A 144,179-nucleotide genomic window follows, 5' to 3' on the forward strand; every position below is an offset into this window, starting at 1 on the left:
GTACTTCAGCATACACATGTCAGCTACATGTAAAGAGAAACTTCCCCAGAGCATTAATAAAATTTGATGTTTACGTGTATAGTAAATTTGACGATTATGAAGCTGTGAATAGACTTTCAGGTCAATGGGTTACCACACAATTCACTGTTATTATACGAACGACTATTGGGTGGAATCAACAAAAGAGTGGCCGTGTGGGCTAAAAAGGAAGATGAAAGTGGTGCGTCACCTCACTCACGAAAGGGGTGGAGGGGGAGACTGGGAAGGCAATAGCACAATGCAAAACCAAGCAAAGACACTGGAGCTAGTTTTTACAGCATGCCAGGGTCCCCCCACCTTCACCGTTTGTACAGCACACTCGCTTAGATGTTTGAGTCAGAGGACACAGCCTCTGTTGAGGCCTGGTCCTTTTGGCGTAAGTACAGCCATTTTTGTTTCTGGCCCACCAGCCACATCATCTCAACTTGTTGCTGACGTAAAAGGATCTCTGTACAAGGTCAGGTTGACGAAAAACTGTATTCATGCTCAGCATACTCTGTGGCCTAGCTGTTCCTAGAAATTCCCCCGCCGTAAGCTCAGCTGGCCCTCGCTATGAACTTCAAGTTAGAGGTCAGCCAGAACTGCTTGTCTAGTTAGCAGAATTAACGTGCGTCAGAACTGACCACCCTGTACCACCCCCAGCCCCGTATGAGCTCTTTGCAGCTTTTGCTTTTATAACCTGACCCTAGATGTCACAGTCAGGCTCTCCAGTCCTAGCAAGAAGCTTGGAAAGGCGTCCAATGAACGATCAATCTCTCGCTGAGACTGGTGCTCAAGTAATTTGTGTGGCAATTCTTGTACCTTGATGCAGCTATTGCTTAAGCAAAGGACAAAGTAAAGTTGCCTTCAAGATTCAACTTATTTTTTTAATTATTTATTCACTTTACATCCCAATCATAGCCCCTCCTTCCTCTCCTCCTGGCTCTACCCTCCCTCCTTCTTCCCCTATCTCCCCTCCCCTACCCCTCAGAAAGGGGGAACCTCCATCTACTCATTACAGCACATCAAGCTGAATCAGGACTAATCGTATCCTCTTTCACAGTGGCAAGGCAGCCCCACCAGGGGGAAGTGATAGAAAAGCAAGCAACAGAGTCCTTGTCAGAGACAGCCCTGCTCCCCTTACTAGGAAACCCACACAAAATCCAGTCTATCCATCTGGTACAAATGTGTAGGGGTCTAGTCCAGTCCATGCATGGTCCTTGGCTGGTGCTTCCGTCTCCACAAGCCACTCTGGGCCCAGGTTAGTTGGCTCTGTTCGTCTTCTTGTGAAGCTCCTGTCCCCTCTTGGTCTTTCTATCCCTCCCTCCATTCTTCCACTAGACTTCTCATGCTCTGCCCAACGTTTGGCTGTGAGTCTCAGCATCTGTTTCAATCCATTGCTGGGTAGAACCCCTCAGAGGAAGCTATGTTAGGCTCCTGTCTGCAAGCATAACAGAGTGTCATTAATAGTGTCAGGAGTTGGCTCCCATGGAGTGGCCAGGCATTGGTTGGACATTCCCTCAATCTCTGCACTATCTTTATCCCTGGACATCCTGTGCAGGGTAAATTCTGAGTCAAAGTTTTTGACTCTCTCTGCTAGAAGTCTTGTCTGGTCAGAGGGTGGCTTCTTCAGTCTCCATGTCCCCCTCTACTGGGGGTCTCAGCTAGAGTCATCCCCTGTCCCTTCCCAGGAGACCGCCCTGCCATAGGTCACCACATGCTTCAACTTCTTATTGAACAAACTGAGCACATGCTCAAAGAACAAGGCTATCCGAAGGCCGGTCCATCTATCCAGCTTATTTGAATCATTTCTCAGCAGAAAACTCTTGAACCAAGGAAACAGCAAGCTGCCTGTTCCTCACTCTTTCTAAGCTGTGTGGGCTGAAGGGAATCAGGGAGAGTAATCTTTCTTCACTCTGCAGGGCATGAGGTCCTCTAGGAAAGGGGACTGAAGCTCACTAGCCTTTTCATTCTCCAAATTTACTAGGAAAGTGTTCACCCAGGAGCAAAGGGTATGAGCTTCCAGAATAAGTAAAGAACTGCTTCCAGGCATCCACACATTCAGGGTCACAAGTATGCACACATTCAGGGTCACAGCTTCGTTCTTAAAACATGAAGTGTTTTCTGAGTCACTGCGTTCAGTGGATGCCTTGTGTCATCACCGACTATCACTTTCTTTGTCTGGCAAATAAGGAGGAGGTAATTAGACAAGGCAGACAAGTGCGTGCCATGGAGCCTAACGTAAAGAGTTAACTGACAAAATTTATCACTATTAAGTAATGCTCATTTTGTCTGATGATAAAAGAACGTATAAACGATAAATGAAGTTCCTGCATTTGTAAGAACACATTTGTTAAACTGCTGTCTCACACTTGGCTAAATAACAGATTCCAGGGGGCTGGAGAGATGGCTCAGTGGTTAAGAGCACTGTCTGCTCTTTCAAAGGACCCAGGTTCAACTCCTAGCACCCACGTGGCAGCTCACAACTGTCTGTAACCCCAATTCCACAGGATCTGACACCTACTAATGCACACAAAATAAAATTCCCTTTCTTTAAAAAAAAAAAAATAACAGATTCCAGCTTAGAAAATGAGATTTTACTTTTGGATAAGATATTAACTGGATAATATTAAATACCAAGAATGAATACAGAAACACTCCCTTCAAAAACTGCTCATGAAGCACTTTAAGAAGCTAAAACTATTTATTTTCTGCATAGGACCGTGAGGAAAACTTACAAACGACCAGGGAAGACACACGTAGAAATGCTTCGTGGTGGGCTTTTGTACAAATATTAATCTTTATTTTAATTAGAAAAGCTCAAATGAAGCCCCTTAGAGATTTCTTCTCAGCTAAGAGCAGGAAATCTTGCGGAAAAGTGGGGGGAACGATAGAAGGACCTGGAGGGGGCAGGAGCTCTACAAGAAGCCCAACAGAGCCAACTAATCTGGGCCCAAAGGGGCTTGGGGAGACTGAAGCATCACACAAAGAACCATGCATGGACTGGACCCCTACACAGATGCAGCTAATGAGCAGGTCAGGCTTCATTTGGGTCCTTGTAAGAGGAGTGGGCACTGTCTCCAACGTGGACTCTGTTGCCTGCTTTTTTATCACTTCCGTCTAGTGGTGCTGCCTCACCAGGCCACAGGGGAAAAGGATGCCCTCAGTCCTGGTGTGACTTGATGTGCTGGGCTGTGTTGGAAGGTATTGGGGGGCTCCCCTTTTCTGAGGAGTAGAGGACGGGAGCTAAGGGTCAGAGGGAGGGAAGTTGGGACTAGAAGGAGAGAAGGGAGGGGGCTGTGATCAGGTTGTATAGTAAGTAAATAAGTTAATTAACTAAAAAAGAAAACAAACGATGGACTATGGAACTAAATAGAGTTCTCAAAAGAAGCACTATAAATGGCCATTAAACACTTCAGAAATGTTCGCTGTTCTTAGCCATCAAAGACATGGAGATTAAAGCTGCTTTAAGAATTAAAAGGGCGGGGATTACTAGTTTACACAAGAAATACTACACCGATGCAGTCAGAAGCCGGCAAGACACAACGAGCAACTGGGCGTGACCTCAGATCGAAGCAGGAGGAAGTTTGCTTTGAATTCACCTCCCTGAGGGACCACAAGGAAGGCTGAGTTCAAAGGAGGTGAGCTGACCTTCCAGCAGAGGTAGGAAGGAACAGCTGACTTTACAGCAGTAGATGCTACGTGAGCCTGGCAAGTCTTTGCCCTTTAGGCTGCAGGAAACACAGCCATATCTGTAACAGTAAAGACCAGTCTCAGGGCAGACTCCCTGCGCTCCTTCACTTTACGGAACCTGCCAGCAGACAGAACCAGGGCTGCAGACGAAGAGGCAAAGTACCTCCTCCAAGGGCAAAGGGGGTCTAGTGAAGACCTTCCCCAAACAGGAGTCCCAGAGGTCGGTGTCCTATTTCTGGGCCACTGAGCATTTCTTCACTGTCTTACTAGGTCCTTTTGGATGTTGGGCTGTGATGAGGGCCCAAAGATGCTCCTTATGCTCCTAGTCCATATGTTGTAGATCAAGTCAGGACCTGAAAGATAGAACCAAGTGTCTGAGAACCTAGACAGTGACATGGGCAGCGACAGTGAATTTGGGGTGCCCCCCTGGAGAGAACCTAGAGAGTGACATGGGCAGTACAGTGAATTCGGGGTGCCCACTGGAGGAGTGATGTGCTGGGAACACTGTGGTCCAGAGTTCTCCAGCAACAGCTGTCTCACACTGGCAAGGCTGAGGACCTGTAGTGTCCAGTCCATAGGCTGGATGTCTCAGAGTCCCAGGCTGGTGCTGGAGTCCTGAAGGATCCCTGATCTTCCGTCTACATTGGAATCCTGAAGAGGTTGTTTCTGACACAGGGAAGGAATGCCTCAGGATAGATGAACTTTCCAGTGAAAGCGAGGACAAGCAGGCCAAAAGCAAAAGCTTCCTTCTTCTTCGTCCTTCTCTGTGGGCTGCCACTGGAAGATGCCCAGTTTCAGGGTGGGCCTTCCTCCTTCCAGTGCTCTGATGAGCACACCTATCCATCTGCTCCTCCTCCCCATCCTCTCACTGTCGATTTTAATTTGCATGTACTAGGGAAACATAGAGTAAGGAATGGCTGATATCTCCCCAGTTCTGGCTCCTTTTGTCTGAGTGTGGGGTGCACTTTATAAAGGTGCTCTCTCCCCGCTCAGTAAATTACAAGTGCTTCTCTTTGGGGGCCTGCGACTGAGGTAGCCCTGTCCTTAGGTGCCAGCTGCTGTAGAGAGCTGCCACAGCAGCTTTGAAACACCACCCCCTAAGCATTCATTGCTAGCATGGAAAACATGTGTTCCATCAGCAACTCTGCTAAAGGTCCTAGTACTTCTCGAATATTTGCATATGCGGTGCTGTGTGGTCATTGGCAGGAACTCCTGGCTACAGCAGGCACCTTCTCTCTCTTAACGCCACAGTCAGGGTTTTAGTATTTCACGAAGTATGTATAAACTGGTTTTCTAAAAGCATTTTTAAAATTATAAATGTCATCTAACTATGTTATTTTTCTGTAACTTGATAATATTCTTTTTTAACCATATTTGGTTGAAAAATGAAGAGCGTATTTATTTACTTTAAAAAATTAGGTGTTTGTGTGTGCACATGAGAGCTGTGCCCAGAGGCCAGAGATTTTGGAGTCCTGGAGATGGAGTTACAGGCAGAAGTAAATTGCCCAACAGGCTCTGGGAACCAAACTTCGGTTTTCTGAAAGAGCTTCCACAGCCCTTAACCACAAGCCAACACTGTGTGTGTAGAAGGGTACATTTATGGTATGTTCGTGTGAATATTCGTCAGTGTACATGTGTATGAGTATGTGTATACATGTGTATGTCTATGAGTGCATACATGAGCATATTTCTGTTTGTGTACATGTGTATGCTTGTATGTATACATGTATGAATGTGTGCGTACGTGGTTATGTACGTTGTGTTCATGTGTATATTTATTTGTGTGTGTTAACATACGTGTGCATGTGTATAGTTGTGTGTGCGCTTATGTGTGTAGACGTGTATATTGTGTGTATAACTATGTCCACATGTTTACATTTATCTGTATTCGAGGGTGTATATTTATGCTCATGTGGGATTATGTGTGCACTTCTGCACACTTGTGTTTGTGCACATGCATATATTTCTGCGTGTACATTTCTAGATTTGTGTGTTTACATGTGTAGATCCATGTGTGTATATATGTATTTGTGTTAGTGTATGTGTATACTTCCATGTCTATATGTGTGTATACTTACGCGTCTGCACATGTGTATATGTATGTGTAAGTACCTGAGGGTGCATGTGCATGTTCGTGTGTGTACATGTTCAGATATCTCTTGAGACCTCTGGAATCCTATAAGGCAGTAGCTTGAATGAATCTCTTATTGTCTGTTGTGTATAACCACCCTTGCCCCTTCACAAGCTCTTTGCAGCGAGCATTATTAGTGTGCAAAGCCTCCTGTCTCAAGGACTTTCGGTAGAGAGCTGGCTGTGGTAGCCCTGCCAGCAAGCTCAGCGCGAGCGAGGCCGAAGCAAGAGGCTGAGAACTCCAGGTCCATCTGAGCCAGGTAGTGAGATGTATCTCAAACAGCAACAACAAAAAGGCCAACAATGAGTTGTTCTTTGAGTCATGAACTCACAAAGCAGGGTGACACTATTTTCTTTGATTATAAAGTAGACTTTCATACAGTTGAGGTCTCATTGAACCCCTTTGCAGTGTTTGTACTATGGAACAAATATTTTAGGTTTAAAAATGTTAAAAGATGGTCACTAAGGAAAATAATACTGGAAAATGATAATAACCATTCCAGCTTTGCAAAAGGACTGCTGCTGCATGCAGTTTTTTGCTTATTTATTTTTGCGTGCTCGAGTGGTTAGTCTGAATGTACTGATGTGTACTATATGCATGACAGCTACCCAAAGAGGTCAAAAGGGGACGTCAGATTCCCTGGAGACAGAAGCAGACAGGTTTCTGTGGATTCCAGGCCAGCTTGATCTGGCTGGTGAGTTCCAGGCCAGTCAGGGCCACGTAGAGAGACGCTGTCTTGAACAGAAAACAGAAAGTTAGCCACACAATCATGCTTCAGGTACTCAGTAGCCACATGTGGCCGCCTTGTTGGCTGGGGCAGCTGCAGAGAGGACATACCTGCTGTGGATCTCCATGGAGCCAACGGTGGCTTTCTGCCCTCTGCCTCCCAAATGCTAGGCCTACAACAGGCCTGTGTCATCATGCCTGGCCAATGAGCTCCATTCCATGTATTATAATCACTGCATTCTTAAATTTGTAAACACACTACAGGGGTGGCTTCCATTTAGGTAGCTTCAGCTTATATTCAATTAATGGAGTCTAATTTATCTCAGAGAACATATTTAATATAATTTCAGCGGTATTTATAAGAATATGCTGAGTACGCATTACTGAAATTGATCTTGGTCACATTTTTATACAATCCCGAAATGAGGCAGTAGCTTAAACATGGGTTCACTGGACCTGTGGGACATTAACGGAAGCTGGATATGCAGCACTGAAAACAACACTAGCGCTGAGAGTGAGCAGGAATCCAAAACAGCGAGAGCCCATTTGTGGAGCAACAGGTCAGCCTGTACATTCCTCACATGTTACCAGGGAATGCAGTGGATCACCGACTCATCCATCTGTCGATTTAGTCTCCACTCCCACTCACTATGAAGCAAATGCCTTACTTCTACATCAAAATCTTATCCAAATGACTAACACAGTTTAAGCCAGAAGCATTAGGAATTCACAAACCAGGACACAGCCACAGTAACTGGCACTTCTGGTTTATTTCACATAATTGTTCCTGTTTCGTTTCCTTTCTCTCCTCCCTTCATTCCCCTAGGGAGAACATCATGAGCATGGAGAGCCAGGTTCTCCCCCACATCACATCCCTCCTTGTCTCACTGCCTCTTCGGCTTTGCTTCTATTTTTAAATTTTATTTGTATGTATGCATGAGTCTCTGGGTGTGTGCCATATGTGTTCAGGTGCCTGTGGAAGGCAAAAAAGGGCATCATCTCTCCTGGAGCTATGAGCAGGCGGTATGGGAAGCAGCTCAGGTTGTTGGAAGGGCAGCGGGCTCTCTTAACCGTGACTTGCTTCTCCACCCCAGCTCTTTGCCTTAGTGTCTTCTCTGACCTACCCCTTTGCATGACATTGCTTCTTTGGGGAACCCGGACTCTCCCACAGGACAACCTTGTTCTGTTGGGCTGGGTTGGACTCGATAAAAAGCTTGGTTGGTGTGTGGCTCTCCTCCAGAGCTCCACTTTCCCAGTTGCAAAGCTTGTGTCAGGCAGTGGCTACAAACCATCCTATGCCTCTTCCCTTTGCCTGTTTTGGAGGCTGATGCAAGTGGAGTGGAGTTTTTCTTTGATTTCTGTTCAGCTCTGTTTCACTTTTGCCCTCACTTTGAAAAGTGACTTCTAATGTCTTGTCTCCTCGTGATGATACAGACACGAACTTGAGTTCACTTTTGGTGGTCCTCCACTCAGCTGAGCAGAGAGGGAGGCTTTTCAGCAGCTTTTAAAGTATTTCTTTGTTGGCGTTCCAAAAGGACAAAGGACGGTTTCATGGACAGCGCCTTCCCTTGTCTTTGTGGCACAGGGAGGCATATTGCTAAATACCTGACAGTCTTTATTCTGCATGCATTGCACTTGAGCCATTTTTTTTTTCTAGAACCCAGCTCTATTCATTCCTGACTTGGAACTCTGATGATTTAGTTGTCTGTAGTGATTGATTTTTTTTTTTAATTCCCTCCCTGTTTCATTTTAAACACCCAGGAATAAGACAAATTATGTATCTCCTTTAGGTCTGGCCAAATGTAAATGTTACACAAATTACGGTGCTTGTTTGGTTGTTGCTCATTAACTCATTTGTTTAAGAAGAATCAGCTAGCCTGGAAATCGCTGGGCAGCATGCAGTCTGGCCTCCAACTCCCTTTGCTCCTGTGGAAAGTGAGGCAGAGACAGACTCCATCTCACCAGGCTGAGACTGTCATATAGGAACAGCAAGAGCTGGCCACAGCCTTTCTGTGGAATGGACATGAATGTATAGAGAGGCTGGGGATGTGTGCATGTGTGTCTCTATGTGTGTGAGTCCGTGAGTCTGTGTGTGTGTATGTGTGTGTGTGTCTAGTGTCTGTGTATGTCAGTATGTGTCTATGTGTGTTTGTGTGTATCTGGGTGTCTCTGTGTGTGTCTATGTGTAGGTATATGTCTGCATGTATGTGTATGTATTATATGTATGTGCAGGTGTGTGTCTCTGTGTAGGTGTATTCTGTGTGTATGTATGTGTAGGTGTGTGTGTGTGTATCTACGACTGTGTGTATGTCTCCATTCATGTGTATGTGTATCTGTCTGTGAGTCTCTGTGTGTATGGATCTGTGTCTGTGTGAGCATGTGTGTTTTTGTGTTTATGTGTGTCCTGTTTCTGTGTCTCCCTGTGTTTATCTGTATATCTGTGTGTGTATTTGTGTGTCTATGTGTCTCTCTGTGTCTGTATTTGTATGTGTGTCTGTGACTATGTGTATGTCTCTGTGTGTGACTGTATGTGCGTCTGCATATGTGTGCATCTCTGTGTGTCATATGTGTGAGTATGTCTGTGTATTTGTGTGTGTGTCTGTGTATCTATGTATGTGTAAATGTGTGTTTAAGTGTGTCTATGTGTGTGTCTGTTTGTCTAAGTGTGTCTATGTGTGTGGCAAGCACAAAATCCCAGCTTGGCACCTCAAGTCACAGCAGAACTAAGTGCACCCTCTCCCACTGGGGCCTGACAGGGCAGTCCAGCTCAGGGAAAGGGATCCAGAGACAGAGACAGCCCCTGTTCCCATTGTTAGGGGACCCACATGATGACCTGGCTACACATCTGCTACATGTGTGTAGGGGGTCTGGGTCCAGTCCAAGCATGTCTTCGGTGGCTGGTTCAGTCTCTGTGAGCCCCCATGGGCCTAAGTTAGTTGACTCTGCAGGTCTTCCTGTGGTGTGCTTGACCCCCTCTGGCTCCCTTTCTTCTTCCACCCACTGTTCCACAGACTCCCTAAGCTCGGCCTATTGCTCAGCTGCGGGTCTCTGCATCTGCTTCCATCAGCTGCTGGATGAAGCCTCTCAGAAGACAGTTATGCTAGGCTCCTGTCTACAAACATTGCAGAGTGGCATTAATAGTGACGGGGTTGGCTCTCTCCCATGGGGTGGGTCTCAGGTTGGGCCCCTCACTGGTTTGCCTTTCCCTCAATCTCTTTTCCATCTTTACCCCTACGCTTCTTGTAGGCAAGACACACTTAGGGTCAAAAGTTTTATGGATGGATCGGTGGCCCCTCCCCTGCTGTGAGTCCCACCCGGCTACAGGAGGTTTCAACTTTATGCTCCCTAACACCTGCTGCTTGGGGTCTCAGCTAAGATCACTCCCGTAGATTGGCTACAATTTTTAATTGTTCAAGTGTGTGTGTGTAAGCTCACACGTGTGTGTCCCATATCTGAAGTTAACCACAATTAGGTTCACTGTAATTTCAAACTTGGTAGTATTTTAATGTTTTTATTTTTATCAACCTAATACCCTTTAACCAATGGGACTATAAAAAAAAAACAAAAACTAAATATAGCATTTGCATGGCATTTTCTTGTATGTGTCTCCCACGACCTTCCAAAGTGTCTTCACGCCACGCGTGCGTGATCCTATAAGCACCAAGATTTTCCATCTTTCACACGGAAAAATGCACAGTCCGGACAAAATAATTTATTACAGTATGTACAGTAAATCATTGGCAGTGCAGTGAGCACGGGGCATTGGTGACACTCCCATCCGCAAGCTTCCGTCCCCGCCCTTCCTCCTCTCCAGACTCACAGCCTACCACAGGGCCCACGGAGACCTGAGTAATTCCCCGCTTTCCCTCTTCTCAGCCCGGCTTATGGGGACCAGGGACCTCACACGCTCTCTCCAGGCCTTCCGTTGACACGCGGAGCTGCGTCTGCGCCCAGTGCCTCACTCAGCTCTTTTCTAAGCTAGCCTGAAATCGCTCTACAGCAACATGCTGAGTTCCTAGCTGCAATGGGGTAACATTGCAATGTAACCGAGATCTTGCAAGCATGATTTCATTAATTTTAAGGTCAACGAAAATCATTTTCCCATGGGAAACCAGCTCCACGTGAATGGTCTTCTTCCAGCTAAACGTGCCAGGCACTGCCATTCGGACCCGGGGCCGCCTGCCTTCGTCCTGCCAGTGGCTGAACGCCAATCAGGACACCTCATGGGGCAACCATGGTGGCCACGTGAACACATGGGAAAGAGGGCCCCAGGCTAATTATTTCAGTGACTCCCGGGGGAGTGTGCTGCATCAGGATGGCAGGGGTCCCCGCAGGAGCCTTTACTGTCCTGTCACGTAGTGTCGGCTTCTAAGTCCATATTGCAGGTCAACGTTGGTGAGGCAGAGGGTCACTAGAAAATGCATTCCCTAACAGACACCAAAGGTACACTTTGTGCAGTCACAGAAAGAAAAGAAAGGAAAGGCATAGCAAGGCCAGGCAGCACCTGTCAACAAAACGCCATAAAAATGTAGGGCGTCAACAAATATTCCTGAGTGGCTAAGACACTTCGGGAGCAGTGAACACCAAGACGAGTAACAAACACAGGAGACAGACCAGAGATTTCCACTTCAACACTGGGCATTTTGTTTTTTTAAAGACCGGAAACTTTTCAGTACTCAAGTCGTCTGCGCCTCCAATGACTGTGAATCCCCCTCTTCCGGTAAATGCTGTCTTCTTGAGACTGCCACTTTAAAGAATACACTTTTAGGACAAGGTCCCTATCGTCAGATTCTGGGTATTTTTCTATTTGTCAAATTGATTTTCTTTTTAGTAGAAAAAAAAAATCTAGAGGCATGTGGTGACAGGGGTTTTCTTTAAAAAAAAAAAAAAAAAGAGGAGGAAGAGGTGATGGGCCAGGTAGAAACATGACAGGAACCAGACTACAATTTCTAAAAAAAATAGTACTCAAGGATTATAAACAGTAATTACAAGCTACCCGAGACAAAGTGCTTCAGACAGCACAGGATTCTGTGTCTTAGTCTGACTCTGTATCTGAGTCCACTTCACTTCTAAAGCTCCAGTATGGATAGATAAGTACGTCACACTGGCTTCAAATGCGTGAGTTCCCAGCACAGTCATCATCTTCCTCCAGCAAGCCTATAATCACACACGTACGTCTTTTATCTCAGTGGGTAAAATTTACAACTGGCCAGGTTCCCCTCACTACCTCAGAAGGGGTCTAACGGGAACAATCCCAGACTTGCCAAGCCCATCACGGAAGGCAGGATTCAGGCAAAATAGGCATGGCAAAAGACAGCCACGGCCAGCAGGATGATACCATTGATGTTCACCACCGTCCTCCACAGAGGCTTCTCAGAGGTGTCCGTCATCTTCATCTTCATGGCTTCCTCCTCTTCCTTAGTCATCTTCGGTCCTTTCCCCTGGTCCAGCCCACAAAACAGGTCATATGCCCTCCTGAAGCATCCTTTCTTCTTTTGGGGGACTTCTGTGTCTGCAGAAAGACATAAAGGGGCTTTTGGATAAAAAGGCTAAAAATGTCCAGAAAGAGTTTCCAGGGAAGGTGGAAGGCCACAAAGCATTTGCCATCCATAGAAGCCCCCCAGTTCTCTTGCTCTCGGGACTGGGAATGGAATTCAGTGTTCAAACGAGTTTAAGCATGAGACAGTGTTGAACTGGATTCTGCATTCTCATGATTTACTAGTCTAAGTTTTATCTCTTCCAGGACTAATAAAAAAATGTGTCTTGATTTAGAACAGCCGGACAAGATAACATGATGAAAGCGGTGGGAGGGACAGCTGCCTTAGGAAGAGCACGGTAAACCCACCTCTGAAGTACAGACCCTGCGTCTGTTCACTGCACCACTGGGTGGAGACGGGGCGGGCCTGGCTCAGAGGAGAACTAGCTCTCCTTGCCTCTCCTAAGATTTCACCGCGGACTCTGAGAAGGGCCAGATGCCAAGCAATGATCACCAATCCTTGCTGGGCTTAACCCAGCATGCCCAGGCATGCTCACACTGCTAAATCGAGCCCTCTCATCGGCCCTGACACCCAAAGCAGAACCTGTCAAGGGAACAGAGGCCCTCCTGGGAGGTCCGTTGTGGTGCTGACAGACAGACACAGTTTCAAATGCCAGTTCTCCCCATTGTGAAATCCACCTCACTGTGTGTTCTAATACAACGTTCAGAGACCGCTGATCAGCACTTCCTGGTCTTTATAAGCCAGTCTGTTGTGTTCTGGCTTGGTTTGATGGGGTGAGGACCAGAGTCTGAAGCTGTAGCAGGCCTGGCCTCCTAACTGCTGTGATTGTGGGTATGTGCCACCATTCCTAGCTTACATACTTTTACAACCAGAGCTTTAGCAATCAAGTGCGTCTGTGTATCGGAACTTTAGAGTGAGGTGCTGAGGTTAAGTGTCCCCAGGCAGACAGCGAGTTTAGACACCCAGTGGGTCCACAGCTAGAAACGTGTGACATTCTGGCGCCAGATTCACAGCTTGTTCTTCTTCACGGAGTGTGATCCTGCAGGACTAACTCTAGATGGAGCACAGGGACGTGGGTGCCCACACTTCCGCACACATGCATTCGCCACGTGCACACCTCTTCCGCGCAGGGAGGAAAAGGTGCAACGCTGAAGTTGGAGAAAGACTTAATTTACAGGGTAGCTCAGGGATAGAGTGCTTGCTTTCCAGTGTGCTAAACCTACGTCACGCACAATCCCAGGAAATGAAAAAAGATATATATCATGAAGAATGTGTGTGGATGTTAAGCGTCGCCTTAAGCATCTAACGAGACTGGATTTTTCCAATTTCCAATCCAGAGAGATCTAAAGAGGAAAGGTGTAAGATCCCAAGAGCCTCTGCCCAAACTCCCAGTGTCACCAGAAACGAACGTAGCTTTGTGTACATCTCTGTCTTCGTTCACTGCATGTCAGCAAAGCCTGAGTTCTCCCACCCCAGACCACGCTCCAAATCAAGAACAAATTCTTCTTCATCCTGAGTCACCGAGGGCTGCAACACACGAGGAGCGAGGCAGCGGGAAGGCTTTTCTCTCACCTTCACCCGGGTGCTGAACTTCCTCAAACACACACAGTCTTTCACCCTGCCCCTCCCCAGCCCCTGGGAAGAGACTCGAGCGTTGATGAAGGCATTTGCCAAAGACTTCGGTAAAAGGCTTCGGGACTCACCTATTTCAATCGTGTCCTTAGGGTCCTCCTGGGTTTCATCCTCTCCTGCGTCCAGGTCGATACGCTCTTCTTTGCTGTTGCGCAGACTCCAGCACAGACGATACAGCTGTGGAGAGGACAGAGCATTGGCAGGAGGATGTAACCAGTGCCTCAGGCCAAGAATCTCGGGAAACGAAGAAGTATGCACCAAGAAGGGAAAAGAATATGGCCTCTTTGGACCCCTTCCACAGCATCCGTTCTACACATGGAAGGAACACAAACGCAAATATACCTACTAAATATATCTCAACTCATCCCTAAATGAGGCGTCTGTGCCATCACCTCCGAGGCTCGAGGAGTGTCACAGAGAGAGCATCTGGGGAGGAGTGCTGTGACTAGTGCTCATGAACTCCCTGCGGCTGTGGCCTGCACAAAATTGGCCGTGTCACCATTCCCTTGTGTATGGGGAAGGTGCTCACGAGACCCCACCCCACACTGAGGGACTCTGGACAACTCAAGAGGAGGGAGTGTCATTTTCTTCGATGGGCTAGCCAGTGATAAGTCCCCATGTTCTGGTGACTGACTCCCTGCCCGTTCTCATGAAAGCAACCGTAATCAAGCTTTGTGGGTCAAAAGATGAGATTCAGAGTAAGAGTGGGCTTGTTGGAAGGAAAAGGTCTCAGGAGGAGAGACGTGGGATGAAAGACGGTAATGGATGATGTACGTGGCCAAATTTCAGTATATTTATATATGAAAGTATCCAAAAAATTAGAAGTAAAATAATAGTAATAGTAATAAAACAAAAAATTAAAAACTTAAGAATAAAAGGAAAACGAAATAAAAAAATACAATAAAATTTAAAGTACGGGGCCAATGAGACGGTTCAGTGAATAAAGGTGCCTACAGCCAAGCGCAAAGATTCAAGTTCAATCCCCGGGACCCACCGAGCAAAAGCAGACGGCCAACTCACACAAGTTACCCCGATCTTCATCTGTGCACTGTGGCATGCCTGTGCCCACACACGAACTCTCACACATGCACAAAATACATACATAAATTAGAATTTAAAGTTCTTAAAATAAAAAAAATGTAATGAAAAGAGACTGCCTGAAATATAAGTGCTTGTCGTGAGAATGAATTCACTTTTCTCCTGATAAATTTGTTCTTTTCAGCACTGCTACCAAGAAACAAGACCAAACAGTCATTCATCCAAACCAGCACTGTCCGATGTTATTACCGAATACTGAGACATTATGGAAATCAAAACTATTAGCATGAGGCGTATCAGCCCAGGATAGAACAGGGCTAGCTGCTACTGGTATAGCTCGGAATGTGAGGGAGAAGTTTGCGAAAGCCTGAGAGATCCAATGCGGAGTGTCCATCCCGATCTCTAATTCACAAGGAAGCTCAGTGCTAAATCTGTTTGAGGCTTCAATACTTCTGAAGGAAGTACAGAAAAATGCTTGATGCAACACAAAGATTCCTACCCCAGAGCTGACGAGAGGCAAGCTGGAACCCCCAGCTACAGATGCGGATCTCTTTACAGTAAGGGTTCTCTCAGCTCCTGATAGAAATGTAACTTATTTTGGATCTGGGTTTCTAAGCTTTTATGTTGCCTGTCAAGTGACCTCACTTCACTTGTAGCTGTTGCTCAGAGAGCGGAGTCCATGGAATAGCCCACAGGCTGAAATTTGGGCTCCGTCACTTGCACCAGCTGGTACAGCCTCCCTTGCTTTCCATCCTGTTTCCTTCTCCATGGAACCAGGATAAGCTGGAGCTATTTCAGTCACGTACAGCGTGAGGCACTCAGCTGGGTGCCATGGCAAGGTGTGGGAAATGAGAGCAGGAAAGGTCTCCAGTGGATACTTACGTGCACATCTGGAATGGGCTTGGTGAGGAAGGAGATGACCAAGATGGTGATGACACAGAGGACGAAGAGGATGATGGCGAAGTACAGGTAGTGGACCCCGCAGATGATCGTGGGGCAGTTGCTGGGCTCCATGCAGCTCCCCGTTCCGTAGGCAAACTCCGTGATCATACGGGAGATTCCCACCAGAAAGCCTAGAATCAGTCCCCAGAAGGCTCCCTGGAAAAGAAAACCCGGGGTTAATTGTGCGGAAGGGAGAAAGCAACTGGCAATTTCATTTCCCTAAGTAGTAGAAGACGGAAGTAAAGAAATGGAGGAGAAGAGGCTCCTCCAGGTCATCAGAGGCCAGAGCACTGGAGTTCAGATTTGGGCCAGAACTGTTAAGTAGCACTTGGCATGAGTCTGTCTTTCTTGTTTCAGCAAAAGATATGCTGGATCACAAAACAAGAATTCAAAATAGAATGCAATCAAATACTTGCTGATTGGTATAGACTATTAAAGAGTGTGTCTTAATTCAAAAACTTCCTTCTTACCTAAACACTAGTTTAGGATGGGTGTTGTAGCTCAGTGGTGGAGTGTTTGCCTAGCAAGTGTGAGGCCACAGACAAAATCCTCAGGACCACACACACACACAAATCTGTAATTATTTGAGCCTGCATAACTTCAGTAATGTTCTCACAAGACTCCAAATTCCAGTGCATTCTGATACAAAGAACTTACTTGAAATTTATTGTCTCTGAAGACATAAAAACAACAAAAAAACCCTAAATTAAGTCTTTGAGGAATGGAGGAGAAAGGAACTTTGCCATTAAAAAAAAAAAAAAAAAAAAAAAAAAAAGACATTTCCAGCAACCCACAGGTCTTTCTGCATCACATCTAACCTAGAGCCCTCCCAGGTCACCCACGTCCTTCTCCAGGTTCTAGCTCAGTGAGTTCCTCTGACTCCTTCAAGCCTTCTCCCCAGCCCCCCTGCCTTAGCCCAGGACCACACATCCAGTGGCCCTGCCTGATCTTGACACCTCTACCTGCATCCCAATCAGCCTCTAGGCTCCCACCAGGGCACTGTCCGATGTTATTACCGAATACTGAGACGTTATGGAAATAAAAACTATTAGCATGAGGCGTATCAGCCCAGGATAGAACAGGGCTAGCTGCTACTGGTATAGCTCGGAATGTGAGGGAGAAGTTTGCGAAAGCCTGAGAGATCCAATGCGAAGTGTCCATCCCGATCTCATTTTGCACAGCAGCCGACCTCTGGACCCAGCCAGATAGCCGACATCTCCTCCAGCTCAATGAGTCTCCCTGACCTTCCCCGTTTACACACCTGCCAGATCTACTCCTGGCCCCCCAGGGCCTCAGTCTGGCCCCCTGTCTTCACTGAATACCTCGTTTGTCTTATGTCAGACAGTTAGCCTGACACGTGGTTAGCAGCTACCCTTTCCCAACCCTCCTCACGTGGGTGGATGGTTGGAAAGCTTATCCATCCATAGGCTGATTTCTGTTGTACTTTAAATTTTGCATCATACTCCTGCTGACGCAGATTCACTGACCTGGGTTTCAAAGGTGCTATTTCTAACCTGCTCTTGCCCTGTTTTGTTTTGTTTCCAGCTGTATCTTCCATTCTATTATACACATATAAACTCCTTCTTAAGACAGGGGAGACCTCTTCTAAGTCCCTGATGTTCCCCTTCCATTTCCACATTGGGCAAGGTTGATTGGGCATCCTGAATTCCCTCTTTCTTCTCTGATTTAAACCGTTCCAGCCCCACCTCCTCCAAGGAGCCCTCCCTGGCACTGGCTATGTCAACACACACACTGCCCTCTTTGAATCCCTGCCTACTTATACTCATTTGTCATCTCTCTTACACAGCCTCACAGATGAACTGCTTGAGCACCAGGACTTTGTCCTTCCCTGGGCCCCGAGGAGTTCTGACTAGAATTCCTCTGTAGGGGACTGGTATCAGGGCATCCTCTGGGGTTGCTCACCCAGAGAGACTACGAACAAAATTTCCTAGTGGGAGCTACAAAGTCAAGTCAGAGTCACAGAGATTGGATGGACAGAAACAGCGAAGCCATACTAGTGAGCAGCCAGGTGTGTGCGAAGAGTGTGGGAATGCCTGACTGCGCACCAAAGAATCCATACAGCAGAGAAAGCGAGAGGTGACAGGAGAAGCCTTCAGTCAGCTCTCCTGCCTTCCTGTCCACCACAGGCTTCAGAGTGGAGAGGTCTTACTGCATACCGACCGTGGGAAGCCTCCCCTGTGTAGCTCACACATAAGCGTTCACCAGAGAAGTCATCACGGGGGTGGGGGGGAACCTTATATGTGTAAATTATGGCAAAGCTCACTGTGCACCGGTGAACCCGTGCCGGAGAGAAGCCACATGAACGTGCAAAGTGTGGGGTGGCCCTCATTTCTAACTCACACCTCATCCAACACCATACAACTTACCTTGTCAAAGAGTGAGGAAGAGGAGGCTCTCCTCTCATAGCCCTCACTCCACCTAGGAGACTCTCTGTCCTATTTATTTCTCCTGTGTTAACAAGGCCCTTACTGTTTTAAGTTAGTTTTCAGGAAGGCAATGTAAACACAAGCATTTTGGAGACTAATTTAAAAAATAAAACAAAGTACCTAAAAAATAAAAATAAATCGGATCAAAAATGAACACTGTTGGTTGGGACCTTGTAGCAAAATCAGGGGAGTCAGAGAGACACGGATCTGACACTGACTCTTGAGGGTTCACACCGACTCTCAGGGAGACTCATGACTCCTCAAAACTCCCCTTCCAAACCCTAGCTGCACATCCATTTCTGTTTGAAATCTCTGGGATGCAGAATCCTTCTCACGGGGAATGTGCAAACCCCCATAAGCCATGCCTGCAGCACACGGCTTTTCTGAGGCCGCTGGAATGACACCTACCTGTTCATTGACTCTCTTGCAGAAAATGCCAAGCAGGAAGACAGCTGCAATGGGCGGCCCCAAGTAACTGGTGATGGACTGGATGTAATCAAAGAGCTGTCCGCTTTGAGCAGACTGCACGATGGGTACCCAGGCAATGCTGATGGCAATCAGCAAGAGGATGAACAACCTGAAACCAGAGCCCCACGATAGAATATCAGTGCTCTAAATGAATTAATATATGCATATCAACAATAATATCAATAAATACATATACACATAGCAACAATAATATCAATAACAAACATATATGCACACTCCTACATGCAAATGTTACTAGCATATATGATATACACATGTGTATTACATAACCAAACACATAGCTCATATTGCCACAGTGAGGCAAAAGATTTATTCCTGGAGCATCTTTCTTCCTTATCCTGCTTATTGGAAAGTCATCTTTCTATCAACAGTGGAAACATTTGACTGTCAGCTGTCAGCTAGGTCTAGTGACCTGACATAGAAAAATCCCACTTTGAGAAGAATCAAAGTACAGGCGAACGGTTAATAGACTCTGGAGCGAGGCAATCATGGACCCACATTTTTACTGTTTCTGCGTGTTATAGAGCAAGTTACTTAATCTTTAGGCAAGACTCAAGTTCTCCAGCTGAAAATTCAAACCGAAAGGTTGGGATGAAGATAAAGGAGAGAAAGCATCTCATAAACTTTTTTAAACACCGTCTTCTTTTCCTTCTTTCTTAGAAAGTTTTTAACAACGTTAAGAACTTTAGCCAAAAAGAGATTGGGAAGGAACAAGCTAGTTAGGACGTAAGCACGTTTTTCTGGCTCTCTTCGTCAGCTTTTTCTTTTTCTTCTTCTCCTTCAGTTTCACTTCATGTATCACTGTGGGAGATCCTCTTTCAAGCTCTTAGTACTTGCACACTTGATTTAATTATAAAAAGAACTAGAGTTTCCTTACCAGTGTGCATTTAAGGCAAATGAGCAGTGTTTCACATAGGTCTCTTTACCCAAACCCTACCTGCCATTTTGACCCTAAGACCTCCCTCCACCAAGCCTCCCCCTACGACACTGTACCATGCTCTCCTCTTCCTTATCTGAGTCTTTGATTGTTCTTACAAACTATACAGTGGTTGCATAGCACTGTGGGCTTGTTCAGTGCTGAGCAACCCCCCCAAACCAGTAGTTATGGGATGCACAAAAGAAAACACTGAGGTTCAATAAAATCATAGGGCCAAGTGAGCTGCACAAGTCGACATTCTGGTTTTCTTCTCAGTAGGAGCCTTCCAGAATGAAAAAAAAAAAAAAAAAAAAATCGAGGTCTCAGTGCTGCTCCGCTGGGTACAAAGTAGCAGATTCTGTGCTGGTCAGATAGGCTTTACAGAGGGGACCCTTATTTTCTCAGAAAATAAGGAGTAGGGATGCAGCCAAGTGGTAGAGCATTTGCCTAGCATGTGCGAAGTATCACGTTCAATCCCAGCATCATTTACTAAAATGTACGTGCACATAGCTGATGGTCTGTAATTTACAGAGTGTAATCACAAATGAAACATCTACCAACTTTCATTTCATTTTTAAACAAAAATGTTGCTTCAAAGGGTTAAGACGCCAAGAACATTTGGGCTCCAAAGAAGAGCAGTAAGAGGGACGAGTGAGGAAAAGCTTCCAGGAGCAGCGCAGAGCCCTGGGCAGATGGCAGGCCTGGCCCTGCTCAGTCCAGGCTAGTTAAGGCACAGAGAACTTCATTCCACTAATGCTCATTGGCAGCCTGAGGCAAACAAGTTGATTTCTTCCATCTCATCTAACTCCAGCGGGACATTTGTTCAGTTGCTTTCAATGTGAACTGAACTGCCAGGGCTGGGCTGTAGCTCTGGGGCACAGCACTTGCCCAGAGTGTACAAACCCCGAGTTCAACCACCCAGAACCACAGAAAACGAAAAGAAACTGCCAGGGAAGGGTACATGTAACTGACCACAGAGATAACTCCAAGTATACCAAGCGTCTGCCAATCTTGCCTAACGTGAGAGCTACCATGAGTGGAACTTTCGTGATCTTTTAGGCTTCCGTGGTACGTGTTGAGGGGTGGGGTACTGCATTTACCTTCCTGCAATCATGAGCTCCTTCTCGGATGCTTTCTTCCTGATCTTGGTGTAGATGTCCATGGTGAAGAGAGTGCTAGCACTGTTGAAGATGGAGGTCAAGGAGCTCATGAGTGAAGCCATCATCACGGACAACATAAGGCCTCGCAGCCCTGAAAGAGAACAAGGTTTTGGGTGACATATCCATCACCCTGACTCTCTGCTGCTCATGTGCCAGTACCCAAGTGTGTATGCTTTTAGAAGCCATGCCATGTCCTCAAATTAATCTCTCAGGAGAGAATAGACGTTTTAAGAAATGTTCCGTAGCTTTAAATTCTGAGACCGAAGCAGACAATGATTTGGAGACAAGATATATCTGAGAAACTTTCCAATTAAGTGGTAATAATAATGGTTTGGGGGATGAGAGTAGTGGTCCTGGCAGGTGTTTCCAACCTAAGGCACTTCCACAAGGACCCTCACCAAAGAGATCCGAGAGACCGCAGGAGGGTGTCTAAACTAGACTGAATGAGAATGAGAATGAGAAGGCATCCATGAGTGGGAGCCTAGAGAGAAGGAGCCAGTCACATCTGGTAAGGATGTACCATACCGAGGGTGATGTTGTCAGCTTGACTACATCTGGAATTAACAAAACAAAAAAATCAAGTGGCTTGGGTATACCCATGAGGGATTTTTTTTTATTAAATCATTTGAGGTGGGAAGACCCACCTTTAATCCAGATCTTTTGACTTAGCTAGGTCCACCTTTATTCTGGGCACACCTTCCGGTGGCCGCCTGTATAAAGGACATGGGGAAAGGAGTTCTTGCCCTTTGCCTGGTTGCCCTCACTCTGGCTGGCAAGCCATCCCTTCCTGGCATTGCAGCCAACTTCTTAGGGATTCCAGCGTATACTAAAGGCCAGCCGAGATGCCCAGCCTTGTGAATTGAACAACTATTGAGTCCTGGGCTTCCTGTTGGAAGACAGTGGTTGTTGGGGTGGCTGGACAAGAGCCTGTGAGCCACTGTAATAGGTCACCTGCTGAAGCAGATCTGTGACAAGGGCTGCCTGGCCTGCAGCAAGACCCATTTAAACTCTGCCGACAGCAGCTTTGTCTTTGGTGGGCTGAGCAGTGTAAGGACACACAACTTAATCTCCTCTCATTTTTCTGTTCTTACTAAACTTTCATTCACTTATCTACTCAACAATTTTTTTAAAAAATACAATTGTAAGGCAGCCTAGTCCTCCAAAAGATCAGAGCATATCTGACTAGGTAAGATAAAAAAGGTGAAAGTAGACAGGAAGATAAGTACAAGATAATTAGGAGACAAAATAGACAGAACTGATGAGGATTAGTGGGGGGGGAGCTGAATCGCTGAGAGAAAGCTGAATCTACAAGTGGGACCAAAAAGAGGCAGCCTGAGGAGATGGAAAAAGAGGGAAATAGAGTAATGTAATGGGAGTTTTGGTTTCTGTGTAAGCTCAGTTATATTATGTAAATATGTTTTTGTTTTAATCCCAAGTGTGAGATTATAGTTGGGCTATAGTTTGTCCACAGCTATTAATTGTTTTGTGTGGGGCATGGCTTTTGCCAGCTGGAAACAGTCCTTCCATGTGTGGCATGGAGAGGGCCGTGGTCTAGGGGCTCTGAGCATATGACTTTGAGAGCCGGGAAAGGGAAGGTGGGTCATGTGGCGTGTGGCATGTGTCATGTAGCCGTTTGGAGAAATCAGAGACAGGACGGTGTGGTGGTTTGGAGCAGACAGACGGAGAGAAACACTTTGGGGCACAGTGGCTTGAAAAGACCACTGGCTGCAGCTGCCGCTGACAGAGATTGGTACAGAGCCCTAAAAGAACCCTTGACCCTAGACAGCTGGGAGAAATAAAGCATCCCTCTCTCCCTGCTAATCTCTCTCCTGCGTAGGGTTGGGAGGTTGGAAGAGGGGTTGAAGCCTAAACGACCCAAATAAAGTAGAGTTATAAAAAAGAATGCTACAGGGTAATATTATGAATCCAAAGAGAAAGATTTAAGAGAGACAACCAATTAATAATATTAAATGCTAGTAGGGTAAGGGGAAGAGTGGGAAATATTTGTGTGGTCTAGCACAAGAAAGGCCCTGGGAATTCAGTATTCACAGAAGCCGAAGAGACCAGAAACAACACATGCACATCCGGTGTTGGTGGGTTGGCACGTGTCTTTTTGTTGTCCACTGTTCTGGTGTGGCACCATGCGCTGAGGTCTCACAAGAGCGGGCAGGCAGAGCGCCAAGTCAGAGAAGTAACATAATTCCTGCAAAGACCAGTGTGACTTTTGCTCATTGGGACCTCAATTAATAAGCAGCCAAGTTTAGGGAGTTAAATATTACTCCCACTCTTCTAGGATTTGAATGCAAATGGTTTGCCCAAGGTTGTGCAGAAAGTTTGTGGTGAAAAGTTAGAAAAGAAAGCTAGATGTGGCAGAGCACCCTGGCAATTCAGGCACTGGGGAAGCTAGACAAGAAGGCTGACTTCATTTCAGTTCACAGCTGGCCTGTCCTACATAACAAGACTGTGCCTCAAAAGAACAGAAAGCGTAATGAACAAACGAGGGAAGGAAGCTTGAGACAGTGGGTGAAGCATTTGCTGCATGGGCATGAGGTTGTGTGTTCAGATCCCCAGCCACTGCAGGAAGCCAGGAACGGGGGCATGGGGCGAGTGATCAAAGAGCAGTGAACCGAGTTTATGATGGAGGCAGCCCCTCGCTCAGAGAGCCACATGGAGACTGAGATGTCAATCGGCCACATCTGAGCAGGGGGTCTAGGTCCTCTCCATGCCTAGTAAAAACAGCCATTTTACCAAGAGCAATCTACAGATTCAATGCAATTCCCATCAAATTACCAACACAATTCTTTACAGACCTTGAAAGAAAAAGTCTCAACTTCATATGGAATAACAAGAAACCCAGAACAGCTAAAACAATCCTCTACATAAAAGATCTTCTAGAGGTATATACATCCCTGATCTCAAGTGGTACTATAGAGCAACAGTAATAAAATCTGCATGGTACTGGCACAGAAACAGACTGGTGGGTCAATGGAATCGAATAGAAGACCCAGAAATAAACCCACACACCTATGGACACCTAATCTTTGACAAAGATGCCAAAACCATACAATGGAGATCACATTTTTACCATCTATGTGTAAAAACTTAGCTTGGTTCCATTCCTTGGCAATTCTGCACAGGCCTACAAGGTGCGCTAGGCACACACGTCTCGTTAGCGCTGTTTTCATTCTCCCCGTGTGGAGACTGTTGAGCCCTGTGGGAGCTCTACTTTCAGTGTTTTTCAGGAGCCTCCATTGTTTTCCAAAATGGCTGTTGTAAGTTACAGCGCCTTTGTTTAGCTGCTTTAAATTATTATCTAGACAGGCATGGGAAGGGAATTTTTCTCCCCCTCAACAAATTTTCTTATTATTTCCTTTCTTAGCCCAACTGATGAAGAAGACCCAGAACTTCTAGGTCCCAGCTGAGCCATATGCCATAAAGATATAAATTAAACTAAACACACACACACACACAGATACAGAGAGAAATGGGGCTTTTACCTTTGAGCACACCCCTGGCTCAGAAATGGCTTTGCCCCAGAATGCATCCAGGTGGAACCCAAACCAAATTGGCCCCCCAAGAAAGCCTCACCATTAGGCATGAGCTCCACAACCAGGGTTGGATAGGCGATGTTGGTACAGCCCACGGGGGTGCCGCAGTATCTCTTGCATTCGGAGGGGAGGACACAGGCGATTTTTTCTAGAGAGAGATGAAGAGTCTTATCAGCAAGTGTTCACTGGGGAGACAGATGCCATGCTTACCTTCTTAAAGCAGCACCTCAAACAGGACATTTCTGCTCAACACCCGAAATGGTGCCAGGAGAAAAACGTCTCCCACCTAAGCCCTTCTGTAGCATACCCCCGCCCTGTTAGTCCTGATTCACCTTGAAGCTGTCAGAAAAGAGGGTTCTGAGGCGGAGAAGGAAAGGACACAAAGAAATGATCTGTGGGGAAGAATAGACACTGTCATCTAAAGAGCTTGATGATGATAATTGTCTTTTTTTCCCCCTCCTGAAAATCATGGTAACTTGTTCCTTGATTTGAAGTTTATTTTGATTAGCTCTTAGACATACAGTCAAACTCTAGAAAACTGGGGCGATTCCCAAGATGTGAGAAATCTGGAGCAGAGGTAAGAAAGAAATAGACTGGGAGGAGAAGAAAACAAGATCTCGAATCTGGGAGAAAATTCTAGAAACTTGTATAGAATTCAGCTGAACAAACGTGTGTTAAGCACTCATTTAGCATTGCTCCACACAGCGCCAGTTCCCTACAGCAGTGTTTTCTAAGTATATGCAGTAGCCATGGAGGTATGAGCCATTCTGTCTGTTGAACAACTGATCTTGGTGTGCATGTGTGACCAGTTTCTGGTTCTCCTTACAGTGGATTCTGAAGTGTACAGGGGATCAACCCCTCAGACAGCATCACCTCTGCTACTCCACCCACACACCTCCCCCTTAAGTGTCCAGATTACTTACAGTACGTCATAAGCTGTAAATGCTACAGAAATAGTTGTTCTACTATATTGTTTGGGGAAAATGATAAGCAAAAATTGAGATATTTTCAGTATAGACGCAAATCTTTTAATGTTTTTCAAGATGTAGCTAGTTGGATACCCACAGATGTGTGAGTTAGGAAGACAGTGGGCAATTGTATCTTTATCGTGTGGACAAGCCTGTACAGGAACGCGAGAGCCAAGGACAACACAGCAGATGCCTGCCAACACTTCTGACTTCATTTTGGAGGATGCTTGCCAAACTGTCACTCTGTGGTGCTTTATTATTTATTTATTGCTGTCATCTTTGCATTTCAGAATGGTTCTGGTTCATGACAGCTAACCAAAAACTATCTTTATTAAGAACAAGCATGTAAATAGCAACACTGAGAGGCCACAAAAAGACCAAGGATGTATCTGTCACTCAAGATGGCAAAGCTTAAGGTGTGGGACACCCGTGAGGAAACGAGCCACAAAACGGGGCTCAGAGCACAGGGCCACCAGCACAGAGCACAGGGCCACCAGCACAGAGCACAGGGCCACCAGCACAGAGCACAGGGCCACCAGCACAGAGCACAGGGCTGGCTGAGCCCTTTGGACATTAAAATTACAAAATAAATTATTAGACATCACTACAAGCCCGGGGCCAGGGTACAGAACTTCAGGAGAGCAAACACTATTTCCTGAAGAGGGAACCTGGACGAGGTCATGACTGTGGGAGATTAGGGGAATGAAAATGAGTGTTGTGAGAAATGAGGGAGTTGATTCTCTCCTGCTGCAGTGGCCTCCGGGGTTTGGGTCCACGGTATGAGGCGAACCTGCTATAAACAACTTTAAAACCGTGACACACACATAAATAATACATTTATCTAAGAAGAAATCAGGGAAGACGAGGCAAGATTTCTATGCCCCGGGGTGCGCGCACCGCCTGACACAGAAAACCCCCGATGCTTGGTAATCACGGCGTGAAGAAAGGGGAGCGAAAGAGTGCGGAGCCGGAGCGGAGGGCTTCCCAAGGGCCGTGGAGACAGCGAAGTGGGACTGGACTGAGCTCCGCTAGAGGAATTACCTGTGTACAGAATCCGGCTGATCATCCCCGGCATCACCATGAGGAACATGGGCAGCAGCTTCAGGTAGCCGCACAGGATGCAGCCGGCCTTCACGTGAGACATGTTCTTGGCCGAGAGGCAGCGCTGCACGATGACCTGCCGGGAACATCCCAGTGAGGAGGCGTGCAGCCGTGATCCCATGACCCCCTTCTCTATCCCAGCTTCCCTGTTTGGGGTCTTTAGCCTCGGTCCCCAGCAACCCACGGAGCCAACCAGCCCGACAGGTGGGAGTCTCGGTCATGGGCCCTGTCCACCCGCGCACCCAGACCGCGTACCTGATCTGTGCACCAGTACCACAGGGAGAGGATGGCCAGGCCAAAGATGAACCCGGGCCACGGCATGTCTCCCTTAATAGGATCTCGGAATATATGGAAAGAGTCGGCCCTGGGCGTGTAGCATTCTTCCTTGATGGTGATGTTTCCGTCAGAAACCAAAGTTGGAATAGCTTTCATGTACTTCTCCATGAAGGCATCATACCCTCCTACCTCGTGGAAAGCTGAAAATATTGGTACCAACAAAGACCTATGTGAACATTTTAGCTCCTTGGAGTACGAGGATACCAGCATAAGAAAATATCCTTGATGTGTGGTTTGGGGAAAGCACCTTCCTGCTAGGTCTCGGGTTTCCCGTTTATTGGAAACAGGAGCGTTAACTCGGCCCCGCCTTCCTGGGAGACGCTAGGGCCTTTCAAAGCAGCAACTCGTGGAACTGCCCTGACTGCAAACAGTGTTAAAAGGGGAGGTGTCTTATTAAAAGAAGACCTTGGCTCTGGACCATATGCCTGACTGTCAGCCATGGTCTTTAGGTCTCAGAACACAGACTAGAACACATAGTAGCCTTCCGGAGCCTGGACATGGGCCCAGACAGCTGGCCCCAGGGATGCTCCAGGAATGGGTGAGGGATCAGAACCCTGAGTCAAGTCATTCTATCCTGTGCCTTGCTGAACCCCCAGAGCCTACCAGGGGAAACCAAATGAAAATTCTTAGAAAACTACACTCTAGAGTATAGATAAGAGTCCTTGAAAGACAGCCAGAGGGTCCTAGGCACCTACAGACAAGAAGCGTCTTAAATCTTCTTGTAACAACTAGGTTTTCCAATGCCATCTTTTATAGTCAAGTAAAGCTTCAAGAGATGGCAGGAGATGCCAGCAGTGAATGAACAATTTTTAAATATTGTCAAATAAAGCATTAAACAATGCATGAACACTGGACTTTAACATCACAATATACACAAGACACAGTTTCAGACTGAACATATAACATGCAAATCTCTGTCACTTGCAGCCTTATTCATTTTTTACCCAGGTGCTCTGTGGACACAGCACCAGATCACTTCACTGGGGACCACCAGCCCAGGCTGTAGACAGCAAATGAGGGGAGATCAAGTGGACCTTGGGTGTGCTTCCACAGGTGTCCTTCAGGGACAAGGTGGTTCCCACAAGAGTGGCCAGTTAGGCCTGGGCCACTGCCCCAACCTAAGCAGAGCATGCAGGCAGGCAAGGCAGTCTTGCTCTTCTCTTCTCTTCCCAGAACCCTGCACCTCTGCCACCTCCTCCCCAGCTGGCCCCAGCAACACTTACCAAACCCAGTCAGGATTAAAGACCCAATCAGCATGATCACTGTCTGCAAGGTGTCCGTGTAAATCACAGCTGCCAGGCCCCCTAAGCAGGCAGAAAGATGATAGGTCACATGGAGTGGGTGGCTGCCCACCTGCTTCCCTTTCCTGCCAACTGCCCCCACCACCACAAGCACACCTTCCAAGAAGCACATCACCACTGCCGCCATGACCTACCTGCCTTTCCTTCCTTCCCTCTCTAATCCTGCTGCAACATTCTGCTACTGAGGATGTTTCTGACCTTCCCTTCTCATGAAAGCACCCTCAAGGCCTGGGGAAAGGACGACATTTGTCTATATCTTAGCAGAGTGTACTAGTTGTGAGCTTTTTAAACTAGGACATGGCTCAAAAGAGCGCCTGCTCTGGCCCTCCTCCTCACTCCTCAACACCTATGGCAGGCAGGAGAGCTGGCCCTGCCCCTCACCTGCTGGGCAGCACAGTAAAGCTGTGCAATGGACATGGGGGTTGCAGGTGAGCTAGCCCTGAGGGCGTGAGTGTGGGAGAGCTGGCCCTGCCCCTCATCAGCTGAGCAGTGATACAGATGAGGGAAAGATGCCCTCCTCCCCTCTTTGTCCCTCCCCATTCATGGCAGGCAGGAGAGCGGGCCCCAGGGTCACGAGAGTGTGAGAGCTGTCGCTGCCTCTCACCTGCTGCAGCACTCAGCAGAGCTCCTGATTCTGGGGGGTGCTGTTGAGCTGGCCCCAAGAGAATGAGAGTGGAGGAGCTGGAGGGCTGACCAGCTCAGATGCCTCCCAGGCCCAGATACAGGTCTTTGAATTGGCCCACCCCAACATCTGTCCCATTGATGGACTGCCGGAGTGCTTGAAGGGGCCAGATCTAAAGATCCTTTAAAGAGTTTGCTCTTTTTTTGTTTTTACTTTGTAATGCTAGAGATGGAATCCAGGATCCCCCCCCAAAAAAAAACTTCCTCTCACTCTCTCTCTCTCTCTCTCTCTCTCTCTCTTGCTGTGTGAGAGAGTGTGTGTGTGCATGAGACAGGCAATTGTGCTAACTGTAAGTTACCTTCCCAACCCCCCTAAGTAACGTCTTGTCCTTGCATTTACAGGGCTCCCACGGAGCATCCAGTTCCACCATTGATCCTCTCTCCTCCATTCCCACAAGGAGCACCAATGTCTGTGCTGTCCTCAAACCTTACTCCAAGACCTCTTTGCATATCTTTCTCCCACTTCGCTATGGCTCCCAATCTCATCACCTTAACTCTGAGGCTTCCAAGGGCCCTGTACCTGCTTACACCTCTCACCCTCATGAGTTCCCAGTAACCGCCTTCTTCAGGTAGCTGCTGGCTCATCTTGCCTCTAAGCCACGCCACGCCCATTCCTGCCACCAATTCCACCATTCCTGCCACTTCACCCATGTCTTCACCGGGCGTGCCTCTAATTGCCCCAGCTTAGCCACATTGTCCCTCAGCCTTCAGAGCCAAGCTCTTCCCGAATGCCTGTTGTCCCGACCCGTCCAGCCAGTGCGGGAGCTTTCACGAGGCTTTGTCACACGTGCCTAACCCCGAACCAAGCTTGAGCCACCAATTCGCTGGAATGGACTCACCCGTGATCGTATAAAGGGCAGTGATCGCCAGCAGAATAAAGATGGCCAAGTATATATCCAGGCCCAGGGCTAGGTTGATGAATATGGCTCCAGAGAAGATGTCTGCCTAGAAGGAGAGAGGAGAGGGGGAGGCAAAAGTGAGTCAGGCTGTCTGGTCACGGGCCGTCCCTGGGTTTCCAAGCAAGCTTTATTCATGAGAGTAGTTAGCATTTTACAGGAAAAAAAGAGAACTCTAGGGTTTAAAACAAAATCTGTGAAATGGAGATTAAGCAAACTGAAGCTGGCTTCTGCGCCACGCAGCACCCCTCCTCTTTAACACCCGTTGCCCACTGTGAATAGCCAGCTGAGGATCACGGGACAGGGTGCGTCACAGACACTGAGCCATGAAAGAGGCTCTCAGCACCCCCACCCGTCACCCGTGGCTCCTGGACAGCACCCCTGGTTTGTACGCATCAGGGTGCACAAATCAGTGAACTCACAGAAGCAGGTCTTCAGATCTGCCCGCGGGGAACCCAGCCCCGACTCACCACCCCTTCAAGATTTTAATTGTCCACCAGAGCACCAAGTGCCCCTGCCATGTTAGCAGTGCTTCTGTCTACACTGGCTGGCGTAATTTTCAGGGCACTTGTCCCCTCACACTGCTGGGTTCGTTTTTTACCCAGTTCTGCCAGGTTTCTTTACCTCTAATAACGCTACCTGGCTGGATGGTGTGCAGTTGCTAATATCAACCAGCAGAGGGCGCCAAAACACGGTGCTAACAGCAAGAGGCAGCTTCGCGTTAATCTTGGTAAATCTTTTCAGATTTGCAGGTAAAGAAATTAGAGCTCTCCTCCATGAAGTGTGTGAGGTTTTTGTTTGTGTGTGTGTGTGAAAAATCTAATACATTTTAGAAGTCTGCAAAAGGAATCCAGTCACACTCCTTGGGAGGACTTCCATTGTGAGTTATTGGCTTTATAAGAAGAAGGAAAGAGGGCCCAGAGTAAACTACCTCTCCACGCAGCGGTACAGCAAGAAAGCCCTCACCAGCTGCTGGCGCTCTGCCTTTCGGACCGACCGGTTTCCAAAATGGTAAGAAATCTCTGTTCCTTATAGACCCCAGGTGTTCTGTTACGGCAGCAGCACACACTGGACTGACAACCTCTCGATGGAGTCTCTAGTCTCCGGCCTCCGCTGTTTCACCTAGTGCTAACTGCGTGCCCACTATGTGCTATAACTTGAGCCCTCAAGAGTGAACTGACCCACTCTCCAAGATGGGCCTTCTTGGAGCCCCACATCCTGGCTCTGGCTCTAGTCCTCTCAGACCTCCTCTGCAAGATTCTGTCACCCAAAGAGACCTAGTGTCACCATCATTCCTGGTGAGGAAGGATAGATAGAATGAGAAGATAAGACGAGGGATGGTGAGGTGTGTGTGTGTGTGTGTGTAGCTTCTTAAAAGTATTGGCTAATAGAAATCTTATATTTATGATATGCTACTTGTATCTAGAAGAGGAAACTTTTGTGCTGAATTGAAAGAAAGGAAGGAAATGAAGGAAAGGAAGGAAGGAAGGAAGGAAGGAAGGAAGGAAGGAAGGAAGAAAGAAAGAAAGAAAGAAAGAAAGAAGGAAAGAAGGAAAGAAAGAACAGAATGTTTCTCTCATGAATTCTCTCCTTGGGATCCAAAGCCCTGGATCCCTGCTAAGGACACCAAAGCTAAGTGAAGAGGGCTGACCACAGCTGAGTAAACCCATTTTTATCATGAGGACTCTATTGTTTTCAGTTCTCCTTACCTGCCTCAATTTTTCCTGTTTCCCTGGGGAATTTTTTTCTACCTTTCCAGAGAGTTTTATATTTTACTAAGGTGGCCACAGGCATGTGTTATTTTGATGCTCCAAAAAAAAAAAAAATTGATGTTTGCTCATTTCTGCCTATACTTTGGGGATTGCAGTCAGACAACGAAATTCTCAAGTCAGTTGTTGAATACCTCAACGTTCTCTTAGTGGAAAGAGATTGTGAATCAATACAGAAAGCACAAGCTGCCAAGGAAGGTTCAAGACCTCATAGTATTACAAGATGCAAAGTTAAAACTTGAGCAACACGGTGAAGACTGAAAATGCAGCGAGAGAAAAAGTTGAAAATTCTGAACTGAAATGGCCAATCAGCCATTTGCAGATCCACGTGACCTTTCTGGCCAGAGAAAGACCTGCTGGATTCAAACTAAACGATGAAGGAAGTGAAGAGTAAAACAAGAAAGCCGACTCTTTAGAAGTCAAGATGAAAAAGTGCAACTGGGGGTTGAAAAGTTGAGTTTGCTCTTTCGTGACATCAGAGGAAAAAAAAAAAACAGATTCAGCGGTTGGAAGAACAGCATAAACTCCCTGAGTATATCACGGAGAGAAGAAAAGGGAAATCAAGGGAAGATAAACTACAGCGTTCCGCAACTGCTCAGAAATGAGAAATTCTCTTCCTGGAAACAAACTGAAGAGATCACAGGAGAAAATGGTAGCCTTGGAGGCAAAGAAAGTACTAGAAACAGAAAACCTGGGCTAAATAAGCAAAAACTGTTCCATTTGAAGAATATCCAAGGCTTCAAAAATGAAGGAGACACAGAGAAGACAGACTACATTTCAAAGTCTCATTTTGGTTCCTAACGTGCCTCCATCGGCACTGGGGAACCCTGCTCTCTGTTATCAGCCTCGGTTCCTGGACCGGAACTCTCCTTTCCTCAGACCCTGAGAAGCAGCGTCAAAGTAGACCCTGTCTACTTCACAAAACACCAGGAGCACTAAAAATCACACAAAGAGACCAGAGAAACTCGGATCCCCCGGGAAGTGATGTCAGAAGAAAAGGGTGAGGTCAGAGACCCAACAAAGCAGAAAGTTCAACCTGTGGCATTGACATAGTTTATTGCTGTTTGCCAGAATCCATGAGCCGGCTCAAGAAAAGGTACCAGCGACATGCAGCACCGCCTGAATCCTGGGATTTTAGGATTATACTAAAGAAAGGGATGGATACTGAGAGTTTCAGAACTAGTTAGAGCATACATTGACAATCTTCTGACAATATAAAAAAAACAATTAGTTAATTAAGGAATAGGTTTTCAAATTATTAATTTTTTACTTTGTTGAATTTTTCTGGCATTTTGCCTGAAATATATCCATCTTGAATTCCTTTTCCTCATTTTTGAGATATGTGCTTGGGAATAACAAGATCAGTAAGCATCTTGCTTACAATATGCAAAAGTTATAAACCTGAAGGTTTTTGGAAAAGATAACCACTTAAAAGTATGGAAAAAAAACACTTAAAAGTTTGTAAATATATGTTCATTATAGAAATCTTCACCTTTTCTCAATAGCTGTGAGCTTGTTTTATTAACTTTTTAAATAACTTAATAAGTACTTTTGTACTTAAGAAAGCTTGTCTGGCTATGTTTTCCAGGCTGATCACTTTGTATTGGACCACCAATTAGGCTTATTATTGTCATCATGGTCATCATCATCATCCCTGGGAATGACTTCCTCTCAGTCAGCAGGTGTCTTTAGTTCTTTGTCTAGGACCCCATGAGACTTCCCACTTCTGTGTCAGCATTCTGTGTTGATGCTGCCATTGTTTCTGTCTTGTTTATGTTTATGTATATCATATATATATATCAATAATATTTTTTAAACTATCAATACAAGAGTAGGGTGATATGGAAGGAGTTGAAGGAAGAGGACTTGGGAGGAACTGCAAGAAGAAAGAGAAGGGGAAAGTGATGTGATTATATTTCAGTTCAGAATGTAGAAAAGGTCGTCCATGACCCCTAGACTGCTTGATATAGCATGGGTCCTAAATCTGGTGCCCTGGCCCACTCTTGGCCAAACCTACCTACACCAAAACCAACCTCTAAGCTTCCACCAGTACCTGTCCTGCCTGCCACCAACCACAGGTCTCTTCTGCATCATATCCAAACAGACAGAAATTCCACTTCCTTTTCCGAGGTCTAGCCAAGTGAGTTTCCCTGACCTCCCATCACTTCTCCTGAGCCCACCAGATCTAGTCTCAGTCCAGCATCCAGTGCCCCTGCCTAGTCTAGCCTCTCTGCGTGGGCCACAACTGATCTTGAGGCGTCTGCAAGGATCCTCCGTACTTATTCTGAAAGTCACAGGCCCCCTACGTGCCAGAGCCAACCTTTCCAGCCAGATCTAAACCCCGACACCAAGCCTGGACCAGGAAACACATCCTGAACAGAACACAGTCCTCTCTGTCTACTCGATCTCATTTCACTCAAGCAGTTTTCAACCTCTAGACCCAACCCACAGGCATATCCTCTCTTCTGTCCAGCCTGTTCTGTCTATATCAGACTTATAACTAACAAAAGAAGTCCATGTACCAGATATCATCACAAAAAATGAGTATGTGAGATCAAGCCAATATCTTCTCCTCAAAACTTACCAGTCCTGTAGAAAGGTTTGCCAATAAGAATTACCTAGATGAACCTCAGGACACAGAATTTAAAAGAATAATCATAACTTCATCCAGGAATTCAAGGAGTTTAAAGAAGACACAAACAATGATATTAAAGAGAAAGAACTTAAGGAGACTAAACATCTGAATGATGCTGAAAAAATATAAACATAAGGCTGATGGAAATGACAGACACAACCCAGGATGTGAGAAAAGATTTCAGGAAGGACATAAAACACTGAAGATGACTCCAGATGTAATTTGAAGATGGAATTGAGAATTCAATAGTTCAACTAGAAAACTCAAAGGAAAGGCTTATAAGCAGACTAGGTCAGACAAAAGATAGAAAACTATCGGGACTCAAAGATAAAGTAGAGGATGTAGCAAGAAATATGACAAGGAAAAAAAACACAGGAAAGTAACACACAGAAAATGTGGGACACCATGAAAAGGATAAACCTTCAAATCATAGTCATAGATGGGGAAAAGAATCCAAGTCAATGGCACAGACCAGATAGATCTTCAATAAGGTCTTAGGAGAAAACTTCCCTAAACTAAGGAAAGACACACACATACAGATGCAAGAAGCACAGAGAACACCAAATAGACAAGACCAGAAAGGAAAATCCCCATAGCATAGCATAGCTAGAATGCTAAGTCATAGAACACAGTGTACACAAAACTGAAAGAAAAAAAGTGCAAGTCACATATAAAGGAAAACCCATCAGAATAACAGCTGAATTCCCAGGGAAATTGGAGTAATGCCCTCTATTTCCTAAAAGACTATGGTGCCAACCTAAAATAATATACCCAGCAAAACTATTCGCTATGATTGAAAAAGAAAGAAAAACTTCCCATGACATAAACAGCCCTAAAAAATTGATATCAAACAAATGAAACCTGAAAGAAGGAAAGAAAGAAAGAAAGAAAGAAAGAAAGAAAGAAAGAAAGAAAAGAAAAGAGAAGACCCACAGGGAAGAATTTGGGGGGCTGAGGAGAGGAATGAGCACTGTAATGAGACCAGGAAGAAATGAACAACATGATCATTAAAACACATAACAAAACGTTGCTGTGAAGCCAGCTTTCCTCCCTCCCCTCACCCCATTGTGTCAGCCACTGACTCCTAGGGACACTCTCTACCTAGGATATCCGTTGGCCACACCTGTCAGGGACCTAGGTAGGAGAATCACACTGTCTTTTCTGTCCTTCATGTTTCTCCATTCTCACCCTCAGCCCAGGAACAATCTTTTTACAGGTGGCTCTCCTCCCTTCTCAACTCTATTCACTGGAGACTTCAGCTTTTGGGTTAAACCCAAACCCTAACCCAAAAGGGTTAGGATCCCCCTAACCCTTTTATCCCTGTCTCTCTGAACAATTCTTTGCCCAACTGAAACCTATTTTCAGAAGCCCCTCTTCCCACCACACCTCAACTCCCTGGGGTCCTGCTTATAGTCCTGATAATAATCTGTTAGCTCTTTCCCAGGGCACCTCTCCGTCCCTTCGCCTAGTCCACCTCTATTGTCCTCTGCCACCCACCAACCTCGCAAAAAATTTCAATTACACTGAATGGAGAAAATGTTTCATGATAAACATCAAATTTAGGCAGTATCTATCTACAAACCCAGCCCTAAAGAAGGTGCTAGAATGAAAATTTCAACCTGAAGAGGCTAAACACACACACACACACACACACACACACACACACACACACACCACAAAGGATAAATAATATCAGACCAGCAAATCAAAAGAAAGGGAGAAAAAAATCCACACACTAACAAAATAAAAGGAATCAAAAAACACTGCTTACTGATAACTCTCAGCATCGGTGGTTTCAATTCCCTAATAAACAGATGCAAACTAGCAAAATGGATGTAAAAACAGGATCCATCCTTCTGCTGCATCAAAAAAGCACACCTCAACATCACAGATAGACATAACATCAAAGTAAAAGATAGAAAAAAAATGTTTCAAGCAAATGGAACTAAAGAGCAGGCTTGGTGGTGTTTAAATAGCCATTTTAATATCTAACAAACCAGACTTCAAACTAAAACCAATCAGAAGAGACATGGAAGGAGACTATATACTTATCAAAGGAAAAATCAACCAAGAGGATGTCTCAATTCTTAATATCATACACCAAACACAAGAGCACCAAAGTTCATAAAAGAAACACCACTACGTCTGAAATCACACATTGACCCTTACGTCTGAGAATGGGTGACTTTAATACACACTCTCACCAACAGACAGGCCATCGAGACAAAAACTAAACAGAGGAATGCTGGATTTAGCTGAGCTCATAAGCCAAATGGACCTAGCAGGTATTTTCACACTTTACCCCAAAACAAAAGAATGTACCTTCTTCTCAGCAACTCAAGGAAATTTCTCTAAAATTGATCATATACTCAAGCACAAAGCAGGTCTCAACAGATACAAGAAAATTGAAATAACACCCTTCATCCTATCTGATCACCATTTTGAAACTGGACCACCATTTTGAAACAGAAACAACAGAATGCTTAGAAATTCATGGGAACAAACAACTTCCCACTGGATGAAAAGTAGGTCCAGACAGGAATAAAAGACTTTCTAGGACTGAATAAAAATGAAAACACAAGACGCCCACATTTATGGGACACAATGAATGAAGGTGGTTTTAAAAGGTTCATAGCACGAAATGCCTACATCAAAACACTAGAGAGAGCTCATATTTGTAACTTAACAGCACACCTGAAGCCTCTGGAACAAAAAGAAGAAATCACACCCAAAAGGAGTAGTTGGCAAGATAAAATCAAACTCAGAGCACAAATCAGTAAAATAGAAAGAAAAAAAAAATACAATACAAAGAATCAATGACACAAGGAGTTGATTCTTTGATAAAACCAATAAGATTAACAAACCCTTATTCAAGTTTTTTAAAGGGCCAAGAGAAGATCCAATTAACAAATTAGAAATGAAAAGGGGGACATAAGAACAAACACTGAAGAAATTCAGAGAATCATGAGGACATACTTTAAAACCCTGTACTCCACCAAATTGGAAAAATCCAAAAGAAATAGATAATTTTCTTAATACAAAAGTTAAAACAAGCTGGATGTGGTGATGCATGCCTTTAATACCAGCACTCAGGGAGCAGAAGCAGGTGGATCTCTGTGAGTTCAGGTCAAACAAGCCAGTCCAGAACAGCCAGGGCTCTGTAATAAAGAGAAACCCTGACTCAACAGAGAAAGAGAGTTATAGACCAATTTTCCTTGTGAAAAAAAAATTCAGTAAGCATTTGCAAACTGAATCCAAGAACACATCAAAAAGATCATCCACCATGATCAAGTAGGCTTCCTCCCAGAGATGCAGGGGTGGTTCAATATATGATAATGATAAATGTAATCCACTAGATAAACAAATTCAAAGACAAAAACTACATGGTGACCTGATAGGCGCATGAAGGGCCTTTGACAAAATCCCAAACCTTTCATGGGTGAAAGTCCTGAAGAGAATAAGGATACAGGGACATACTTCAACATAATAGAGGCAGTTTACAGCAAACCTATAGCCAACATCAACTCAAATGGAAAGAAACTCAAAGCAAATCCACTAAATTCAGGAACGAGACATGAACGAATGTCCACTCCCTCCAAACCTGTTTATTCAATATAGTACTTTAAGTCTCAGCTAAAGCACTAAGATAACTGAAGGAGATCAAAGAGATTCAAATTGGAAAGGAGGAAGTCAAGGTAACTTTATTTGCAGATGATATGATAGTATACATAAGTGACCCTAAAAATTCCACCAGGAAACTCGTACAGCTGATAAACACTTTCAACAAAGTAACTAGATAACAAATTAACTCACAAAAATCAGTATACACAAATACGTCCATCTACACAAATTAAAAAAAAAAATGGTCTGAGAAAGAAATGGAAGTAATACCTTTCCCAATAGCCTCAAAAAATATAAAATATCTTAGTTAACTCTAACCAATCAAGTGAACAACTTGTATTACAAAACCCTTAAGACATCAAATAAAGAAACTGAAGAAGACACCAGAAGATAGAAAGATTTCCCATGCTCATGAATCAATAGGATTAATATAAGGAAAAAAAAATGGCCATCCTACCAAAAGCAATCTCCAGAGTCAACGCAATCCCCATCAGATTCTAAAACAACTCTTCCCAGAACTTGAAAGGACAATTCTCAGCTTCATATGGAAACACAAAACACCCAGGATAGTTAAAACAATCATGAATAATAAAAGAACTACTGGAGGGATCACCACCCTGACTCAAATTGTACTCCAGGGGTTACTAATAAAAACCACATGGCATTGGCACAAAAACAGACACGCAGATCAATAGAATGGAATTGAAGACCCAGACATGAATCCACCCACCTATGAACACCTGAATTTTTTTTTTTTTTTAATAAAGAAGCCAGAAATACACACTGGAAAAAAAGACATCTTCAACAAATGGAGCTGTTCAAAGCGGACAGATACATGCAAAAGAATGCAAATACACCGTACTTCTCATCTTACACAAAACAACTTCAAACTGGCCGGAACGGAGCAGTGACCGCAACCTGAAACCAGATGCACTGAATCCGATAGAACCAAGCCGGGAATAGCCTTGAACTCACTGGCACAGAAAAAAGGCTTTCTGAACAGAACACCGTTAGAAAAGGCACCAGGATCAACTATTAATCAATGAGACCTTAAGAAAATGAAAAGCTTCTATACAGCAAAGGACACCATTGTTCCGACAAAACAACAGCCTACAGAATGGGAAAAGATATTTACCAAGATACATTCTACAGAGGGCTAATATCCAAAATATATAAAGAACTCAAAATTTAAAAAAAATCAATAAAACATTGTGCCGAGGATGTGGCGCAGGAGTACATGCATCCATTCCTGGTGGCTTTGAAGCCACTGTGGAAATCAGTGTGCTGGTTCGTCACAAAGATAAGAGTCAATCTACCTCAAAATCCAGCGATACCACTCTCGGGCATGAGAACACTTCATCTTACCACACGAGACACTTGCTCAACCATGTTCAAAGCCGCTCTAGTCATAACAGCCAGAAATTATTACATCCTAGATGCCCATTAACAGAGAAATGGATTGAAAGAAAAAAAAAGTAGTACATTTTACTCAGTTGTTTGAAAAAGTGAGAGTATGAAATTTACAGACAAAAGGCTGAAACTATAAAAATATCACTCTGAGTGAGGCATCCCAGACCTCAGAAAACCAAACATGCTGTATATCCACTTACACATGAATATTAGCTGTTAAGTCAGTGATAACCAGACTCCAATCCATAGAAGCACAGAGGGTAGGTACAGAGTAAGGGACCAGAGAGAACAGATAGATACTCTTTAAAAAGAGAAATAGAAGAGATAACTATGGATGGAGGAGGACTAGAACAGGAGGGTCAAGTGGGAGAGTCAGGGGAGCAGAGGTTGAGAGAGGGAATTCAGGGAGAGACAGATAAAATTAAGGAGCATTTGCATACATAAATAAAAGCGATCTAAGGAAAACCGCCAAATAACGGGGAAGTATAGAGCCCCAACTTGACGTCACCAAATGAAGCTTCCAATACCAGGAACGGATCAGATCTAACTGAGCTGTTGGCTAAAGGGGCCATGAAAACCCCAGAACCATCCAGGCTATTCCCAAGGCTATAGGCTGTTTTCTACAAGCTGACGGCAAGGCCCTGTTGCTGAAGACAACACCTGCACAACTTGTTGAACCTGGAGAAGGCGAGGTGCTGTCCAAACAGAGCCTTCCCCGCTATGGGCGAGTGTGCTTGGTACCAGAAGGTACTCTGCGTGTACCAAAGGAGAAATGTAAACACCAATCCACCTACACTCCTCCCATCTGCAAGAATGTCCTGACCGCGAGATTTGCTATTGCAATAGTGGCACAAAGCTTGCGGGAGTTACCAACTGATACCTGATTTGACTGAAGGCCGGTTCTCCAGGAGCTGGAACCACACCCAATGTTGCTTGGGTGAGACTAGGTAACCCACAACACTAGATAGGGCAAAACCAAATAACACTGTTCAACTGAAAGAACGTAGCTAGTGAACGACTCTTAACGACCTTAGTTCTTCTGTACTCACAGATAACTGCCTTACTCAGCTGTCTCCATCTGCAGCAGAAGGGAACAAACACAGAGGCCCCCAACTGGACAAGCGCAAGGAGTGGGAGACCTTGAAACAATCATAGCTAGGAAGTTTCCATCAAATCCCTCCCCTCGGGGCTTACAGGACCTCTCAGAAGAGTAGGAAGAAAGAGGGTAGGAGCCCAAGGAGATGGAGATCACCAAGGAAACGAGGATTCCTAAAACACAGCATTACTGGGTATGAACTCACAGAGACTGAGGCCTGCACGGGTCTGCACCAAATGGAGTCCTAGGAAGGAGAAGTGGACACGTGCCCCATCCTAACCCGGAAGCTATCCGATGATGACGACTTACAAGGGAAAATTTAGTTTTGTCTCAGGGAAACAAACTCCTCTTAAGGGTAGGTCACGTGCCCAGTAGACAGCCAACAGAAAACAAACTCGGCAGAGTCTTTGAAGGTTCCCTGCCTCATAATGTTGTGTCAGGGCCTTTTCTTTTCTCTCTCTCTCTTTTTAAAATTTTATCCTTTTTATTTTTATTTGTTGTTATTATTTTTTTTACATTAAAGGTGCTTTGAATATATATCACAGCTTCCAGTTCTGTGTCTTCATAAGGCTCCTGAGTGTGTAAGCAATGGGGAGACAGAGTCCCAACTCGCCATCTCTTACTACCAAGTGAAACCTTCGGTGCCGAGAAGGGGTTACCTCTTACTGGCCAAAGGGACACCTGTGGGAAGTCCCAAACAACTCAGGTTATTGCCCAGGCTATTGGGTTTCTCTCCAAAAACCGCTGGTGAGGCCTGCTTGCTGAAGGCAACACCTGCCTATCTCTTTGAACATGGAGAAGTGGAGCTGGTGCCTGACGAGAGCTTTTACCCCTGTCGACTAGGGCTTATGGAACTTGAAGGCACTCTGCACTCTACTAGAGGAGAAAGGTGAATATCGGCCCAGGAATAAACCTTCCATCTACGATGGTGACCGCCCGCGTGATGTGCTGGTGCGCTAGCGGCACAAAAGTTGTGGCAGCAACCAAACACTCTGACTGGATTTCCGCTTCACTCCGAGAGATAGACTCTATGCCTGAAACTTCTTGAGTTGCCAAAAACCTGAGACTAGCTGGGTCATGGACCCAGGGGAAAACCAAATACTACTGTTCTGCCAAAGGAACATAGCCATAAAATGACTTATAACAACATTCTGCTAAACCCATACACAATGGTTGGTCTCCCGCAACCATTATCAGAGAAGCCTCCTTCCGCAGTAAGTAGAAGCTAATACAGAGAGCCTCGAATGGACAGTGTGCAGAGAGTAAAAGACTTTGGAATACTCAATTTTAAATGAGATGCCCTCATCACACCCCTGCCTTAAGGGTGAGAGAACTATGTAGAAGAGGAGACAGAAAGATTATGAAGTGCGGGGTGATGGATAATACCAAAGAAACAGTTTTCTCCAGACACAAGAAGATTGCTGTACATATGAACTCACAGAGGCAGCATGCAGAGGGCCATCAGAGGCACAAAACACATGGAATTCCAGCACTGAGATGTGGGAGGAGACAGGAGCTCCCACCCTCAACCACGACGCTACCTTCCATCGACAACTTCTCACAAAGGAAAACTTGGCGCACAACCATCCAGGCAGAGTGTATGTGACCCTTCCCCAAACCGGATCTGTTTGAATTAAACCTAGGAACTTTAAAGCTTTTTTTTTTTTCCCGTTTATAGCTTCTAATTAAAAAATTTTTTTAAGGTTACAAAGAAAAATGAAGAAAACATACATTTCTGCCAAACATCAACACCAAACACCCAAACTGCCCAAACTAGCCACTTTTTGTCTGCTTTCGTGATTTCTAAATGTTTGGCTGAAAGATAGGTATCAACAATAACGCCATCTGCCCCCTGACAGCGGTGACTGTGGAGAAAAACACTGAAAGAATATTTATAACTTGATGGTTAAAGAAGGGGGAAGGCAACACACTGCACGTCTATTTCTGTTACATAGGCCTGGCTGTCCTGAAACACACTATGTAGACCAGGATGACCTTGAACTCACAGAGATCTGCCTGCCTCTGCCTCTGAGTGCATACACATACACACATACACAGATATACATACATATATACACACACTTACACACATAAATAAGCACACACACATACACATATATACACATACACACACATATACATACACACAGATGCTAAAATGTGAGTGCTAAAATTAAAGGCATGCACTACCATGCTTAGCCAAATTCTGGGATTATGTTTGTGTGTGTGTGTGTGTGTGTGTGTGTGTGTGTGTGTGTGTGTGTTTTCTGGACTATTCTGACCCTAACCAAGATATATCTGAGCACCCCATAAGTCCTGCCTGGCAAGGAGATGAGGATGAGGTTTCCTATGGAAAAGCCTCATTACTCAAATTTCTCTTTCCATTTGTCAAAGTGAACAGCCCAGGTCATAAGCATCAGACATTAAGCAAAGCAAAAGCTTTTATCTTTACCCAAGGATCCAAAATGTACAGCGCAGTTGCTGTAAAAAGTTTATTGCAGTCATGATCTGTGATAAGAGCTCCGGGAAATAGAAACCAGGACGTTCAGCTGTCACGTGATTCATAAAATCTGAAGCTTTATCTCAACTGATTGTACGTATTTGAATGAAATACACCATATCAGGAAATCTCACTGAACAAAATACATCTCGCAGATTGATGCGCCAGGTGTTCAAACGCGCCAATAAAATTCATGGAGTGACAAAGAGCCATGACCACAAGATGGCAGCCACAAGTGGGGTTCTCGGCTGCCACTGCTAGCCTGCGCCCCCAACCCCCTGTGCTTTCTTCTTTCACTATCACACACCTACCAAATCCCTCCTGGCAGGGCTTTGGCGATTCCCTGCTAGATATGAGTCTCACAAGGCTTCCCGATCTGTTCTCATCTATCACAAACACAAGAGTGCACGCACACACACACACATACACATTACACACATACAACATAAACACACATGTATACACATGCACTCACACATGTACACATATCTACATACACATACACACATGTACTCACACATATATGTATACACACATACATGCATTCACACACACACACATATATATATACATACACATACATACATGCACTCACACATACTCATATATACACACACGCATACACACACACACACACACACACACACACTGGTTAATCCTTTTTTCATGTAAATCTTTACCGCTGTGCTTCGGGAACTAACTCTGTCCAGGAGTGCTGTGTTCCTGAACATCAGGCTCCCGACAGGTGCAGCTGACATCCCTGTGATTTTTCTTAAAATGCCATCAAATGACCCAAAGTGAACCCAATGCCACCAGATGTATAAGGACAAGGTCTGGCTTTTCTGCGCACACGCCCTCCCTTCCCCATCCTCGCACACCCACTCTGACACAGATGCTTGTCGCACACAGTCCTTCCACGGCCTCCATCCGCCCTCGGTGCCCTCGCCGTTCCTCCTGGGGCTGAGTTTTGACCTGTCTCTAGAGGAATGTACTATTCACAGACAGGAAGGACATCAGCGAGAAGATTTGGGAGTCAGGATCTGGGTGTCTCACTCCAGGTCTGTTCCTATGGAGCCTCACAGGCCCCGTGCCCTCTCTGCGTGGTTTGTCCACCTGTAAATTCCAACCTAGGACACGGGACGAGATGCTCTAACCCTTTCTGTCTTTCTGTGGCCTCATCTTACCTAAGCACAGGGCAGAATCGTGACATGGCAAACTTTAAACCTAGAAGGCTTTTAATCACAGTGTTTGACAGGTGTGTGTGTGTGTGTGTGTGTGTGTGTGTGTGTGTGTGCATGCATTCATGCAGGGAAGTCAGAGGAAGCTTTCCAGGTCGGTTCTCACCTTCTGGGTCGCTCACATTTCTCTCCCTGAGCAGCTGTTCCAGGCTAGGGCTCTTACACACCCAGCCAGCTCCCCAGCCCATGCTGTGCGGCTTTAGAGAAAATTACCTGACCTCTCTTGGACTCATTTTTCTCTTGCATGATTTGAAAATAAAATGCACATTCCCAGCCCTGCAGGATGACAACTTGGATGAGAACCAGAGACAGAGCAGGAAAGCCCTCAGTGGGAACTAGAGCGGCTCCAAGGCACCTTCCTGTGTTTTGCAGGACATCTTTGGAATCGTTGTCTGGTGAGTAAGTGAAACAAGTATCATGTCCAGAGCCTGCAGCAAGGAGCCTCAGAAACCACGCACAGGAGGCAGCCTGCGCCTGTGCACAACTCAACCGGGAAATATAAGACAAGGTGATTGCTGGGACCGGGCTCCTTCATTCATGCTGGGCTGCGAGGGGCTGGTCCCTGACTACCCGGGGGCTCTGCAGTCCAAGGAGGTTTAATCAGTAACTTGAAAGTAGGTGCGGTGATAAGATGAGCAGGAAAAAAAGGCCTGGCACTAGTTTATTCATATGAGCACCCCTATACCGGCCCAAGGGCAAAGAGTACCCTTTCCATGGCAACTGCAGCCGATAGACTTTCACCAGCTTGAACTGTGAACCTGAGAACGCTGACCTGACCGCCTCAAAGGAAAGCTATGCACCCTTTCCCATGCACTCACAAGCTCACAGCTAAACTAAGACACAGTTCCCTCTGGTACCCTACTCCTTCTAGGGCATCTCCCAAGCCCCCCCCTCTCTCTTTCTCCCCTCTCCCCCTCCCTCCCTCCCTCCCTCCCTCTCTTGGCTTTTCAAGACAGGGTTTCTCTGTGTAACCTTGGCTGACGGAGCTCTGCCTGCCTCTGCCTCCCTGAGCGCTGGGGTAACCACTGTTTTAATTCTGTACGTTCCCCAGGTCTCACACACATGTAACCGCGGCCTGCGGGGACTGGAGCAGAAGAATCACTAGTTTTAGGCCAGCCTGGGCTATGAACACAAGGAAACACTGCCTCAAAAGTAAAAACAAAAACATGCTAGGGGCTGGAGGGATGACTTAGAGGTTAAACGCACTGGCTGCTCTTCCAGAGGACCTAGATTAAATTCTCAGCACCCACATGGCAGCTCACAACCATCATAACTCCAGTTCCAGGGGACCAAATGCTGGGGTACACACACACACACACACACACACACACACAGAGAGAGAGAGAGAAGAGGTGAGGCAGGGAGAGTCAGAAAGCAAAACACCCATACACAGAAAATTTAAATTTAAAAAAAATTAAAAATCTATTTCTATAAGCTTAACCTTTAAAATCTCCCATGTAAGTGAGACCTTGAGCATCTGTCTTTCCATGCTTGGCTTATTTCATTTACTATAACGCCTCCATATTCCCCCATACAGTCAAGTGATGAGATTTCTTTCTAAGGCAGTGGCCTGGGGATGGATGTGGGGACTGAGGGGAGGTGTGGGGTGTGTGTGGGGAGGCATGGGGTGTGTGTGGAGTGAGGGGAGGTGTGGGGTGTGTGTGGGGAGGTGTGGGGTGTGTGTGGGGAGGTGTGGGGTGTGTGTGGGGAGGTGTGGGGTGTGTGTGGGGAGGTGTGGGGTGTGTGTGGGGAGGTGTGGGGTGTGTGTGGGGAGGTGTGGGGTGTGTGTGGGGAGGTGTGGGGTGTGTGTGGGGAGACGTGGGGTGTATGTGGAGTGAGGGGAGGTGTGGGGTGTGTGTGGGGAGGTGTGGGGTGTGGGGGAATGAATGTCACAGGCTTCCATCTATTCCCTCACTGATGGGCACTTCTGGTGACTCTGTCTTGAGTGTTGCAAACTAGGCTTCCGTAAACACGGGAGCTTGGTAATTCCTCTACATGCTGCTCCCATTCCCTTTGGATATACATCCAGAGGTGGGAATGACGGCTCAATGGCACCTCAACCCCTCTTTTGTCTTCTCTTCAGAGAAGTTCTGCCGGACTTTCAGCAGCCTGTGAATTTGCACCGCAGTGGAGGACAAGGGCTCCCACTGAGCTCCGGGGCCCCTTGCCGCATGGAACAGGACCTCCTCCGCAGGGGCAGGAAGGCTTAGTCCACAGAGACTTCCGGTGGCTTCTTGGCGGAATGCGCCAAGAAGTGAGGAGATGAGCGGGCAGCCAGCCTCTCCTCCCCAAGCCCACCCTGCCACCCGCCACCCGCCACCCGCCACCCGCCATCCGCAGTGCACTTACTGAGATCTTGGTGAAAATGTAGAGCAGCAAGGACAGGACGGAAAGGTAGATCTGGATCCGCTTGCCTCCGAACCGCTTCCGCAGGTACTCTGGCATTGTCACCACCTGCATGGGATGAAGTGGAGCCCACGTGAACAGAGAACCCGGAGCAGGCAGACCCATGGCATCTGTTCGGGTGTCAGAGCCTCGGGAGTGTGGTCAGGGAGTCACACCCTGTTAGTCCAGGAAATCTACAAAGGATGGCGATGGCCTAGTTCAGGTCCACATGCCCTGTAAGGCAGAATTAGGGGGCCCCAGCATTCGGTTCCACATATCAAGAATTCCCCTGTGTTTTCTAGTAAACACGACTGGACACAGCTAAAGAGGCAGGCGCGTGCCATGGAGGCGCGTGCAAATGTGCATTTGTGTTTGTGTGTGTCTGTCTCTGTGTGTTTGTCTATGTTTATATGTATGTTTTATGCAGTGCATGTATTGCAAATAAGACAACGGTAGCCTTTTGCCAATGCACCAAAGCAGCTGTCCAGGTTGACTATGACTCTCACCTTGCCTTACACAGACAATACCAAGGCTTGTAGCTGAAGGCCTCCTCAAATATTCCCACCAGTTACCTTCTGCAAATTCCGACCACACTTCCTGTCTTGCTCCCTATATCCTTAGCCTGTTGTCTCCTGGGACCAATGTGCCAGCAGCAATCAGTGGGCCTTCAGAAGGTGTATCCTGCAGAATTTGCCCTATGTCACCTTTAGTTTCCAACACACACACTTATATGTAGGAGGTGCTTATGTGTGTCATTGAGGAAGTGAGGTCAAAGCTATGTTTGATCAGCCACATGCTCAGAAATAGGAGGTGATGTCATTCATAAATGAAGGAGGAGCAAGAGAGGCAAAGAGCCTGCCACTGAGTCCATGCCAAAGACAGTCCCTGCTCCCCTTACTAGGGAAACCCCCTTGGATGCTAAGCTGTCATGGGCTATATCTGAGCAAAGGTTCTAGGTTATCTCCATGCCTGGTCCTTGGCTGGAGAATCAGTCTCAGAAAAGACCCCTGTGCCCAGATATATTTGGTCCTTGTGGAGCTCCTGTCCTCTCCAAGTCCTACTAACTCCCCCTTCATTCATATGATTCCCTGCACTCTGCCCAAGGTTTGGTCATGAGTCTCAGTATCTGCTTTGATACACTGATAGGTAGAGTCTTTCAGAGGCAGCCTTGCTAGGCCACAGAGGAGGACATTGCAGCCAGTCCTGATGAGACCTGATAAACTAGGGTCAGATGGAAGGGGAGGAGAAGCTCCCCTGTCAGTGGACTTAGAGAGGGGCAGGGAGGAGATGTGGGAGGGAGGGTGGGATTGAGAGGGATTGAGGGAGGGGCTACAGCTGGGATACAAAGTAAATAATATAAAAAATAAAAATGAAGGAGGACATGGCTCTTTTTCTCAACTGTTTCCTTTCTAGGGGAGGAAGTGAACAGCTGTGTTTGAAGCCCATGGCGGTGCAATGCAAGAACACACCCAGAGAGGTGGGGCAGGGTCCTTCAGGGGGATCTGAATAGAGTCACTTAAATGGAAGAGTAATGAACCTGGACTGGATGGAGCCGGTGGGGCTGATTAATGCCCCTGCAGGCAATCAGGAGCTATTTTTTTTTTTTTTATGTTTTACAATTTTACTTACCTAAAATTGATCCAGTCTTTTCATAATAAAAGTATATGGACTTTATACTTTATAAAGCTATATTTTCTCTAGATACTTCTTTTTTTTAATCATTCCATTTTTTTATTGAAGATAGAGTCTTCTCTCATATAGTATGTTCTAACCACACTTTCCCTTCCCTCCACTCCTCTTGCCAATGCACTGTAAACTACCGTAAACTAGTCTTTCTTCCCAGGTCTCCTCACCTCCCTTTTCTTTCTTTTCAGAAAAGAGCAACCCTCCAAGAAACAACAAACACAGCCAAACAAGATATAATAACACTAGACAGAAGTCCTCATATAGAGGCTGGACAAGGCAGTCCAACAGGAGGAAAAGAGTCCCAAGAGCAGACAAAAGAGTCAGAGACACACTGGCTCCCACCATTAGGAGTCCCACCAGAACACCAAGCTAACAGCCACAGCATATACGCAGAGGAGCTGGTGCAGACCCATGCAGGCCCCGTGCTTCCTGCTTCAGTCTCTGTGAGCGTGTGAGCTCTGCTTAATTGATTTGGTGGGCCATGTTCTCCTGGTGGCTTCCATCTTCTCTGGCTCCTACAATCTTTCTTCCCTCTCTTCTGCAGGGTTCCCTGATACCCGAGGGGTTGTATAGGGATGAAACCAGACCCAGATTATTTTCTGTCCCCTGTGGCCTCCAAAAGGATCAAATTCACACGTGTATTTGCTAATGAGAAGAAAGAAAGAAAGAAAGAAAGAAAGAAAGAAAGAAAGAAAGAAAGAAAGAAAAGAAAAGAAAAGAAAAAATAAAAAGAGTGGCTACTTACCCCAGCCTTGATGTAAATAGGGACAAAAACCCATCCCAGCACGACCACCAAAACCAAGGCCTGCAACCAAAACAAGAAGTAAATTCAGGTCAGGAGAAACCTTAGTCCATCTCTGCCTCTCTCAAGAGACCCTCAACGGCTATAGAAAAATCTCCCACCTCTTTCTTCCCTCCCTTCCTAAGGACAATTCCTTGTGTGGCTAGTAGAAAACTTGCTTGGCCCACAGCAAAAACATCTGAGCAAGAGTGGAAGAAAATCCAGGATGCTGCCTGTAGACACAACCCAGACTCCCCACTGTCAGCACAGCCCAGATTTCCAGCTAGAAGTCCAAGCTCTCTTTAATCTCGTTCCTGGTTTACAAGAAACAAAATACTATAGGGAAGAAAGAAGGGAATGTAAAAGGAAAGGATAGAGGAAGGAAGGAAGGAAGGAAGGAAGGAAGGAAGGAAGGAAGGAAGGAAGGGAGGGAGGGAGGGAGGGAGGGAAGGAGAGAGGGAGGGAAGAAAGACAAATGGACAAAGGGGGAAGGGAGGGAGGGCAGATGAAAGGAAACATGAAGGAGGGAAGGAAGAGGGACAAAGAGAAAGAGGAGGAAGGGGAAGGAAGAAGGGAGGGATGGAGATAAAGAGAAAGAAAAATGAGAAAGGAAGAAAGACAAAGAGAAAGAGGGAGGGAGAAGAGAGGGATGAAGGAGGAATATAGGAAGGGAGAGAAGGGAGGAAGGAAAGGAAGACGAGAAAGAGGGAGGGAACAAGGGAGGACATAAATGAAGGAAAAGAGGAAGGAGAGAGGGAGGGAGATCCAATACATTTTCCAACCTCCAACATTGCTGGAAGAGGCCTCATCTTTTGGGACCAATGGAAAAAGGGGAAATTCTGCGACTGTCAGAGCTGTGGGCCTCTCACACCGCTCTGGTGCGAGCTCCTGGAGGTCAGAATTCTCCCCATCTGCACCCAGGATGGTTCTGAGGATTCCATAATACTTCGAGAGCCTCTGAACATAGAGTGAGCTGGCTGGTTGCTAAGATTCTGCTTCGATCACATACGGGAAGCTTCGTCCTTAATGTAGAAAGGTGGCAGCATTGTCATGTCATGTAGACCACATCCGGTCGTACAGCACCCCGGGAAGCCCTTGGGTCTTCGAGAGATTTGCTCACAGAACTGACCGGGGTAATTCTAATGGGACTCCTCCAGGGCGACTTTTACAAAAGCCAGTCCTGGTTCTGTCTAAGCCACCTTCCTACTTTGGGTGATGTGATCCCCTCTCACAGATGCTCTCCCCATCATTTGTCACCCACACGGAGGTTACACAGCCCAGGGGGAGCCTCACAGGAGTCTGTACAATGTCATTCAAACTTCCAGCCTTCAACTCTATTGACTAAGTATCTTTTCTTTATAAAGTTAACCTGCCTCCAACATTTCATTATAGTAATGAAAAAGGGACTGATACCAGCCCCTCCCACCCCTAGGACACAGTGGCTCAAATATTACTCACGTTCCATTCAAAGCCACCCATGGCAATGCCCGCGGCTGCTCCTGTCCCTGCCAGCCCCACAAAATGACCACTTCCAATGTTACTGGCAAAGAGAGAGGCTCCAATCTGGAAATATAAACAAACAAATAAAGTAAGTTAGATAAGTAGGACACTCCGGCTGGACCAATGCAAGAGGAGACATGTCAGCCAGTTGAAGGGACATGAACAATCAGAGGCCAGCCAGGAACTCAGCCATGTTGCCCTCTGGGGGGCCAGCTTCCACAGCTGGCAAGGGAACTTAAGAAATAAAACACACACAGAGAGACACACACACAAAGAGGCTTGGAGGAGCGACAGGACACATCTGCACATCAACTCATCCTGTGGGTCTTTTTTTGAGCCTGATTCTGAGCTGTGGGGAGGAGGTGGGAAGTCCCATGGCTCACAGAGATGCCCTGAATCTCCTGTGAGGCTCTCAGCTTCCATCCTGGTCAGACCAGGTGGCTGCAGGCCACTGGGTGGGCGGGGAGGCTCGTCCGTCTAATGCAGGCTTTCAGTGAGTGCAGGAAATCACTTAGAGACCAGAGTCTTCAGCCTCTTGTCAAGGAGGAGCACAGAGCTGGTGGTTTCTAGCCATTAAATCCTGGGGTTTTATATGCTCACAGATGATATTAATGATAACTATTTTCTAAATATGCATCATACTGTGATCCCTCCCCCAAAGGTCCTGGAGATACCCCAGGAAAATGCACAAACCACTGCACTTCTCAAGGACACACCTGTGAATCTGACAGCGGGTTAGAAAACAGATTAGATTCTCAAGTTTTGTAGCATATAGGCTTCTGAAGTAAGGCCTAACAATTCTTTGGATTTCCTCAGTGTCTGTTGTTATGTCCCCCTTTTCACTTTTGATTTTGTTGATTTGGATAGTGTCTCTCTGCCTTTTGGCTTGTTTGGCTAAGGGTTTGTCTGTTTTGTTGATTTCAAAAAAATGGCTCCTGGTTTTATTGACTCTTTCAATTGTTCTCTTTGTTTCTAATTTGTTGATTTCAGCCTTGAGTTTGATTATTTCCAGCCATCGGGGGCTTCTTCTTCTTCTTCTTCTTCTTCTTCTTCTTCTTCTTCTTCTTCTTCTTCTTCTTCTTCTCCTCGAGCTTTCTGATGTTTCGTGAAGTTGCTTGTATGGGATATCTCCAATGAAGGCACTTAGTGCTGTGAACTTTCCCCTTAGCACTGCTTTCATTGTGTCCCATAAGTTTGGGCATGTTATGCCTTCATTTCATTGATTTTTAGGAAGTCTTTAATTTCTTTCTGTATTTCTTCCCTGACCCAGTTGTCATTGAATAGAGTTGTTCAGTTTCCATGTGTGTGTAGGCTTTTTGTTATTTCTGTTGTTGTTGAGGTCCAGCTTTAGTCCATGGTGGTCTGATAGGATTATTTCAATCTTCTTGTATCTGTTGAGTCTTGCTTTGTGACCAAGTATATGGTCAATTTTAGAGAAGGTTTTGTGAGGTGCTGAGAAGAAGGCAGATTCTTTTGTGTCTGGGTGGAAAGTTCTGTAGATGTCTGTTAGGTCCACTTGATTCATGACCTCTGTTAGTGTCATTGTTTCTCTGTTTAGTTTCTGCTTTGTTGACCTGTCTTTTGGTGAGAGAGGGGTGTTGAAGTCTCCCACTATTAGTGCGTGGGGATTGATAATATGCAGTTTAAGCTTTATTAACGTTTATTATACAAATGAGGGTACCTTTGCATTTGGGACATAGATGTTCAGAACTGAGATGCCGCCATGGTGGAATTTTCCTTTGATGAGAATGAAGTGTCCTTCCTCATCTCTTTTGATTAATTTTGGTTGAAAGCCTATTAAACTAGATATTAGAATGGCTACTCCAGCTTGCCTCTTGGTCCCCTTTGCTTGGAAAACCTTCTTTCAGACCTTCACTCTCAGGTAAGGTCTGTGTTTGTGGCAGAGATACATGTATGCAGCAGAATGATGGGTCCTGTTTTCACATCCATTCTGTTAGTCTGTATCTTTTTATTGGAGAATTGAATCCTTTGATGTTGAGAGAGATTAATGACCAGTGACTGTTAGTTCCTTTTACGTTGAAAAGTTGGTTGTGGAAATGTGTCCGTGTGATTGTCTACTTTTGGGTTTGCTGCGAAGTTATTCGCATCCTGTGTAGTTAACCTCTTTGGGTGCAAGTTTTATACAGATGTCCAACATTCACAGTCTCTCACACAGACTATAAAAATAATAATTAAAATAATTAAAAATAATTAAAATAAAATAATTAAAAATAAAATAACTTTAAAGAAAGTCAATTTATTTGTTGTTTTTTAAAGAAAGAAAAAAATGAATAAAATTAAGAAAAAAAAGCTGGGATATGGAGTTAACAAAATGTAACTAATAAGAAAAATAAAATTAAGAAAAAAAAAGTAAGAAAAAATGTCAACTAAAATAAGAAAAGGATCTTGCACTCCTTAAGTTGCAATGACACTATGTCATAATAAACTCATCAGTCCGACACATTTAATACACTTAACTTACCGACAAGTCTGTCTTAGCTGTGGGAATTTGAATGAGCATGGCCTCCACAGGCCCAGATATTTAAGAACTTGGCCCCTAGCTGATGGGGCCGTCCAGGTGTGTTTAGAGGGCGTGGCCTTGCTGGAGGAAGTGCATCACTTTGGTTTCCCAGTGTGCTTTTTGGGCTTTATGGCTGTAGAGTGCGACGTGAGCCCTTGAGCCTCTGCTCTCAGCATCCACTTTCTGCTTCCTACTCCCCCCACCCCCGCCACCATCATGGACTCTAATTCTCTGGAACCATAAGCGCAAATAAACTGTTACTTCTGTGGGTTGCTTTGGTGAGGTGCTCTTTACGGAAGCAAACAGTAACTAAGATGCTGGCTTGCCACAGAAAACTCACATCGCACTATAGCTGGGTAGAATCATCTAGCATTTGATAATTAGGTGTTTAAAAATCTCCCATAATGTATGTGTCAGCAATCCTTCAAACCGCCCTACACTCCAAAAGATGAGCCATAGTACCTTAAGGATCATCTGTAATTTTTCCCCCCATTTTTACTAGTTAAATGAAATGAGACATTTTCCCAGTGTCTGTAAATCTAATTATACCAGCCGTGTCTCCAACATGGGGTAGCCAACGCTTGGTGAAAAATTATAGCCAAAGTAGAGGGAGGTTTTTGGAAACCCAGATAAAAGCAGTCTCAGAAGGGTGAGGGGAGGGGGAGGGGGAAAGTGCATTTATTCACTGTTCCAACCAATGTCAATGTGGCTCCTACTAAATGCGCCAGATGGAGATTAAGAGTAACAAAACCTCTACTCACAGGAAACCTGAGCCCCAAAACAGCAGACATGAGCAACACTAAAGAAAAAGGCCAGAGAGTGATACCACAGAGCATGACATGGCGGCCACCGTGAAGAGTCAGTCGCCATCTGTGGGAGACGGCATAGACGGGAGATCTGAATGATGCAGTCAACCGTGGTGAGGTCAGGCTGTAAGCACCGGAGCATAGCGCTCCGAGTGAGAATGAGGGTGGGGACAAAAACAGACCGGAGTGCTGGAGTGAGGTGAGCAGGGGAGGGCAGCGTGAGGGGGGCTGGGAAGGCAGGAGGGCTGGGTTGTGGCCAAGACAGGAGGAGATTTTGTTCTCAGTATGACAGGAAGGCACTACAGAATTTTAAGAAGGATATATATATATATATATATATATATATATATATACATATATATATATATATATTTCATTTGTTTCTAAGAACTGTTCCAAATCGTGCAGGGCGTATAATATTGGGCTGAAGAAGAAAGAGAGTCAGCAGGTAGGCGGGCATCTCTGCATCTGGGTGAGGGCGGCGGCTTGACCTAGGTGAGGCAAAGCTTGGGGACTGGGGGTGTGTCTTAGAAACAAAGCCAGCAGCCCTTGTTGGTGGATTTGATGAGGGGAAAGTATAACCCAGGCTGACAGCTGACAACGTGAAGGCTGCTCATTAAGAAAAGCTAATCTGTATAAGCAATGTTTCACAGACTAGGCAGGGAACACACATGTAATATATACATATGTGTATTTATATGTAACAACAATTAATGAAAAAAAAAGGTCATGAATTTGAAAAACAAGCATGGGAGTGTTTGGAGGGAGGAAAGGGAAGAGGGAAATAATGTAATTAAATTATAATCTCAAAAAATAAAAGAAATATTTTTAAAAAGATCTAAGGGGATATCTTGTTTAAAAATATCCACTTCTCTCTGACTAAAGATTGATGAAGATGGTAGTTCAATTTTAACTATAATCTAAGATGGTCCGAATCAGATCTTTTCCTATAAAAGGAAGATTACTCCAAGAAAATGCTCTAATGATACCATCCCCTGATCCTGAACCATTATGTGTTCATTCATCACCTCTCCCCTGACTAATTATTAAGCCTAATGCTGTACAGCTGAAGACTTAATTATCAGAAATTATTAACTGAAATACTCCTCTCTTAAATCTGATAGACTTCTCTAGCGTCCTCCCCTACTGGGAGGCGGCTGATGTCGGCATCTCGGGCTGTCTCACCCTCTCCTCCCTGTCTGAGGAATGAATAGAATAAAGTCCGGGAGTTTTGCTGGGACCCGGTTAAGGCTACTACGTAAGGAGCATCACCTTGCCTTTATTCTAGACTTGCTCCCAACCCATCCCCACCCCACGCCTGAGCTCAGTCACCTACAAGGCCCTGACTCTGTCTCCACAATGTTATTGACATCTAGCACTCAACGACTTTTTTCCACTTCCAGTCTTTTAAAGTAGACAAATTTGCTTATAATACAGCTGATTTTAAAGCACACAAACTTAAGTGCAAACGATGGGGTTAAACCCAGCAGAGTGACAAAGGTGCCCACAACAAAACTGATGTCCCAAGGTGATGGCAGACAGCCAGGCTGCGATCCTCTTCTGCAAAGCAAGAAGAGCACAGTGTGGGGGAGACAGTTGGGTTTGTGGGTAACCTTAGCTTTTACCTGCTACTTAACTCACATAGCAAGAGGGCTTTATAGATGACCCACACCTGTTTAATTAACCACGTAGCATTTTCTACTATGTAATAGAAAGGCTACAATATTTCTTTTGGTCAAATCCTTCAGAGATTTTAATATCACTTTCTCATTCTTTTGAAGTACAAAGTGTCTTAACTGGATTATGGTTACAGATCATTTTTAAACACACCATTGCTACTATATTAAAATTATTTATGCCATTTGTAGCTAATGTTCAAAGAAAATTTACCAATAAATGCTGCAGTAGGCATCAGTCTGACATGCTTATTAACTGATCCCATAGGTATAATTATAGGTCATAATTTTAGAGTCTATTTCGTCTCACTAAATCAGAACACCATTTACGGGACCATAAAGACACCTTATGCAGGCACCCATGGATCATGCTAGCTCCACAGTTAGCTGTCACGGCTCAGACATGAATCCTCTCTGTGTGGACAAAAGTCAGATCCGATTCTTCGTTAAAGGTGCTAGTGGAGGCTGTCAGACGCCGTCCAGTGTAGACCCCAATCCAAAGGCCAGCTGATGAGATGGCAACAGAGATGGAAGGAAACCTTCAGAAAGCCTGCTGAGAAAACGCCCCCTTTCTTCATAATGCTTGGGTTTCTCCTGCTGAGAGGAGCTGTGTGCTTTGGGTGTTAAAAGGCAACCCTTTCGGGGGATATTTTCTGGCACATTTGACCAACCCCATATCCAATCTGAGGGCTTTGTTCCAAGATGCTTTCAACTTCTCTCGGACAGAGTACTCTTTTTATCTCCAGCGTCTATTTCAGCTCCGCTGGTATCTTGTGGTGTCTGGGAGGGAGACGTGGCTGCCACGTGAGAACTCCTAAAGCTACTTAATCCATAGAAGTGCAGTTCTACCCTGCAGGTTCTTCCCCCTGCTCAGAGACATGGTGGCTGAGCGAAGAAGAACCTGCGCTCAATGGCAGCAGGCCTCAGCGGCTGCTGCCCCATCACCAAAAAAAACAAAGATAGGCAGTCAGCCGGTCAGCTCAGCTCTGAGCCGAGCGGCACGGGGCTCCATCTAGCACTTTCTCCATCACTCTTGGCTATCTGCCACCGGCAACCTGCCATTCTCTCTCAACAAGACGATGCAACATGTACAGTGTGTGTGTGTAAGAGAGAGAAAGTCCGTGTGTGTATGCACACTGTGGGGGTGCTGTGGTGTATACCTGAGGGTCAAAGCACAACTTGCAGCAAGTTTTCTTCTTCCACCTTGTGGGTCCTAGAGATTAAACTCGGGTCTTCAGGCTTGGCAGCAGGTGGCTTTACCACTGCGCCACCTCACCAGCCTTTCATAATAGTTCTCTAGATCATTTCAAGTCTCCCCCTCCCATAAGTCACCCCCTCTGGCACGTTCAGTCACCTCTGCAAAGCACAGCCCTACTCTGAGCCTAGAAATCCTCCTGGACCCTCTCTACCACCAGCTCCCGTGGGCCTCCTAGGCAGTGGAAGCTCCACGCCTGGCAATACCTCCTACGAACTCGGATTTCAGGGCTACTCTTCTCTAGCGCTGGTTTGCTTGAGCTTCGTGTTTGCCTTTGGGATTCTTTCTGGCCCCTCACCACCTCCCACTTCTCATTTGACAGGTACTCAGGAGTCAGTCAAGGCGATGGCTTGCCAATGACTGCCACGGCTCTATCCCTAGCCACCGTCCACCCTCTCCCGCCTCATCTCCCCCTGCCCTGGAGGACAATTACTTTATCCTTAAAGATGATTTATATTTCAAAGCCTAAAGTCCAGTGTGACTTTACCTGGAGACAGAGTTACTGAGAAGCTTATCAGGTTAAATGAAGTGTATAGGTGGAGCCTGCTGATAAGATTGGTGTCCTTGTGAAAGGAAGAGAAGACGGCAGAGACCCTTTACTGTGCCCTCTGCTGCCCCCCCACCACCACCACACACACACTTAGGTCATTTGAAGACCCAGAAAACAGCAGCTATCTGCAAGCTAGGGAAAGGGAACTCACCAAAACCAACTGTGGTGGCACCAAATCTTTCAAACCCACCTCTTGGCACTGGCTCTTGGCAGGAGTCCCAGGCCCTCAAATTCCCATCACTAAGGAAAGAACTGCCCCTCGGTTGTTTGGGCCATTTATCCAGGACAGCCTGCCGCTCGCTACAATTTAGATCCCCGATAAGATCGATTCGGTTTTCCATAGTACAGTGACTCTACCATTAAAATTCTCACTTCAGTTCCTCCAGGGCCTGGCACAAACTGAATGGTTTCCTGTGAGCCTTTTCTTAAGAAAAACCACTTACACCCAAAGGGAAGCATCCGCTTGCATCATTCCCCCCTGTTGTTAATGTCAGAGCTGGAGAGCAATGGGACCGCACCTATCTCCAGGATCAAACACAGACATTGTTTAATGACCGTGCCTTCAGTGTGCAACTCAGCCCCAGAAGTGGGCTCCTGGAACCAGAGCTGCTCAGTCTTCAGCAGGCTCATCGGTGCCAGCTGGGACTTTTGAGGACGGCCACGGCTCAACTGTCACCCAGACTCACCAAATCAGAGCGATAAAGCCCTGTGGGTGCTCCTTACTCCCAGGGAGGTGTGAGGAGCCCGCCCTGGACACGTTCAAAGCCGTCATTTCTCAACCTCGTTTTGAGATCACTTGGGGAGAAGAAGGGCTGTCTCCAGCTACACAGAGCACCAAGATCAGTGGACAGAAAAGGCTGATGTGAAAGATGCTCTTGACGCCCGTTCTTAACCTGCAGAGTTGTAACCATGAGCTACAGAGTGAAGGTCTGTAACATGACACTTATTCTGCTCAGTGGGAGACGTTATCATTTCAGTCACATGTGAAAATATAGCGCATGGTCTGTAAGAAGCTTTGAGCACCTCACCCCTGAAACGCCAGAACTGCTAAACTCAAGCTAGGATTTCCGAGTTGGTTTCAGGTCACAGCCAGGTTATTACACAAGTTGTTAAATCTCCTGGAGTGACTCAGCAAACTGTGGGAAAGCCTTCTTCAAATAACATAGCTCCTCAAGGATTCCCAGATTGGGTACCACCGTGAATGACTGAAGTTCCAGTACTCAAAGAATCAGACGACCTCTGACCGCATAGCAAGTTCCAAACCCACCTGGCTATACAGTGACAGATTGTCTCCTAGGAACAAAGAGTTCTCTGAAGGAGACTTTGTGGTGAGGCTGTCTGGACAGTGACCAGCAGGGATCTGCCTCTGTTCACCCCACACCCCATCTACAGGAGTCTACAGGAGTGAACTGTAGTGCCAGATTTTGCATGGGCGCTGTGGACTGGACTCGGGTCCTCATGCTTGCTGTCCTAATTAGGGTTTCTATTGCTGTGATGGAACACTGTGACCAAAAACAAGTTGGGGAGGAGAGGGTTAGTTGGCTTACACTTCCACATCGTAGTCCATCGTAGCGAGGGAAGGTGGGACTGAAACTCAAGCAGGGCAGGAGACCGGAGGCAGGAGCTGATGCAGAGGCCATGGTGGGATGGCTCGGGGGTGCTGCTGCTGACTGGCTTGCTCCTCATGGCTTGCTCAGCCGGCTTTCTTACAGAACCCAGGACCACCAGCCCAGGATGGCCCCGCCTGTGGCGGACTGGTGGGCCCTCCCCCACCAAGTCTTTCTTTCTCTCTTTCCTTTTTTTTGGGGGGGGGAGGGGGAGTCTCTGTATAGCCTTGGCTGTCCTAGACTCACTTTGTAGCCTCTAACTCACAGAGCTCCACCTGCCTCTGCCTCCCTGAATGCTGGGATTACAGGCGTGAGCTTCTGCACCCCATTAATAATTGATTAAGAAAATTCCCTACAGGTTTGCATACAAGCAGATCTTACGGAGGCATTTTCTCAATTGAGATCCCCTCCCTTCAGACAACTCTAGCTTGTGTCAAGCTGACTTAAAACTAGCACATTTGCACAGCATTTTACCCACTGGGCCATCTACCAAGAGTTTCAGGTTATATTCTATCAAGCAGGCATAACCTTTCCAGTGGTGATATTTGGTGTTGACAAATAAGTAGAATCTCTCCTACATTTGTGATATTTCTACTTTAGAAATAAAAATTCAGCTCCTTCCGCTATACCATCCGATGTTCATGGACATGGGCGCTATAGTTGTTTTTTATTTTTTTATTTTTTAACTCTGCCTTAAGAACATTATGAGGGACACAGACAACAGGTTTCCTTAGGACATTTAATACTGTGCTACTTATAACAGTGGAAAACATGTTTCCAGCTACGGTGCCCTACAACAGGAAACCATTTGATAAATTAATATTCCAACTTAGGGGGGCTGGAGTGATGGCTCAGCAGTTAAGAGCACTGGCTGCTCTTCCAGAGGACCCAGGTTCAATTCCTAGCACCCACATGGCAGCTCACAACTGTCTCCAACTCCAGTTCCAAGGCACCCTCACATACACAGACAGACAGACAAAACACCAATGCACATAAGATAAAAATAAATTATTAAAAAATCAAAGTCACGCTGGAATATTCTGCATCCATTAAATTAAATTAAATGATAGCTTTGAAAATGTTGCTATGACATGGGAAATGGTCATGATAATATGTAAAATGAAGTAACATACAGCCAGACACAGTAGCAATGCCTACACTACCAGACCTCAGGAGAATGAGATAGGAGGATTGCCGTACGTTCCAGATCGCCCTGGTTCACAGGGTGAGTGCCAGGCCAGTTAAGCTATAGCAGAAGCATTGTCCCGATAAATCAGAAGGGAGACAGGTATGGTGGAGCTCCCGTGACCCCAGCACTTCAGAGTGAAGACAGGAGAGTCAGGAGCACAGCTAAACAGCCTTTGAAGCCAACAAGGGCTACAGAGACCTTGTTTCAAAATAAAACAAAAACTTGCTTCATATAAGCCTATGTATTACATGAGCCTCAAAATATTTAAGTGCATGTGTCTGTATGTATAATACATAAATTTAAATAGATAGGTAGATAGATAGATAGATAGATAGATAGATAGATAGATAGATAGATAGGTAGGTAGGTAGACAGACAGACAGACAGACAGACAGACAGACAGATAGATAGATAGATAGATAGAAAACACAGAGTACATGCTTACTTTTACTTTTTAGATTTTTCTGATTTTTACAGTGGTTTTATGAAATTAAATAAGCAGAGCACAGGTCTTTAAAAGCTCCAGATCTTCCTCAGGCTCTCTGGCGGTGCCTGAAGGCTGCGAACAAAGCAGGCAAGTAAATTCAGTATTGGTATTGGTAGTTTAGTATTTCAATATGAAAACGTCACCAAGGGTTGGTGAGACAGCTTGGCAGGCAAGGGAGCTCACTGCCGACCTTGACAACCTGAGTTCAACACCCAGAACCCAAATGGCTACGTGAGATCCTGTCTCAAGAAAAAAAAAAAAAAAGAAAAGAGAGACTCCCGTCGACCTCATAAGATGTTGCCAGATGTGAGAGGCCAGATGTTGAGAAAGTCTCCCCTATGAAGATATGCCATTGTGAAGAAGGGTGATAAAGCTGTTGCCAGCATGTGTTTTTACAGACCACCCTCCCTGAAGTTCCTGAAAGACACCAAGATTTTATTTTATTTTTCTTTTGCAGGAGCAAGATTGTCATCGCTCAAAAGGAAGACATTCTCAGCTAAGTTCAGTTAATTACTTTATTTGTTAAAGGACAAGTCATGCCCAAAATACCCAGACCCTGGAGCTGGCTCTCTGCCTCCTGCTTCTGTTTGGCCCCACTCCCCTCCATATTTATTTTATTTATTGATTGTTGGTTGGTTGGCTGGTTTTTGTTTTTGTTTTGTTTTTGTTTTTGTTTTCTTGATACAGGGTTTCTCTGTAACCAGGTATCTCTGGCTGTCCTGGAACTCACTCTGTAGACCAGGCTGGCCTTGAACTCGGAGATCTGACTGCCTCTGCCTCCGAAGTACTGGGACTAAAGACATGTACCACCACCATCTAGTGCATCCTCCCCTTTAAGGGGTATCAGAATTCGTAGTGCCTTCTCTTTGTTTATTTGCTGGGTCAGGCTAGATGTACCCATGCAGTGATGCTCAAAGTTAAGCTACCTTTGTACATGAGCTGTGCATTCTCCCCTGCATTTCAGGTGGCTGTAGAGTGCGGTTGTAGAAGTAGGCTCCACCCAATGTTTGGGACGCACTCAAACTACAAATCTATTGATTGTTTGAAATGCAGATTTCAAACATCCTATGGCTTTATTTTCTAAGTCTGGCAGTTCTCATCAGACGCATCTGAAGGTTAATTCATGTGGATTGCTAGGACACATCCCCAGGGTTCCTGATTCAGTAGGTCTGGATTAGGATTAGAAAAAAAAAAATGTGTTTCTAGCAGGTGTCTAGGTTTTACTGTGCTACCATCCTGGGTACCATGCTTTGAGATCCCCATCCTGGCAGAATAAGACAAAGAAAGAAAAACACTAACTTCCCCAATGTTAGCCTTGTACGGCTGGTGTTATTCTGTCCCCATCTTCATTTCATGGTGGGGGGGCCTGAAGATTAGAGTCACGGAATAACTTGTCCAAAGTTCAAAGTATGCTTCAGCCCCAAGGGGCTGGAGTCTACAGACACAGGAAGAGAACGCAGCACTGCAGTGACTTGGCCTCTCCTTCCTTCTTCCTGGGCACACTCTCCTGGATGTCCCTACAGGGACAGTAGAGGAACACCTCCTGTCCACCTCTGTGAACTCTGGCACAGTATAAGCTTGTCTGTGTCATGTTTATTTTCCTATTCCTCCTTCTCCTCTCAGGAATCCTGCTTAATCCTGATTGGCATCTCTGTTCAACATGGAAAGTTTGGAAAGGTTTGACCTTTGACTTTTGCCATCTCTCAAGGATTGCACTTCCTGGCTTTGGACAGAAAATATGGGAAGGCTCATACACTCAGAATATTTTATTTCCAAAACTCTGGCAAACATTGACACAAGCTTTGCTCCGGAGTCATTATAATCCCTGTTTACATTGGATGAGCTCACGTCCCCAGGGACAATGGCCACCTTCCAGTCATTACCTCTGTACACATCTCTCCCTACTCAAAGACCCAAAGAGGTAGAAAACCAGGAAACCATTGCCAACCTTTGTGTTTTCCCAAAGGGTTTGCGTAAAAGGCAAGTGAAGTTGCTCAATGGCATTAGAGGTCAAGGAGGTCACGATGCCAATGTAGATGTGCCTATCTTTGGACTTCTCGGTAGCTCAGGGTCCCTCACTCTGAGGGCATGAGCTACCTTCAAAACTTAGATCTTCATCTGCTTCATGCTCCTCTACCTCAGGGCTTTGACCATTCAGGAGGTTGGTTGGGTGGTTAGTTTGTTGGTTGGGTGTGGAATGGTAGATTTTCACGTTTTTCGTTTGGAGGTTTTTTTGCTTGAATCGCTCACTTCTGATATTTAGATAAACATCTCCTTCTATTCTTTTTCACTTGTAATTGATACATAAGAATTATAAATATTTATGGGACACAATGCGACATGGCAAAGATTAGCAAGCCTGACGTTTTCCGTATCTGGCTGGTCCCTCATGATCCTTCTGGCCCTGGTCTGAAAACACAGTCCTCTGAAAGGTCTCCGCAGCCTGCCTTTGCGAATTGAGGACCAGCCCGCTCTGTCCCACCCACTCTAGATTCAAACACATCTCCTTCTGAAATCTTACTGTTACTTATAATGTTATGAACATTTCCTAAAACAAGCACCTGCCAGAGGATCTGTTATGGGTGGCAATGCCGTGCAGTTGTAGAAAGAATGCAAGAGTAAAGCATAAATGGATGAGTGCATGAACGGGTGGCTGACAGCATAGCTAATGGAGGAAGACCTACAGATAAGATACGATGAATGCTGATGAGAAGCCAGGTGCGAGTGTGTACATCTGTAATTCCACAACAACTCAGGCGGCTAAGGCAGGCAAACGGTGAGTTTGAGTCAGCCTGGGTTATGTAGTAAGGCCCTATCTTTAAAAACAAAAAACAAACAAACAAACAAACAAAAAACTATTATAATCATCATCACTTGGGAGGTAGCGATAGGAGATTCAGGAGTTCAGGGCCAGTCTCGACTACTTAGAGCGCTCAAGAGCACCTGGCCTCAAAGCAACAACAACAAGAGAAAATAAAATATCCCTACAAGGTAGGTGCAACGATCTCTATTATTTTTTCCACCAAAGAAAGTGAGACCAGAGAGACAACGTCACTCGAGATAGTAAGCTAAGGTTCGCACCAAGGCAGGCTGCCTCCAGGATCTTCAATTGTAATTGTAATCTCTTAATTGCAAATTAATAGAATGTTTACATCCAAGGCTACATAAACCTGCAGCTAGCTGTTACATGCCGCCTGTCCTTGGTAGACAAGGAAAACTCGGATGATTTCTGATGTGAATAACCAACCAGTCTCAGCCAATGGCTCCAACACTCTTCAGCCTCAACCAGCTCGAAACTTTGGTTATAATGTGCTGATTGCTTTTTGTGACCACAGAAGGGCTACTGTGTTAGAAAAGATGAAGAATGCAGCCAGTGGGGAATGAGAGGCCGTGAGATTAGGTAACAGCTGAGTGGCAGAAACTTGGCTACACTGGTCAGCGGAAGCCTAGAAGCATGAATCCATAGGTGGTACACTAACCGGAGAACTCCGTGGAGCCAGTTGTAGCTCTGCAGACTGGACACAGGGACTTAGTGGTGCTGAGCCAGATGTAGCAGCACCTGCTTGAAATCCCCGAACTCAGGCGCCTGAGGGAGCACAGCCTGGGTCACACGGTGAGACCACATTCACAAGGAAGGAGGAAAGAAGAGGGAGAGAAGAAAAGGACAAGGGGGCAGCTCTTGAGAGGTAACTAAATTAACAAGGAAAAGACTTCAAAAATGGAGGGTGACAGAGGAAGAGCAAGGAGCGGAAGAGAAGGCGGCAGTAGAAGACGAAGAAAATGAGAAGAAGCAAAAGGAGAAAAAGGAAGGAGCAAAAAGCTGGAGGCAGCAGGTTGTTCGAGGAGGCAGGAGCTGGCACCCTGCAGGGCAAAAACTTTCACTGCAAAGAAAATTTCCCCCTGGGGAGTAACAAATTGTGCCAACACTTGGCTCAAACTGAGAAAAAAAGCAAATGGCCTGAGAAGGTGAGGAGGTAGCCCACCCCAGACCTTCCCCAGAGGTCAGTGTGGCATGACTGTAGACAGCCTGGTCGGGACAAGGCTTGCTTTTCCAGTTTTGCCACCATGAAACTGAAAGATACAAGAGTAGTGATTTTTTTTTCTCTCTCTCTCTCTGCACAAGGACAAAAACGAGGAACAGAATTTTAGAAAGGCTTTGCACCCTTCAACTTCCTCCTGTTTTTAGCCACTGTGAGGCCATTGTATCAGAAAGCAGGACACAGCCTGACGCCTCAGGCAGCCACCAAGGAAGAGACGGAAGCCCTCAGACAAATCCGTCCCTTTCTCGCCTTTCCTGTAGAGCAGCCTGTATTTATCAAGTGATTGCAGTGCAAGGCTTTGGAGTAGTCATCACACTTAGTTGTTTTTAAGTCACAAAAAGGAAGGAATTGTCCCTCATCATGGATAATGGGATAAATATGGGCATAGGCAGCTTCATGTAAGTAGAGAGGGCAGAGTTGACCCTGGTGGCAAATGAAACAGAAATCACTCCTCCTAGGCTTCTGAAGGGCCAGTTACTTATCATTCCTGCATGTTTCTTCCTGGGACTTTGTCCTGTTGCGTGTTCTCTGCCTGCCTGCCCTGTGTCAGTCTTCCTGGTTCCCTCTCTGCCTCTCTGTCTTATGACTGCCCCTATGTCTAGGGCCTACTGAGTTTTCCCTGGGCAGTCTTTGGGGCCCCCTGGTAGCATGAGAACAGGTTGAACTTTGGTCTGATGGTTTGGCTTTAGACACTTAAAACTAAAACGAAGCCAGACATAAAGATGGATAGCTGTAATTCCAGCACAGAGAAGGCTGCGGCAGGAGGATTTTGAATTTACTGTGAGGCCCTGCCTAAAAGATAAATAAACAAAATTCAATCACGTATATTTCCTCAAGACAGTTAAAAGTTTGAGGTGCCACCCACTTCCTTTAAGGATAATTTTCATTCGTGTTTCTTTCTAGCCCTAACTGAAAAAAAGTGTCTTTCTTTTCATGTTTGTTTTTGCGATAGTTTCTTCATGTAACAGCTCTGGCTGTCCTGGACTCGCTTTGTAGATCAGGCTGGCCTGGAACCCTCAGAGATCCGCCTGCCTCTGCCTCCCGAGTGCTGACAGTAAAGGTGGGCACCGCTACCACCTCCTCCACCCAGCTTTCAGATTAATCTTTCTACTATACCTATTGGTCTCATAAATGTCATACACAAGACCCGAGCAGAAGACAAGAGCCGGGGGCGTCCTGGCTCTGTAAACCTGGGAGGTCCATGGAGTTACTCATCCTTCCCAAGCCAGATCTCTCAGGGGTCAGTCAGATAAGTCTTGCAGAAGGATCCACTGACAAAAAAAAAAAAAAAAAAAAAAAAAAAAAAAAAAAGAGGCAACCCCCAAAATGAAGGAGGCCTCGTTCTGAGACTTTACAGTGTCCTTAAAACAGCAAAATGGCCCCCAGGGATGTCCAGAACTAGCCTTTCTGTTGTCTACTCTCTGACTTTGTGAGCCCTGCTTTCTTCCCAGCTTTCTCTCTGCCTCAAGGTCGGCACAGACCGCTCTTCCTGAAGTTTCTCCACCTACAGGTCCTGCTTGGAAAGCAACTGTGCTGAAGGCAGGTGACAGGAGTAGAGGGTCCCATTGGCCAGTGCGTACACAGCCAGCAGGTGGAGACTGTCCGTGACAGTCACCCACTTCTCTGAGGGACCCTGGGCCAGCATATTTGAGAACTGATATTCTAATTATGGATTTAGGAACCAGGAGCATGCGTTAAAATGACATTTGAATTTACCTCAAGAGGAAATGAAGAATATAATTTGGGTGCTGTCTAAAATACTTTTTTAATTTTGAAGAGAATCCTTAATATGTTCTTGCTTTTTAAAAAAATTTTTATGTGCGTTGGTGTTTTGCCTGTATGAAGATCTGGAGTTACAGACAGTTGTGAGCTGCCGTGTGGGTGCTGGGAATTGAACTCGGGACCTCTAGAAGAGTAGCCAGTGCTCTTTACCCCCAAGCCATCTCTCCAGCTTCCTTCATGTGTGCTTTCTCGCATGCCACATTCTCTTTAGATTCTATTTTACAGCTGTAATGTAATGGTATTTATGAGCCATTTTCAATTCTAGAAAAGAAACTACAAGAATTTTCCTTCTGCTAAACCAGCGGTTGTTAAACTATGATAAGTCACTAGAAACTTGTCATTAAACTAAATGTTAACAGAGCCCCCCCCACCCCCCGCTTAAAAATAAGTTTTGAGTTTTCTGGGAGTAGAGAGGAGGAGAGTAACCCCAAAACATTTCCACAGAGCCTAAGTGTGATGGTGAGCATGGATAAAGACATTACTTAGAATAAAACTATATTTTGTCATATTTAAGACACCAGCGATCAAGACGTACCACAGGGGCTGGAAAGCTGGCTCAGGAGTTAAGATGAGTGAACACTGCTCTCCTGGTCAACCCGAGTTCCGTTTCCAGAACCCACGTTAGGCAGCTCACAACTGCCTGTAATACCAGCTTCGGGGAGCCTGTGTCTCTGACCTCCTTGGGCTCCCAAACACATGTGTATACACACACACAGGCAGACTTACACACATACACGTAATTAAAAATAAAAATCCAAAAAGACATACTGAATGACATGAAGAAAGGAAAGTCCCCTGCACTCTTAACTACGAGACACAGCCAAAGTGAAGCCATCAAAGGTGATTTCTGTGTTTATTTCCTTTTGCTACTGTAACTCATCATCAATCCATTTTAGATTATGGCTCCTATGTAACTGGAACTGATTATTTGTAGTAGTATAAATGATGTGGGTATAAACCATGTTTTATTCACGTGATCTACACGAAAGTGAACAAGGGAATCTTGGCAACAGTTTCCGACGTTCTCTGTAAACTACCGCGTGTAATGGTGATCGAGGGATTTACGGGGGGGGGCACTCGTACCTGCCTTCTCTGTCTTTTTGCTTTATTTCTTACATTCTGACAGGAGTCTCCCCTCCCTCCTCTCCTCCCAGTCCCTCCCCTGACCTCCCCTCTGCACCCTCTTCTCCTCCAGTTCTCTTCAGAAAAGGGCAGGCCTCCCACGGATATCAACCAGCCACAGCATAGCAAGTTGCGGTAATACTAGACGTATCCTCTCCTCTAAGGGCTAGACAAGGCAGCCCAGTATGAGGAATGGATCCCAGAGGCAGGCGACAGGGTCAGGGACAGCCCCTGCTCCCACTGTTAGGAAGATCAAGCTACACAACTGTAACATACATGCAGAGGGCCTAGGTCAGTCCTATGCAGGCTCCCTGGTTGGCACTTCAGTCTCTGTGAGTCCCACGGGTGCAGGTTTGTCGACTCTGTGGGTTTTCTTGACCTTCTGTCTCCTACAATCCTTCCTCTCCATCTTGTAGTGTTTAGTTCTATCCCAGGTCTCCGGGCTGCCCAGCCTCTGCTTCCTGACCCTCCAGGCAGTGTCAGGGATGGGCCCCTTCTCACGACATGGTTGACCACTCTCACAATTCACCCCTTGTAGGTCGAAGGTTTTGGGACAGGGTTGTTACAGGAAGTGGCCAGAACAGTTCCATTTACTAACTGCCAGCGAGGCACAGCGTTGGCTGTTACAGCTGTGTTTTCACAGGTGATTCTGATACACAGACAACTTTCGGAGCCATTTTTCATTTTGTATGCATGTAAGTGTATCACATGTGGGCACGGCCATCATGCACCCTGAAACTGAAGTCACAGGCAGTTGTGAGCTACCTTGTAGGTGCTGGGAACTGGACCCAAGGCAAATGCTCTTCACTGTTGCGTCACTTCTCGTGTTTATGAAGTCCAGCCACCTGGAACAATTTTTTTATAATCTTATGAAGCCTTAGATGGAAACCATGGTTGGAGAAAGAGTCTTCAAATGATGGCCTCACCAAGGAAGTAATGACTTCTGGTAAAGAGAACAATGCACGCTTCTCTGTTAGAGCAACCCAATCCCGTGGCGTGCACAAGGAAATAATACCTCTGGGAAAGCTCACAAAACCACTCACCCCTCCCTGCTTTGGGTGGGGCTCATGCCTCTCATCAGACAACCCTCAGCCCAAAGCCAGACAATCCCAGACCTATTCTAACACACAAACCCTCCAAGGGAATGCTCATCTGGGCTCTGTCCTCACAAACTGAGATCTGCCAGGTGGTGGTGACACATGCCTTTAATCGCAGCACACAGGAGGTAGAGGTGGGCGGATCTCTGAGTTCTAGGCCAGCCTGGTCTACAGAGTAAATTCAGACAGCCAGGGCTACACAGAGAAATGGTGTCTCAAAAAAAAATAAAATAAAATAAACATTCCTTTAAAAGAAAAAAGAAAATTCCTCTTTACAATAAATGGGGACTGTTACTTAGAACCACAACCAATCAAAGTGCAGAGTTGTGGAGCCCAGCCTCAAGGGATATATCTACAGAACAACTCCTGTAAGACTTGGGGAACATTGTAGAAGAGGCATGTGAGAAGACTGCGAGAGCCAGAGGACCAGGGAATTTGCTTTGTGGCTTTGTCTCCTGGCATGTCGGAAGCTATATTCATAAAGTCTCACCAACATGATCGCCTAAACATGAGCTGAACTAAGACAGCAATAATAGATGTGCCAAAGTGGGCGTGGAAAACCACAAGGCCCCAACCCTACCTAAAGAGCTATGAACAACCAAGGAATGCTAAGAGCAGATAGTTTTCCCTGGAGTGGAACATACCGATTGGCTATCCAATACCAAACAGTCACCCCTGACAACATGCATACAAGTAGCATTATACAGACCCAGCAGATGATATTTAGGAATGTATATGTGTATACATTTATGCTTGGAACAACAATGAATGAAACCAGAGGCCGTACATTTGAAATTGATCAAGGGGGGAGTGTTTGGAGGTAGAAAGGGAGAGGAGGGAATTGATGGGAGTACATTATGATCTCAAAACTTAATTATAAAAAAGAAAGATCAAAAGAAGTTTTGTTTTGTTTTGTTTTGTTTTGTTTTGTTTTGTTTTCTCAGAGAAGACTTACCGGCCACCACACCATACTTCGACCTGCCAGGAAGAAGCCTCCGACAGTCCCACGATTAGTGGAAAACATGGCCTGAGGGAAAGAGAGTCAAAATCGTAACCGGAAATTATAAGAGCGACTTTGCCAATGAAAGAACATAACCCCCCACCACCACACACGGGCTCTTTCCTGTATCCATTCCACTTCCTGAAGCACTTCTCTTTCCTATCTGCTCCACACAACACCCACACACACACACGCCCGACACCCCATCCCCTGCCTCAGGATGCTCACGTGAAATAGCTCAAGAATGCTCACTTAGACAGACAGGGAAACAGAGGCTCCAAAGCTAGCTCTGCAAATCACGCCCCCCCCGTCCACTTTGTGTTTGTTTGCATGTTAGGCCCGGGGGAAAGGGAGCGGTTTTTGTGTCTTTCTTACATGCACTCCAAGGTATAACGAAATATCGTGCCTTTAGAAAGTACTAAAGGGAATGTGAATTATATCTCAATAAAACTATTAAGGAAAAATTAAAGTGTCACAAGAATGCAAAGTGTTAACACTTAGTATTACTTAAAAGACAAGATATTCGGGCTGGAGAAATGGCTCAATGGTTAAGAGCACTGGCTGCTCTTCCAGAGGTCCTGAGTTCAATTCCCAGCAACCACATGGTGGCTCACAACCATCTACACCCTCTACTGCCCTCTTAGAGCACTAAAATGCATAAAATAAATAAATAAATTAAATCTTTTAAAAAAAAAAAAAAAGACAAGATATTCAAGCTCAATTCAAATTTTTCCTCTCTGAACATGCGTAGGCGCTTCCGTGAGCAGTTAATGTGCACTATACTGTGACTAAGTGCAGAGTGAATGAGGAAAGTCCTTCCGGTGGCAAGAAATGCTGCACAGAAAGGCAGCACTCCCCAGGTCTGAAAGCAAAAGTGAGGTTTTTTGATCTGTGAGGAGGCAGGAAGGAGAGGGGAGATTTCAGACTGCAGGACTGGCAGCTTGGGGACTGAGGCGCTGCAGTGGCCGGTGTGTGGGGAAGGGGATGCAAGCCACGCTAGCTAGGAGCCTGGCTGAGGTGAACGAATGTGGAGAGGGTGAAAAATGAGTCCGATTTAAGGCTCTCGAGTGCCAGGCCAAAAACTATAGGCTTTATTCACAGACACAGGAGCCACTGAAGCTGGAAGGAGACAAACGGCCTATATCCCCAGTATTTAATGAGCAGCCTTTCACAGCTCCTCTGCAGTCGCCACCTCAGAACCCTGCTCATTGCCAGCCAGGCCTTTGGCTCAGCCCCAATTGGCCTGGTTTCTGGGTCTCTTCCTCCTTCCTCTCTCTCCCTGTTACTGGATCCTTTGTCCAAACACCTGTTAATGACTGATGGTGGCTTTTCTCTTATCAGTGGTCCACAGGAATTAAGCTCTGGTGTCATTCCTGCAGCAAACATGTCTGCAGCAGGCAGACCCTTAGAGGTGTGAGACTGCAGACTTCAAGTCCTTCGAAAGCTAAGGCCTTTATGTATCCAATCAGTCACAAAGCTTTTTTGAGCACCTATGTGTGTCAGGGAGTACCAGGGAGAGCACTCAGGTCTTTATTGACTACTGTCAGTGTCCTTTCCCCCAAAAAGACATACTCTGAAGACTCGGTGGCAGCCTTCCTGGGAGAAGCAACAGTGAACAGACCTCGGGAGCAGAGAAGGTAGCCGGCAGTGAAACAGAAATAAATACTAAAAGATTTAGGCTCTAGAAATTGGATGGGGAAAGACTACTTTGAAGATAATTCTAAAGTTAGAAACCAAAGACTGAAACACACACACCCCCCAACAATAACAAACCAGGCATCAGCACCTAGAACCACCATCATCTCGGACCCAGGTCCTACGCACCAGTGTAACAACACAATCAGTAACCACCAGGCCAATGCGGCTCCAGCTCAGCCCGACAGCCCTACCTACCACAGGAGGCCTGAGAACACAGCAAAGCTAAAGCACAAGACAAGGGCTCCAAACTAGCCTCTAGGGATATGCTTGAGTTCCTCACAGGGACAAAAAGAACAAATCCTTTAGAGAAATCCATGAAAACACAGTGAAGTGAAATTCAAAAAATAGTTCAAGACTTGCAAGTGCAAACAGAATCAGAAAAAAAAAATGCAAACTGGGGGGAAAACTGGAAATGAAAACTTTAGGAACTCAAACAAGAAACTCAGAGGCAATCCTCACCAGCACAATACAAAAGATGGAAGAGATAGTCTCAGGCATTAAAGACAGGATGATAAAAGAAATGGGTACCTTGGTAAAAAGAAAATGTTAAATCAAAAACAAGCAAACAAACCAAAACTAAACTTTAAAAATGTGAAATCTAAAAATAAAACAAAACAGAAAGTTAAATCTTAAAAAAAAAATAAAAATCAGGCACAAAACATCCAAGAAATCTGAGACACTATGAAAAAACCAAAGCTACAAATATTAGTAATAGAGGAAGGAGTTGGGCACGGTGGTGCATGTCTGTAATCCCAACACTCAGGGAGAGAGAGAGACAGGCGGATCTCTGTGAGTTCAAGGCCAATCTGGTCTACAAATCGAGTTCAGGACAGACAAGGTTTGAAAACCAAAAACAAAACTAAACTAAACTAAAGGAATAAAGGAAGGAGAAAAAATATAAATCAAAGACACAGAAAATATTTTCAACAAAACTATAAGAAAAAAATCCTAACCCAAAGAAGAGGATACCTATCAAAGTACAAGAAAAATACAGAACACCAAATAGACTAGACCAGAAAAAAAATTCCCTTGGCACTTAATAATTAAAGCATTAAATGTACAGAACAACAACAACAAAAATATTAAAAGCTGCAAGGGAAAAAAGACCACAAAACATATAAAGGCAGACCCATTAGAATAATCTCTGATAACCCAGAACCCCTGCACAGATGTAGCCCATGGCAGCTCAGTGTCCAAGTGGGTTCCCTAGTAATGGGAACAGGGACTGTCTCTGACATAAACTCAGTGGCTAGCTCTTTGATCACCTCCCCCTGAGGGGGGAGCAGCCTTACAAAGCCACAGAGGAAGACAATGCAGCCAGTCCTGATGAGACCTAATAGGCTAAGATCAGATAAAAGGGGAGGAGAACCTCTCCTATCAGTGGACTGGGGGAGAGGCATGGGTAGAGAAGAGGGAGAGAGTGTAGGATTGGGAGGGAAAGAGCTACAGGTGGGATACAAAGTGAATAAATTGTAATTAATAAAAATTAAAATAAAATAATAATAATCTCTGACTTCTCAGTGGAGACTCTGAAAGCCTGAAAGACCTGGACAGATGTTTAAAAGGCTCTAAGAGACCACAGATGCCAGCCTAGACTATTATACCTAGCAAAGCATTAAATCACAATAGATAAAAAAAAGAAAATGTTCCGTGACAGAAACCAAATTTAAGCAGTGTCTTCTACAAACCCAGCCCTACAGAAAGAGCTGGAAAGAAAAGTCCAATGTAAAGAGGCTTAATCACACCCAAGAAAACACAAGGAAAAAAACCCACACCACCACAACAAAGCAATGGAAATCAATAAACACTGGTCATTGACAATTCTCAACATCAATGGTCTCAGTTCCCCAATAAAAAGATACAAACTAACAGTATCCATCCTTCTGCTGCCTCAAAGAAACACACTTTAACCTCAAGGATAGATATCAGTCACTTCAGGGCTAAAGGATTAGAAAAAGATACTCCAGTCAAAGGGAACTAAGAAGCAAGCTTGTATGGCCGTTTAGTATCTGACAAACTAGACTTGCAACCAAAAAATAATCAGAGAGATAGAGAAGGTCCATATACTCATCACAGAGAAAAATCCACCAAACGGATATTGCAATTCTTGACATCTGTACACCAAACACAAGGGCACCCAAGTTCATGAAAGAAACACTCTTCAGCTTAAATCACATATTACCCCTCACACAGCGATAACAGGTGATTTCAGTACAGCGCTCTCACCAATAGACAGGTCATCCCGACAAAAACTACACAGAGAAGTGCTGGCGCCAGCTCACATCATAAACCAAACGGACCTAGCCGATAGTTACACATTTCACCCAAACACAAAGGAAGATACCTTCTTCTCAGTAGCTCAAGGAACTTTCTCCAAAATTGACCACATGCTTGGACACAAAGGAAGACACGACAGATACAGGAAAATTGAAATAACTCCCTGCATCCTATCTGACCATCACAGATTAAGGCTGGATAACAACAGAAACAACAAAAAGTTTGCAAACTCATGGGAACAAAAACTCACTACTGAATAAAAACTGAGTGAAGAAAGAAATCAAAGACTTTCCAGAATTGAATGAAAATGAAAACACAACATACCTAACTTTAGGGGGCACAATGAAAATGGTTCTAGGAGGCAAGTTTATAGCACTAAGTGTCTACATAAAAAAAAAAAAAAAAAAAGAATGATCTCATCCTAGAAACTTAACAGAAAGCTTTAGAACATTAAGAAGAAGTACTCCAAAGGAGTAAATGACAAGAAATAATCAAACTTGGGGCCAAAATCAATAAAATGGAAAGAAAAACGAATACAAAGAATCAATGAAGCAAAGAGTTGGTTCTTTGATAAAATCGGTAAGATTGACAAACCCTTATTCAAGTTAATTAAAGGCTGAGAGAGAAGACCCAAGTTAACAAAATTAGAGGCAACAGGTCAACATAACAAAAAAACACCAAGCAAATCCAGAGACTCATAAGGACATACTTGAAAAGCCTGTACTCTACCAAATTGGAAAATCTAAAAGAAATGGACAATTTTCTTGATACAGTTGACTACCAAAGTTAAGTCAAGATCAGATAAATAAATAAACAAACAAATAACAAATAGACCTGAGTGAAATGGAAGCACTCATTAAAAGCCTCCCAACCCAAAAAAACAAACAAACAAAAAAACCCAGGGACAGACGGTTTTAGTGCAGAATTTTACCAGATTTCCAAAGAAGAGTTAGTGTCAACTAAATAAATGCCACTAAATAGAAACAGAAGGAGCATTGCAAAATTCATTTTATGAGGTTACATTCACCCTGTTAACCAAATCACATAAAGACCCAACAAAAGAGAGAGAGAAAGAGAGAGAGAGAGAACTACAGACCAATTTCCCTCATGAACACAGATGCAAAAATTCTCAATAAAATACTTGCAAACTGAATCCAAAAACACATCAAAATATCTGCCATGGTCAAGTAAGCTTCAGCCTAGAGATGCAAAACATGTGTAAATCTACCTTATAAACAAAGTAAAAGACAAAAACCACATGGTCATCTCATTACATGCAGAGAAGACCTTTAACAAAATCCAACGCCCCTTCATGGTAAAAGTCCTAAAGAGATTAGGAATACAAGAAACATACTTCAACATAATAAAGGCGGTTACAGCAAGTCCATTATAGCCTACATCAACTCAAATGGAGAAAAACTCAAAGCAAATCCTCAAAAGTCAGGTACAATACAAAGTTGTCCACTTTCTCCACATCTCTTCGATATAGTACTTGAAGTCTCAGCAATAAGACAACTAAAGAAGATCAAGGGGATACAAATTGGAAAGGAAGAAGTCAAAGCATCTTTAGTTGCAGATGATCTGATAGTATATATATGTGACCCTAAAACTTCCACCAGGAAACTTCTACAGCTAATGAACACAATATACGAAATTAACTCAAAAAAATCAGTAGCCTTCCTATACAAATGACCAAAAGACTGAGAAAGAAATTAAAGAAATAACACCTTTCATAATAACCTTACATAATATAAAATATCTCGGTGTAACAGTAACCAAGCCAATGGAAGACTTGGATGATAAAAATTTTAGACACTGACAAAAGAAATTGAAGAAGATATCAGAAGATAGAAAGAACTCCCATGCTTGCAAATAAGTACGAATAAAAATAGGGAAAGTGATCGTCCTACAAAAAGCAATGTATAGATTCAATACAATCCCCATCAAATTCCAACACAATCTTCACAGAACTTGGAAGGACAATGTTCAGCTTCTTGTGGAGACACAAAATACCCAGGACAGCTAAAACACTCCTGAATGATAAAAGAATTATTGGAGGTTGATCACCACTCCCGATCTCAAATTATACCTCAGAGAAATAGTAGTTAAAAACAAAACAACACAACATGGTATTGGCACAAAAATAGACACACTGATCAACAGAATCAAATGAATATGGCAGAATGTCATTTTATGAATATCTGATTTTTTATAAATAAGCCAGAAAAAAAAGGCAGAATCTTCAAATAAATGGTGCTGTTCTAAGTGCAGAAGTATGCAAATAGATCCATATTTATCACCCTGCACAAAACTCAGCTCAAAATGAACCAAAAATCTCAACACGAGGCCAGATACAATGAGTCTAATAGATGAGAAAATACAGAACAGTCTTGAATTCTTTGGTGCAGGAAAGGACTTTTTTAACAAAACACCGATAGCACAAGCACTAAGAACACCAGTTAATAAATGGGACCTCATGAAACTGAAAAGCTTCTTACAGCAAGGACACCACCATTTGGACAAAGCAACACCTACAGAAAGAGAAAACAGTTTTAACAAGCACACACCCAATAGAAGGCTAATATCCAAAGTATATAAAGAACACAAGGCCTGGAGAGATGGCTCATCCTTTCAGAGCACTGGCTGCTCTTCCAGAGGACCTGGGTTCAATTCTTAGCACCCACATGGCAGTTCACAACTGTCTGTAACTCCAGTTCAAGGGGACCAGTCACATTCACACACACATACATACAGGCAAAACACCAGTGCACATTTTAAAAATCAATTTAAAAACTTAAAAAATGGACATCAAGGGGGGGAAACATTAAAAATGAGGAACAGATCAAAACAGAGAATTCTCAGAAAAGAAAACTCAAATGCGTGAAAAGCAGTTAAAGAAATGGCCAACATCAGGAAAATGCAAATCAAAACTACTCTGAGATTTCATCTTATACCAACCAGGATGTCCAAGATCAATGAAAACAAGTGATAGCTCATTGCTGATGAGGATTTGGAGTAAGAGGAACTCTCATCCATTACTGGTGGGGATGCTGGCTGGTACTATGGAAATCAGTGTGCTAGGTCATTACAAAGATAAGAACTGATCTATCTCAAGATCCAGCTATACCACTCTCAGGCATATATACAAAGGATGCTCTATCCTACTGCTCTTGCTCAACTGTGTTCTTTGCTGCTCTGTAATAGCCAGAAACTGGAAACAACCCAGATGTCCATCAAAAGATGAATGGATAAAGAAAATCTGGACATTTACTCAATGGAATATTAACTGTTATAAAAAAAATGAAGTCATGAATTTGCAGGTAAATGGATGAAACTAAAAGAAATCATCCTGAGTGAGATAACCCAGATGCAGAAATACAAATATCGTAATGCATTTGCTTATGTGTGGATATTATTTGTTAAGTCACTGACAAGCAAGATACAATTTGTTTAGCTACAGATAGAGAGTAAGGGACAAGGAGGAGGGAGGTATCTCTCTAGAAAGAGGGACTAGAATAGATAGTGATAGCTGGAGGGCTGGAGTGGGGACTGGACTGGGAGGATCAAACAGGAAGCTGGAGGGAAGAAGGGGGCAAGGGAGGGATACAGGAAGAGACAGCTAAAACTAAAGTCCATTTGGAAATCTTAATACAGCAGAAGTTTCCTAAAACACAGTGTGCATGCGTGTGTGTGTGTGTGTGTGTGTGTGTGTGTGTGTGTGTGTTTGTGTGTGTGAAGGTGATCTAGATGCAATCACCAAATAACAGGGAGACCCAGATGGCCATATCTCATCACCAAATGAAGCTTCCAGTACCAGGAATGGGTTATAGCTAATTGAGTTCTTGGCCAAAGATGTCCAATGAGAACCCTCAAGCCGAGGATATTGCCAAGGCTATTGGTGGCCCTCCATCAGCTGACGGTAAGGCTGAAGAAAATGCCTACAACTCACTGAGCACAGAGAAGCTGGGCTGGTGCCCACCCAAGCCTTCAGCCCTGCAGACTAGCTCAGAGTACTGGAAGGTACTCTGCTTGCTACCGAAGGAGAAAGGTAAACCACAACCCAGCTATTCCCGCTGGCATACAATGGTGGCCTGCCTGCAAGATACATGGGTGTAGTAGTGGCGCAAAGCTTGTGGGACTAATCAACACATATCTGATTGACTTAAGGCCCATCCCATGAGAGGGAACCCATGCCCAGTGCTGATCAACTGTCCAAGGACCTGAGGCTAGACAGGCCAGGGACCTAGGGGGAAACCAATACTGCTGATCTGCTTAAGGAACGTAGCAATAAAATGACTCCTAGTGACATTCTGCTATATTCGTGGATCAGTGCCTTGCTCAGCCATCGTCAGAGAAGCTTCCTCCTGTACTAGAAGGGAACAAATACAGAGACAACATACAGAGAGTGAGAGTCTTGGAATACTCAGCCCTAAAAGAGATGTCCCCAATCACATCCCACCCCTCAGGGAACTCTGAAGAAGAGGCAGAAAGAGTGTAAGAGACAGAGAGGACGAGAACACCAAGGCCCTTTAGACACGGTAGGGATGGCACCCATGGACTCGTGGAGACTGCGGCAGCATGGACAGATTCTGCACAGGTCTGCACCAGATGGGGTCCTAGAGCTGAAAGCAAAGGTGGACACAAGGCTCTATCCCTAAGGCAGAAGCTATTTCCAACTGATAGACGATAGAAATGAAAAATCAGTTTTCTCCAAGCGAGTCTCACTGGGGAAACAAACCACTCTTTAGGTAACCAACAGAAAAGGAGCTCAACAGCATCTTTGGAGGTTCTTTGTCTTATAAGATCAAGTCAGGACATTTTTTTCCCTACTTTACAGGTCCTTTGCTTATATATGGTGTCTTCCTTTTTTGTGTTTTTATGGGATTCCTGTGTGTGCAAATATATGTATCTCTTAATCTCTATGTGTTTCTTGTGTTTTTCTTTGGCTCTTTTGGTTTGTTTGTTTGTTTGGTTGGTTGGTTGGTTTGTCCTATTCCAATTTGTTTGTTTTATTTTCTTATTGCATCTTATTAGAATCAGGCCTCATCTTACCTCTTTATGCACCAGCCAAAGCACCAACATTAAATTTCCTGGTGCTCATTTTCATTTTAAACGTACTTTTTTTTTTAAATTTCTTTTTGCTCTGCTTGCTCAGCGTAGACCTGCACGAGAATGGTTACTAATAAGCATTCAACAGGTCAGTATTAGGCTGTCTTGAAATCTCCTCTGCCAGCAGAATTAAGCTATTGTTTTCCAATTTAGCCTCAGGCAGATTTTTAGGACCAGGGCAGAAAACAGCTACCTTCTTCACCAAAATCTCAACGAGACTGGTCTCCAGCCAGTTGCTACTAATGTTACTCTCTGAAACCTCTTGAGGTGGCTTCCCACCATCCACACAGCTCTCAGCACTGTTACATCACACCGCAGACCAGAGAGCTGTTGATCATCCATCTTATTCACAAACTATCACACTGGTCCGCTGTATTAGTGACGTTATGCTGAATGGACCCAATGAGCAGGAAGTGGCAGCCACTTCGGCCTTGTTGGTAATACATACGCACATCAGAGGATGGAGAATACCCAACCAAACTTCAAGAGGCCTCTACCTCAGAGAAATGTCCAGGAGTCCAGTGGTGTGGGGCATGTAGGCATAGTCCTTTTCTAAAGTGAAAGGTTAGGTTATCGCACTGGCCCCACCCACCACCAAGATGGGAGCACAATGCTTAGTGAGCCTATTTGGATTCTGGAGACAGCACATTCCTCACTTGGGTGTGTTACTCCAGTTCATAAATCCATAGGGCACTAGCTGTGAGACTGCCAGCTTTGAAAGGGGCCTAGAACAAGGAAAAGGCTCTTCAACAGGTCCAGGCTGCTGTGCAGGACGCTCCACCATCTGAACCATATGATCCAGCTAACCCGATGGTACTTAAGGTGTCAGTGGCAGGTGGTGATGCTGTTTGTAGCCTTTGGAAGACCCCTCTGAATGACTCAGAGAAGAGCCTTGGGCTTTTGAAGAAAGGCATTATCGTTATCTGCAGACAACTATTCTCCCTTTGAGGGACAGCTCTTGGCTTGCTATTGGACCTATAGGAAACTGAATGTTGGACAGTGCTCTGCCAAATCACCACACAACCTGAGATGCTCGTCGTGAGCTCCACATTAATTACCTAAGCCATTGCGCCATAAAGTAGGATGTGCATAACAACAGAGGCAGGCTATCTCAGAGAGTTTAAGGCCAGCCTGATCTACAAAGTGAGTTCCAGGACAGCCAGGGCTGTATAGAGAGACCTCACCCCTGCCCCCAGAAAAAAAGGGAAGGAAGGAAGGAAGGAAGGAAGGAAGGAAGGAAGGAAGGAAGGGAGAGAGGAAGGAAGGAAGGAAGGAAGGAAGGAAGGAAGGAAGGAAGGAAGGAAGGAAGGAGGGAAGAGAGGAAGGAAGGAAGGAAGGAAGGAAGGAAGGAAGGAAGGAAGGAAGGAAGAGAGGGAGGGAGGGAAGAAGGAAGGGAGAGAGGGAGGAAGGAAGAGAGAGAGAGAGGGAGGAAGGGATGGAGGGAGGGAGAGAGGGAGGAAACGAGGGTGTTGGGCTTTAGCCGTAAGATTCTGGCGTGGCATACTGTTCTCTGATATGTAAAATGAGGCAACCATGTTCAGTGCAACCTACATAGGTCACAGTCCGGGGTGAAATGTAAGAAACTGAGAGTGTGAGGTTTGACCTGGTACCAGGAAGAATTTCTTCTCTTACAAAGCTTTCCAGAGACAAAAACTGGACCAAGGGGAGACTTTCTGCTGGAATTTTCAAGCTAAAGTCGTTGGCAACTCGTGAAAATGATCATGTCAAATAATTCAATGAAGAGACATATGAGTACAGAATGGAGAGGACTGAAGTCAGTAAACCTTGGGCCCATATTCATGAAAATATGTGAGGAAAGAAGGAAGTGAGGATGTCTCAACACTGTCACTTCAGTGATGGAGAAGGGACAATGGAGAGGGTTTTCCAGAAGGGCAGTATCTTGAAGAAGAGAAAGGATGAATAGCATTGGCTTTGCATCATGAGCTCTGAGTTCTAATCATTCTTGCTTTGGTGTCAGTTTATCTAGCTGACTTTCTGGTCACCCTCCTTAATAAAATGGAAAGGTTGGGCTCCCCCAGAGGCCATCCCAACTCAAGCTTTCAGTGATGCCATTAACTCAGAGGCCATCCCAACTCAGCTAGCAAGGATCTTATTGGGTCAAATAACTAAGGGTCTTAATGACTATCTGATTAGGCTAAAATAAAATGGGCTTTGGGCTGGGGAGATGGTTCAGAAGTTAAAAACCCTGGCTGCTCTTCCAGAGGACCCAGGTTCAATTGCCAGCTCCCACGTGGCAGCTCACAACTGTCTGTAACTCCGGTCTGGGTGATCTGACCCTTAGGACTCTGTACATGTGTAGTACAGACATACATGCAGGCATCACACCTGTATGCACGAAGTAATAAACTAATAATAATAACTTTGAAAAAAGAAGAAAAGGGGTCTGAGAGTAGGTACTTTGGATTTTGTGGGTTCTCTGCCACATAATTTTATTTTGCCTATCCAATTATGTTCATAACCTTCTGAAAGTATAAAAAAAAACTATCCTTGGTTTATGAGCCATAGGAAAATGGGCTGCAGGTCAAGTTTTGGCCATTGGGCCATAGTTTTTAACAACCCTAGATTAGGTTGGTAGCGTATCCCAGCAAGAATAAGGTCAGTGAAACAACTTAAACAGATATAAAAACCGCTGAAGAAGCAATGTGAAATAGTCAAAGAGAAGTAAATATCAAACGATAGGCCAAAGCTCAAAGATGATCGATGAAGAGTCCAAGTTGAAAGAATATAGACCTGAACTGAGTGATGTTGGGATGGATGGGGCTGGAGATGGAGGAGCATTCGCTGTGGGTGATTTTCTAAGCTCAGGAGCACAGTGGGCTTCGTTGGATGAGTCCCTGTGCAGCCCAGATCAGAAGCCAGAATACCCATTCTTGAATCAAGCCACCTTAACACTTCACGGGGGGGGGGGGGGGGGAAGAGGAGTGTTAACTGGGAGGAAAGCACAGTGTTAAATGAGCAAGGACCAGAGGAACCGGCTAATGGGAGAGGACTGAACATAAAATCCCAACAGGCTCATGAAATAGTATTGTAACAGGACAAGTGACACTGATTCACAGACACTTCAAAAGCGCAAACACCATAAAAATGCAAACACCTACAGGACTGGGAAGGCTGAAGTGAGCCTGGAGGAGAGTGCTGAGATGATCAGAGAGCGGCTGGAAAGGAGGCCATCAGGTGTGGCTAGCCAATGATGGGTTCACGCCTTGGCTCCAACATCTAGCGTGAATTGGAGCGGGAAGGCAGAGAGCAAATACTAGGCTTGAGGGCCTCGTGTCAAGGCGTGGATCAAGACATCTAGGTTCCAGGAACAGTCCAGGGATTGCAAAATCTTAGGCAATACACAGCCACCTGTGACCTCAAGTCCCCCTTCTGTAAAATCACAATTAACATTCCTGTCCTCCCTGCCGTGTGGCTTTTCGTGGGAAGGTGTGTTACCCAGCTAGCTCACTGTTTCTGACCATTTTACTTGAAAATACAAAACTCAGCCAGGGCATGGATCACACACCTTGTAGGGTCAGTGGCATAAGGAAAAATTCCTAGAATCCTAACGACCTTTCAGATTCAGCTCACAATATCTGGGGGGTGGGAGGGTCATGAGAATTAGACACAAACATGCCTATTTCATACTTGGATAAGCTGAGGCTGTGGTATGTTCTATATCATTTAGTTCAACCGCACGAGAGCAAATTCTAAAGGTCAGCGCTCCAGACGCTTGCCTCTGACGAAGAGTCAGCTCCACTGGCCACACATGACACTTGAGGAGCCTTTTTTTTTTTTCCTACACGTGGTTCCTACAATTCCTTTTAAAAATAAAAATCCACGCCTCTTTCACCCCTGACACAGCTACGTCTGTCCGTGAGCAGGTTCGCGCCCACCATCCTCTCCTAACTCAAGAGCCCAGCACAAACTCCCGCTGCCAGCACCTTCCACACAGTTCACCTCTAGAGGTGGCCGAAATGCTTTCACACTCACTCGGTCTAGCTGTTAGGTGTGCCAGCATCATAAACGAACTTTCCAAGTTCCAGGCTTTGAAGAACGAGTTTCTCTGGTTTGGTGTGTCCTCGGAGTCCCAAGAGGAGACACGGGTACTTCCCTCTACCCCGGGATCAAGTCGCTCTCGGCTGACCCGTTCCTCATCTCTAACCTCAGGTATCCTCTGCAATCCCACCGTACAAGCGAGGCCTCTCGGTTAGCCTTCCCCAGGAGGGGGCATTGGTCAGCCATAGGCCGCCTGCCGTCTGCAGAGGCTGTGCCTTTCTGTCCCTAACCTGTTCCTTGCCCATTAGAAACTGGATAATTAAGAAATGGGACGGGGTCGGTAGCCACCTGGCTGGGCCCCTTCCGGCTGCCCAGGTTGCCCCTTCCCTGTCCCTTACAGTCTCTCCTCGTCTTTGTGATCCTCTGCCTTCCCCCTCAGCTCCCCTGGCCTTCCCGACAGGCTCCCCAGGGCACCCTCCACCTTCCTGCACACAGACCTCCTGTGCCCAGACCCCCTCCTCCCCCCCCCCAGTCCGGGAAATGCCCGCTCCCCTTCACCGACCCTACAGTCCGTCCTGCCCTCGGTGGCTCAGCGGAAAGCACGGCGTCTCTGCGCGCCGGCTCGGTCGGTTGGCGTCCCCGGACCTGTACGTACCCACAGCCCGACGGCCATCACCACCACGAAGTAGACGACGATGACCGAGATGTCGGCCGCGTTGCGGATGCGCTCGTAGGACGGGATGGGGGCGGCGGTGGCGGTCACCGCGGGGCTCCAGGTGCTGCTGTCCATGGCGGCGGCGGACGGGCGCGTCGGGCTCACCCGGGGGCCGCCACGCGCTCCTTATACCGCCGCCGGGTTAATGATCAGCCCCGGGGGGGGGGGGAGACCCGGGTGGCGGGGCCGCGCGGCGGGAGGGGGCGCGGGGCTGCCGGGCCGCGCCGTCGGACGAGCGGCGCGGACGGAGGAGCCGGCGGTGCTGCGGGGAGGGAGAGGCCGCGGGCAGGTAAGGGCGACCCGGGGAGCGGGGAGGGGCCTGCCGGGGGGTGGTGAGCGCCTGGCACGCCAGCCCTCTGCGCCCGCGCCGTGGGCACCGCGCGCCGCGGCCACGCCTGGCCCGCCAGGGAGGCCCACGTGGGGCAGGGAAGGAAAGGCTGCGCGGGGCTGGGGCTCCTGGAGAGGGTCTCAGGAGGAGGGACGGCCACCAGCATCACTCTCGGCCACCCCTGACTTCTCCACAGCGGGCGGTCCCCAGAAACAGCGCGATCCCCGCTGTACAGAGAACACCAACCAAAGCAGCCTCGGGGAAGGGGGCGGGGGTCCTCGTTTGCTGGTCCTGCGTCTTCACCTAAACGAAGAAACTATTTCTGTACTGAGCTGGTACAGACTACTTCCCTTGCGGCTTCCCAAGCCGCACAGTGTAGCGACTTTCCGTGGCTTGCGCTCGGCAGTCGCTGTTCCGAGCAGTCTAGAGGTGATTTAAGGCGCTTGACAGGACGCGCAAGGGGTCGTGTGCGTGTAGATAAACTCACGCGTGTAGATATGATTACACATTGTATGTAAAACACTTGAATTTCAATATTAGCAGGATCCTGGAACCGAGCCCCCTCGGGTAGCAAGGGGCAATTTGTAGTGCGCTTGGAAACCCCTTTAAAGTGTAAGGGATGTTCGGTTGTGGCGGCACTCCCCTGTGATGCCAGCGCTCCGGGGACAGAAGCAAAAGCGTACTGAGGTGCCAGAGGACCTCTCTTCCAAGGAGCTGGTCAGACCCTGGACATTCAGACAGGTGTCGGAGCCACAGGGCCAGGCTCGGGAAAACAAACAAACAAACAAAACGGCTGAGAGAGAAAGCATGACACAGTGAGCCGACAGCGGCGGCGGCGCTGGCTCTGCAGCCAGGGCAGAGCACCCTGCAGAGGGAGGATTTCTAGAAAGGCCGTCCAGAGAAGCAGCACGGGGTAGCCCACCGGCTAGGTCCCTAGCTCACCTTGCCCAGAGCTCTTCGCAGAACACCGAGGCAGCCTCAAAGGCATGGGGAGGGAGGTGGGGTGCACAGCAGGCAAAATGCAAGGATTCGCGGCTGAGGTCCCTGAAGCTGCCAGGCTCCTGAGTTCCTGGTTCTTAGTCTCTTCTCTATTCACTGGAGACAAGCCCTGGACACCTAACATCAAAAGCCTGGCAGCCTGCCTTTAGCCTCAACTTTATATATATATATATATATATATATATATATATATATATATGTATGTATATATATATATATTCTTTTTATTAATTACAGTTTATTCACTTTGTATCCCACCTGAAGCTCCCTCCCTCCTCCCCTCCCAATCCTACCCTCTCCCCCTCTTCTCCACCCATGACCCTCCCCCAGTCCACTGATAGGGGAGGTCTTCCTCCCCTTCCATCTTATCCTAGCCTATCAGGTCTCATCAGGACTGCCTGCATTGTCTTCCTCTGTGGCCTGGTAACTGCTCCCCCCTCAGGGAGAGATGATCAAAGAGCAGGCCAATCAGTTCATGTCAGAGACAATCCCTGTTCCCCTTACTAGGGCACTCACTTGGACACTGAGCTGTCATGGGCTACATCTGTGCAGGAGTTCTAGGTTATCTCCATGAATGGTCCTTGGTTGGAGTATCAGTCTCAGAAAACACCCCTGTGTCCAGATTTTTTGGTTCTGTTGCTCTCCTTGTGGAGCTCCTGTCCCCTCCAGGTATTTCTATCTCCCTCTTCTTTCATAAGATTCCCTGCACTCTACCCAAAGTTTGGTTATGAGTCTCTGCATCTGCTTTGACATCCTGCAAGGTAGAGTCTCAACTTTATCCCCTGCTGTATCTTCCAGGAATGAGATTTTTCTACTGCTGGACGGTTATTTCTAAAACCGGGAAAGGGAACTGCAACCATTGTCATAAAGGATCAGGCTCCTCCCAGAATGCCACCACCCACCCTCATCCCCCACCCCCACCCTCTATCCCAACACCTCTCATGAGCACAGCAGTGCCTAGTAATCAGACATATCAAGTCATGTGGCATCTCCTACCACAAGAGAAGGAGCCTCCAAACAGGCTACCTAACTTGGTGGGGGACAGTTTTTCCTCACTTGCAAAATGGAGTTAATAAGGTCTAAGGTAGATGACTCCATGCACCAAAAGCATCATCACTGTGTGATACATATGCAGTGCTCAAGAATGGGGTTATCTTTTGTCTTCCTCATCAAGATCATCTTACCTGGACTCAGAGATGAGGGGTTCTCAGGTGCTCCCTTGCCTGCAAAGAGCTGGAGACAGGCATGACCTGGGTACACGTGGTACAACTTCTGTTCTCACAATGACCATCTTTGTTTTCCCATTTCATGGGCAACTGGGACTCAAAAGTTTAAGTAAATTGCTCCAAGCTCCTTCAGATGGAAATAGCCAAACTGGTATTCAGTCAATGTACCTGTATGCATTTTAACTGTTACTGGAGGGGGAGGGGTCAGGAGGGAGACAGAGCAAGGAGAAGTGATACCGTAGTTCTGATGCTCAGGCTGCCTCCAGGACAGCAGCCCTCTTTCCCTCCAATGTTATTCCCATGTAGCAGCTGACCCCAGTTGTCTATAGGTCTGAGGCATTCAAGTGAGCCATTAATTATGAGAAAGATAAGTAGAAATCATTACAGTTCTTTCTAGGCACTGTCTTCTGGCAAATACCTTGGCTTGCTGCAAACTCAGAGCTTGGGGTGAGAGGAAGATAAAGTGAAAGAGTTTATTGACACTCCGATCCTGGAGAGATCAGCTCTCTGAAAGCCACACACCAGCGTGATTGGCATCAGCTGCCCTCTCCTCCCTCCGTGAGATGAAACAGAGAAGCAAAGCCTTCTGGGCCCTGGCTCAGGAGATCACCACAGCTGTCACCTGGGAGCCTGGACTCACACTGCCAACTCAGCACCCATAAGTCAGCTGGCTGAAAGGCTGGAAAGAGGGAACTCAAAAGGCAAGTTCAAGTAAGGAGATTAGGCAGGAGGAGCAGGAAGAGAAGGGATAACTAACATTAAGGGCTTTTTGGCAAAACCACACAGAAACCTAGTTTATAAGCGTTCTAAAGATGTTTTTAAAGGAATGTGTAATTGGAATCTCCCTACACTGAGGTACCGTGCTCCTCCCAGAAGCTAGAGGTGATCAAATAAAAAGCAATGACAAGTTTGGAATATCTCGTGTCTCTTTATTGGTCAGGGGGTCCCAGAGACCCCCAAAATAATACAGGTCATTGTCATTGCTCTTGGTTACTGAAGACACCACACACTTTGATCGCAGGACATGGAGAAATCAAGCTGGTACTGACCTGGAGCATGCTCACTGACGACTAGATTTTCATAGTGCCAGGAAGTGCTATGCAGGCTGCTGGCGGAGAAAAGCCATTACGAATCTTACTCAGATGTGAACCTGTGAGCTACAGTAATGGCCAGCTTGGAAAAATATGCCCCCTGGTGCAAAAATGGCATGAATGATATCAGGGTAGCCAGCAGCATTCTAACTGGAATTAAGGTCTGTTCTGCAGCAGGAAACTCAGACCTGGTACTGTAAACCTGGCCCGGAATCCATCAGCTGGAGGTCACAGATGGGGCTACCATCTGTTTGCTAAAGGGATATAGTGTCACGCTGCCTTCTAGATACTTATCTTTATGCCCAAAGACTAGTGCATCTCTCACTCCTCACAGAAGCTTCTTCATTCTGCAGAGACTTACAACTTGTCAAAGTGCAGAAGAAAAGTGACTAGAGTGCTCAGCCTCAGTGGGACAACCTTCACACACCACACACACACCTCACACACACACACACACCACACACACACACACACACACACCACATACACACACACACCACACACACACCAAGGCTCAGGGACTGTTGTGGAAGAGGGATCAAAAGGGAAGGAAAGAATTGATGTGAGGTCATGTCTTCTGAATATGATGGGGCAGCTGTCGTTGCCTGCATGAAATCAAGGCAGTCAGCACTCCAGCCGGAGGAGGGAAGAGCTCCCAAGGCTCCACCCCAGCTGATATTCCCAGAGCACATCTGTGTGTGTATGTGTGTGTGTGTGTGTGTGTAATGTATGTGTACTGTATGTATGTGTGTATAGTGTATGTGTGTGGATTGTGCATGTATGTGTGTGTATGTGTGTGTATGGTATATGTGTATGTTGTGTGTGTATGTGTGTAGTGTAGTGTATGTATGTGTATGTGTGTGTTAGGCTGAGCACTTCACAGCCATCCTTTCTCTGCACGGACAGGAAGAATCGTTTTCTTCATCAGGGAGGCCCGAGGTTGGTCGCCCATGCTCCAGTGGATGGCAGCCTCCATCTGTGTGCATGCAGCCAGATCTAGTTAGCCTGAAGGAGTTATGTTGAAGGAAAAAGGAGAAAAAGGAAAAGAGATATGAAGTTGGGAGAAGGATGAAGGTTCCAGGAGTCTGGGGTGGAAGCAGGGAGTAGATGTGATCCGAATACCTTATTTTATATGAGAAATAGAAGGAAAAAACTCTAAAAAAGAAAAAAACAGGCTTAAAACACCTAGCCTTGGGCTACCGAGATTGTTCAGTGAGAAAAGGCACTTTCCTCTAAACCCTTACAAGCAGCGTTCTAGGTCCAGAACACACATAAAAATAGAAAGAGGACTGATCTCCCAGATGGTCCTCGGACTCAGTGCACGTGCCTTGGCTCATGCTCCTATATATGTATCATTCACACTCACACCCAAAACTGATGATGATGATGATGATAATGATGATGATGATGGTGGCGGTGGTTAATAGCAATTAAAATAAAATCCTTGGGCAATTTCATCTACATGAAACAGGAGTTGCAGGAGGTGGGGAGAGTTAATAAGGATTTTTTATGCTTCAGAGGATCAAGCCCAGGGCCGGGTACATAGCAGGCAAGCACTGTATCACTGAACTACATGCACCTTTGACACAAGAGTTACCATTTAATGAGAACTGAGTTGGGGAATGCAGTGGTGAGCAAAAAGCCGTGGAAGTGTATGGTGATGGCATAGCACACCGCTATGAATATCGTTAATATTCTGAACTGCATGTTTAAAAGACCAAGATGATACATTTTATTTTATGTGCATTACTCCACATGAAGGGCATAAATCAGAATGACGTCTAAATACACTAACATAACTAAGGAAAAATCTCTGGGCAACTGAAAAGGTGAGTGTGGGATTGGGAAGTTCTTTGTATATCCAACAAATGCCCGATGAACATTGCTGTAAGCAGCATGGGTAAAAGAGAACAGAGGGACAGCCTCCTCATTCTGACAAGGTAAAATCCAGGCGGTGCTCAGTGGGTGCTTGGGAGGCAGCCCTTGGGAATGATAAAATGTTTTGGAATTGGACGAGGAGACCACACAACACTTGGATGTGCTGACAACCTCCAAATTTGTTCATTTCGCCATCAAAACAACACCCTCTTGTATCTCGTAAGTAATCTTACATGGGATCACTTACTCACTCATTATGTCAGATGCCGAGATAGGAACTTGAATGGCATTCTGGCTCGGCTTCAGCTCAGCTGGGGAGCATTCGCCTCCACCCGTAGCCTAAATACTATCCAAGAGCCTTATTTCCACACCAGTTTTTAATTTATGTTTATGTAACTGTATACTTCATGCCTATAATCTCCCCTAACTTATAAGCTTCATGAGGATAGTGTCAATGTCTCTTGACCCTCACTGTGCTCGGGACTGGGGCTGACACATACAGATCATCAAGGAATGTTACCTAAGTGAGTGAGTGATATAAATGACATCAACAGTTACAAAGTGAAAGCTGCTCTGGCTATAGAGTTAAGTAAGTCTGACTTGGACCCTTTAAAGAAGGTACCTTTTAAAGAAAAGCAAAAGGGACAACAGACGGTCAGTAGGAGTCCCCAAAGTAACATGGTTGGAGGGGCGGTGTGAGAGCACAGATTGCATGACCGGGAAGTACCTGTGGTCTGACCGGGAAGTACCTGTGGTCTTTTATGGCCTGACATAGCAGTCGGAGATGGGACAGAGACATGGCAGGCAAAGGATCACGGAGAGCCTTGTGAGTAAAGCGCGGTGGAGTCCATGCCATAGAAGTGTAGGGAAGCAATAAAGCCAGATCCCTAACTTTCGCCCTTAGTCCCCACAGATGGGCTTCAAACATCCACTAACTCCCTAAAATCACATGCACATTGTGGCCAGGCCTGTGTTTTCTAAAGGAGAAGACCCACGACCTTCATCAGATTCTCGGACTGGCAAAGTGAGCTAAAAAACACCTCTGGAGCTGGGGCAGTGAAAGGCTCAGTGGTAGAGAGCACTGACTGCTCTTCCAGAGGACCCAAGTTTCATTCCCAGCACCCACACGGCTGCCCACAACCATCTGGAACCCCAGTTATAGGAGATCCGATGCCCTCTTCTGGCCTCTGCAGGCAGCAGGCACTCACTCGGTACACAGACAAACAGACAGGCAAAACATCCACACACAGAAAAAAAAAATTAATAAATCTTTAAATGGCAAAACAAATGGCTATAGACTGATGATGAAAGCAGCATTATACATCATCAACCATTTAAAAAATTAAAAAGAACCACCACCTATTTTGACCCCTCCCCCCAAAAGAACAACAAGAACAACACCCCACTCTGATCCACAGCTTTTACGGCACTCACAACAGAACGTGGAAGTCTTTGTGTACTCCCTCCCCTGCTCGAAGGGCAGTTGGGGGGGGGGAGACTGCCTGTCCTACTCTCTGCTCTGTCTCCAGTGTCTAATACACGAGGCCTTGGCGATTCTTAAAATTCAACGAGTACTCCATGACTACATAAATCTAATTACAGTTTTCCCTTTGCTGGAGATAAAGGCGTCTTGACAATTTTGGACGCAGGCGTCAGCCGCACGGCTTGGGCTTGTGGTGAGGTACCTCGCCACCACCTGTCGGCAGAACTCCCTTTTTCTCACAGCTCAGCCTCTGCACCTCCGCCTAGAGACCTCTTCAGGGCAAAGCTCCACAGCCTCCCTCTTCCTTCAGCTCCATTCTCCATGCAAACAGCCCTCTCTACCAGATAGACCCAGAATCCCGGTGGCTCGAGTTCCTGAATTTTCATTGACCTGCATATTTGCTTTTCTGGCTGGTGTTCCGGTTCTCCCACGTGTGGTGATGATTGCGGTTTCGTTCAACCCGAGTTACTTCCTTCTACGCCAGTGTTATCGTTTGGGAAAATTCTCTTCTTCCTGACCAGCAACACCCAGAGTTCGGGCGCACAGTCCCTTTACTGACTCATGCCAGTCGTGACCCTGAAGCAATTGCTCACCTCTGTAAATATTTTGAAACTCCCATCCACTCAGTGCAGCTGCCGTCGTTACAATAACATTAAAGTAGTACACTGTCCCCACCCGCCCTGCCTCATCTGCCTCTGGTGCCCCTGGCAACACCGTTCTCCTTTCTGACTGTGTGAGTCTGACTACTCCAGCCACTGCATGGAAATAGACTGTATGGTGCTTGTCATTTTGTGTTTGGTTTGTTTTACTGAACACCGTGCCCCACAGGTTCAGTCACATTACTACGCCTGTCAATATCCTTCCCTTCCCAGGAGGAATGACATTCATTTAGGTACAAGTGACATTTCGATTACCCCTTCCTTTATTTATCAGCACTTGCTGAGTGTCCACTTTTTGATCTGTTGTGAGTGTGACGACATAAACATTCTAATCTTTTCTTAATAGAGGAGTCATGGGGACTTAGTGGCAGAGGACATGCTTAGTATGTGTGAGGCACTGATTCGATCCCGAACACGAAAGAGAAAGAAACAGAAGAGATGGAATGGGCAGGTAAATGAATAAATGTGTGAGTGAGTTTATAAACGAGAGAGAGAGATAACAGACGGAAGAGGTAGATGAATATGGTCATGGAAACAGATGCCAGATGGTGGGGAAATGCACGGAAGAATAAAAAATGAGTGAGCAGAAAAATGAAATCACCCTGAACTGAGAGTGAAGACGGCTGCTCCCCATATTAGCTGTGACAGTTTCCACGTGCATGACACGTTAGACATCAGGTACTGTGAGGAAAGGGCGATTGGATTGTAGCGATGGCAGCGCAACTGAAATACAGGGAGTTCCAAAGCACTTGCAGAGTTGAGTAATTCTGTGTGAGCTCGTAGTTCCATTAGGTGCCCGTCAATGAGAGAACTGCTTACTAGCCTTCAAGGTGCTGATGACTCAGGAGAGCCGGGTTTCCCCAAACGGCAAGCTTGGTAAAGAAGGAAATGATTTGAGTTGAGTGAAACCATGGTCAGCGTCAAGTACAGAAGAACCAGAATATCAACCGAAGGGCGGAAGCAGGGTTGAATCACAGACGCAGCTGGCCATAAATGGATACAAACTGAACTGTGTAGAAAGATTTGGGGGCCTACCTAACATGTGTGAGACTCTGGGTTTGATCCACAGCACTGAGGAAGAGGGAGAGACAGACAGACAGGCACAGACAGAGAGAAAGAGGGAGCGAACACCAGCCGCTGAATCTGCCCATCCTCAGTCCTCCCGGTCATGGCAACTGCAAGGCCCAATGCCAACCACAAAAGGAATGAAAGTTAAGAATTCCGCTCATATGAAATGAAACACAAATGGCATGGCGGGTGAACATACCAAAGCCACCACATGCTAACGAGTGGAATTCAAATTAAAACCACGCTGACATGTTATTTTATGTGTGAGAGCTGCGAGCTGCACACGCTCAGCCTCTGCGGTGAGAGAAGTCGGTGCTGACAGTAATTCGAGCATCTGTGGACAGAATGAGACAATAAGCAACAAACATACCTGCAAAGGGGTTTATCTTATCAGCCACTATTGAGGCCTGGAGAGATGGCTCCGCGGTTAAGAGCCCTTCTTGTTTTTGCAGAGGACCAGAGCTCCATCCCCAGCACCCACATGGCGGCTCACAATGATCCGTGACTCCAATTCCAGGAGATCTGACAGCTCTTCTGGTATACTGGCACACATGCATGAAAAACACCTACACACATAAACTGAAATAAACATATCTTTAAAAATGCGAAACGACCTTGTGGATGGTGAAGCATCTTTTGGGTATATACCCAGGAGTGGTATAGCCGGGTCTTGAGGTAGATCTATTCCCAATCTTTCGGGAAACCTCCAGATTGATTTCCACAGGGGCTGTATAAGCTTGCATTCCTGCAGCAATGGAGAAGTGTTCCCTTGCTACACTTCCTCGCCAGCATGTGCTGTCATTGGAGTTTTTGTTTTTTATCTTAGCCATTCTGACTGTGTAAGATGGAATCTCAGAGTCATTTTTATTTGCATTTCCCTGATGATTAAGGACGCTGAACATTTCTTTAAGTGCTTCTTGGTCATTAGAGATTCCTCAGTTGAGAATTTTCTGTTTAGCTATGTGCCCCACTTCTACCCTACCACAAGGACACTTGCTCAACTATGCTCATAGCAGCTTTATTTGTAATAGCCAGAAACTGGAAACCTAGATGTCCCGCAACAGAAGAATGGATAAAGAAAATATGGTACATTGGCACAATGAAATACTACCCATCTATTAAAAGCAAAGACATTGTACAACTTGCAGGCAAATGGATGAACTGGAAGATATCACTTTGGGTGAGGTAACCTAGACCCAGAAAGACACACATGGTGTATACTCACTTACAAGTGGATAATAGCCATAAAGTACACGATAACTATGCTACAATCCACAGACCCAAAGCAGCTAAATATCAAGGAGGGCCCAAGGGAGGATGCTTGACTCTCACTCAGAAGGAGAAATAAAATACACATCTGAAGTCTGTGGAGAGAGGGAACTGGATGAGAGAGGGGGTGTGGAGGGAGACAGGGGTGAGGATCAGGTGTTGGGAGGGGGCGGGGAGGACTGAGAATGAGAACGGAAATCAGTGAGGGGGCATCTCTGGGAAGGGGAGCCTCCTGGGCGTCTATGGGAGTGACCCTAGCTGAGACTCCTGGAGGGGGGGGGGGTTCTCGGATATGAAGCCAAAGTCATCCCCTGTAGCCGGGTGGGACTTCCTGGAGGGAGGGGACACCAACCCACCCATAAAACTTTCACTAAATGTGTGCTGCCTACAAGATGTGCAGGAATAAAGATGGAGCAGAGATTGAGGGAAAGGCCAACCAATGACTGGCCCAACCTGAGTCTTACCCAATGGGAGAGAGCCAGCCCCTGACACTATTAACGCCACTCTGCTGTGCTTGCAGACAGGAGCCAAGCATAGCTGTCTTCTGAGAGGCTTCATCCAGCAGCCGATAGAAGCAGATGCAGAGGCCCAGAGCCAAACAATAGGTGGAGGTCGGGGAGTCCTGGGGAGTGGGGAAAGGATCAAGGGCACCAGAGGGGTCAAGGGCACTGTAAGAAGACCTACCGAGTAAACCTGGGCTGATGGGGGCTCACAGAGACTGAACCACCAACCAAAGAACATGCCTGGGCTGGACGCAGACCCCCTTCACACATGTAGCAGATGTGCAGCTTGGTCAACCTGTGGGTCCCCTAACAATTGGAGAGGGAGCTGTCTCGGACTCTGTTGCCTGGATCCCTTTCCCCTAGCTGCCTTGTCTGGCCTCAGTGGGGGAGGATGCACTCAGCCCTGCTTAGTTGTGCTATGACTTGATGTGCCAGGTGGGTTGGTGCCCATAGGGGCGGGGGGGGGGGGCTTCCCTTCTCTGAGAAAAAAAAGAGAGGGAAATGGGAGAGAGAGAAGATGAGGCTGAGACTGGGAGAAGAGGAGGGAGGGGGCTGCAACCAGACTGTAGGGTGATTAAAGAAAAGAAAAAAAAATGCAAAATGGTACAACTACTTCAAACAAAACTGCCGTTTTCTTAAACAGTCAAACACAGTCTTACCGTTAAAACCAGCAGACATATCTTGGTATTTACCCAAATGAGTTGAAAAAAATTAAAAAAAAAAAAAAAAGCCTGGAGCTAGAGAAATGGCCCAGCAATTAGAGCCCTTCCTGCTTTCACAGAGATCCTGGGTTAAATGCCCAGCCCACACCGTGGTTCACAACTGCCTCTAACTCTGGTTTTATGCTCTCTGGCTCTTGCAGGCTCCTGAACACATAATGGCACACATAAACTCACACAAAGACACAAACATACACATAAATTAAAAATAAATAAACAAATCTTTTTTTTTTTTCCCTGAACAAGACTGAGACATGGCTCAGTAGTAGAGTTCTTGCCGAGGGTGCGTGAGGCCATGAGCTTGATTCCCCAGGACTGACAAGAAAAAAAGGGAAAGCTGAACATGGACGTTTATGGCAGCTTTATCCGTAACGACCAAGTTGTTGCTTTTCAATAGGTGAATGAATGAGCAGACTGCGGGACATCCATACAACAGAGGAATCTTAAACATTCATTGCAGGCCAGCAAGATGGCTCAGTGGCTAAGGGTGCTCGCCGCCAAGCCTAGTGACCTGAGTGTGATCCTCAGTACTCGCACGGTGGGAGGAGCAAGTGGAGCCAGCTCCTTCAAGTTGTCTTCTGACCTCCACATACTTACCACAGCACATGTGTGCGGGCACACACACACAATACATACATACATATGTCCTTTTATAGCCAGGCTTGATGGTGCATGCCTTCATCCCAGCACACTCCAGAGACGGAAGCATGCGGAGCCTGTGATTATGAGGCCAGCCTTGTCTACATAGCAAGCTCCAAGCCACTCAGGCTACACAGAGAGACCTTGCCTCTAACTTTTAACTGACTAGTTTTAATGTCCATTACTAAGTGGGAAAAGCCGATCTGAGAAGGTTACATTTGTGTGGCTGCGGGTGTGACGCCCGTGGTCGTGGGCAGCAGCAGAATCTGTCCTTACTGGTGGTTTGCAGCAGAGAGGAAGGAATGTGGGATGTTTAAGACAATGAAATTAGACTGTACGATATTATAATAATAGATACACATTATCACTCACACGGAAAAACCCTTAGAATGCACTGCACAGATAGTGAACCCTAATATAAACTGTGGACTTTGGTTAATAATGAGGTTATCATCCATGATGAGTGTCCCAATCCAGGGTATGGTATTGGGTGTGTTTGGGTCAGAGTTTTGTAGGAGCGCTCTGTACTTTCTACTGCATTTTACCATGGGCCTAAAACTGCTCTTAATGAAATAACTGTGTGCACACACCCTTCGATCCAGCAATTTATTTCTAAAAATTTGTTATAGGAATATAGCATAATATATACGCTGCCATGAGTGAAAATGATCCATATTTAAATGTATGTATTGTGGAACTATTCTGAACCAAAAATGATATGAAATAGCAAAAACGTCCAACCATAAAATGCTGGTACACACACACACACACACACACACACAAAATATAGAGACCAATATTTGTGCATGTATGACTCATGGAATATTACTGCATATCTATCTATCTATCTATCTATCTATCTGTCTCTCTGTCTGTCTGTCTGTCTGTCTATCTATCTCTATTTCTATAAGTGCTCTATTTGCATGACAGCAGAGGGCACCAGATCACATTATAGATGGTTGTGGGCCACCATGTGGTGGCTGGGAATTGAGCTCAGGACCTCTGGAAGAGCAGCCACCGGCTGCTCTTAACCTCTGAGCCGTCTCTCCAGCCCAGCTATTTTTTCTTTTTTTAAGAAAGCTCTCATGTAACAGGTACAGCAACTAACAGCCTGAGACTTAGCCTCATATTTAAGTTAAGAACACACAAAAATCAACACAAATGGGACTGTACGCAAGTAAATATTTAAAAGCCCTCATAAACACATGCCCATATATGCATAGACTGAGCAGCATAAAACACAAGATCTAAGTCTGATGCCAAACTGACTTCACCTAGTGAGGGGTGAACCCTATCATGACCCAAAAATGAGGAATGCTGAACTAAGTTCACTGCTGGAGAAGGGTCTGCTGCTTGGCCGTCCAGCTTTGGTTTAGTTTGGCTGGGTATGTGGAACAAGGAACGTCTCCGAAATGGTGATGGAAGAAAGGAGATGGGTCAAGACGGCACTCAGAAAGAGTAAACAATTTAGCACATGCTGTGACTCCAGCCATGAATGAGGCCTCCTTGTTCATGAAGATGTCTCAAGGTGTGTTTCTCTGGGCTCCAGCAGGTGGCCTGCCTCCTGGGCTAACCCTGTTGTCTTTATTCCTTCTGAGTCACCGTTCTGCTGGCCTTCCACTTCTTGAGAAAGTATGAGGCTGGAGTGCTTCCTTGGGTACAAAGTGTGCTCTGAAGTGACTGTTCATGTGAAAGAAATGTGGCCGCCATGGGGCAAAGGGCTCTAACTACAGTTGTCATTAACACTGTGATTGCCATCACACAGAGCTGATTTGGGAAGACTGCTGAACCTTCTTGACTTCAGAAAGCTGCTGTCGTTGACCTTGTGGGCCAAGTCCTTCGAGGCCTAAAGAAAGCACACGGCAGGTTTTAGATTTATGTAACTTAACGACAGGCTCTCGTGTTGACAGGGACAAAGGGCATTTAACCCACCCACTCAATCTCCGCTCAGAAAACTGAGGCCCAGAGAGTAAGAGTGGCTTGTCTAAGATCATTGCCTGCCTTCTGAGCGGGCAGATCAATGATCCCCCACCACCCGAAACATTGCTTCAAACAGCTCTTAGAATTTCTTGTAAAGTCTAGCCTTCGACCCATCAATTCCATGCCTAAGTATTTACTTAAGGTAAGTGAAAACACATTGATACATTCATAAAAATACTCAGACACAAAGTTTACGGCCACTGTAGCCATCACAACCAGAATTTAGGTAGACCCCAATACCCATTAGCAGGTAAGCAGATGAACAAATTGTAATGTGTCTACTCAAAGCTGGGGGTGTGGGGGAACACACCTCTCACCCCACACTTGGGAAGCTGAGGCAGCAGGGTTGCAAGTTCTAGGCCAGACTAGGCTACTAATGAGACTGTCTCAAAATTAGTGTAGTCACTTGATGAGCTACTATACATCGATAAAGAGAAACAAACTATGACTGTGTACAGCATGGCCAAATCTCACAGACATCAAATGGAGAAAAGAAAACATGAACAAGCTTATATGAAAGGCCAGGGAGTTAAAAGCACTAGATGCTTTTTCAGAAGACCTGAGTTCAATTTCCAACTTCCATATAAAGTGGCTCATCACTGCCTGTACCTCCAGCTCCGGGTGATCCAATACCTCTGGCTTCTGCAGGTACCTGCACTCTTCTGCACATACCCACACACAGACACATGACTTTAGATAGATAGATAGATAGATAGATAGATAGATAGATAGATAGAGACAGATAGATAAAGCTATTTTATAAAAGAGGGTACACTCTATCATTACATTTATATATAGCTCCACAGCTGTCAGAATTAGTCTCCGGAGTCCTCTGCTGCAAACTCTGCAGTCTCCCCCCTACGCCTGGAGCAGACCGCTGGCAGAACCTGTCATCACACACTACCTCCAGCTCCTGGGAACTCTGCTGAACTTTGAAGCAGACACAGCTTCCCTCCTTCCTGCAGACCCTCTCAGCCACCCTCCTTTAACCCATCCCCACTCCCTCCCATAGGCCTGGAAACAAGTTCTATCCAGGATGCCCAATGGCTGCATGTGGCAGGGACCCAGGACTCCCAGCCAGGAAATCCACATCCACCACACTTCCCTCAGATCCAGAGAGGGGAACAAAAACCAAGGAAAGAAGCGCCTACCCAAGAAATTTACAGCCAGGCATCTACACCTAGGATCACAACCAGTCCCCACCCCAGGTTCCCAGTGCAAAAGCACAATTAAAGCCAGGACAATATGTCTCCACCAGGATCCAGCAACCTCCCTATGATACCCCTGAGAAATTCAATATGGCTGGAGCACAGGATAGGGACTTCAAAATAGCTATTATGAATATGTTCAAGGACCATAAAAAGAGGATGTGAATTAATCACTTAATGAAATACATGAAAACACAAGCAAACAGTGGAATAAATGACGAAAACAGTTCAAGACACAAAAAATTTTAACAGAGAGATAGAATCACTAAAGAAAACTGTAGGGGTGGATTGTTTTGTGCCCTGTGTATTCCAGTGCTGGATTCTGTACCCAGAGACCTGGCTGCAGTCTGAACGTGGGCACTGACATTACAGCTGAAGCACCTCCTGCTTTATGTTGAGTAAAAATTGTTCTCTGTCATCTCTGATTGGCTAATAAAGAGCTGAATAGCCTATACCTGGGCAGAAGAGTTGAGGTGGGACTTGTAATCCTAGGAGGAGGGTTCCAAGTGGAGGCGAGAAAGAGAGATCACAATGAGGAGGGTGCCATGAGAGAGTCTCCATGATGGAGTCTCCACTGATGGAGCAGGAGCAGCCTGGACAAGGCTAAGTTGGCAGGTTAACGGGGCACAAGGCTGGGAAGTATTCCAGTCCAGCGTAGACAAGCTAGAAAAGCTCAGTGTCTGCCCATTGTAGTGCTTGGAGCTTATTAATAAATGTAATAGGTCTTTGTGTCATTATTTGGGAGCTAGAGTAGGCGTAGAAAGCCATACTTCAATTTTACAGAAAACCAACTGAAATAAAACTGAAAATGAAAAATTTAAGAAGTCAAGCAAAAGCCCCAGAGGTAAGCCTCGGTAACAGAGCACGAGGTAGTGGAGAGAGAATCTCGGGTGATGAAGACAAGGTAGAGGGAATGGACACCTCAGTCAAAGAAACCATTAATCTAAAGGGGGGCACAAACATCCAGGAAATCTATAAAACTATGAAAAGATCACATCTATAATTAATAGCAGTAGGGGAGGAAGAAGAAACAACCCAGGTCAAAGGCACAGAAAAGATTTTTAACAAAATCATAAAAGAAAACTTCCCTAGCCTAAAGAATGAGGTGCCCCTCTTATATTTTTAGTTATGGGCCTCTCTTCAGCGTGGAGGTGCCTCTCAAGGTACAAGAAGCATACAGGACACCAAAATAGACTGGACCAAAAGGGAAATTCCCCTCAGTGCATAATAATCAAAAGACTAAATATATAGAACAGAGAAAGAATATTAAAAGGTACAAGGGGGAAAAGACCATGTAGCTTATAAAGGCAGGACCATTAAAATAACACCTGACTTTGCAGTGGAGACTCTAAACATAGTTTTTGTTTGTTGGTTGGTTGCGTTTTTGTTTTTGTTTTTTGGGACAGGGTTTCTCTGTGTAGCCTTGGCTATTCTGGACTCACTTTGTAGACCAGGCTTGCCTCGAACTCACAGAGATCTGCCTGCCTCTGCCTCCCCAGTACCGAGATCAAAGCCTGGCTAGTAGAAACACAAAAACTAGAAGTGCCTGGACAGATGTTAAAACACTCAGCCCATAGATACCATACAAATACTAGACTCAGAAGAACATTCAACCATAGTAGATAAAGAAAAACATCTACAATGAATCTGTAAGTGCAGTTCTACAGAAGGCACTAGAAGGAAAACTGTAATCTGAAAAGGTTAATCTCACACGAGAAAACACAAGAAATAAATAACAACAAACCAGTAAGTCAAAAGAGGAGAAACCCACACTACAGCAACAAAATAACAGAAATCAATAAACACTGATCACTGAAAACTCTCAACATAGATGGCCTCAATTTCCCCCAAAAAAAGATAGAGACTAATACACTTTTTAGCACAGAATTCTACCAGACATTCAAAGAAGAGTTAATAATTTAAAGACTTCAAATTATTCCACAAAATACAAACAGAAGGAACATTGCCCAGCTCATTTTATGAGGTCATACCTACTCTGATACCTAAACCACATAAAGACCCAACAGAGAAAGAATTACAGACCAATTTCACCATGAACATAGATGCAAAACGTCTCAATAAAAAACTTGCAGACTGAATACAAGAACACATAAAAAGACCATCACTATGATCAAGTATTCTTCATTCCAGAGAGCAGGCATGGTTCAACATAGATTAACCAATAAATATAATCCACCATGTAAACAGACTGAAAAACAAAAACCACATGATTATCCCATTAGATGTAGAGAAGTCCTTTGATGAAATCCAACATGCCTTCATGATAAAGTCCTAGAGAGATTAGAGATACAAGAGACATTCCTCAACATAATACAGGCAGTATACAGCAAGCCCATTATAGCCAACATCAACTCAAATGGAGAGAAACTCAAAACAATTCCACTAAAATCAGGAACAAGACAGGGTCCTTCACTCTCTCTGTACCTATTCAATATAGTATTTGAAGTCTTAGCTAGAGATATAAGACAACTCAAGGAGTTCAAGGGGATCCAAAGTGGAGAGGAAGAAGTCACTGCATCTTTATTTGCGGATGATATGACAGTATACATACATACCCTAAAACTTCCACCAGGAAACTCCTACAGCTGATAAACAATTCCAAAAAGAAGTAGCAAGATACAAAATTAGCTCACAGAAATCAGTAGCCCTCCTATATAAAAATGACAAAAGAACTGAGAAAAAAACACCATCTTCACAATAGCATCAAAAATTAAAATATTTTGAGGTAACTCTAACCAAACAAGTGAAAGAATTGCATGACAAAAATTTTAAGACACTGAAGAAGATATCAGAAGATGGAAAGATCTCCCATGTTAATGGATCAGTAGGACTAATAAAGGGAAAATGATCATCCTACCAAAGGCAATGTATAGATTCAGGGCAAACCCCATCAAATTCCAGCTTCATATGGAAACACACACACACACACATACACACACACACAAAAAAAAAAAAAAAAACAGGATACTGACAAGCTAGGCTCAGATAAAAGGGGAGGAGGACCTCCCCGTATCAGTAGACTAGGGGAGGGGCATGGGGAAGAAGAGGGAGGATGAGTGGAATTGAGAGGAGATGAAGGAGGGGCCCACAGCCATGATACAAAGTGAATAAGTTGTAACAAATAATAATAATAATAAAGTTTATAAAAACAAGATTATAAAAAGTTTATAAAAACAGCAAAAACAATCCTGAATGATAAAAGACCTGCTGGAGGTATCACAATTCCAATCACAAATTGTATTACAGCTCAATAGTAACAATCATTTTTTAAAGCATGGTTCTGACACAAAAACAGACATGTTGACCGATGAAATAGTATCAAAGACCCAGAGAAAGGACCACAGACCTACGGACCCTAAATTTTGATAAGGAAGCCAGAAATACATAATTTCAACAAATGGTGCTGTTCAAATTGGGTGGCTACATGTAGGAAAATGCAAATAGATCCATATTTATTATCCTACCCAAATTTCAACTCCAGATGGATCAAAGACCTCAACACAAGACCAGATACACTGCATCTGGTAGAGGAGAAGGTGGAGCATAGTCCCAGGCTCAGGGGCACAGGAAAAGACTTTCTGAACAGATCATCACTAGCCCAGATGCTAAGAACACCAGTTAGTAAGTGAGACCTCATGAAACTGTAAAACTTCTGTATGGCAAAGGACACCACCATTTGGATGACATGACAAGCTACAAAAAGATTTTTACCAAGCACACATCTGATAGAGGACTAATATCCTAAATATATAAAGAACACATTAAATTGGACATCAAGAAAAACATTAAAAATGTAGTACAGATCTAAACTGATGTAAAGAAGCAAAGAGAGCAGGATGCTTTTATGCTTTCTGCATAGAGGACATCTGTCCATAAATCTTTGGTCCAGGAGCAGTAAATTCTGGGGCAGTCACTAGCAGATCCATGGTGGAGGCGGCGCATGTATATCAGCCAGATTAAAGTTACTCTGGAGAGCTTCTTCAGGTCCATTTCAGCAACAAGTCCCAGTCCTGGTGATAAGGACTGTTCTCTTGCTTTGGGAAATGGGGATGCGTGCGTGCGTGCGTGCGTGCGTGCGTGCGTGCGTGCGTGCGTGCGTGCGCTGGGCACCTGATCTACCAGCAAGCTACACACAGCCCAGCCCTCATGACCACTTTAACAATCGCCCTGTGAAGTCAAGGAGGAACTGAGGGGATAATGTTTCCAGTTTACAGAGAGAACACTGAAGACGAGAGGTCAGTGTCTCGGACACCTATGGCTTCGCATTCTGCTGGAGAGATTGGCACGTGAGGGAGCCATCGTGCAGAGCAGCTTGGCCATGTTCATCAAAGTCCTAAAAACAATGAAACCCTTTGACCAACAAGCCATACCCTAGGAGCTTATCATATGAAAATAATCATCAGGTATTACAGGGGTATTTGCTGCCATAATGTCTACGATAAGAGCTCCTAGCCAGGCACAGTGGTCCACGCCTGTAATCCTAGTACTCAGGGAGGCAGAGGCAGGCGGTTCTCTGTGCGTTTGAGGCCAGCCTGGTCTACAAAGCAAGTCCAAAACAGCCAAGGCTACCCAGAGAAAACCTGTCTTGAAAAACCTAAACAACAAAAAAAGAGCTCCTATTGCCCTATGTCTAAAAATGGAGGATTTGCTAAATAAACAAAAACGTATCAATACACTAGAGTAACGTGATCATCAAAAGTATATAGATCTCCTAAAAGTTACAAGCGGTGCAGTCCGATTTAGTAACTGTCTCATGCTTACATGTCATACAACTGTGGCTATAAACTGGATGTGGGTGAAATCGTGTGTTTGGTTTGCCATCAATGTCTATCTCGGGGGAGGAGACATTTGCTGATGGCTCCCCAGGAAGAGTCACACAACACCGGGTACAGAGCCTCCCATATATAAAGAAGAGCGAGTGTGAAGACTCCCGATGGAAAAGCAAAGATGGTAAGAACAAAGGCAGATAGGTTCTGGCTATGTGACTAAAGGCCTTGGCCATCCCATATCTAGCCAGAGGAATTCTTCCAGTAAGGTCACATAAAGATGAGAACACTGGACTAGAAATCAGCATTCCTAGATCTGTGTCCTGCGTCTGTTGCTAACTCGACTTTTTCCTTGAGTCACTTCAGCTCCCTGGGACTCAGTTTCTTCATGTGTCAAGTGGAAGCAACAATCTCTACCCATCCATCTGTGGTAAGGCTCAAAACAAGGTGGAAATATGGCAGGTTCTTTAAAACGTGTAGCTCTCTTCACGGGGGGGGGGGGGAAGAGATGGTTTTGGAGATGGATGATGGTGGCAGCTGGGTAGCAGTGGGATCGTGCTCATGCCACAAACTTCAAAATAGCAACTTTCATGCCTTGTGTTTATAATTTTAAAAATGATCACCCCAAATCCCGTCATGGAGGGAACACGGGTGACCTCAAAGCTTCGCATTCTGCGGAAGAGATTGGCATGTGAGGGAGCCATCTCGCGGAGAGGCTGGGGCAGCTGGCCTTCTCCTGGTGGCCTTTAGCCTTCTTCATTTCCCATTTCCTGGGGTTATGGGACTGACCCTCTCTTCCCCATTGTTCCAGCCATGAACAGTTCAGCTCTGGTTGGAGCTGAAACTCTCACAGGCCTGTGTGTGGAGGGACTGGAGGGGAATTCTAGGAAGTTGCCTGACCCTGACCCCTTAGCTCTTTCCCTGTTGCCTTTACCAAGACCCATAACATGAGCCTTAATTAAGTAATGAGTCTCAGCTTTCAGAAAGCAGTTCAGAGAGAAATACCCAGAAAGGAAGGCATTGAACAAGGAAACCAATTGTCCTAAAAGTCAGGAGAGAAGGTAGCTTGAGGACCTCCAAAAATCACTGTGGAGCTCATTTCCAAGGCCATGTTTTAGAAACCATGGGGCATGAAAAGGATTGTCTTTGGAAACCCTTCACAAATGCCCATGTAACCCAGAGGTAGCGCGAAGCTCTGTGGATTTTTGACAGTGTGGGGGTGGGATGGGGGAACTTTGGGTTGGTACCACCAGGGCAAGGCCAAAGTGATGGAGGGAAGAAAGGAAGTACACAGAACAATGATGCGGGTGCAGGGAAGAGGGCAAATTAATTTCAGGACCTTACACCAAATCTCTGCCTCAGACCAAGACAAGGATTGCCTGAGCCTAAGACAGTGTTAGAGAAATAGAGAGCTATCACTCATCCGCCATTTGCTATCTATCATTTATTGAGCATATCAGTAAGTGCTTGATAAACTTTATCTCCTGTAGTCCCCACAGCACCCCTGGGACATAGGGGTGAGTCTTATTACATAATGACTTTGATCAGAGGCCCACGAATCACGTGCACATTCATCAGAAGGCTCATAATTCAGGAGATAGCCTGAGTTGCTCCATGATACTCCAGTTCTTAGATAAGGAAAATAAGTGTTGGCCCAGGTCGCGCAGCTAATGAAGGCAGAGCTAGAATTTGAACCATTGCTTTTGGAAATAGGTACCCAGAGAGTGTGTCCTATGGGGCAAAGAAGGAAAGCAAAACCATCCCCTGAGGTAAAATGCAAACCCTTAGCTTCCAGGCGGGCTCTGTCATTACTCAGCGTCACCATGACATGTCCTCCCTCTGATCACCTGCTTCTCAGGACCCACCACCATCATTCTTACCCCCTGGCCTGTGAGCCTCTTTCGTCCTTCCGGGCTCCTGAAGCACACAGTGAGTCCCTCTTGTCACACTGCCCCTTGCACCATATTTACCTCCAGCTTTGACTGGAGCCCAAAGTCTTGAATTGCTGTAGATGGAGTGGTCAACAGGAGATTCTAGAGAACTCCAGCTCAGAACTCTTGGCCCATACTATGACCCTGATGGCATAATGACTTTGGTATTATCAGAGGCCAAGGAAACACGCACTCACGCCTCAGGGCACTCATAATTCAGGAGATAACGCAAGTCACTCCGGGATACTTCCACGGGGTGGGGGGGTTGGGGGGGAAGAAAGCTGTTTGAGGAAGAGGGTGTGCCGACCTGTTACCTGACCCCCAGATCATCCTGTTACGGTAATCTAAGCTTCCAAGCGACTCCAGAGCATCCCATAGCTTCTGCGCAGATCTGCTCGTCTAGAAATTAAACAGCTACTTGAATGCAGATGTGAACCTCAAAACCTAGAGACAGCACAACTCCTCACCTTTTGTGAACGGAAGCTGAGGCCGAGTGGGGCCTCGAAACTGAGCTGGAACCGGAACGCGATGCGCTGACCTTAAGCTATGTCTTGCCCTTGCTCCTGCCCCATCCCTCCCCACTGCAGAACCCAGCCTCTTCGAGGTGCTCCTCATTAAACCCCACCTCAGACGGACCCTGGATCAGGTTGCCACATCTTTCCCTGGATTATTGCAACAGGCTTGTTGTCCCTCTTCTTAGTCTTCCCTTCCTCAAGCCCATCCTACATACTGCACTGTGTCCCCCTCTGACCCGAAACTGCCAGGTGCTCTCCACATCTGCCCAAGAACACTCAAAGACTTCATCCAAAGTGTACGGTCCTCTGTCCCCTGCCAACCTGTTTCTGGCCTGACATCGCCCTCTGCCTCCTCAACATCCTCGTACACTTTATTTAAGTCTGGGCCAACCAGACCAACCAGACCTCATATCTCCCTTTGCTTATGCAGCTGGCGAGAGCTATTTTTTTGGTCAAGTTTGGAGGACCACTCTGCATACTGCCCCCTATGCCAGCTCTGAATCTGCCTGAACCTGTCTGAATCCCACCATCCCACGAGGCCCTCTCATCTGTAAGACTTCCTTACACCCCACTCACGACACTGAACCACTCCCTCCCTCCCTTTTTCTGTGACCCTACAACGGGCAGGCTTATGTTGGGCCTAATTATTTATACCTGTCTTCTCTCCTGGGGATAGACACCATCTCAAAACGTGTAAGAGACTTGTCTGTTCATTTCCTACATGTCTTTTAATGGTACATTCATTAGCAAGTTGTTGAACGTAGCATTAGAGTCCAACAGACCTAAGTCTGTATCTGAGCTCTATCACTCGCCTTAAGCAAATTATTAGCCATTCTAAGATTCAGTGTTACCCCTCTGCAAAATAGAAATAACGATGCCTGCTGTGGCTGCGGACACTGTGGTGCTTGGTGTTCAGGGTCTGCAGTTAGGAGGGCCAAATTAATAAACAAAGCTCATATTAAATGCCTGGACCTGTGAAGAGTGTTTGAGATATTAAAATAAATAAATAATGGCTTCTACCTCTGAAGACTAGCAGGGGACGGAAAAAAAGGAGGCAGCTGACCTCCATGTCCACATAGAGTGATAAGGACCTGGAAAACAGCATCCTCCCGGCGCTGTCCTCTGGGAGGACAGAGAGGGTGCTCCTGAAAAGTCTGATGAGAGCAGCATTTGAAAAGACCAGTGATAATGACCTAGGAGAAGGGAAAATCGGGACAGACAGAAGGCACAGCCCAAGATGACCAGAGACGCAGGTCGAAACGTCGCTCCACCCTACAAGAAAGAGGTGCTCAGTAAGTACCCAGCGGGAGAAAGCCAGCCAAGGGCATGGAGAGCTGAGCTGTGCTCTGCCACAGCCAGGGCTGTGACCTGGAGCAGATCCAAGCCCCACCCTGGCTCCGCCCTCGCATAATCCGAACGCTTGGTCCCACTTCCTGGATTCTGAGACACAGTACGCAATCCTGGGCTCTTGGACTGTTCTTCCTTCCTCCAGCTCAGTCGGAGAGACATGTCTCTGCCTGCTCGGTTCAGGCGGAGTTTGGCCAACAGAAGCTGGCCTCACCCTCTTCAGGTCACACCTGTCTCTGAGGCAAGAAACACTAATCGCCTTACTAGCATTGTCACACCCTCTTCCTGGGAACTTGAGACTCGGTTCCTTTTTCGTAACTCTGTGCGGGATTGGGCCAGAGAGTCTGCTGGTTTACCTGGCCTCCGATCCTACCAGGGGAAATCGATGATGAACTCAAAGCACAGGCCGTGTCAGCGAGCGCGCGATTTGTTTCAGTGAAGGTGAACTCGAAATGTCTGATGAAAAACAAGTTACACCTGGCGGCGGGCGGGGGGGGGCTACAAAGACACAGCCCAGTCAGCACAAGCCTGAGGACCTGAGTTCAATCCCTAGCACCCACATAAAAACTGAGGCTACTTGTAATCCCAGGAAGGCAGAGACGAGCAGGATCCAAGAGCTTGCGGGTCAGCCAGCTTAGCCTAACCACAATAGCACTGCACCAAAAAAAAAAAAAAAAATCTGTTACCTCCAGCCCTTGGCAGCTCCTGACCTCTTCGTTGTCAGTGGTGACCGTAGAGTGTTTTTGCTCTCCTTTATTTTTTAAACTGGAGTCAGAGTAAGTAGTTTGTTTATTTGTTTTAGATGCACCTTTTCCATTTAGCAAAATTTTCCATTTAGCAATATGCATTTAACCTTCCCCTATGACATTTTTTAAATGTTTTTTTTTTTTGTTTGTTCGTTTGCAGGGGTTGGTTTTTTTTTAAAGATTTTTTTTTTTATGTATACAGAGTTCTGCCTGCATGTACACCTGCACAGCAGAATAGGAAGCCAGATCTCTTTATAGATGGTTGTGAGCCACCATGTGGTTGCTGGGAATTGAACTCAGGACCTTTGGAAGAGCAGTCAGTGCTCTTAACCTCTGAGCCATCTCTCCAGCACCGGTTTTTTGTTGTTGTTGTTTTCTTTGTTTTGTTTTTAATTTATTATTAATTTGTATGTTTACTTTACATCCTGATTGTAGCCCTCTCCCTCCTCTCCTCCCTGTCCCTCTTCCACCTCCTCACACTCTCTCCACTCCCCTTGTCCTCAGAAAGGGGGAGCCCTCCACCCCGCCACCATCACCAACCCACTCCAGCAAATCAAGTCACATCGGGACTGAGCTCCTTATCCATTAAGTCCAGGCAAGGCAGCCCAGCTAGAGCAAGTGATGGAAAGCAGGCAACAGAGTCCATGCCATAAACAGCACCTGCTCAGCTTACTAGGGGACCCACATGAAGACTGAGCTGCTTACGGTTACATATGTGTAGGGGGCCTAGGTCTAGTCCTTGCGTGCTCTTTGGTTGGTGCTTCCATCTTTGTTAGCCACCATGGTCATGTTTAGTTGACTCTGTTGGTCTCCTTGCAGCCTTCTTGTCCCCTCCCAGTCCTTCTGTCCTTCGCTCTTCCACAGGACATCCCAAGCTCCGCATGATGCTTGGCTGGGAGTCTCAGCATCTGATTAGATCAGCTGTTTGGCGGTAGCTCAGGGGAGGGGGAGGAGCTCTTAGAAAACAGTTAAGTTAGGCTCCTGTCTGTAAACATGGCAGAGTATCATTAATGGTGTCAAGGGTTTTTGAGACAGGGTTTCTCTGCGTGTAGCCTTGGCCCAAGGCCAAGTTTTAAACTGGACTCGATTTGCTCACAGGGATCTCCCTGCCTCTTCCTCCTGAGTGCTAGGATTAGAGGTGTGCGCCACTGTGCCTGGCTTTAAAATGTTTTAAAAGATTTGTTTATTTACTTGTGGTGTGTATGTGGGCTTTGGCGGCAAGCACTTGCCCCACTGAGTCTCCTCTGTAAGTTCTTTTGAGTTGATGGATCATCTCTTTTTACCCTGAGGCAATAGTTACTTTGGGATCTGTTAGTTTATCCATTCGCCTATTAAAAGGCAGCGTGTTGGTTACTCCCAGCTTTTAGCAATTAAGATAACTGCTGCAGATCTTCCTGCGTCAGTTCAAACCGTTAAGCCAACCGTGGACTCACACAGCTGCTAAGCGGATCTCATGCGGTGAGAAGCGGTTAAGCTGTCATCTAAAGCATTCCTGCGTTTTTGCAAGAGCCGAAGCTACAGGCCAATGGTGTAGAGCTTGCGCAGTGTGTGCAGGACCCCGCACCTCAAATGGCTGCATCAGATTGCTGCCCCACCACCAATGAAGGGTTCTTTCTGTTGCTCAGCCTCCTTGCCAGCATTTGGCGCTATGCATGTCCACTTTCTTTCTTTTTGTTTTTCTTCCTTTCTTCTTTCTTTCTTTCTTTCTTTCTTTCTTTCTTTCTTTTCTCTTTCTTTCTTTCTCTCTTTCAATTTCTTTAAGACTAACTTGTGTCACTAGTCAGTGGTGGTGCATGCCTTTAGGCCCAGAACTTGGGAGGCAGAGGTAGATGGATCTCTGTGAGTTCAAGGCCAGCCTGGTCTACAGAGTAAGTTCCAGCACAGCCAAGGCTACACAGAGAAACCTTATCTTGAAAAAAATACAAAAGGAAAAAAGAAAAAGATTATCATTTTAAAGATTTATTTTATTTATGTATATATATATATACATAAGTATGTATGTGTGTATGCATGTATGTATGTATGTATATGCACATGTGTTCAGGTGTCCAAGGAGGCTGAAAGTGTATTAGATCTCTTGAAGCTTACCAGAGTTACCATTAATTGTGAGACACTTGACATTGGTGCTGAGAACTAGACTTGGGTCCTCTGCTTTTGTCAAAACTTATACAACTAAACACTGTAAATGAATCTATTTGTGTAAGTTTTAAACTGTAGCAAAATATCTGTGGTTCAAAATAAAGTATCTTAATAAACAACTATGTCCTTACCGCTTAATAAGAGAGCAACTCACAAGGTAGTTTTAGCATGAAATCAAGGTTAAGCAACTAGAGAAAGAGAACTGAATAGAGATGGAAAGACAGACAAACGTATGGAGGGATAAGTGATGGATGTGCCCAGGGCCGAGGATAGGATCATCCAATAAAGGGGAAATAGAACATAGTGTTATAAACAGATAAAGGGGAAACTAGAATCAGAATATTAAATGAAGAGAGGAATAAGGAAGAATGGGAATAAAGGCAGAAGTATGAAAAAGCCATAGGGAACATAGAGGCGCGCTACAATATATGCAAATATGAAAATAGTTTAAATGAAGTCACCATGTAATAGGGGATACAGTGCCCCAACTAAGCATATTATGACACCAAGTAAAACCTTCAGTATCAGGAATGGGGTTACAGTTTGTTGAGTTGTTGCCAAAGTGGTCCTACAGTCCAGGTCCCCAAGACATAATAGGCTATTGCCAAAGCTATCGGGTACTCTCCACACCCTAGTAACAAGACTCCCTTGCCAAAAATATCACTTTACTTTAAAATGTCATCAAACATGGAGAAATGGAGCTGGTGCCCAACTACAAGCTTCACCCCTATTGACTAAGCATTTATGGTGCTGGAAGGAACTTTACATGTTACTGGAGGAGAAAGATAGTAGTCAACACCATCCTGTGACTTACAACTGCTACCTGCCTTCAGGGCATACTAGTGTAATAGTGGCACAAGTGTTATGGAAGCAACCAACCACTTTTTTTTTTTTTTTCTTGGATTTAATGCCCATTCCATGAGATAGAATACATATTTGACATGGACAAAGTGGCCAAGAGCAAGTGAGACTAGAGCAGCCATGGGCCCTAGGAGAAAATGTAATACTATAATTCTACTAAAGTAGCAATAAAAATGACTCCTGGTGACATATTGCTATACCCACAGATCAGTGTATCACTCAGCCCTCACAGAGAAGAGTCTTCTTGCAATATAAGGGAATTAATACAAATTAATTAATACATAATCCATCCCATACCTGGACAATGTTCACAGAGTGAGATGCTTTGGAACACTTGGCCCTGAAACAGCCTTTATTAAATCCCTCCCCTCTTGGATCAATGATCTATGCAGGAGATAAGACAAAAAGATTGTTAACAGCCAGAAGTGGCAGATAGAGTCATTCAGATACAACAGGACACAGATGAATTCACAGAGACTATGTCAACACACACAAGACCTGCCCAAGTTCAAGCCAGAGTCCCAGCACTGAGAAGGGGAGGTAGACACAAAGTCCCATTCCTAATCAAGAAGCCTGCTGGGAAAGAAAAAATCAGTTTTCTCCTATGGAGCATCGCTGGCTCCATGTCCAGGGGAACTGGCCAACACTGTCCAACACAAAACAGACTCCATGTTTTGTGGGCCTTTTGTTTGTTTGTTTGTTTGTTTCGTTTAGGTTTGTCTTGTCTTTTTTAATCATTTGTATTGATTTTTTTTTTATTTCGTTTGGGTATATTAACATCTATGACTCATTGGTTGTGTGTCCTTGAACAAGCTATGTCAGAAGGCTTCCAAATTCCCGTGTGTGTACACCCGCTTGAGCCAGTAGGGTTTTAATCCAGTCCCAGTCTTCCAATAGGAGGGAAAATGTAGTGTTTTAATACAATCCCAGGCATCGAGGGAGCTTAGTTGATGAACAAAAGATAAAATTCTTGGTTTGGTCTTAGTTTCTGTTCTTCCAAATTTAAGCCATTTGAGGATAACTTAGTGGGTTTTGTTTTGCTTTGTTTTTCATTTTTGGTTCTGCTTTTCTAGCTGTGTGGTTGTTAAGAGTTTTGGTGTGTGCACACGGCCGAGAAAGAGAGAGAGAGAGAGAGAGAGAGAGTATGTATGTATGTATTCAGGCTGTGTAATAAGGAACCTTGCATCTACACCCTGATCCTCGCAAGGTTGTTGAGGTCCCAAGAGCACAGAGGTCAGTGTAGACAGGTGCCTCAGGAGGCGCGTGTTTGCAGCCGAGTGAATGTACTCACGTGCGTCTCTGTGTCTATAAAATACTTTTACTCAGAACACTTTGTGGTCAACGAATGAGTTCAAAGGTCATTTCTTACTACTCATCATAGTATCAAACAAGTTAATAAGTGGTTAGATAATTAATTGTTCAAAGAGGAAAATTTTGCTTTCGTTGAAGTCTCTTATCTAACCCAAAGGTTGTAGATACTAGAAAACAATGTGATGACTGGCCAGAAAGGTTTGGGTTTATGGGTTTGGTACGGATCAACAGGCCATACCTGTCAAAAGGTCTCCCCAGAAGAGTGTCCTTCGTCTCCAGGCACCCTTCCCACCGTCCTTCAGGAGAGGACCCCTACAGCATCTGAGGGGGGAAACCTGGGCCCTAAGAGTCAGGACTCCAGAGTTCCAAGCAGCATCTGAATCCAGTTTCCCTTATCACAGTGGGATCCAAGGCATGGCCCAGGGTGCAGTGTAGTGAGAGTACAGACAGCAGGTCAGGCAAACCTAAGCTTGGCTCCCGGTGCCTCTGCCTTCCCACAGGTAAATGTGGCTCAGACCCTTGGTTCTGAGCCCCCGATCCCTCAGCTGTGGGTCGTGGGGATTCTTAAATAAAATTCTTGTCTGAGTTACTGTGAAGACTGGGCACTTACACTGCAAGTCAGCTGCAGTGAAAGCTTCCCTGCTCTGTATGCTGAGGCCAGAGGATCACAAATTGGAGGCTAGCCTGAGATATAATGAGACAGCCTCAAAGGAAGAAGTTGAGGGGTAGAGATGTGACTCATTTGGCTGGGTGATTGTGTGTGCTTAGCATGCACAAAGCCCTGGGGTCAGGTCCCCACTCTGCATAGACCAGGTGTGGTATCACACACCTACAGTCCCATCACTTTGAGGCGGGAAGGTGAAAGGAGAAGGATACAAAGTTCAAGGTTATCCTTGGCTGTACAGTAAGTTGGAGGCTGGTATACAGGAGACCCTGCCATCACCAAAATAATTGCATTGATTTTACATGGTCTGGCAGGGTGGTACAGACCTTAGAGTCTCAGCAACCAGAAGACAGAGGGAGATTTGAGGGAAGCCTTGTCTATGTACTGAAATCCAGGCTGGCCATGGGTACATGAGACCCTTAAAGGAAGAAGAAATGGAAGAAGAAAAGAAGGAAGGGAGGGAGACTCTACATATTTCTTGGCATAAAATTATATTTAATAAATAATAATAGGTAATATTTATTGAATGCTTATCTGTACAGGCATCATCTCACTTAAACATTCACAACACGGAGTGGTAGACACAATTGTTTTCAAATAATTCTTTTCATGGGCAAGGATTTATGAATCGGGCAGCATCAGACCCAAGTACTCCAGCAGACAGGCGGATGTGAGGGGAGCTTTTACAAGGCGCTGCCGGAAGCAGGTTGCCGGATTGCTGATGTGGGTGCAAACTCTCTACTCAGAAATCAACCGCTGTTTGTTTCTTCATTTTGAGACACGGTGACATGTATCTCAAGCTGGCTTCAAAGTTGCTATGTAGCCAAGCATGACTTTAAACTTTTGATCCTCCTCCTTCACCCCAACCCCTGCCTCCCGGCCCCCACCCCTCTCGCCCAGTGCTGGGTCAGACTCAGGGGCTTTTGCAGACTGAGCTCAGCCACCAACTGAGCTACCTCTCCAGCCACCTCACTGTGTTCACTGTTCTTACACTGAGGATAGGTCTGGTTTGGTGGTGGTGAACTTGGCACAAGCTGGAGTTGTCTGAGAAGGGGAAACTACATTGAGAAAATGCCTTCATAAGATTGGCCTGGAGCTGGAGAGATGGTTAAGAGCACTGGTTGTCCTTGCAAAGGGCCTGATTTCAATTCTCAGAACCTACATGGTGGCTCACAACCACCTGTAACACCAATTTCCAGGAAGCCAACACCCTCTTCTGGCAGCCATGGACATGAGGTGCACATGCATGCCACAAGCAAAACATTTATAAACATAAAAAATAATAAAGAAATCTTTTTTTAAAAAAAATCCTATAAGCAAGCCTGTGGAGCATTTTCTTTATTAGTGATTGGTGTGTGCGGGCCTATCTCTTGGAGGATGATGCCATTCTTGGGCAGGTGACCCTGGGTAGCATAAGAAAGCCAGTAAGCAGCAGGCTTCCGTGGCCTCTGCTTCAGCACGAGCCTCTGTGCTCCGCCTTGAGTTCCTGCCCTAACTTCCCCCAGGAGGGAGTGTGACCTCTGAGTTGTAAGCTGAAATAAACCCTTCTCTCTCTCTACTTTTGGTCATGGTGTTTTATCACAGCAATCAAATCTGAACTAAGACAAGTGTCTGTTTACTTACATGGGAACCTAAAGCGTTAAAGTTGCCTCTGCTCTATGGCCAGCAAGTTTAAAATATTTAAGCCATACCTCTAAGTCCCTCAAACGTGTTTCTTTTTATTCGGTTATATGTCTGTCTTCTCTGCCAGACCAGCCTTTGAATAGCCAAGCTCTGTCCTCTGAGAGCAATAACTACTATACAGCAGATGGTCAATGTTCAGTGAGTGGATTGGTGGATGGACAGACACATGCATGCGTGCCTGGGGGGACACAAGAACGGGTAAAGAGATGGAGAGATGAATGAAAAGTTAATAAGAAAAACACAAGAGAAAAATCAGTGAACTCAACAAGGATCAAGTTCCCAGCCTTAGTCTCATTAACACACATTTATTTAGAGTTTACAAAACAACACGGAGGCCAAGAACTAACCAAAAACTTGTCTTGCCGTCTAGAATGTCAGCGTTAAACAAAGTCCATGGAGATATTAAGACCTCAAGACAAGAGCTCTTAGGCAAGCTTCTCCTGCCATATGTCAACAGAGCAGAACTGGAAGCCAAGACCTCTTAGTCCTGAAAACAACATCCAGACAGGCAGCCACCCAAAGTTCAAAGATAAGCAAGGCCATTGCACATACTCCAGAAGGTACTCTGCTACATGGCTTTTTCTGGGAAATATGAGCAAAGTATATTTACTCCAGATAGGCCCTAAAGACAGAGTAAAGGAATAACTCCACCCAAGTCTATCTTAGTAAAGCAGAGAGTTTATTACGGTAACTCACAGGCCCATGTTACAGGAGCATTAATGACTCAAAGCCAGCTGTATCACCCAGAAGTCCACCTCAGTGTTAGTGACAGCTCACGAAAGCCATGTTCCTGGAACTCCCAGCTTGACTTGAAGACAAGCTGGCCAATAGGAGAGTGTCCTCTCCCTCACGGTGCTTTACTGCAATTATCATCTTGTGGAGGAGCCTGTGGACCACGTATGTTTCAGGAGCCTCCTGAGCCTTGTAAATTTTGTTTACTTCCTGGACCTTATATGGTTTAGTTTCTTCCTCAATTTTAGATGAGCTTCCCTCCTCCCTCCAGGAGAGACTAATTCAATTAAGAGAAAATTGCCAGGAAGCTAGAGAAATAGCTCAGTTGTTAAGCGCACTTATTGTTCTTGTGGAAGACCTAGGTTTGGTTCCCAGCACTTTCATAGTGGCTTGCAACTGCCGGTAACTGCAGGTCTGTGGAATCCCGTGTCCTTTTCTGACATCTTCTGCTAGTACAAGCATGGGGTGCACATACATACACTCAGATGCACACACATACACAAAAATTAAGTTAATATTTTAAATGAAAATAGTCAAATCATACGTAGTCAAGATCTGTCACAGTTTGGATTGTGCTCGCCATCAAAAACATCATATATTAAAACACTAAACCCCATCAGGTACTCAGAATGTGACATTTGGAGACAGAATCTTCATAGAAGTGACCAAGTTTTTAAAGGGTTGCTAAGAGCAGGATCTAATCCAACGTGAATGGTGTCTTTATCAAAACAGGAAATCTGGACACAAGGAAAATACCGTAGGGACATGCCAACACCCATCCATAAGCCAGAGGTAAAGGCCTGGAGAACAGACCCTTCCCTCCAAGTCCTTGAACACACCTTGATTTCAGACATCATGTTTCCGCAACTGTGGGATGACACCTTTCTGGTGCTTTCTGGTGCTTTGGCATTAGCTTTTCATGGCAGCCCTGGCAAACTAAAGCAAGCCCAGCAGAGCGGTGGTCCTCAGATGGTGGTGGGACCAGCAGCAGCGACATGGCCTGAGATTTACTCTACAGACAAGGCATACGTGAGAAAGCCCAGGCACGGGGAACAGCAGCCTGTGTTCCAGCAAGCCGGCCAGGTGCTTCAGGTGAGTGAAAACACGAGGGGCTCCGTGTTCCAGCTGCTCCGGGCTGTTGATGGCTGTCCCACCCAAAGCCCGTGCCTATCCAGAACCAGAGTATGACTGTATCTGAAATTTCCAAGTGCAATCAGAAATAAGATCATTCCAGATTGCAGCTGCTCAGGTCCTTTGGTCCTTATACATGGAGAAGCAAAGACAGGGAGACAGGAAGAACCCATGTGATGGCAGTGACAAAGTTGGCATGTGTATACACAGCCAAAAAGTGCTGCATCTCTCCAGGACCCACTAGCAGCCTGGGAAGACGCCAGGCAGGAATCTGCACAAGATCCTCAGGCACAGTGTGGCAAGCTCAGCCTCCGTTTAAACTTTCCAGCAATCTGAGCCTCAAGTGAATAAATTTCGTTGTTTGGGGGCTGAGAGTGTAGCTCATTGAAGAGAAGAAAAAAAATTTAATAGTTTTTGTAATGTTAGAGCAGACCTCAGAAAATAATCTATCCAATATAGGAGTCTCGGGCACATATGGCTATTAATTACTGAATTATTAATTGTTGAATTAATTAAAATGAAATAAAGTTGAAAATCCGCTTCCTCGCTCAAGCCAGCCACATTTCTAGTGCTCAGTGGTCAATAGGGGTGGAAATTACTGTGCTAACGACCCAAACACAGGAGGTTTCCACCGGAGAAGGTTTAGAGGACCACCATTCCAGAGAGAGCTGTGCTCACCCCAGCCCAGCACAGCCCGCTTTTGGACTGTGAAGAGGTTTTTTAAGTAATAAATCATTAAAAAAAATTAAAGCAGCCACAAGACATGAAAGCAGAAGGGTTTATCTGTTCATTTGTTTTGTTTTTCTGTTGCACAAAGTTGGCCTCAAACTCCTGGGTTCCGATGGGCTTTCTGCCTGTGTTCGGGTTCCAAGCATGGACCCGGCAAGAGTGGATGATTCTAAAGCATTAAATGAATGTCCTGAAAGTAGATGTCCTTGAAAGTAAAGAGTTGATCGGAATAAAATATAACACGGTGATTGTGTTTGAGATAAAATGCTAGGAACAGGAAAAAAACTAATTTGTCATCTTTATTATATCCAAGTTATGCTTCTAAGAATGAAAATACTTTGTTTCTCACTTGTTTGCAGTGGAAGATAGATATTCTATGCCTGTTTGGAAAAAGGGGGGGACTTATAACCTACAGTATTACAGCATGCAACTCAGCACGCCTAGAAGAGGCCAGGCAGTGCACACCTGTAATCCAGCACTAGGGAGGCGGAGGCTACTTGAGATGACAGATGGTCTAAATACCCAGAGTTGGTCATTAAGTAGCACACTCTACTCCATAAAGACGTATAATTATTGTTAATTTAAATTTTAATTTTTCCTGGGCCAGTATCCAGGAAGCAGGGACAAGTGGCTCTCGGTGAAGATCCTCTTTGAAGCCATCCTAATCTATATAGTGAACTCTAAGTTACCTGAGGCTACGAAATGAGACCCTGTCTTACACTAAATTAATTCTAAGGCAGTTGGCAAAGTGGTCCAAGGGCACGTGCTGGCCTTGCAGAGGACCTGAGTTCGGTTCTGAGCGTCCACATCAGACAGCCCACAACTGCCTGTAATTCCAGCTCGAGAGGCTCCAATGCCCTCTTCTGGACCCCACAGGTACTGCACTCCTGTGATGACCACAGACACATACATGCACATAATTTAAAATGAAATTAAAAGGGGCACGGTAGAGATGAGGGAGAGAGGGAGGGAGGGAGGGACTGGGAGGGAATGAGGGATGGGGACACGGCTGGGATACAGAGTTAATAAAATGTAACTGATAAGAAAAAAATAAAATTCAAAAAAAATGAAATTAAAATTTTAACAAAACAGTAATGTGACATCACATAAAGATTTTAATTACAGTGTGTATAAGGAAAGCCTTACCAGAACACATCCATTCCCATTGTGTTTTCTGCTAAACAGCAGATTCAAGATAGAGAGCATTTGGAAGATAGAATACATATAACTGCCCTACTACAGAAAAAAAAAAAAAAAACTGTCAATGTCTTTCCTTAATAGTAGTGAAGATGACACAGACAAGACATTAAAATAAACACACCAAGAGAGACCATGTGCTACCCAGTCTATGGATCCATCGTATTTCCAGTATCACAGGGAAATTTTAAAAAAGATCATACACACACACACACACACACACACAGACACATACACACGCCTACATATGTCAGGAATGGAGAGATTTCTTCAGTATCCCTCTTTAGTTCTTAGGCGGAACTCTTTAGATGGACCTAGAAGCCAAATTAGCATAAACACTTCAACCCATACAAGTTTTACCAATCTTTTCTTTTTCATTTTTTTTTTTCAGTGTATGGGTGTTTTGCCTGCAAGTCTGTCTATGCACCACTGTGTGGTTGGTCCAGAAGAGGGTGTGAGGATGTCAGATTCCCCTGGAACTGGAGTTACAAATGCTTGTGAGCCACCATGAAGATGCTAGGAATCGAATCCAGGGTCTCCAGAAGAGCAGCCAGTGCCCCCACCCACTGAGCCACAGAACGTGTTAATTTTATGTGTATACAGGGATCTCTACAAGACAGTCCAGACAGGTATGATGGCATAGACCTGTAATGCCAGGGCTCAGGAAACAGGGACTATGTTTGAAGCCAGGCTGGGAAACATAACGAGTCCCTGCTCACCCTCACCCCTCCGAAAAGAAAGAACAAAGCCAGCATAACTGGGCGCAGGCCTTTAATCCTGCCACTCAGGAGGCAGAAGCAGGCGCATCTCTGTGAGTTCTAGGCCTGCATGCTTGGTCTACATGGTGAGCTCCAGTTCAGGGGACATAGAGATAACTTGTCTAGAAAGAAAGGGTGGGGGAGGGAGGGAGGAGAATGGGGAGAAGAACGGAAGGAAGGAAAGAAAGAAAAAAGGGAAAAAAGAAAGAGAATGTAGTGGAGGGCTGGGGCGGAGCTCAGTTGGCAAAGTGCGTGCCTAGCGATCACAAAGGCCTGCATTCAGTCCCCAGCGTCACGTAAAACTGGCTATAGTGGCAAATGCCTGTGATCCCAGCACTCAGAAGATAAAGGAAGGAGGGTCAGGAGTTCAAAGTCATCTCCTACTACATAGGAGTTGGAGGGCAGCCTCAGAGTCCCAAAACAGCAGAATGCATAGAAGTGGCCACAAAAGATGCTTTTAGGGTTTCTAGATGAATAATGATACATTTTCTAAGGAAATGACAGGACAGGCTGGAGAGGTGGCTCTGCAGTTGAGAACGCATACTGCTCTTCTGTTAATAACGTCTTTAAATAATATTTTGTGTCTTTGTGTTTCATCTGTATATGTGTCTGTGTAGCATAGGCATGCCTGCTGCCCACAGAGGACAGAAGAGGGCCTCAGATTCCTTGGAACTGGAGTTACGATGCTTGTGAGCCACCATGTGGGTGCTGGGAATCAAATCTTGGTTCCCTGGAAGAGAAGCCAATGGTCTGAACTGCTGAGCCATCTCTCCAGCCCCACACGTACTGCTCTTTCAGAAGACCCAAGTTAGACTCTCAGCAGCCACGCCACAGCTCACAGGTGCCTTAACTGCCAGCTCAGGCATCCAAGGCACTCTTTTGGCTCATGGGCACCTACCTGCACACAGGTGCGCAGACACACGGACACACACACGTACGTAATCTTACAAGAATTTATTTTCAGGTAATTCCGTTTAAGAGCAGAACAAGCATTTAGAAAAAAAAAAATCAAGCCATGTACAGCTGCAGGCCCAAAGTCCTTCTTGGTGACATCGCAACTGTTAGCTTGGTAGAAGCTACGGGGGCTTCTGGTCATTGTTAATGAGCGCAGGCCCAGAAACTGCCGGTGTTGGTTACTCGCAAGGAGCTCAGCTGGCTCTGCACTCAAGCAACTGGTTACACAACTACATGGACAAGGCTGGACTGAGACTTTCGACCTTGCCCAAAGCTGGGTAAAAGTCTCCGAAGCTGGATTCACTTCTCAGCTCACTCCGGAGACCTGAGCTCTAGGCCCTGTTTTGACCTTTAACTCCCTGCGAAATCCCGGTCCCTCTCATTTTCTCTTTGCTGTCCTCATGTTGCCTCTGGAGAAGATTGAAGGCTTGGACAGTGTGACCTCCCAGGCCTCTCCCAGCTCCGCTCGGGGCTGCTCCAGGTCCTTAGCTTGTGTTAGGTATGCCTGGGACAGGGTCCAAGCAATTCCTAAAGGGGTCAAACAGATTAACCATTGGACTGGGTCAGTTCCAAGAAAGATTCAAAAATTAACCTAGTTTCATGTTTTCTCTTTTAATCTTTACCAGGCATAACTCTGCCTCCGTGGTCCGACCAGGTGCCATTCTCCGGCCTCCGACTCAGAGAGCTCAACTCCCCACAGCTATCTTCCCCTGTTAAACTCTGCCAGTCCTCCCTTCCTCCATCAAACCTCTTCTGCTCCTCAGGGCCTATGACATAGCCCTGTCCAGCCACCTCACCGCCATACTCCACAATATCTCAGCCTGAAGCTGACTGGGTCATGGTGGCCATGGCCTGTGGCTGTCTTCTTGCCTGGCTGCTTCCCTTGGGAGAAGAAACCGTGCTCTATCCTATGAGCCTGCGCCTAACACAAACTCACTGTCGAGAGGCACAAACGTTTGAGATTTGTTTTGTTTGGGTTTTTTCTATAATGTTAAAGCCCCAGCCTCCAGGAAATAAGACTGTTCAGAGCAGCTACAGCTCCCCCAGCAACTTGGATTTTCCCAGAACCCCCATGACGCAGGCTGATCACCTGACAAATGAATTCCAGGTCACAGGAAAATGAAGCACCTTGCTTTAAAACCAGACAGTAGGTGGGTTGTCGAACACAACGAAGATGCCAGAGTTCTTTACCCCAGCCATGGCACTGGATACTGTGGCTACTCCCTCGTACAAAAATGTGGTTGGTAGAGCACGCTTGCTCTCCTGGCATATGGAAAGCCCTGGGTTCACTTCTCGGCACCGCATGAATTGAGCTTGATATGCATCCCTGTAATCCCAACACTGCAGAAGAAGTGGAACCCTGGAGGCAAGAAGATGAGAAAGTGTTCAAGGTCATCTTTAGATACAAAGCATGTTTAAAGCCAGAGCCTGGGCTACATTAAACCAGAAGGAGGAGAAGGAGGGAGGGGAGGAGAAGAGAAGGAAAAGGAGGAGGGACAGAGGAGTGAGGAGGAAGGAAGGGAAAGGAAAGGGGGAGGAAAAGAAGAGGAAAGAAGAAGGGAAGGAGAAGAAGGGGAAGGAGGAGGAAGAAGGGAAAGAAAAGGATGGAGGAGGAAAGAGGGAGGGAAGGGGAAAGGAAGAAGGAGGGAGGAGGGAAGGAAGAGGAGAGGAGGAAAGAAGGAGGAAGGAGGGAAGGAGAAGAGAAGGAGTAAGGAGTAAGGAGAAAAGGGGAGGAGGAAAGAAGAAAGAGGGAAGAGAAAAAAGGAGGGAGGGAGGAAGGAGGAATGAAGGGAGAGTGAAGGGGAGGAGAGGGAGGAGGGAAGGAGGAAGAAGGGGAGAAAAGGAAGAAAAGGGAGGGAGGAGGGGGAAGGAGGATGGAGGAGGGGAGAAAGAATGGGAAGGAGGAAGGAGAAGAAGGGAGTAGGGGAGGAGGAGGGAAGGAGGGGAAGGAAGAGGAAGAAATAAACCATCGCCTAGAGCTGTCCCCATCCAGTATGTAAACACCCAGAGCAGAACATCCTCATGCTCCAGCCTGCCTGAGGCTTCATCCCTGGAGAATCTAAGACTGTTTCCTCCCACTGTCGTTGTCATCATCATCATCATTCTTGAGGCACACAACAACCCAGGGCATCTCCCAGGCCCCAAGCAACCCACAGTGCGTTTCTTCAAAGGGCCCAGGGAATTCTGAACTGAGTGGTAGTTTCTCCAGGTCCTGGTAGTCCTCCTCAGGCCCTTCCTCCTCCTCCTTCGTAACATCTGGGTTAACAGGCAGAAAAGAAGAATGAAATATTTTATAAATGCCACAGGCTGGGGGGGGGCACACCTTTAATCCCAGTATTCAGGAGGCAGAGGCAGGTGGATCTCTGAGTTTGAGGCCAGCCTGGTCTACAGGGAGAGTTCCAGGACAGCCAGGGCTACACAGAGAAACCTTGTCTCAAAAAACCAATAAAATTAAAAATAATAATAAATAGTAAATTTAAAAAAGAACACAGGTGAGATGGTTTAGGTAACAAAAGAATGTCTTCTCACCATTCTAGAGGCTGGAGGCCCAATATGAAAATATTGTGGGGTTTGGTTTCTCCTGCAGCCTCTGGAGCGGCTTGGAACGGCCTTCCATTCATCCTCATATTATCTGTGTGTACGCAGTCTTGCTGCCTCTGCACACGCCGTCTTCACTGCTTTGGGAGGACAAAGGGCTGGAGAAAAGGCTCAGCAGTTAAGAGCACTGGCTGCTCTTCCAGAGGAGCTGGGTTCAATTCCCAGCACCCACTTGGCAGCTCACAGGCATCTGTAACTCCAGTTCCTGAAATCTGATGTCCTTTTCTGACTCCCTCTGCCACCAGACACGCACATGGTATACATACACACATACATACGTGCAGGAAAAATGCTCATACACATAAAATATACTGTCGTTTAAAAAAGAATATCATGGGGCTGGAGAGAAGGCTCAGAGGTTAAGAGCACTGGCTGCTCTGCCAGAGGTCCTGAGTTCAATTCCCGGCAACCACATGGTGGCTCACAGCCATCTATAATGTGATCTGGTGCCCTCTTCTGGCATGGAGTACATGCAGATAGAGCACTCATGTACATAAAATCAATAAATCTTTTTTAAAAAAGGAAAAAAAACATCATGGAGGAAACACAATTAGTAACTGAAACTGTATACAAGCATCCCAGGACACCAATGAAAGGCAGTCTTTCTGGGAGGTTGTCAGCCTGTCCATCATGCACGGAGCCACATTCCCTCGTCACAGATACCACCTATACCATTTAAGCAGGGTCCTTCAGGAATCTGTATGTTTATATGCTCATTAACATGCACATGACTATGAGGTGCAAGTACAGGCAGGCAGACTGTGTCTGCTATTTTGCTTTCACTGCATGTGAGTGTGCTGTAGACACACAGGCGTGTGTATCCGCAGGTACCCCCGCCCTGAAAATGTGTATGTGTAGTTTGGGCATAATATCTCCTATTCAGTATTCACTCAGTTAAACAAACATGTGCTGCATACCCGACGGGTGACGCACGCCTGCGATCCCAGCAGCTGGGGAGGCAGAGGCAGGAGGATCTCTGTGAGTTCGAGGCCAGCCTGGTCTACAAAGTGAGTCCAGGACAGCCAAGGGCTCTAAGAGTGAAAGAGACTCAGTAGATTGAGGTACACACGCCAGGGCACTTGAAAGGCGGGCGCGTTTTTTCCACAAAAGGCGTCTGTCTATAAGCTCCGAAAATACACGTACATTAGAGCCACCACAGGCTAGTAGAGTTCCTGCTCGCGTGCGCCAGAACGTCTCTTTTAATATAAAAACACGTTCTGCAGTTGCGCCAAGCCCCGTGCATCAGATGGCCGAGGCTCCCTCTCCATGTTTTCGGGGGCGCGGTCTGGGGGCTGAAGGGCTGGACACAGCCTCTCCTCCACCCACAGGGCGCCGGGGCAGCGTTCCCGATAACAGGGCACAGAGAGTCCAGGCCGCGACAAGCCATCTGAGCTTCACGTGGCTTTATGGTTCCACTGTTAATGTTTGGCCTTGGGTTGTTTCTGCTGTGGGAGGTAAGCCAGGAAAGGCAGGAAGGAGCTAAGGGTTGGGGAGATAAGGTGCCAGGCCACCTGAAGGAGGCACCTGCCCTGGCAGCGCCTGCGGCACCACGGTACTCGCAGAGTCCCAGGTCCTGCCAAGGGAAGGAAATTCCCGATCAGGAAGAGAGCAATGACCTCTCCCGGAACGTAAGAGAAAAAGATAGACTTTTGCAAAAGGCTCCCCGGTGACCCTCTGCGGCCTCCTTAGAGTCCCGAGAAACACCCACACCCGTATTCATCACCCTTAATCCCGGCACTCCGGAGGCAGAGGCAGGAGGATCTCTGTGAGTTCAGGCCGGCCAGGACTACAGAGAGAAACCTTGTCTCAGAAATAAATAAATGGTTTCTTCTACCTGGTTACAGTGGTGTGCACCTGTTCTGTGGGCAGTTGGGGGTCTGAGCCCAGGAGTTTGAGACCAGGCTGGACAACACAGAGTCTTACAAAAAAAAAAAAAATTTACAATTTCTCCATCATCCTAAATCTTTCCCTTTACTCATTCTTCTCTCCTTTAAAAAAAAGTCTGCTTAGGAATACTGCCTTAGCAATACATTAACTCTGGTTAATGTCTCTAGGGAGTCCCTTATTGAAATGCTAGTACATTATAACTTTAGAAAGACACATTATTGCTTGATAATTGTTTGGTGCTTTTCTTTCCCACTTGAAGTCTTAAATTCCATGAGAGTAAGAGTAAGCATGTAGCATAAAGTACACTATGCGTGTGAACCTGCAAACATTGCATATTTTTTGATATGTATTTTACATGTGTCTGTATGTCTCTATGTTTATATGTTATGCATTCGTATTATATACAGTGTGTCTTAGCGTTATTATTGCTGTGAGGAAACACCATAACCAAAGCAATTTGGGGAGGAAAGTGTTTATTTGGCTTATTCTTCCTCATCCTAGCCCAGCATTGAAAGAAGAAAGGGGGGGAGGGGTCTGGAGAGATGGCTCAGAGGTTAAGAGTACAGGCTGCTCTTCCAGAGGCCATGAGTTCAATTCTCAGCAACCACATGTTGGCTCACAACCATCTATAATGAGATCTGGTGCCCTCTTCTGGTGTGCAGGTGTACATGCAAACACAACATTGTAAATAAATCTTTAAAAAAAAAAAAAAAAAGGAAGAAAGGACAGGAACCTCAAATAGAGCAGAGACCTGGAGGCAGGAGCTGATGCAGAGGCTGTGGAGGGTGCTGCTTCCTGGCTTGCTCCCCATGGCTTGCTCAGCCTGCTTTCTTATAGAACCCAGAACCACCAGCCCTGGAGTGGCACCACCCACCATGGCCTGGAACCTCCCCCACCATAAGAGAATGCCCAGTAGGATTTCCTACAGCCCAATCTCACGGCAGCATTTTCCTAACTGATGTGCCCTCTTCTCAGGTGACTCCAGCTTGTTAAAATGTGTCCAAATGGCATAAAATGAGCCAGCACAGAGTGTATATATCAGATTTCATTAATATTTACCTATGCCTGGCACCACCCTCTCCTATGCGCTTCTATTGCATTTCCACGGTAATAAAATGCTTTGCTATATCATAGAAGAAAAATGACAAGTGTCGGACCTTGAGCAAGATCTCCCAGCCAACGAACAAACTGCAGTCCATACTCATTCCGATTTTATGCCTACCTACTTTTTTATTATTAAATTTCTGTTAGCGTACAAAGCACCGTGTTTTGTTGTGACATTTTCGCACACATGTCACTGCACTTCGCTCGTATTTGCCTGCATCGTTCTCCCTTGTCCTGTTCCCTTTAGAACCCTCTCTCTCTTACCTAGCTCCCCTTTCGACTCTCCTCTCTATGTGTTTCTTAAAACATCTGGTTCTGCATCTGGGCTGTTGTGACCCGAGATGAACAGGCCACAGTGAGCCTGGGCATGCAGGTGTCCCTGTTGCTCACTCGGATTCCCTTGGGAAGAAAAGATATGGCTGGATCACGTGATGCTTCTGTTTTTAACTTGGGGCAACTTCCGTCCTGACTTCCAAGGTGGTTGCGCGAGTTTGCATTCCCACCAGAAGTAAAGGTTCCTCTCTATATATCCTTGCCAGTACTTATGGTCATTTGGTTTTGTTGTTTACTAGCTATTCTGACTGGGATGAGGTGAAATCTCAACGTAGTTTTGATTTGCATTTTCCTGGCTGTTCAGTATGTTGAACATTCTTTTCATATATTTGTTGGTCGTTTCTATTTCTTCTTTCAAGAACCATCTGTTAATTCATTCACCAATTTGTTGATTGGAAGATTTGAAGAAGTCTGTTGTTTCTTTTTCATTCACTTATGGAATCAATTTACAGCCTGATTGCAGCCCCCTCCTCTCTCTTCCCAGTCCCACCCTCACATCCCCCTCCTCCTATTTCCTCCTCCCCTTCTCAGAGAAGTGGAGCCCGTGGGCACCAACCCACCCTGGCAAATCAAGTTGCAGCAGGACCAAGCACATCCTCTCCTACTGAGGCCAGACAAGGGGGCCCAGCTAGGGGGAAAGGATCCAAAGGCAGGCAACGGTGTCAGAGACAGCACCTGCTCCAATTGTTAGGGGACCCACATGAAGAAGCAGCGCCACATCTGCTACATAGGTGTAAGAGGCCTGGGCCCAGCATGCATGCCCTTTGGTGGTGGGTCAGTCTCTGTGAGCCCCATGGGCCCAGGTTAGTTTACTCTGTAGGTCTTCTGTGGTGTCCCCTCCCAGCCGAGGGAGTCTGTTTTATAGTTTGTATATATTCTGGGTATTAATCCTATTGTAATAGTTACTATAGTTTCTTTTGCTATTGAGTTCTAATTTGTTCCACTATGATCTCATATTGGAAATTCCTTTTACTTTTTTATATTTGTGAAAACTTGCTCTATGTAAAGTCTGTCCTCATGATGCCTGCATTGAAGGCTTATAACATGGATATTGTAAGCCTAAATAAGTGTACAAGCCAAGCATGGTGGTACACATCTGTAATGTTTGAGTTCAGGACATTGAGGCAGTAGGAATTCCAGTCCATGGTCAACCTGGGCTACATAGTGAGTTCAGTGTCAGCTTGGGCTACATAGCAAGATATTGGTTCCAAAAAAAGTTCTCAGTGATTCCCAGTAACATACAGCGTAGATGATTTATGACATCAACCAGCTGTATTTGGAGTAGGTAGGACACAGAGCAGGTGAATTACATAGGAGACCAGAAAGAGTCTGGGCCCTGGACCACTGCCCTGGAAAAGAAGGTCCTTCAACTTCAAGGCGCTCTCAGTGGAGCTGGGGAAGGAGAGAAATGGAAGGAAATGCAATGGGTTTCTGAGCTTCCCCCAAAACCACCTTTTGGGAGATTTAGTTATTTTTGTGTATATGGGCAGTTTACCTGAATGTATGTCTTTTGGTCGTGTGCACACAGTGCTCAACAGAGGCCAGAAGAAGATGTCAGATCCCCTGGGACTGGAGTCACAGAGAGTGGTGAATCACCGTGTGGGTGCTGGGAATTAAACCTGAGTCCTCTGGAAGAAAAGCCGGTGCTCAGACGCTGAGCCGTCTCCCCAGGCCTCTGTAAACTACTGAGCAGAGAAGCTGAGTCCTTAGCCATCTCACACAGGAGATTCCCCCAAATGTCTCCTAGTGGCTGCAGCTTAAGTTCTCAGTCTCCCGTGGAGGAACTGTTTCTCCTTCCGCTGGGTTCCCGTTTCCCTCCGCTTAAGCCCCGATGGAGGCCCACAGCCCATGACATGGCGCGTGCACGTTTGTCTGTGAGCGGCTGAGTGAGAGCGTGAGCAGGACACTGGAGAGGAGACCCTGAGCACAGAGCAGAGCAAGGGTGGGCACTTCCCGATTAACACATAGGCTGTTAACACATAGGCTGTCGGCGCTGTCACGCTCCCTTCTCCAACTTCAGAGTCCTCTGGAGACTCTCCCGTCATTCCTGGCGAGAAATTAAATGGAAGTCATCCTCCACCCTAACACCCACGGCCCTGCAGAGAGTGGGCAGCCCACCTTCCTGACCGGCTCTCCAGCCATGCCGGGCTGGAGGAACAGGCATGCCACAGAGTCCGACAAATCAACAACCCAAGACCAAGAGGGGGAATCTAGGAAACCTTGCAGGCCAAGGGATCTAAGATGAGTGGAACTCAGTAGGCAGAGAGAGCTCCGTGTTGCCGGCCTAGAGGGGGGCTGCCAGCGGTGAGGCCTACAGAAGCAGGCAGTACCGAATCTGACCTGGAAGAGCCTGATCCTCAAGGAAGCCCTCCACTTCATGACCCCCGGGAACAGCGTATCCAGTGTGCTGTCTCGCCACCCTCTCCATCTGGAATGAAACCAAGGAGAAAGGGCCCCCGGGGTCATGTGAGGATCTCAGACTACATATTTAACTCAAAGTCTAACTGTTAACTCCCAGAGTCCTCAGAGATCTCCCTCAGAGCAAGGTTGTCATATAGAAGTTAGATCAAAACACCCAGCCCGGCCTAGATAGTGAGTCCCAGGCTAGCCAGGGACACACAATGAGACCCTGTCTACAGGAGAAGAGAGGTCCAGAGATTCTCATGTTCGCCAGCCATCTTAGTGGCCGTTCATTGCTGAAGACCGTCCTTCATCTCAGGCAGGATACGATGAGCATGGAGAAAATGACAAGCCACGGGCGCTGAGCAACTCAGGGCTCCAACTTATAGAGCACATAGGCTGAAGCCCAAGCTGGCTCCAAAGACCGTCAGACGAAGCCCGGTGAAACCGGTCACCCTCCCTGCCCAGCTTTGAGGAAATCTAGTGTCCGAGTCTGAAACGGGGTATTTGGGGTCTGAGAGTTGTATTTGAGGATAGCTGGGGCTACAGAGGACACTGTCTCAAAAAGGGGAAAGAGGTTAAAGTAAAAAGGTATTTTGTTTGTTTTTTGTTTGTTTGTTTTCTGAGACAGGATTTCTCTGTGTAGCCTTACTTGTCCTGGACTAGCTTTGTAGACCACACTAGCCTCGAACAAACAGAGATCTGCCTGCCTCTGCCTCCCTGAGTGCTGGGATCACAGGCGTGCGCCACCGAGCCCGACTAAAAGAGAATTTTTTTAAAAGAGTAACTTCTCCAGGTTGGCTGAAACTAATGCCCAGCTCCATGGTGACTGCGCTGCTGGCTGGCTTTGTGTCAACATGACACAGGCTAAAGTCACTGTGGAAGAGAGAATCTCAGCTGGGAAAATGCCCCCACCAGGTCGACCTGGGGGCAAAGCTGTTGAGCATTGTCTTGGTCCACGATTAAGGTGGGAGGGGCCAGTTCACTGTGATTGGTGTGGGTGGGCCCACTAAACCGAGAGGGGCCACCTTTGGGCTGGTGGTCCAGGGAGCCACAATGTAAGAAAGTGAGCTGAGCAAGCCGTAGGCAGTGGTTTTTTTTTTTCCCTCGGTGGCTTCTGCATCGGCTCTGACCTCCTGAATGAGTTCCTGCCCTGTCTGAGTTCCTGCCCTGACCTAAGGATTGTAAAATAAAATAAACCCTTTCCTCCCCAAGTTGTTACTCATCCTGGTAACAAGGATCACAGCAAGAGAAACCCACTAAGGCAGTGGCTGGAAGGGTCATTTAGACACAAAGTGAAGAAAGCACAATGCCTGTGCTCACTGATGCAGGTGATCTGGGCATCCTAAGAGCAGCCATAAAATCCTAGAAGCATGCCATAAAAAGAACAAGCCCTCAGAGGGCTGGAGGCACGGCTCAGCTGTCAAGAGCACCTGCTGCTCTAGCCAAAGACTCTAAGGCCTGCATGGCGCCCACAGCTACCTGTAACTCCAGTTCCAGGGGTCTGCTGCCTCCTTCTGGTCTCCTTGGGCACTGCAAACACCTGTGGTGCACATGTGCAAAGATACACATAAAAATGAATAAATGAATTAATTAATCCTCTCAGCAATTAAAAACAAGGAAATCATGAAAACTGCAGGCAAATGGTGGGATCCAGAAAAGATCATCCTGAGTGAGGTATCTCAGAGGCAGAAAGACACGCACGGAATATTCTCACTTATAAGTGGATATCAGACATATAATATAGGATAATCATGCTAAAATCTGTACACCTGAAGAAGCTGAGCAAGAAGGAGGACCCTGGGTAAGATGGTCAATCTTCATTCAGAACGACAAACAGGATGGACATTGGAAGAAGGAGAAAACAGGGAACAGCAGAGGAGCCTACCACAGAGAGCCTCTGAAAGACTCTATCCAGCAGGGTATTGAAGTAGATGCTGAGACTCATAAGCAAACTTTGGGCAGAGCACAGAGAATCTTATGAAAGAAGGGGAAGAGGAAGTGACCTGCTGGAGATGGAGCCTCTAGGGCAGTGATGCAAATGCTGTGGGATGAGATAGATGTGATGGTCATACAACATCACAGATACAGTAAATTCCGCACAACTCTGTGCTTTAAAACTCTGTGTTGTGAATCTTACCTCGATTTTTTAAAAAGAAAGAATAAAGCAAGGCCATGGCTATCAGGGTCATAGAAATCATTCTGCATAGCCATTGCCTTCTTCATGAACCTGAGCCCTTGTCCTAACAAAGTCACAGCCACTGAGGAGAAGCAGGTCTTCACCACAGCCCTCTGCTTTCTCTCTCTCCCTCTCCCTCTCTCTCTCTCTCTCTCTCTCTCTCTCTCTCTCTCTCTCTCCACCCGACCCTCCTTCCATCTCTCTCTTTCTCTTGTTGCCTCCCTCCCTTCTTCCCCTTCTCCCTCCCCCCTCTCGCAGAGGTGTCAGAGCAGGAAATCAGGTGGAGCAGTAGCTCCTTAACCCTGACCTCCCCCTGATCTCACTAAATGGTTCCTTTGTGAGTTTGTGAAGTCAATTATTCACCAGCCCGCCCAGGTGCTTGAATAGCAGAAACTCCTCTGACCGCTGCCCCCTCAACACTGCTGGCCTTCTGCGGGCCAGCACAGCACACGGCACCTCACAAGATAACCACACTGAATCTTCACAAGCCCCCTCCACCACAACTTCCCCCCCAGTACTAAAAATGTCATGTCACCAGGAAGAGCTGGGAGAGGGGTGAATATGATCGAACACGATGTACAAAATCCTCAAAGAACATTATTTAATTCTGTCTTATAACTGCATTGGCATAAACAGGACTATTGACTTAAGAAAAATTAAGATATTTTCGTTGACCGAAAGTTAATTTTTTCTTTCTTTCTATATGGAAAGAAAAAGCAGTGAGTTATTACAGTCCCCTAAGGTACTATGCAGCCCAGGCATTGTGCATCCTCCAGTTGAAGGACATCAAGCTGGATATTATCCTCACCATTACATAGGGAAGAAAACTGGAATTTAAATTATAGAGCTAAAAATAATAATACATCCACAGCTAACAGCTTTTTTCTTTTTTATTGAAAATATTTTTTTCATAGAATATATTTTTATGATCATTTCCCTTCCCTCATCTCCCAGATCTTCTCACCTTCCTACGAATTCAACTCCACACCTTCTCCCTCTCTAGCATTTGAAAACAAATAGGCTCCCGGCAGGTGTGGTGGCGCAAGCCTTTAATCCCAGCACTCAGGGAGGCAGAGGCAGGCAGATCCTTGTGCAGTTGAGGCCAGCCTTGTCTACAAAGTGAGTCCAGGACAGCCAAGGCAACAAAGGGAAACCCTGACCCTAAACACAACAACAACAACAAATAGGACAGCAACAACAACAGAAGGACAAAAAAAAGGCTTGAAAAGTGCATAAAAACACACACAGACACACATGTACACAGAGAGACAGAGTCCATAAAAGACCAGTAAGGTTAAAAGTGCCCAGAAAAAAAATATATTATTAGAAAAAGAAAAAAACAACCCTACAAAAACACCATTGAGTTCATTTTGAGTTGGCTGTTTATGGCTGAGAATGGGGCCTGCTCTGAGTGTGGCTTGTGTACCCAATGAGACTTCATTGGGAAAACGAATGTTTCCTTTATAGGCAGCTGTCAGTGGGAGATAGCTTCCGGGGTAGGGATGGGGGCTGTGTCCACATCTCTCAGCACTGGGACCCCGTCTGGCTTAGGCTGCGCAGGCCCTGTGCACGCCGCCATGGTCTCTGTGAGTTCACGTGTGTACCAGTCTTGCTGTGCCTAAGAGGCGCTGTTTCCTCGGTGTCCTGCATCTCCACTGGCCTTACAGCCTTTCTCCCTCCTCTTCCCTAAGCCTGAGGGGAGGAGGTGGGTGGAAACTGCCCCGTTTAGGACTGATGCTCCAAGGTCTCTCACTCTCTGTACATTGTCCAACTGTGGGCCCCCTTCACTGTAGGTGGGAGCCTCTCTGATGTTGGCTGATCTGTGAGTATAGCAGAATGTCATTTGGATTCATTATATTGCTACGTTTCTTTATGGCAAACAGACTATAAAAATTCCAAGACAATTCAACAAACATATTGGGGCGGCTAGATAGCCACATACAAAAGAAGACGCTACCTTACATCTTTTGCAAAAATTAACTAAAAGTAGGCTGGGCCTTTAATCCTGGTACTTGGGAGACAGAGAGAGAGCTAAAATTACAGCTTTTATAAGAAAACACAGGTGTAAACCTTCATGACCAAATGGCTTCTTAGCTGTAGCATCTAACACCCAAGCAACCTGTGATGGTTTGAACGAGAAATGTTCCCCGTAGCTTTTGAATACTTGGTTCCTAATTCGTGTTGCTGTTTGGGAGGCTTAGAATGGGAGGAAGTACGTCATGAAAGGCGATCCTTGAGGGTTTAAAGATTTGGACCGCTTCAAGTTGACTGTTTCCAACTTGCAGTTCAAGATTGAGCCCTGCCCCTGCAGCCATGCCTGCCAGTTGCTGCCGTGATAGTCTCTTAGCCCTCTGGAACCATAAGCCCAAATAAACCCTTTCTTCTCTAAGTTGCCTTGGCCGTGGTACTTTTATCAGAATAGAAAAGCAGCTAAGACACACCAAAGGAAAACATGGGTAAATTGGACTTTAAAAAAAAGAGTTACTTTTAGAAACTTCTGTGGTATGGGGGACAGCGCTTGCCAGGAATGCACCAAGCCCTGGACTTAATCTCCAGTACCACAAAAGTAAACAATTTAGTTAACTAAACAAGCAATAAAGTCTCCCACTTCAAAGGAAACAACCTCGGAAAGTGGCGCTGTGGCACAGTTCCACGGCAGGCTGTGTGTTTTCCGCAGACAGCCTCTCTGCTTTGATGTCCCCTGGGGTCTCTCTAAGATCTCAGTCACACACACCCACACATGCTTATCTGGGCTCTCATGGGTCTCCATGGCCCCCACATAGCTCCCTCTACAAAAGTCTTCAGGAAGACGTTACTGGAGGATAGCACCACACAAAGGAGCGAGCCGAGTCCTCGGTGGAGGCACTTGGCGAGAAAGTGGGTTCAGCCTGACAGGTTTTGGTGGCGCACCCTTCTCATCCCAGCACTCAGGGGGCAGAAGCAGGTGGATCTGACTTCGGGGCCAACCTGGTCTACCTAGTGGTCTACATAGTGAGAGGCGTGTAGAGAAACTTGTTTAAAAATAAATAAATAAAGTGAATTCAGGCGTAGCCCCAGCCATCACGCTGCTCTTTTTCCCTAATGAGTTTTCCTGGCAGCTAGGAACGCTCCGGGGCATCTCGAACACAGCGTTTAGCATGTTAATGGGTGAAAATGGGGTACAGCCACATTTATTTCACACAAATTAACCTTGATGGACTTTATAGCCTTGTTTACCTTGACTACCACCCGTTGTTGGGCAGCGGCTCAGCCCAGCGGGTGGAACTGTTCCCTGGGAGGAGGCTCTGAGCCAGGGGTGATGAAAAGGATGAGAAAGTTCAGCAGCTGACCCTCACGCCTCCCTATCACCTGGAACCTTTCCCACCTCTTTCCTGGTTTCACCTGTGTCAGCCAAGAGCTGGGGGTCCAGGGAGCGCGTCTCCAGCCGCGCCCTGCCGAGGTCGGGGGGGGGGGGGGGGGAGGAAAGCCGGAAGGGCCCGCGCGGTAACCTCGACTCCTGCTGCGTCCTCCGCGAGCTCGGTTTCCTACCCGCTACTGCCCCCTGCTGCTCCGACCCTTACACCCCACCAGCCCTACCGCGAGCACGACCAATCTAAAGCAAGCCACGTTTTTAATTCCCTACTCATCGAATTTTCCCTGTGGCGGAGTCGAACCCAGTGCCCTGCGCGTGCCAGGGAGGGTCCTCAGCATCTCCTAGACAGTCCCTCATCCATCCATTGCCATGTTCTGTCTCACAACCTTGGTTTTTACTTTCTACAGGATTCACCGCTTTCTGCGAGAACGCAGGCCACGTGAGAGGAAGGGTTTCCCCTCCTCCTACTGCTGCCTGGCTAGGAGGTGGTCACTTCAGTCTCCTTGTGCGCCTCCCAGCCCCCTACCCCAGTTAGGAGCCAGAGTCACACCCATGTCCTCCCAGGAGCCCTGTCGATTTCCCCCCTCAGTTTCCCTTCTTGTTCCAACCCTCTCACCTCCCGCCCCAGTTTTCCCCACCTTTGTTTGGGACCCTCTCCATTCCTCCTCCTGCCCAGTTCCCTCTCTTCATCCACCTCTGATGTCTATTCTATTTTCCCTTCTGAGGGACATTCAGGCACCCTCCCTTGGGCCCTCCTTGTTACTTAGCTTCTTTGGGTCTGTGGATTGTAGCATGGTTATCCTGTACTACAGGTCTAATATCCGCTTATAAGTGACTACATACCATGTGCCTCTTTCTGGGTCTGGGTTACCTCACTCAGGATGATCTTTTCTAGTTCCATCCATTTGTCTGCAAATTACATGATTTCTTTGGTTTGTTTTTTTTTTTAAGATTTATTTGTTATTTATACAGTATTATGTCTGCATGTGCGCCTACACACCAGAAGCTGGCACCAGATCTCACTATAGATGGTTGTGAGCCACCACATAATTGCTGGAAATTGAACCCAGAACCTTTAGAAAGAACGGTCAGCGCTCTTAACCTTTGAGCCATCTCTCCAGCCTGATTTCTTAGTTTTTGAGAACTGAGTCGTATTCCATTGTGTAAATGTCCCACAATTTCTGTATCCATTCTCGGTTGAGGGACATCTAGGTTGTTTCCAGTTTCTGGCTATTATGAATAAAGCTGCTTTGAACATAGTTGAGCAAATGTCCTTGTTGTATGATGGAATATCTTTTCAGTATATGCCCAGGAGTGATATAGCTGGATCTTGAGGTAACACTAGTCTCAATTTTCTGAGAGAACGCATTGATTCCAGAAAGGTTGTACAAGTTTGTACTCCCATCAGCAATGGAGGAGGGTTCCCCTTTCTCCACATCCTTGCCAGCATATGCTGTCAATTAAGTTTTTTGTCTTAGGTATTCTGACTGGAGTAAGATGGAATCTTAGAGTCATTTTGATTTGCATTTTTCTGATGGCTAAGGGCGCTGAACATTTCTTCAAGTGCAGCCATTCAAGGTTCCTCTCTTGTGAATTCTTGGTTTAGCTCTGTAGCCCATTTTTAATTGGATTATTTGATTTGTTGATGTTTCATTTCTTAAGTTCTTTGTATAGTTTAGGTGGGTTGTTGAAGATCTTTTCCCAGTCTGAAGGCTGCCGGTTTTCTCTATTGACAGTCTTTTGACTTACAAAAGCTTCTCAGTTTCATGAGGTCCCATTTATTAATTGTTGATCTCAGAGCCTGTGTCATTGGCGTTCTGTTCAGGAAGTTGTCTCCTATACCAATAAGTTCCAAACTTTCCCCCACCTTGTCTTCTAATAGGTTTAGAGTTTCTGATTTTATGTTAAGGTCTTTGATCGACTTGGACTTGAGTTTTGTGCAAGGTGATAAATACAGGTCTATTTGCATTTTTCTACATGCAGACATCCAGTTAGACCCGCACCATTTGTTGAAGATGCTTTCTTTTCCCTATTGTATGGTTTTGGCTTCTTTGTTGAAAATCAAATGCCAGTAGGAGTGTGGGTTTGTTTCTGGGTCTTCAGTTCAGTTCCATTGATCAACTTGTCTGTTTCTGTGCCAGTACCATGCAGTTTTTATTATTATTGCTCTGTAGTATAGCTTGAGATAAGGGACGTTGATACCACCAGAAGTTCTTTTATTGTACAGAATTGTTTGGACTCTCCTGGGTCTTTTATTTTTCCATATGAAGTTAATGGTTGCTCTTTCTAGGTCTGTAAGGAATTGTGTTGGAATTTTGATGGGAATTGCATTGAATCTGTAGATAGCTTTTGACAGGATGGCCATTTTTTACTATGTTAATCCTACTGATCCACAAGCATGGGAAATCTTTCCATCTTCTTCAATTTCTTTCTTCAAAGACTTGAAGTTCTTGTCATACATGTCTTTCACTTGCTTGTTTAGAGTTATACCAAGATATTTTATATTATTTGTGGTCATTGTGAAGTGTGTCCCTAATTTCTTTTCTCAGCCCTATTGTCACTTGTATAAAGGAGTGCTGCTGACTTTTTTGAGTTAATTTTGTATCAAGACACTTTGCTGAAGGTGTTTATCAGCTGTAGGAGTTCTCTGGTAGATCTTGGGGGTCACTTACGTACACAATCATATCATCTGTGAATAGCGATACTTTGACCTCTTCCTTTCCAATTTCTATCCCCTTGACCTCCTCTACTTGCCTTATTGCTCCAGCTAGAACTTCAAATACTATATTGAAGAGATATGGTAAGAGTGGGCAGCCTTGTCTTGTCCCTGATTTTAGCAGGAACGCCGTAAGTTTCTCTCCATTTAACCTGATGTTGGCTATTGCTGTATATTGCCTTTATTGTGCTTAGGTATGTGCCTTAAATCCCTGATCCCTCCAAGACTTTAAACATGAAGAGGTGTTGGATTTTGTCAAAGGCCTTTTCAGCATCTAATGAGATGATCATGTGGTTTGTTTGTTTTTTTTTCCTTTCAGTTTGTTTATATGGTGGATTATGTTGATGGATTTTTATATGTTGAACCATCCCTGCATTCCTGGGATGAAGCCTACTTGATCATGGTGGATGATATTTTTGATACGTTCCTGGATTTGGTTTGCAAGTATTTTATTGAGTATTTTTGCAGTAATATTAATAAGATTGGTCTGAAATTCTTTCTTTGTTGGGTCTTTGTGTGGTTTAGGTATCAGGGTGACTGTGGCCTCACAGAATGAGTTTGGCAGTGTTCCTTCTGTTTCTATTTTGTGGGAAAGTTTGAGGAATATTGGTATTAGTTCTTCTTTGAAAGTCCAGTAGAATTCTGTGCTAAGACCATCTGGCCCCCGGCTCTTTTTGGTTAGATCGCTTTTGAAGACCACTTCTATTTCCCAAGTTTATTTAAATTGTTAACATGATCTGGATTTAACTTTGGTAAGTGATATATATCAGGAAAAACATCCATTTCTTTTAGGTTTTTTAATTTTGTGGCATATAGGTTTTTGAAGCATGACCTAATGATTCTTTGGATTTCCTCAGTATCTGTTGTCATATCCCCCTTTTCATTTCTGATTTTATTAATTTGGATACTCTCCCTTTGTCTTTTAGTTATTTTGGCTAAGGATTTGTCTATCTTGTTGATTTTCTCAAGAAAACCAGCTCTTGGTTTTGCTGATTCTCTATATTGTTCTTTGTTTCTAGGTTATTGATTTCAGCCCTGAGTTTGATTGTTTCCTGCCATCGATTCCTCTTGGGTGTGTCTGCTTCCTTTTTTCTAGAGCTTTCAGGTGAGTTGTTAAGTTGCTAGTATAAGCTGTCTCCACTTTCTTTATGAAGGCACTCAGTGCTATGAACTCACTGCTTTCATTGTGTCCCATAGGTTTGAGTATACGGTGCCTTCGTTTTCATTGAATTCTAGAAAGTCTTTAATTGCTTTTTTTTTTATTTCCTCCCTGGTCATCAAGTAGAGAGTTGCTCAGTTTCCATGAGTTTGTAGGCATTCTATTGTTTCTGTTGTTGTTGAAGTCTAGCTTTAATGCATGGCGGTCTAATAGAATACAAGATGTTATTTCAGTTTTCTTGTGTTCAGGATGCATAACAAAATCTCAAGTCAATGTAAAAGTAATTTTTAAATTATCTGACTAGTTAATAAAGAGAGACTGCAAAATGACAGAAATAAAGAGAAACAGGAATATAAACATGTTGGACACATAAAAATAAAAATAGAAATCATAGCTTCAAAAATATTTTTTTAGGGGGCTGGAGAGATGGCTCAGAGGTTAAGAGCACTGGCTGCTCTTCCAGAGGACCTGAGTTCAATTCCCAGCACCCAAATGGTGGCTCAAAACCATCTGTAATGTAATCTGATTCCCTCTTCTGCTGTGCGTGAAAACAGTGTCCATATACATGAAATAAATAAAGTAAAAAGAAAATAGAAAAAAAAAAGAATAATAAAAAAATATTTTTTTAGGTTTGTTGGGGCTCGCTTTACTTCCGAATCTATGGTCAGTTTTGGAGAAGATTCCATGAGGTGCTGGGAAGAAGGTATATTCTTTTGTGTTTGGATGGAATGTTCTGTAGGTCCAATTCACTTATAACATTGGTTACTTTCATTATTTCTCTGCTTAATTTCCATCTCAGTGATCTCTCCATTGGTGAGAGAGGTGTGTTGATTTCTCCTACTATTAACGTGTGGGGTTCAATGTGTGACTTACGCTTTAGTAATGTTTCTTTTACAAATGTGGGTATCCTCACATTTGGGACATATATGTTCAGAATTGAGACGTCATCTTGGTTGATATTTCCTTTGATGAGTATGAAGTGCCCATCCCCATCTCTTTTGATTAATTTTGATTGAAAGTCTATTTTATTAGGTATTAGAATAACTCCTCCAGCTTGCTTCTTGTGTCCGTTTGCTGGAAAACCTTTTTCCAGCCCTTTATTCTGAGGTAATGTCTGTCATTATTGCTGAGGCATGTTTCTTGTAGGCAACAGAATGATGGGTCCTGTTTACACATTCATTCTGTTAGCCTGTGTCTTTTTATTAAGGCGCTGAAGCCACTGATGTTGAGAGAGACCAGTTGTTGCATCCTGTTATTTTGATGTTGGTAGAGAGTATGTGCGCATGCTTCCTTTCTTTTGGTTTTGCAGCTGTGGAGTTATTGTTTCCTGTGCTTTCCTGGGTGTAGTTGACCTCACTGGGTTGGAGTTTTCCTTCTAGTATCTTCTGTAGGGCTGGGCTTCAGATACTCTTTAAACTTGGTTTTGTCATGGACTGTTGTGTTTTCTCCATCTACGGTTATTGAAAATTTTGCTAGGTATAGTAGTCTGGGTTGACATCTGTGCTCTCTTAGTGTCTGCATGACATCTGACTAGGCCTTTCTGGCTTTCTTAGTCTCTGCTGAGAAGTCAGGTATAATCCTGATATGTTTGCCTTTATATTCTTTATATCCTTTACTATTCTTCCTTTGTTCAGTACATTTAGTGTTTTGATTATTATGTGACGGGTGGATTTTCTTTTCTGGTCCAGTCTATTTGGTGTTCTGTAGGCTTCTTGTATGTTTAGGGGCATTTTTTTTTTCTTTAGGTTGGGGAAGTTGTCTTCAATGATTTTGTTGAAAATATTTTCTGGACCTTGGAATTTGGAGTCTTTTTCTTCTTCTGTTCCTATTATTTTTAGATTTGGTCTTTTCATATTGTTCCACATTTCTTGGATGTTTGTGCCAAGAACTTTTTAGATTTAACATTTATTTTGACTGATGTATCGATTTCTTCAACCCGATCTTCTACACCTAAGATTCTCTCTTCCATCTCTTGTATTCTGTTATTGATGCTTGTTTTGCAGTTCCTGTTCTCTTCCCTAGATTTTCCATCTCTGGGATTGCCTTGAATTGTGTTTTCTTTATTGCTTCTATTTTCTTTTTCTTTCTTTCTTTTTTTTTAGGTCCTGGACAGTTTTATTCATTACCTTCTCCCATTTGGTTGTATTTTCTTGTATTTCTTTAAAGGACTTACTCAGTTCCTTCACCTGTTTGATTGTATTTTCCTGTGTCTTTATGGTATTTGTTCAATTCCTTCTTCCATTTAGTTTCATTTTCCTGGCCACCGTTTCTGGATTGTTGGTGGTGGGTTTTTTTGTTTGTTTGTTTGTTTTTTGTTTTGTTTATTAATTTTTTCAAGACAGGGTTTCTCTGTGTAGCCCTGGCTGTCCTGGACTCGCTTTGTAAATCAGGCGAGCCTCAAACTCACAGAGATCCACCTGCCTCTGCCTCCTGTGGGTGCTGGGATTAAAGGCATGCACCACCATCTTCCGCTGCTCTCTGGTGTTCTAGCAACTCCTTTATCAAGCAGGCTCACAGTGATATATGAATGCGTGAGTGAATGAATGAATGAACTCCTTCTCTCCCAGGACTGCTCCATCTCCTTCAGGTCTTAGATTGTGGCACCTTCTAGGTGAGCCTTCCCCAGCTGCCCTGCCCTGTTCTCTGGCACCTCAGCAACCCCTTTGCGACCCTCACAGCACATACCACGTTGTGGCTTTAACTGATCCCATTCTTTTCCTGCACCCTCGTCACTGTTTTCTAGACCCTGCACTGCATGCAGAGGGGAATCGACTATGCACTGAAAAACCTGGCTCACGGTAGATGCCAATAAACACTTGATGAACGAATAACCAACTACTCCCAGAACTTCCTAGCCTGCCCACGTAAGGGATCTGCCCCGCCCTCATCTCCTGTGCTTTCCAAGAGCTCTATCCTGTACCTCACTAGAGGCATACTGTGAGTTGGGTGCCTAGCTTTAAAAAGTAAAAAAAAAAAAAAAGCAGCAGGAATCGGTAGAAAGAGGAAATGTCCCAGAATATATCTGAAATGTGTCCGTTCCCTTCCCTCTTTCTGCAGGGTCATCAGAACCCTCCTCCCAACAAAGGTACTAAGAGCCAACCAAGCTAAGGCTAAGCTGATGGACGGTCCCTGGTGCCTAGATTACACCTACCCACCTTCCCAGTACCTGCACCAGCCCCACTGCACATACACAGCTAGTCACTTCAACCCTCCCACTCACCAGATCAAAAAGCAGGATTCTCAACTACGTAGGATGCATATGGACTCACGGAGCCTGAAGCAGGAAGCATGGGGCCTGCATGGGTCTGCACCAGGTCCTCTGTGTATATACTGTGGCTGTTAGCTTGGTGTTTCTGTGGGACTCCTAACTGTGAAGCCAGTGTGTCTCTGACTCTTTTGCCAGCTCTTGGGACCCTTTTCCTCCTGTTGGGTGGCCTTGTCCAGCCTTACTGTAAAGGGCTTTTGTCTTGTTTTATTGTATTTTGTTTTGGTGTATTTGATTGTTGTCTCTTGGAGGCCTGGTGTTTTCTGAAGGGAGACACAGGGGGAGTGGGTCTGAGGAAGAGAAGAGCTGTTGTGGGGAGCTGGGAGGAGTGGAGGGAGGGGAAACTCTGGTTGTATGAGAGACGAATCTATTTTCTTTTTTTGTTTGTTTGTTTGGTTGGTTGGTTGGTTGGTTTAGTTTGGTCTTTTGTTTTTGTTTTTGTTTTTTTCTGAGATAGGATTTCTCTGTTACAGAGCCCTGGCTGTCCTGGACTTGCTTTGTAGACCAGGCTGGCCTTGAACTCAGAGAGATCCACTTGCCTCTGCATCCTGAGTTCTGGGATCAAAGGCATGTGCCACCATGCCTAGCTGAGAAGAGTCTATTTTCAACTTAAAAGAAGAGGAGGAGGAAGGAAGACTCTGTTCTCTGTTTCTGCACTATCACTGGACAGAATTCCACAATGCCCTTTGATGTTCCCCTTAGGAATTTTCCTTCCACATAAACCTTGGAGATTGTGGAGCACAATCCCCTCACTACCACAGAAGAAAGCAAAAGTATGCCCAAGGGCACATGCCAGAGGCTCCTACAGGTGGAGGGCATGGGCTGTGGTTTCATTGCCTGCCACCCTTTACCTCAGGAGGTTATCATCTCCTCAGTTCTAAGTCTGTGAAAACTCCCAGTAATTATCACAGTAGGAACGTTCATAGTAATGTTGGGGTCCAAATCAGTTAAGGGGTTTCATGGAGAAATGCAATGAGGCAGAGAGCAGGCTTATGGAGTTTGTCTTTAGGGCCTGGAGAAATGGCTCCACAGTTAAGAGCACTGGCTGCTCCTTCAGAGGACCCGGGTTCAGTTCCCAGCATCCACATGGCAGCTCACAACTGTCTGTCACTCCAGTTCCAGAGGACCCTCTTCTGGCCTCCATGGGTATCGCAGGTACATGACGTACATACATACACACAGACAAAACACCCACATACATAATCAATAATATCTCAAAAATAATTTAAATCTGTCTTTGCCTTAGACCCAGGCTCTGCTGCGTCCCTGGAAGGGCCAGGGTCTAGGCCACCACTGTACTTGTTGAGCTCATTCCAAACCACATGAGGATCTTTTTCATTACAAGCTAGCTTAGGCTCATACCATCACCGACAAAGCAGTTGAGGGCAAAAAGCCCCCTGCTCAGGTTAGGCGGGTGATTTAAAGAGTCTGGTCCCTCCCAGTGTGCCCAAAGCAGGGGATTCCTGCCTGGCAAACATCTATTGGTTGAAACACATAAGGGGGTGCTGCATTTTTAACTGATTGGCTATAGGAAGGCCCTCAATCCATTCCTAGGGAAGAGGGGGCTGGTTTCCTAGCAACTGTATCTCTAGTGGGCAGGAAAAGAATGCAGTAAGCCTGGTTCTCCCCACACACACACACACACACACACATACAACCCTCACCCCCAGCCCCGCAGGAGGCTGGACAGGTCTCCACCTGGCTGGCCTTTATTCAGGTTTGTGCTTTAAACTTCAAACCAATACCCAAAATTCTTTGGTCTCTCATACTCACACATGGTGAAAAGGAAAGCCTCCTCCCATTAGTCTGAATCCATAGCCTCCCACAGATCAGACTCCCATATGCAGAGTGAAAGGCTGAGCTTGGAAACACCGACCAGCCCAGACAGGGACTTTGTGGGTCTCATCCTTTCGATGGCAGCTCAGCTGCTCCAAGTGCCACCTCGGGATCATGCTGGCATCATCACCCACCACTCCCTAAGGGCCTAAAAGATTCTGATCTGGAAAGCCAAGGTCTCGGTTCGTATTTTCTTCCTGTTTGCCGCTTTGGACACTCCTCTCCCTCATTTGCAAGGCCAATACACCAAGCTAGGTATAACGAACACATTTTAAACGTTTTTCTTACATTTTCGTTTATTCTGTGTGCATGTGTCTCGTGTTCAGGAGTGTGTGTGTGTGTGTGTGTGTGTGTGTGTGTGTGTGTGTGTGTGTGACCACAGCACACCTGTGGGGGTCAGGGGACAGCTTGTGGGAGTCGGTCCAGCCCTTAAGCAGCTAGAAGCCGCCACCTCGTGGCCACCCTAGGTAGCATGCAGTATGGGAAGCCTTGTGGGAGAGCAAGGAGAGGGGGTCGCTCCGGGAGCCTTCTCCGGCCTTGGCTCTTCCTCCTCCTCTCCCGTTGGGAGCGGACCGGGCCATAACCCCACTCCCGCCGGTGTGTGCAACCCTGGGGCCGCATGCAGCTGTGAAGAATGCTGAAGAATAGTGAGAAATGTGGCCCAACAAAAATTATACACTTAAAACATGCTATTTGTCTGTTTTTGTTATCCCTGGCTGTCCTGGAACTCGCTCTGCAGACCGGGCTAGCCCCGAACTCACAGAAACCCACCTGCTTCTGCCTCCGGAGTGCTGGAATTAAAGGTGCGCGCCACCACTGCCCAGCTTAACCAGTTTAGGAGGGTCTCAAGACCAACTTTTTTGGATCACAAGTGGTCAGGCCTTAAACCTAGAATCCCCAATCCTCCTGGACGCCAAAAACCCCTTGGGCTCCACAGCGTGTCAAAACTCACTACCTCCGAGATTCCCAGAAATCGTCTAAGACCTCTCTTCCAGGACTCTACAGAAATCTGGAGGGGAGTCGGGGGGTCGTGGGATGTCCACCGCTACCCAGCAACTGCTCTGCGAACTCAGCTCCCTGCCTCCCGGTGGAGCGCGCTGAGCACCAGTGAGCCCGCTAGGTGGCAGCAAATGCCTGGGAAAGTGGTGCCAGACCCGAGGCTGGTCCTGAAGCCAGGAAGCCGGACGCGAGGACACCGCTCGGAGGTCCGGAGGTCCGGAGTGGCAGGAAGGTCCCCACATCAGAAGAGGAGACCCGAGGCGCTGACGGGGAGGGCTCGTAGAATGGGAACGTTCGCAACCTGGTAGCTGCCCCCTTCCCCGGCCGTGTGACCTCCCCGAAGCTGACTCTTACTTAACTGTAAAATAGAGACAAGATGGATGTCTACGGCGGAGAACGGTTTGAGCGGAACTAGTAAGGTGTTAGTTAGTAAGACATTCATAAATTCCACAAGTCTCCAAGACCCTGCCTGGCTTAGGCCAAATTATTCTAGGGAAGGGTAGGCGCCATGTCCGGCCGCGGAGGTGGCAAAAAGAAGACCCTGAAACAGCCCAGGAAGCGGGCCAAGATGATGGACGAGGAAGGGAAGGCTTTCATGCACAAACAGAAAGAGGAGCAGAAGAAACTCAGCCCAGGCTGCGGGGAAGGACCCGCTGGCCACAGGTGGTGGAATTAAGAAACTGGAAAAAAAAAAAAAAAAAAAAAAAGTCAGCTGTTACTCATATCTGAGGTGATGGTGACCCT

At 45.8% G+C, this 144,179-nt stretch overlaps 1 protein-coding gene and 1 long non-coding RNA gene across 2 annotated transcripts; both read right to left on the minus strand.

The window, feature by feature from the left end:
• Positions 1-10,265: 10,265 nt before the first annotated feature.
• Positions 10,266-83,303, minus strand: Slc5a1 (solute carrier family 5 member 1). The gene is made up of 15 exons (XM_021651815.2): positions 83,013-83,303; positions 69,230-69,301; positions 50,101-50,205; positions 48,607-48,666; positions 46,140-46,244; positions 29,465-29,570; positions 27,867-27,947; positions 26,563-26,783; positions 26,248-26,383; positions 24,279-24,386; positions 20,631-20,781; positions 18,534-18,702; positions 15,619-15,834; positions 13,770-13,875; positions 10,266-12,080 (listed from the first exon to the last, which is right to left on the minus strand). The coding sequence occupies exons 1-15, from the start codon at positions 83,145-83,147 to the stop codon at positions 11,857-11,859; spliced, it is 1,995 nt and encodes a 664-aa protein (XP_021507490.1). The 5' UTR covers positions 83,148-83,303; the 3' UTR covers positions 10,266-11,856.
• Positions 83,304-126,042: 42,739 nt separating this feature from the next.
• On the minus strand, positions 126,043-129,464 carry LOC132646731 (uncharacterized). Its single transcript, XR_009584982.1, has 3 exons — positions 129,412-129,464; positions 127,870-127,957; positions 126,043-127,576 (listed from the first exon to the last, which is right to left on the minus strand). It is a non-coding gene; the product is annotated as an uncharacterized LOC132646731 (long non-coding RNA).
• Between the last annotated feature and the right edge of the window lie 14,715 nt (positions 129,465-144,179).

The sequence above is a fragment of the Meriones unguiculatus genome, chromosome 12 (assembly GCF_030254825.1).
Source record: "Meriones unguiculatus strain TT.TT164.6M chromosome 12, Bangor_MerUng_6.1, whole genome shotgun sequence".
NCBI classification, from domain to species: Eukaryota; Metazoa; Chordata; class Mammalia; order Rodentia; family Muridae; genus Meriones; species Meriones unguiculatus.

What these genes read in the sequence shown, in the direction of transcription:
- Slc5a1 (XM_021651815.2), bottom strand. Translation starts at nt 83,147, where the DNA reads ATGGACAGCAGCACCTGGAGCCCCGCGGTGACCGCCACCGCCGCCCCC. An exon ending in TGTGGAGCTCATGCCTAATG is followed by an intron (nt 20,782 to 24,278) that starts GTGAGGCTTTCT and finishes GTTCTCTTTCAG; the next exon opens with GGCTGCGAGGCCTTATGTTG. An exon ending in TAAGGACACGATTGAAATAG is followed by an intron (nt 12,081 to 13,769) that starts GTGAGTCCCGAA and finishes GTCTTTCTGCAG; the next exon opens with ACACAGAAGTCCCCCAAAAG.